General features: G+C 40.3%; 1 protein-coding gene and 1 long non-coding RNA gene across 4 annotated transcripts; one reads left to right on the top strand and one right to left on the bottom strand.

The window, feature by feature from the left end:
• The first annotated feature begins 36,429 nt into the window (after positions 1-36,429).
• CEP120 (centrosomal protein 120) lies at positions 36,430-110,713 on the top strand. 3 transcript variants are annotated; one of them, XM_042933935.1, is made up of 21 exons: positions 36,430-36,540; positions 36,811-36,888; positions 41,157-41,313; positions 42,914-43,028; positions 45,951-46,092; positions 53,226-53,374; positions 57,229-57,426; positions 59,642-59,869; positions 60,890-61,106; positions 62,139-62,316; positions 65,569-65,718; positions 66,437-66,619; positions 68,608-68,704; positions 68,803-68,955; positions 69,741-69,830; positions 78,839-78,931; positions 80,104-80,265; positions 82,576-82,698; positions 89,943-90,041; positions 104,962-105,107; positions 108,869-110,713. In XM_042933935.1, exons 2-21 carry the CDS (start codon positions 36,840-36,842, stop codon positions 109,101-109,103), a joined length of 2,964 nt encoding a protein of 987 aa, XP_042789869.1. In that variant the 5' UTR covers positions 36,430-36,540; positions 36,811-36,839; the 3' UTR covers positions 109,104-110,713. The 3 variants fall into 3 exon arrangements, with proteins under 3 accessions (XP_042789869.1, XP_042789876.1, XP_042789870.1); XM_042933942.1 differs by lacking the exon at positions 108,869-110,713 and adding an exon at positions 108,623-108,862; XM_042933936.1 differs by having other exon boundaries at positions 36,441-36,555.
• LOC122217046 lies at positions 75,281-77,073 on the bottom strand. Its single transcript, XR_006201271.1, has 2 exons — positions 76,589-77,073; positions 75,281-75,526 (listed from the first exon to the last, which is right to left on the bottom strand). It is a non-coding gene; the product is annotated as an uncharacterized LOC122217046 (long non-coding RNA).
• Positions 110,714-119,648: the final 8,935 nt, after the last annotated feature.

Here is a 119,648-nt window from a genome sequence, read left to right as displayed (position 1 = left end):
TATATTGCCATCTGGGCTGTATTGGAAATTCATCAAAAAACCATTTCTCCCTAGTGACATATGATAATAACCATTACTTTCAGGTTACTCATATACAAAGAACTGAAAACTTCTCCAATATCCATGGGATGTTTCCAGTCAATGTTATTATCCTTATCTTATCAGTGATACAGAGTTCCTAGTGAGAAGTGCACCCTCCTACGTTTTAAGTACTGAACAGGCTATTAATCTGGCCATTACAATATGGTGTGCTAAGTGGAATGATACGGAAAGTAGACGTGGTGTCATCAAGGCAATGACCTTGGAGGTCAAGGAAAGCCTCCTGCAGGAAATATGTAATATGAGGCATAAAGAATAAGAGGTAGACAGGCAAAGATAGAGGAGGAGTAGAGTAGAGAGTAGAATTCAAGGAGAAGGAATGTCCCATGCAAACCCTAAAACTGAGAGAGAATATGGTCATCTGGAATATGGGAAGCAATTTCATTTACATTGAGTGTAGATTTTGAGGTGTGAAGTGATGATAGATAAGCCTGGAGACCCAATTAATCATAGAGGTATGAGGTCCATGGAGGGCCAGGATCTCTAGCAAGGGAATATGGCATGACCAAGTCCGTGGCAATTGTAGTGATCCACACAAGGGTTGATGAAGATTTTCAGCAGTGTTGTACCTGCATTAGATGACGGTGGGATAGAGTTGTTGAAGGGGATGGAAAGCTGTAGGAGGCAAAATTAACAATTTCTACTGTTGAATTACAAGTTCCTGAAGGAATTTCTGGTTTTCACTTGACCCCATACCGTGTAGCACCGAATAAATAAATATGCAGCAAAAATTTGTTGAGTAGATGAATGAATGAAATAAATTCAGATTTCTTTTCCTTTGCAACCTAACTTGGTAGAAGAATTCTTACCTTTATTTTATTGTATTGAATTTTAACCATTGGCCCTGCCTGAAGTGTTTTGGTTAATTCAAGCTCTCTCCACTTGTGGAAGATAAATTACTATTATCCAAATTTTAATGTGAAAAATTTCAAAAATGTAGAAAAGTAGAAAGAATGCTACAATGAATAACTACTCAATACCTTGTTAAAGATTTCATGATTTCTTGGGTTTGTGTGTGTGTGTGCATGCGTGTGGGTGTAGCACTTGAAAGTTGCAGACGTCACACTTCACGCCTAAATATTTCAGCTGTAACTTCTAAAATAAGGATGTTTTCATGTAAAACTATGGTAGCCCCTAAGAAAATTAACACTAATTCCCTAATATAACCATTTTCAAATTTCTCCAATCACCCTAAATATATCTTTTATCTATTTTGTTCAAATCAGGATCCAATCCAAGTTCACAGCTAAAGTGTGAACTACTTGGTTGTTAAGTATCTGGAAATGAGAGTTTTCTGAGCAAAGAACGAAAGTGATTGAATTACTTAACCTGAGGCAAAAGTGCTGAGGATAACTTAATACTCAACAGAAAACATTGGGCAACCAGGTTTGTTTCCTAATATGACGTACTTTCCTTTTTCTTAACCAGTGACTTCAGTTGGCAAGTGCGTTGTGTTTATGAGTCCCGGGTCAAGGGCTCACTCTCTATATGGGTCTTCTCTCACTCCACGGAGAACGACCTCTGTCTATGTGATCATACGTTGTGCTCCATGCCCTCGGTAATCACTTGATAAAAGACTGGACTTTGTCACCAGCAGGAACTGAATGAGTGTATGTAGACGGTCAGGTGAAAATCTATTACCCCTTTAGGGGGAGAAAAACCACTCAAAAGTAATAACTTATTTTTTTGGTGGGTTGTCTTGATAGACGAAAGAGCCCATTGGTTTAAGGGGCTGATATCATGGTGTGCTGTGCATGGTGCTTCCAGATGAGTTTGGGTCTGGAGACAAAGGATACACTGAGATAAATGCCAGGTAAATTTGGACATTAGTCTCTACCATTGCACCTGCCAAATCATCAAAGCTTAGAATATATTAACTGCAGATATGTGAGCCGACTTTCAAGGACTAAGATTTTTGTCTTCCTTTCACATTCCTTTTGCCCTCCCTTCCCTTCCTTTTTGATGGAAATACCAGTAGGAATTTGACAGTGATGGGCAGCCCAGGGGCACCATAACAAAATTCGCAGGCCTGGTGTAGTGTCTCTGTCTCTCTGTCTCTGTGATCGAAAGTAATCACAATTTATATCCTTCACACATATTCAGAGGAATGACGGCGTTCCAGGGTGGTGGCTGTCTCTTCTAAAATTATGAAACTTCGGACAGTTAGCTCAGTCATTTGCCGGAGTCTAAGTGGATGTTGGCTTAGAAAGTCCCCGCGAGCTGTATTAGAGGATGAAGGAACAACAGTGGTTTCTGAATGACTGGGGTAGTTCCTTGACGGGCGTTCTTCCCTTTACAACTTATAAATAATATATTCTTGACTCCATCATAAAATCTCATTTTACATTAAGACAAACACCCTGATTTTTCCATGCAGGCTATTTTTGAAATATAAATGTTCACAAGGTGATGTTAGTGGGGAAGTTCCTGATGGTGATGGGGCCCTAGTAGCGATTTGAAAAGCTTGCGCGGGAATGATAGTCCTTTTCGATTGTACATGTCAATTTGGGGCTTGAGGCTTCCACTGCTACTTGTACAGCCTGGCCTTGCTGGTAAGCAGGTGTCTCTACTCTTTAATATCTTCCCCTAGCCTTTATTTCGGGCAAGCTGCCTTGTTTCCAATTTCTCTGTGCCGAGCTAATCCATCCCCTTAGCTGACACCACTTGAAAGGCACAGAGTTAGAGGCTTAGGGAATCTCTCGGCAGATATTAGGGCAACGCTATATAAAGCCTTCTTTCAACATTCCCCAGATCACCGGGGTTAAAGAAAAATGCACGTTATTGAAATACAGCGGTAAATGGAGTTCCGGGCCCCGGTGATTAGTAATTCTTCAGGACACTGCCATTTTCTATGAAAGCTGAGTCAGATAAAACTCACAAAACTGGAAACACCGCCAGGGGGGACAGCAACTGAAGGTTAGATACGCTTCAGGATACATTAGCAACTGCAATCATAAATTGTATGGCAGTGTGTTCATGGTGGAAAGGATTAATGGTGGGAGCAGGAATTCCTAATCACCAGTGTGTGGACGATGAGTGAGGGATGAAGAGAAGGTAGCCTTGGGATTACTGTGTACAGCCCGCAGTCAAGTGTCCCCTCACTAAGCTTGTTCATCAGGAATGCTCTGCGGAAAAATATAGTTTGCCACTCTCTACTACCGTGAAAGCCTTCGTGTTTTTTCCCAGAGCTTTATACATAACAAAATTCCCTTTCGGTCTGCCATTTTGAATCTCAAAGAGAAACCGTGCCTCAAAACATGAAATCAGTTGATTGTTTCAAATGATATAATGTTGAACTGAGAACATTATTAATGGTTGCTATTATGGAGAAATTTAGTACTTTTGATGGAAAGTTATTCAAGGAAGTAGACACGTGACACTGTCTCTGGCACTGTATTACCCACACCGCACACATTTCAGGCTTTTACTGTACCCACTTAGCAACGTGCTAAAAATCACCGAAGCATATGGAAAGCTTCACTTTGTTTAGAAAATGTAGTTACTGAAAGTAATGCGGGAACTGCCCAAAAGGGAGCATTAAAAGGAAACTCTGTCTGCTGTTGGCTCAAAGAGGGTGTCAGGATTTCATTAGTATCTTTATGTAATTGTGCAGGGGGGAAATCAGAGTCCTGGATTCAGCCCAAGGTAAGATTCAAGCTCACCAGGCTTATGTGAGGAACTGTTGGGTGGGACTTCCATGAGTCCCTTTGCAGAAGAGTTTTTAATTGAAAAGGAAGGAAGGTGTGGAGAAGACAAGGAGATTTTGGCCTCAGTTATTATTATTCTTCCAGCCAGGGCCCCAGATGTGGAGCTTATGTGGAGAAAGAGGCAGAAGGCATGAGGCAAAGGAGCAAATTCCCTGAGACATACCCCCGGAAGATAGACTATGACATCGAGAGGCAGGAAAGATATTCCTTTCCTTCCCAGGTGGAATAGACTTTGGCTTTGGTGCAGTGGGAATCCAGTATTGGAAGTGTCTAGAAATGGCACCCTCGCCATGGCTGATCACCAGCTTACCACAGGGCCAAAAGCACAGAGCCAAAAGATGCCCTTGAGTGGCTTAGGCCAAAGTGGAAGAATATGAGTTTTTTTGTGAGCTCATGGGAACCATTATTGGAAAATCCCAGAAATCAACTGGTGAGACTTGAAGGGGTGCCAGAAGTCTTGCAACAATAGGTAAGGGAATAAGCCAGTGTCCTCACATGAATACTAGCTCATGTGCCACCATGACCTAAGACGACATGTCTTCTGAACACCTCATGTGTCCTAAAGCATCCATCGTATGAGATAGATACTTTCGTTATCCATGACTTGTTTTAGATGAGCAAAATGAGTTATTGAGAAGTTGAATAACTAAGATCACACAGTGAATGAGTGGGGAAGTCCCCGATCAGGTACACCTAGGCAGTTTGACTCCAGACCCCACTCGTTAGCCTTATAAATCAAAGTAAAAATTAGAGACTGCTTACATTACTATAAGTTAATTAGTGTTGAAAGATTTCTAACTATAGTTTGCTTTGAAAGACAAATAGTTCTTTAACTTAGGGGTGGCTAATCAGTATATAAAAACTCTGGAATTTTTTATTCCTTAATTTGGGCAGTTTTACTTAAGTACTCATGAATAACCCTCAAATGACTGAAGCAAAATTAAAAATATAAAGAGGTTCGGAGATAGGGCTTGATGTATGGGATGAACCTGAAGTAAGACAAAAGTAGTCCCATACTGGTTCTTTGGCCACACTTTTTTTTTTTTACCCCTAGTCACTTGAATTTCCTCTCTGAGGGGTTCTAGTTGATGACAAGAAAAGCAAGAAGTCCAAAAAAACCCCCAAATCACCGGAAGCACGTAAACAGTGTTGATGGTGGTAAGCTAGACAGGAAATGATGGAAAGAGAGTAGAATAATAGCAAACTCAGGGGACTGGGAAGGCCAACCTTTCTCCCTTTGACTCATTCTGCCTTTGGAAAGTAGAAACTTTACACACTGAAGATGGGATGTGTATCTGATGAGAGAAAGTTCTACCTGACCATTAGGAATGCTAAGGACGTCTTTTGGATGTAGTTGCTTGGTTGGTTGGTTGGTTGGTTGGTTGGTTTGGAGTTCTGGTCTTTGACAGTTTAGCCTGTGACGGGTTAAGACCATTTTTTCTTTAACCTTTTAATCTAGGCTACAATGTGTGTGTGTGCGTGTGTGTGTGTGTGTGTGTGTGTGTGTGTTGAGAACACCTATGGTGAGATCAGCTCTCTTCACAAATCTTCTCGAAGTACACAATACCATGTTGTTAAGCACAGGCACTATGTTCCACAGCTGGTCTCAGGAACTTATTCATTTACCTTAACTGAAACTTTATATCCCTTGAACAACAGCTCCTCCTTCCCCCTGCCCTCCTGCCTGTAGCAACCACTTTTAAGGTTTCTGCTTCTATTGAGTTTGACTATTTCAGATACCTCCTGTAAGTGAAATCAGACAGTGTTTGTCCTTCTGTGACTGCCTCATTTCATTTCACATAAGGTCCTCCAGGCTTGTCTACGCTGTCACAAATAGCAAGATTTCCTCCTTTTTTTAAGGCTGAATAATATTCCATTGTATGTATATATCACATTTCTTTGTCTATTCATCTGTCGAAAACAGTATGGTATTGGCATAAAGACAGTCCAGTGAACAGAGAACCCAGAAATAAACCCACACATGTACAGGCAGCTGATCTTTGGCAAGGGTTCCAAGAACATACAATGGGCTACTTTCTGTTGAAGTTTTACTCCAGGCTTCAGTGGCTGAGGCAAAAGTGAATTTACGTTTCTTTCTGGCTTCCCGTGGTAGGCAAAAGAGGAAGTGATTCAGGGGGCCAAAAAAATGGCCTGGGGTTAAAATCTGCATTAAGTGTGAGCCCCAGCTTAGAGGACCTTGATCAGGGGCAAGGATCAGAGATAGATATCAGTAAGTTCACAGTGTATTAACCCATTACAATATGCTCGATGCCAAATTTCTGAGTCCAAGTTCCTCACCTGTAAAATGATGACAGCATTATATCCTACTTTCCAGAGTTGGGTTTTTTTTTTTTTTTTATGTTTATTTGTTTATTTTAAGAGAGACAGACACAATGCGATTGGGGGATGGGCAGAGACAGGGGGACAGAGAGAATCCCAAGCAGGCTCTGCACTGTCAGCACTGAGCCCCATCTGGGGCTGGAAACCATGGAGCCTCCAGATCATGACCTGAGCAGAAAGCAAGAGTCAGACACATAACTGACAGTCACCCAGGCACCACCCCCCCCCCCCCCGCAGAGTTGTTTCGAAATGAAGTAAGACTATGTACATGTAAGTTCCTAGAAAAATATAAAAATCTTTTGTTTTTAATAAGCAGTATTGAAATATATTTTATATTTATATGCTCTAGTTTTCCATTAATATTATTAACTAATGGTCTTGATTATCTGAGAAAAATAAGATTCTGTATTAGTAGCAAAAGCAGAGATTTTCAAATATATTTTAGAAAGTGAAGGTCTTTCAACATTACGGCTCCCTGCACTCCTGTTCAAGCCAGGTGACTTTCTATTTATGTATTTTTTATTCTTTCTTAAATCGTGAGAGACATGAGTCCAGGGAGTATTGGATTTATCTTTATTGTCAAGTTTCTGTCACTGAATAAAAGTATGTGACACAGGTAAATCACTATGCAACCACTCAGGGATTCATTAATAGACACCAAGGTGAATATGTGAAGAGAATACGTTGGAATATTCATCAAATGAAAAGTGTACATACTTTTTTAAATGTTCATTTTATTTTTGAGAGGGAGAGAGAAGGCACACATGCAGGGGAGGGGCAGAGAGTGGAAGACAGAGGATTTGAAGGGGCTCCGGGCTGACAGCACAGAGCCCGATGCAGGGCTCGAACTCATGAACTGTGAGATCATGACATGAGCCAAAGTTGATCACTCAGCCAACTGAGCCACCCAGGTGCCCAGAAAAGTATACATTCTTAAATAATTTGGGGGAGGACAAAAGTTTTGGATTATTAAATTAGTCAATTCAATTAAAATGTTCAATTTTGGTTCAAGGTACTTTGAGGAAGATAAATTTTTTTTCAGTTTATTTATGTTTGAGAGAGACAGAGACAGTGTGACCAGGGGAGGGGCAGAGAGAGAGAGGGACAGAGAGAATCCCAAGCAGGCTCTGCCCTGTCAGCGCAAAGCCCGATGCGGGGCTTGAACTCATGAGACAGTGAAACCATGACCTGGGCTGAAACTAAGAGTCGGGTGCTTAACCAACTGAGGTGCCCCGAACATCAATTCTTTTAAATTACTAGCATGACTTTAGTTAGACTAAAAGTCTCATTTGCTAATGGCACCCTAATAATCTTTAAGCATTAATGAAAACTGCCTAATTTATGCCTGAGGCTAATTCATCCGACACAGTACTGCCCAGAGTACAGGCACGAGGAGAAGGGTAGATAGCATCTGCCCAGTGCCCAAGAAGGCAGGAGAGAGAAAAACACCTCTGACAGGGAAGGGCGGTGGGTTTTACTCCTGACTCTGCCACCAGCCAGCTGTATGACCTTGGCCCATCAAGGCTTATTCCCTAACCTTGAAACCAGCGTTGGCTATCAACCAAGAAAAACAAAGGCGTAGTGTACATGGATGGCCTGCCCGCGTCTTCTGAACAAATTCTAAGATTTTATCACACCAGCCGAAAAGTACAAAACCTCCCCCAGAAAATGTATTTTGCTTTTGTTTCTGTCGTTCCTGTTATGGTGGGACCCTGGAACTTGCCCATTTAGTCTGCCTAAAGTGTGGAGAATTCCCAGAACTCCCTAATGCGTCTTCCACACTACAGGTCTGTGATCCAAGGCAACCGCTGGATGTTTGTGTGGAAGGAGACAAAGCTGGCCATGAGCCAGAACTGGTTCCAGTTATCAAGCCAGAGCCTGCCCCTCAAAATAACGAGCTTTTGAAGAGGCTAAAACTGTTTTTATTCTTACAGGGAGCAGCCTGCTTATAATGAAAGAATAACTGACTCCAAGGGAGGAGTGTTCTATTGCCTTCAAAGTTAATATCCACATCAAATGAATCTGCCGTAGACAATTACAGTTACAAAAATTAGAAAGGATTGTCATCATTTTCCCCTTAGAGTTTAACCACAAGCGACAGGGAATTTCCTCAAGGTTACCCACTGTATTTTAATTTTTTTTTTTAACGTTTATTTATTTTTGAGACACAGAGAGACAGAGCATGAACAGGGGAGGGGCAGAGAGAGAGGGAGACACAGAATCTGAAACAGGCTCCAGGCTCTGAGCTGTCAGCACAGAGCCCGACGCGGGGCTCGAACTCACGGAGTGTGAGATCATGACCTGAGCCGAAGTTGGACGCTTAACTGACCAAGCCACCCAGGCGCCCCATACCCACTGTATTTTAAAGATTTACACTCGCTCTGTGTAAAATGCTAAATGCTTTTTTAAAAAGAAAAGTACAGGGGCGCCTGGGTGGCTCAGTCGATTGAACGTCCGACTTCGGCTCGGGTCATGATCTCGCGGTCCGTGAGTTCGAGCCCCACGTCGGGCTCTGTGCTGACAGCTCAGAGCCTGGATCCTGCTTCGGATTCTGTCTCCCTCTCTTTCTGCCCCTCCCCCACTCATGCTCTGTCTCTCTCTGTCAAAAATAAATAAACATTAAAAAAAATTAAAAAAAAAAAAAGAAAAGTACACAAAATTCAACAAATGAAAATGATCATTTTCACCATCTCATCAGAAAGAGAGAACAAGACGGTATGTTCCAGTTAGTATAAGCACACAATAAGATTTTCTTTTCCACTGCCCTCTCATTTCTGATAGGAGACTTTATGTCTGGTATGAGTTATCAAGGGAGCATCACAAGTATTTTGTAGCATCACATAAACAAAAGCAGAAGGGAGAAGAAAAGTGTAACCACAGTAGTAATAATGAAACAGTGTAACATTTTACTAACCTTTCAAAATGCCCAAGATTCGGGACTGGCTCTAAACACTAGTGAGTCGTCTTGCTGGGTAAGGTCAGAACTGGCCTATTTCCTAACAATTCTAAATGCAAGAAAAACAGAATCCAAATAATCATTATGAAAGCTTACAATGATGGGAATATTAGAAATATCAAGGTTTTTCCCTTGATATTTGAAAGGGCATGTATTTGAAAGGGCATGACTGGAAAAAAAAAAAATATATATATATATATTCTGCCATTTTATATTACGTATTATAATAAATCTGTCTTTATCTGAAAGTAGACTAGCCTGGGTCGTAAGTTTTACCTAGTTCTAATTTATATGAATAGCATCAGGGACGGACAAGATTTCTCGAAGAAAACCATTAAGATTAGCTCATGCTTTCAGGACTCAGAATTTTGTTAAATATACTTGATAGGAGGCAATCCTCTGTGGGTCTTTCACATTTCTGCACGTCTTATAAGCCAGGTACTGACTGCCTTTTGTTCTGGACACTCTCAAAGATGTTTGTATAGTGAGCACACTTGGAGAATAAACTGCTGCCCTTTAGAGCAAAAGTTAGGTTTGCTTGCAGCCCAGAAAATAGGGATAGTATCAGCCTCTGGAACGATGGGCGGGCATGCGTAATATCCAGCATAACAAAGATAACCCCTCCCACTAGAGCATGCTTACTGCCCATTGTAAAAGATCCTGGCTCTCTCGTCTCAGGGTTTTTCTCCTGTAACACAGCCACCTGTGTGTTACTGCGGTCACCTGGCCCTCTTCATGTTGTCACGCGAGTGATGGGGGTCAGCGAACCAGCACAGCAATGCTGACGCCCTGGCTACTCCTATCGCTGTCTCCCATCTTTGATCCAGGGCTCTCGTGTTTTCTAGCAGCATCCATGAGACTGTGATAGGCTAAGTTGTGAGGTAGCAGGCAGAGTAAAAATCGCAGTCTTCACAGCTCTTGACAATCCTCACATTGGAAACGTAGTGGTCTCTTCTCTGGAGTGTTTGTAGGTGATGAAAAACTTTCATGCACTTAAAGTGGATGATTTTTCAGGACGTGTAGTGTAGGGATGAGATACAGGTGTATGTGTAAATTCCGACTGACCAAGGCAATACACTCTCACAGATACCAGTACCTGCGGTTCCAGAAATTCTCTGCAATCTGAGTTTATAGAGTTGATACAACTTAGGGACCAACAAAACTCCTGTGAGTCTGAGATATAGTCCGTAATGCTGATTTGTTCGTTTATGTAGGGAATATTTCCAAGCAGATGAGAAGTTTGCCGGGAAAGAAAGGCAAATGCCATTTTTCTCCTATAGGCGTGTCAAGTGTAATCATGGAAGCAATAAGTCTTCTCGAGGGTTAGTGTGGGGGAGTGGGAGGGGTCTGAAACATACATGACCACATCAGGTCCTGTTCCAGGTTGACCGTTCACACCGGTTAGTCAATGCCTCTCTCTTCTGGATAATACTGAATCACTTACAGAGGTTACTTTGAAGGCTTTTTTTTTTTTTTTTTTTTTTTGGCATCTATCCAAACCATTTCATCTCTGTGGGTGGCTTTTTGCTTTGGACAGATGGCAACTCGACTAATCAGGTTTTGACTTTTTATGCCACTGTCACTCATTAGTAACTTAATTTCATTGAAAAGACAACCTTCGGATGTTGGCCGGGCTTCGCTGTTTCGCCGTCTTCTCCATCACACATTTACAGGGAACAAAACAATTAGTTCCATGAGGGGCGTTTTCACTCTCAGAGAGTTTGGAGTTGCTCCCCCTGCCTCTCTGAACACACGGAATTAGCTGTAGTTTCCCCGCGGTTTTCATCCTTTGGTTCACAGACGAGATGCCTCGGCCACCATCGCTGGCGTCGGCAGGAAATTTATCAGAACTGCAGCTTCTGGGACTCTCACCTAAATCTAGAGAATTTGAGAAAAGCCCAGGGGTCTCTGTGTAAACATGCTCCCAAGGTGATTCTGGTGCATGCTACAGAGGCACCACGTGAGCTAAATCCCATGGGAGAGCTGGAGTGAATTCCAGAAGGTTGTTAAAATGGTTGAAGGATATCAATTTTGTTTAATTAAAAATAAACTGAGGGGCACCTGGGGGCTCAGTCGGTTGGGCATCTAACTTCAGCCCAGGTCATGATCTCATGGTTCGTGGGTTGACAGCTCAGAGCCTGGAGCCTGCTTTGGATGCTGTGTCCCCCTATCTCTCTGCCCCTCCCCAACTGGTTCTCTCCCTCTCCCTCTCCCTCTCCCTCTCCCTGTCCCTGTCCCTGTCCCTGTCCCTCTCCCTCTCCCTCTCCCTCCCTCTCTCCCTCTCCCTCCCTCTCTCCCTCTCTCTCCTTCTGAGAAATAAACATTAAAAAATATTAAAAAATAAAATAAAATAGGGGCACCTGGGTGGCTCAGTCAGTTAAGTGTCTGGCTTTGAGTCAGGTCATGATCATGTGGTTCATGAGTTCGAGCCCTGCATCAGGCTCTGTGCTGACAGCTCAGAGCCTGAAGCCTGCTTCAGATTCTGTGTTTCCCTCTCTCTGCCCCTTTTCCTGCCCTTTCTCTCTCTCTCTCAAAAATAAATAAACATCAAAAAATTAATAAATAAATAAATTAAATTAAATAAATAAATTGGCCACTGAACTAGAGCTTGAAATATTTGTGTATAGAAATGGAAGTCAATCTTTATTATTATGGGGGGGCGCTGAATGAAGGATGCATGGTGTCTCTCTGTACTATATTTACAACTTGCTCTGAGTGTATAATTATTTCAAAATTAGAAGTTTTTTTTAAAAAAAACTTTGAAAAGGTATGCTTTTTAAAATGAAGAGAATTTTGCTTTTATATGGAAAGAATCCGATGGCACATAACTTAGCAAACAACGACGCTTACCAAGCAACTTGTGTTATACTGAAATCTCTCTCTTTTGTTCTTCATACCCATGAGAGAAAGAGAGAAACACATGAGTTCTAGAGATACGATGTCTCCTTGGGAACTGCATGACAAACCACATGCAATTAAATTGACATTCCTCTAATTAAAAACATTACATGGAATATGTGATTATGGTAACTAAGAATTTTGTGATTTCTGGCTATCAGCATTTCATTCATAAACGTTGGGTTTATAGATTTTCGCTGATATGATTATGTTTCAGAAGATTAAAATGACCATGTGTTAGAGATCGGCCTTTGTGTTAGTTCAGGTCTTCTGAGAAGCAGATGCCAAGATAGGATTAGACAAGCAGGAAATTTATTTGTGGAAGATAAAGGGAAGGAAGTAGGAGGAGGCAGAAGAAGGAGACATCAGACCATAATGTAGGTCTAACCCTGTGAAGCGTGAAGGAAAGTAAAGAGGATAGAAAAGAAATCTCAGACTGTAGGGGTCTAAGTGAGTTTTGGCCATCCCAAGGGTGAATCTTTTTTTTTTTTTAATTTTTTTTAATGTTTATTTACTTTTTGAGAGAGAGACAGAATGAGAGTGGAGGAGGGGCAGAGATAGAGGGAGACACAGAGTCCGAAGCAAGCTCCAGGCTCTGAGCTGTCAGCACACAGCCCGACGTGGGGCTCGAACTCATGAACTGTGAGGTCGTGACCTGAGCCGACGTTGGACACTCAGCCTACTGAGCCACTCAGGTGCCTCCCAAGGGTGAGTCCTTGAGTGGAAAGAGCCTTGTACGAGAGCCCCGTGTCCGTGTTGGGCAGCAAGAGGTGTGCCCTGCTAAGCCCTCTGTGCTTAGTCACCGGCTGGGAACAGCCCAGCGGAAATGTGTCCTCAGGTCGTACACTGATGTGGATCCCGAAAGCTGGACTGCCCATCAACTGCGCACTCTGCAGCAGGAGACGTGAACGGTGCATTTTCATGGCTACTGGAGGTTCTTGCCAAGTCGTTTCAAAAACATAAAATGCAGGGTTGCAAAAGCAGTATATGCTCTGCCTGTTCAAACTACATAGTTATCTAGACTTAGTGGTGACACACTACAGACCCCTCCGGGTCACCTCTGTCATGCTTGGAAATCTCTGAGATGAGTACAACAGACGTTGCCTAAGGTATTGTTAAAGTAATTCAGGGCTGAAGTTTTTCTTTTTTTTTTTTTTTTTTAAATGTTTATTTTTGAGAGAGAGACAGAGAGAGAGAACGAGCAGGGCTGAGAGAGAGAGTGGGAGACACAGAATCCAAAGCAGGATCCAGGCTGTGAGCGGTCAGCACAGAACCTGACACGGGCCTCGCACTCACACACCTCACGATCATGACCTGAGCTGAAGTCAGTCACTTAACCGACTGAGCCACCCAGGCGCTCCTTAATTGTCTCTTTAGGCAGTGGTCGGAAACGATAAAGCAGGGAAAACAAAGAGAGATTTTCTCTGCTTGACTCAAGAGACCCCCAGACTTTTCTAGTACAAGACAAAACTTTAATCACAACTGGGACTTTCTGGAAAGAACTTCGTCATTTATGGCTCTTTTCATCTTAACCTCAGCTATTAATTAACATCCTTTGGCAAGTAAACTTTGACACTCTGGCCTGAGTCAAAGCCTTCTTTTGCAAAACTTTGTGACCAGTGTTTGTTGGTTGTTTTTGAATACATGTTCCCTGAAAAAACAACAGAAGGTAATGCTGGATTGTAGGAAAGGTATCAATTGTCTTCTTCTAGCTTTTCAGTCAATGAGGATATATTTTAAATCCTTTCCATCCTCTTAAAAAAAAATCTCTATGAAGAGAAACAGATGGTCTACTCCACCTAGCACCCTGTTTTACTGGTTACTCTTAGACAAAGCCTCAGGCATAAAAGATTCACGCTGATTTACTAAAAATACTGTGTAATTATAAAACGCATGTGCCTCTACAGAGTGTAAGGTACTTGGGTGTTTCCCACGTTTTAAAAGCAACCATTGTCATTAATAAAAAAAGATTTTACCTGAAAATGAGGAGAGGTCACCTGCTTTTTTTGTTCAAAATATACAAGCAAAGCATGTTCAGTGTCATAGTTTTAAGAATGCAGAAGAATGTTTAGAATACGACAAAAACCATGCCGGATTTCAGCACCTAAAGATAATCTCTATTCATAGATTGAGTAACATACTTCCAGATGTGTCTCAATACATGGGATTCTGAGATTAGGATAATACTCTACAGGTTGTGGGGCAATCCGTTTTTTAAAATAGGCTTTATGTTCTGTGCCCTTTTCCATGATAAATGCAGGTGGAATTAATCACCATCATTTTTGACAGATGCATAGTGTTCTGATATGTGACAATATCATACTTTGTTCTATAAATCTTTTTTATTATTTAGGAAAAATTTTTAACATTTATTTTTGAGAGAGAGACAGAGACATGAATGCATGAGGGGCAGAGAGGGAGGGAGACACAGAATCTGAAGCAGGTTCCAGGCTCTGAGCTGTCAGCACAGAGACTGTTGCGGGGCTGGAACTCGAAAACCATGAGATCATGACCTCAGCTGCAGTCGGCTACTTAACTGATTGAGCCACATAGGCACTCCAGGTTTTTGTTTGTTTGTTTGTTTGTTTGTTTGTTTTTAGAGAGGGCATGCACAAGCAGGGAGAGGGGCAGAGGAACAGAGAGAGAGAGAGAGAGAGAAAGAGAGAGAGAGAGAGAGAGAGACAGAGAGAGAATCTCAAGGAGACTCCACACACAGCATGGAGCCCTCCCGATCTGGGGCTTGATGTCACGACCATGAGATCATGACCTGAGCTGAAATGAAGAGTCCCACGCTTAACTGACTGAGCCACCCAGGTGCCCTGAGTTTAGCTAAAGGAGCTGCTTTTCCTACATTTTGGTTTCAAAGCTTCATATGTAAAACGTTGTCCCTAAATGTCAGGCAATCTCCTAGAATTCCGCCAAGAAAAAAAAAAAAAGGAAAAAGCACGTTGCTAGGACAAAATGCTTTGAAAGGCTTTGTTTTCTACTCTCAGGAGAGAGTCCACATAACAATTGTGAAAAATAATTTCTTTTTAAAAAATTTTTTTTAACGTTTATTTTTGAGACAGAGAAAGACAGAACATGAACGGGGGGAGGGGAGACGGAGACACAGAATCTGAAACAAGCTCCAGGCTCTGAGCTGTTAGCACAGAGCCCGATGCGGGGCTCGAACTCACGGACCGCGAGATCATGACCTGAGCTGAAGTTGGACCCTTAACCGACTGAGCCACCCAGGCGCCCCTGTGAAAAATAATTTCTGATAGTCATTATCTAAAGAACTCGGTTAGTCACTGGCAGTGAAAGTCAAAGCACACCAGAGACCACAGAACTAATCTAGGTCTGCATCAGCATGCTTCAGACTACAGTCCCTGTGAATTCTTGTATTGCGCTCTCTAAAACGATACTATGCAACGTGTACTCTCTGTCTCGTTGACACAAAAGACCCTGAAACTCACGAAGTGAATGAGGACAACAGCACACTGCCTTTGTGAAAATCATGTAGCCACCTGTGTCCCCACTAATCCTTTAATTGGGGGCAATCACATGCTCAGGAGAGCAAGCCACCCTCTGTTAGTGCTTTTCCACTGTTTCCTGAGGAACACGGTAAATTCAGACACCTGCTCAACAAAGTCTTGAGGTTCCATGTTATTCCAGGGGCTCTAAAGGGTATAGAGAAACCCCCCTTCCAGGCCTGCAGACAAGACAAAAAGTAGAAAGAAGTATAACATATGTGGTCTCTAATACAACGTATGCAGATTTCCTATATAGAAACAGCGACGAGGGACTCAGGCTTAAATTACAGGTCATCAAGAAAGAGATCTACAGCAGAATTTCTCAGACCATATCTTGAGGAGAGAGGAGGCATGCCTCCTTTCTCCCCTTCCAGTGAGAAGAATGGGTTCTTTACTCAGTGTGTCTCACTTTGACACAATACACATTCCAAGAATGATCCTTGAAAGGCATAGGATCATTTACGTAGTCAAGACACAAGTAATGCAAGATAAAAAATACAAACATGATTTTCTTCTTCCTTAACTCGGTCTTTTAAAACAGAAAAGATGGGGAAAGCTGCCAAATGTTTGTATAAAATCAGAATAAAATGCAATTTGCATATATGTGCAAAATCCTGTCTTGTTCATATGGTCACTACTGATTTTACAAGGATATCTTATTTCCTTTTGGGTGGGGATTTATGTCATAATTTTCCTGTATTCTCTCACAGCATATATGAGTATTTATAGATGGCTTTTGCAAGGCTTTGGGTAAATGAGCTAAAAGTGTCTACAGTTTTATGACACAATTTACTTATAATTGTGCCTTGAAGATATTATAAACTCCATTAAAGAATTCCTTAAGACAGGGTCTGTTTCAAAATAATTGAATAAAGACACGTATAATAGTTTTCATAGAGTATAGTGAATCTCCCCTAAAAATAGGCCGGTATGTATTCTGTGTGTATTATGTGTGTGTGTGTGTGTGTGTGTGTGTGTGTGTGTGTGCCCATGCATATATGTGTACATATGCTTTCCCTACTATGGTGGAAAATCAGATTTAGTCCCAGACCTGATAAATAATCAAGCATATAAACACAATATTTTATAACAGTTTGATTCCCAGGTAAGAATACATGATTAAAAAGCCTTTATTTTTCCTGCAAAAATAACCATCAAAATGGAAAATTCACTGTTAGCTATTTGTTCTTCCATGAAAGCCTGTCAGTAGACATATCTCTAAAGCTAAACTGGAATTTCCAGTTTTGTGAGACTCCCTTTTTAACTACAACCCTTTATATTGAGAGGACCCAAGAGTGTCTTATGTTCCTGAAATATACACCCACACGCCCACACTCGCTTCTAGATAACAGGCAATTGAAAGACGTTGACTGCATGTATTTTTTTGTTACAAAAGTGTTTCATTTAGATGCTAGCATAAACCAGTTATAATCTGAATTTTTCATAGTGATTTATGTTAACATCATTATTCTTTATGGACATTTAATAGTGGGTAAATATGTGGAATGCTCCATAAAATACAGAAAAATCTTAAAAATATTTAAAGTCGTTTTATGCTATAATAGACTATTTTCAATAAATATATGCAACAGTCTGCATATACTGAATTATGCATTAATTACAAATAAAATATAATATGTTGACTAGATTTGAATACCAAAATTCTAAAATAAACAAATAGGCTGATTCCTATACTGGAGTATAATATTGTGAGTATTTTCAAACATGTTTTGGTTGTCAGGATTTTTCTTTAATTTCTTTTTTTTTTTAACATTTATTTATTTTTGAGAGAGAGGGACAGAGAGAGAGAGAGCGTGCTGGCGAGTGCACAAGTGGGGGAGGGGCAGGGAGAGAACAGGGTAGGGGGTAGAGGGGTGGAAACAGAGGATCCCAAGTGGGCTCCATGCTGACAGCAGAAAGTCCAATGCGGGGCTCGAACTCCATGACGTGAACCCAAGTCAGACGCTTAACTAGCTGACCCATCCAGGCACGGCAGGATTTTTTTTTTTTTTTTTTTTTTTTTTTTTTTAATAAGACTCTACCGGGGCTCCTGGGTGGCTCAGTAGGTTGAGCGTTTCACTTCGGCTCAGGTCATGATCTCGCGGTCCGTGAGTTCGAGCCCCGCTTCGGGCTCTGTGCTGACAGCTCAGAACCTGGAGCCTGCTTCGGATTCTGTGTCTTTCTCTCTGCCCCTCCCCCGCTCATGCTCTGTCAAAAATAAATCAACATTAAAAAAAAAAAAAAAAAACCTCTACAGGGCACACAGAAAAAAAAAAGTAATAAAACCAATAATTTGTATGATCTACTTTTGTCCATACAGTCCATTCTCTGTCAATTAAACAAACAGATTCGGTTCTTCTATTATCTTAGAATATTTATAATGATACTACTATTTAGTAGGCACTTATGTGCCAGGTGCTATGCTAATCTGAATCCTTAAAACAACACTACGAAGTAGGTATGGTTACAGCCATTTTAGGGATGAAGGGACTGTGGCTTCAGAAGATTAAGTAAACTTGCCCAAGGGCACCGGACTACTTAATGACCTGGCTGAGATTTCAATCTAGCTGTTCTAGCTTCATAGTCTATGTCCTTGGGCTCTTATTCATTACTTCAAAAAGTACCTATGGAGCCCATACTACGTGTGAAGCACTCTGATAGATGCTGAGGGTATAGTGATCAACTAAAAAATTTCTGATCTCGGTGGGTATTAGCAAGAGGGACAAAAACAAAATATGAAAAGGACAAATGGCTCAAATAATCACATTTCTGTGAAGCGTGGTCGCACAGGTGTATATACCTCTTGGGGCTGTGGCATTACTGGGTCATCAAGTTCATGCAGAGGCATCTCAGGGATATTCTACTATCCTGCCCTGTTTCCATTCTCAAGCAGGTTGCAGTAACAGAATACAGAAAAATCTTTCATTTGTGTTACTGGTAAAGCTATCATCTGGCTCCTCCCTTGAGTCATAAAAAAAAGCTAGATGGAAACACGCCTGGAGGGATGATCCACATTCCATGTCAGAAGCTTGCTGCCAGCCTCAGGAGTGAAGCTTTTCCCCCAAAGTGGCCAGACTGGGTCCCAGACACCGGGTGGACAGTCAGGCTTTTCAAATTTGTACACCAGAACATGGCTATCAGTTGATAGAGACAATCACTATGTCATTAATGGATCATTTTATGATTTTCTGGGGGCCATATTTTGGGGTAAGTTCCAATTGCCTCTTGGGGCAAGGGCCACACCTCTGAGAACACCATCCATCAGACTTATGCTCTATTTTAACCTAAGACTGTTTCTTCCCTTGAATACATACTTCGTGACATCAATAATACGCAGGATTGCTTTTAATCACTTGACTTGAACAGACACCTTGTGTATGCATTATTGGACGTGTCTCAATATGTAATTAGCATTCGTAGCCTTCACAATCCCCATTACCATCCAGAGAACCAAATCCACACGGGCTCCACATGTGTGCCAGGCATTAGTACCTTTGTAATATTTCAGGAAACAAATCAAAGCAGTTGTACAAAATCTCTTTTAAGCTTTGTTCCACTTGGGGGCGCTTGGGTGGCTCAGTCGCCTAAACGTCTGACTCTCGATTTTTGCTCAGGTCATGATCTCACGGTTTCGTGAGTTCAAGCCCCACATTGGGCTCCGTGCTCATGGCACAGAGCCTGTTCGGGATTCTCTCTCTCTCCTCTCTCTCTGCCCTTCCTTCCTGTCACCCCCTGTCAAAATAAATAAATAAGCTTAAAAACAAACAAACAAACTTTGTCCCTCTTAGGAGAGGTATTAGTCAGCTAGGGACGCTGTAACAAAGTACCATAGACTAGGTGCTTGAACAACAGTTTATTTTCTCAAGGTCCTGCAGGCGAGAGGTCTAAGATACAGGTGTCGACACAGTTGGTTTCTCCTGAGGCCTCTTTCCTGGCTGGTAAGAGGCTGTGGTCTCTGTGTCCTCACACGGTCTTCCATTATGTGTGCCTGTGTGTCCATGTCTGTGTGTGTGTCCTAATTTTGTCTTCTTATAAGGACACCAGTCATATTGGATTAGGGGCCACTGTAATGACCTCATCTTAACTCAGTTACCTCTTTCTAAGCCCTGTCTCCAAATACAGTCGCGTTCTGAGGTCCTGGGAGTTGGGGCTTCAAGATAGGAATTTGGGGGTGGGCGGGGTGATGGCAAATCACAGGCAATAATAGGAGTGTTCGCCAGAGATGAGAGCATTGCCTACCCAACCCATCGTTGTGTTACAGAGTATATAGGGTTTTACGGGAACACCTCAAATCCTAACACCTCCCAAGGTTGGCCTACAGGTGCCATTGGGAGGTTCTCCCTAGCCCTTTTCAGAGGAGGGTCGCTTCTCCAGCACAGTGTTTCTAGGCAGGGACGTACCCCACAGGACACCTAATGTTGAATGACGTAGTGAGAGTGATTGAATTCCCTTGCAGATCCGAGGAAGTCATCTGGCAGTCTGAGTTTGCTAGTAATGTTTTTAACACCTGCTACTTCCTCCCTACCCATAGCCGTCCCCCCCTCCCCAGCTTTTCCTAAACAAACAGAAATCAGGCCTCAGGCTCAAGAGCCTTTGGCAAGCAACAGCATCCACCCCTCACTAGATACTATTTTTGTTGTGTGTTTATTTTCATTGAATTCATGAGGTCACCCACCATTCCATTTGTGGTGATTCTGTTTTCCGATTAAATTCAGGATGTATATTTTTTTTACTTCACATAAAGTATTTAAGCTTAAAAAAAGCGAGTCCGTTGGAAGAAAAATATTAACAATCGTACTCGTGACAGGCACATATGGAAAAATCGTGAAGGCGGTTTACAAAGGATCTTAGAAATGTGGCTTTGCCATGTAAGGTAAGAGGAAATAATGGTCTTCTAGTATTTGAGTTGTCCAGGAAAGGATACTCCTCAGGACAAGGACACTTCTAGATCCACCCTGAGCCACCACTGTCAGTATTGGGGTCAGTACATGTTTCCAGGGTCCGACGTCCCTCCTCTGAGTGCACACTTTGTCCACTGCAAGCTGGGAGGAGACAGAGCTGCTTTCTCTGTGTGTTCTCTGGAAAATACCATATCCAGGATCTAAACAGACCTCTGAGCATAGGGCGGGGCCTCCACCTCTGGGTCCTTTCCCTTTTCCTTCATCTCCAACCTTGACATCAGTAAGACCCTCATCTTGGCAAAGGAGCAGCTCATCATAGAAGTTTAGGGCAGACACACGTAGACAAAGCAACATTTCTGGCCTGGAACTGAAATTTCCAGGAAATTCCAGTGTACATTTGATTTATAGTTCTTTTCCAACCTTGTTCCCTCTCTTTGCCACACGTTTGTTTTACAATGTGTGGTTTCGTTCCTCGCTTGCTTACTGGTTTTCTGATTTAGCACTAATTCGGACTCAGGTAGCTCAAAAAGGAGCTTGGTTTATGTCTGTTTGAGATGTTCTAGCTTCATAATATGTTTTATTTTCAAGACTAAGATATTTTTCCCCATTGGGATTGGTTAAATACCGCTATTTATGTGACGGTTTTAGAAGAATTACTAATCCATGGGGGAAATGTATATTAAACAAAGCAAACAGTTTACAAAACAGCATTTCTGGTAAAGTATTGCTTATTTTTTTTATTTTTTATTTCAGAGAGAGAGAGAGCAAGCAGGGGAGAAGGCAGAGGGATAGAGAGAGAATCTTATGCATGCTCCAAGCTCCATGCAGAGCTCGATCCTACGACCCTGAGATCAACACCTGAGCTGAAATCCAGGGTCGGGTGCTCAACGGACTGAGCACCCAGGCTCCCCTAAAGTACTACGTTTTAAAAGCACTATATGGGGGCGCTGGGTGACTCAGTCGGTGAAGTGTCTGACCTCGGCTCAGGACGTGATGTCGAGGGTCGTGATTTAGACCCCCCACATCGGGCTATGTGTTATCAGCACAGAGCCCACTTTACATCCTCTGTCCCCCTCTCTCTCTGCCCCTCCCCTGCTAGTGCTCTCCCTCGCTCTCTGTCTCTAAAAAAATAAATATTTTTTTTAAAAAAGGAGAAAAGGGTTTATTTGAAATAAAGTAAATAAAAACACTATATGTGTCTGTGAGTATATATCTCTATATATCTATATATAGATATATAGATATTATGCAAACAATTGATTCATATGTAATTGAATGTTATTAATGGTTCTTTAACCGAAGAGATTAAAAACATTTTTAATTTTATTCTTTATGTTTCTACACGTTTTCAATTTTCTACATTTAATTTTTATTTTGTTTAAAATTATAAAAATAGTAAATTTAAAATGGACCTCATGTGAAAACAAAACAAAACAAAACAAAACAGTTCTATTCAAATGTTTCCAAGAGGAAGTCTCTACCATCTAAAGGTGACCAGGGATGCTGGCCAGGATTCTTCTAGAAATTTCTTTTGCTCTTTGCTGAGAAAGGTATAGAAATGCTATAGTTAGTCCTGAGCCAATTTCTACCAAGAGACATGGTCTTAGGTGAAATACAGGGTCAACAAAACAAAACAAGTTTGGCTAAAATTTCTTAGCACTAGGTTAGAGGAAATCTGTTTTTTTTTTTCCTTGAAGAAAGAAATAGTAATAATAGTAAATTAAAAAAATAATAATAGCTTTTACCACAGGATTAGTAAAACCAAAATAGCAAGTGAAAAGAGGCAGGCACCAAGATAGAGAATATCAATAACCAGATACATTATTTTATTTCTTATGGACCATTTATTTTGATCTCTCACATCATAAAGCTTTTTCCATGGCAATGGTTCTCAATCTCTTTAACCCCCGTCATCCATCGGATCCAACATGGCTCCTACGTGTAACTAATTTTCCACCAGGCAAGCAAGAGAGCTTCATAAGGTGCAAATCAGAATGGGAAGTAATTTTACTTGGATAAAATTATTTCTAGTTGCTTCTGATATCCCCCCACTGATGATTAGTGTTCTATAGTGTTTTATTGCCTTTTATTGAATATTTAGATCCACATCACATAGAGGAAAAAAGCGCTTTACAATATTCTGCTAAACATTGTGAGAATTCTCCCTTCACCCTACCTCAGTGTGCCCTGACTTTCTCCAAAACCCACGTGCTTCAGAAAAAAGTGACTTCCTCTCCAGTCCCAGAACTAGGCCCGGGTGGTGTAAGGGTAATCTCAAACACTTGCAACGGTGATTGGTTTAGGAATAGAGCCCAGGGAATTGGCTGTGCATTCCCCCAGCCACAGAATTGTTCAGAAACGACCAATGGCCAATGTGAGCCAATGGACTTCAGCTGGCTGGAAAGAAATTTCCTTACTGTTAGGAGAAAAGCCCCCAGAAGAGACAAGTTCTTTCTCTGAAAGCCATTTTGTGCTGATGTGAAGTATGAGACTGTTTTAGTCTCTCTCCAGCAAAGGAAGCTGACCTTGAAAATGGAACGATTCTAGTTGAAGAGAGCACGGAGAAGGAATTCACAGGGACTACATCTACCCCAAACCCCTGTCCTGCTTCTAAAGCACCGTTTGCAACCATTCCCTTATTCTGTAAACCAATTGAGGTAAAGTTTTCCATTTCTCACAGCTGAAAGCATCCTAACGCTGATACCATGTGTATAATATTGAAGAATTCCTCAAAATATAGATTTGTGATTCTAGCGTGAACTTAATTCCACCTTATAGATTGGAGTGAATAGGGCAAGGGAAGCTGACTTATTCTCTTTAACTCTCAATTTAAGTTAATTCCCTTACATAGCATCTTAAATATTAATACCAAAAGTTTCCATTAAATACAGCATAATAATATGGTTGGTTATAAGAGAGGAGGGCTTTTAGCAATCACAAAATGCCAATGATCTTGAAGCAAATCTCAATAATAGGATTTGTGCTTAAACTGTGTTTTACCTATAATGTCCTTGAGCTCTAATCTTAAAATATAAGTGCTGATAAGTGATTAAGATACATTTCTTTGTGAATAATTCATGTATCAGATCATCAAGTTGAAGAATTATTACAGTGAAGAGAGATTTCAAGAACTATTTATAGTATCACAAAAATAATCCTCATGTTTTTGAAAAATGATGCCTTTTCAAATAATTCATTTCTTTACATTTATTGAAATATTTTAAAATAAATTAAAACTAGAAAAATAAAAGCAGGGACACTTGGAAAAAAACAACACCTTTCCCCTCTTTGGTGAAATCATTTTATTTATTTATTTTTTTTTTTTGAGAGAGAGAGACAGAGGAGGAGGGGTAGAGAGTGAGGGAGACACAGAACCCAAAGCAGGCTCCAGGCTCTGAGCTAGCAGCACAGAGCCGGATGCAGGGCTCGAACCCACCGTGAGATCATGACCTGAACCGAAGTCTGACGCTTAACTGACTGAGCCACCCAGGTGCCCCTCATTTCATATTTTGTTCTATAACTGTGTGTATAAGAAATCAGTACCTTTAAATGTGTGGGAAGGAGAGGTAATTAAAAAGCAAACAAACAAACAAACAACAAAAAAAACCCCAAATCCCGGGTAATCTACATGATTCTTTTCTACGTAGCTACATTGAAAGTGTATGTTTTTGAATATTACTTAGGTGCCAAAATAATGGTGGAAACGCTGTGTTCCATTTTGATGGGAAATCTTCTGCCCTTCAAACATGTTTATTTTGAGGTTTCTACTTTTTCTCCATTAAACTCAGCAGCATCTATGCCGTATACTATAATTTTTTTTTAATGTTTATTTCTGAGACAGAGAGAGGCAGAGCATGAGTGGGGGAGGGGCAGAGAGAGAGGGGGACACAGAATCCGAAGCAGGCTCCAGGCTCTGAGCTGTCAGCACAGAGCCCGACACGGGGCTCGAACCCACAAACTGTGAGATCATGACCCCAGCCGAAGCCGGACACTCAACCGACTGTGCCACCCAGGCGCCCCCATGCTGTACGTTATAGAAGCACAGGCACTTTGCCACCCATCCCCCCATTATTTACTTATGTTTAATTTGCTAGATTCCTACATTCCTGCACATCATAATCGCATGTGGCCGCACAGGCTAGCTGAATATTGAAATTGATTGAAATTGATTTCCACTTTGCTGACACAAGAAAGTGGGAAAAAGAAATAGTGACGCTGAAAGAGTTCTTAAATTAAGGGAAAATGTATTAAATTAACTCCATTTTTTTTGTTTGTTTGCGTGTGGAGGTTCATATTTCACATTTTAAAATGGAAAGCAGTCTCCGATGAGGTCCAAAGAGTGAATCTGAGCCTATTTGGGGGTTCTGTTTCCAAAAATATAGAATATATATATTTATTATTTTTTTTATTTAAAAAAAATTTTTTAACGTTTATTTATTTTTGAGACAGAGAGAGGCAGAGCATGAACAGAGGAGGGGCAGAGAGAGAGGGAGACACAGAATCCGAAACAGGCTCCAGGCTCTGAGCTGTCAGCACAGACCCCGACGCAGGGCTCGAACTCACGGACTGGGAGATCATGACCTGAGCCGAAGTTGAACGCTTAACCGACCAAGCCACCCAGGCGCCCCTAAAATATAGAATATTTTAACACATGAAGACTTTCTTTAGGGGGTAGCACTTGTGAACAAAATATCTCAATAAGTGAAATTTTAACCAAAATAAATAACGTTATTATCTTTGAATATAGCCAATGTGAATTTGAGAGGAGTGGGAGAAAAAAATGTATAGAATCATTTTGTCTCACTATCAGCATCAGATTGAAGTATGTAGTTTGTTTTAAATGGATTCTGTCAAAATGATAACATTAGGGCACCCATACTCATGAGAACCAAGCTGGGTAGGGCGAAAGCTAATTGATCTAGGCAGAAACGCTTTAGGCAAAGGACAAGAAGAAAAAGAAACCTAACCGTGTGTGTAAGACGAGCTCTCCCTAGGCACTAGTCTCAGAAGTGGTTAAGTTAACTATTTGGATAGGATGATAACTGGGTTCATTGCAATGTGTTTGTTATACCATTTGGTGCTTTTCAAATGGAAAGAAAGTGGAATATCTGATCACTTTTCCTGAAACTTGAAAGCTTACTTTAATTAAAAAAAATCACCAGTGAATTTGACAGAATGTAGATATATGATAAATTTATTCAATCCCTCTGATTGAGTTCAGCAGTATATTTTCCAAGTGAGACAGCAGTGTGAACTTGGATATTTGAAATTTAAAGAAACCCCTGGGAATCTGATGGTGCCTTATGGTTCTGTTTTGGCCCAATTAAGACATAGGAGAAAGTCCTTGAAAACTTTTGATCTCTACATTTAAAAAATTGAGGTTTAAGAGTTTGACAAAAGTGGAAAGCCGCTGGCTAAATACAAAAAAAATAATGTAGCATTTTCTTTTGAAGAAATGAATATTGCAAGAAAATGTTTAACATTTTTATACATTCATGGTAGAGGACATTAGTCAACTATATCACACAAGCCTAGGTTTAGAGCCCATCTACTGGCTAAAATCCATCATAGTGTTGCCCATTTGTGCAACAAATATTCATTGAATGCCTATATTGTGTGCCAAGCACTGTGCTAGACCCTGGGGATAGGGAGCGAAACAAACAAGGTCCCGGTCTTGTGGAACTTAATTAATAGATTGTACTTTATTGGTACTTGTGCTCTTGACAAAATGAGTTGTTAATTTCAACAAGAATTTGGGATGCAATGTATCAAAATAGTATTAACATTCCCAACAAGAAAATAATAACGAACAAGTAATACATTGTCTTTTTATCCTTAACCTGCTGAATAGACATCATTTTGGTGTGTTCATATTCCTTGATGGAGATAACAGAACCTGGTTTGTCAGTCCACACTGCCTGGATGGTAGACAAAACTATAATATCCCATGCCTTGGTTTAATACAAATGTTATTTAGGTAAGAATTATTAGAGACAGCTGACAAACACATACTTTTGAAAACATATTTGGAAGATACTCCTCTTTGTATCTGCGAGCATCAGTTTCAATTCTGCAAAAGTCTGTAAAAGTCTATGGGGCGCCTGGGTGGCTCAGTCAGTTGAGTGTCTGACTCTTGGTTTCGGCTCAGTTCATGATCTTGCGGTTTGTGAGTTCGAGCCCTATGTCAGGCTCCGTGCTGGTAGCCTGGAGCCTGCTTGGGATCTTCTCTCTCTCTCTCTCTCTCTCTCTCTCTCTTTCTCTGCCCCTCCCCTGTTCTATCTCTGTCTCTCTCAAATAAATAAAAAGTTCTTTAAATTCTGTAAACGTCTAGATTTTTAATTACTTCTCTGTGTTATTTTAAGTATCCTTCTCTCTCCCTAATATGGCAATCATCTTTGTTTATCAGACTTCTGTGGTACTGCTAATTAGAACACTAATGAAACATTAGTGTTTCATAAAGTTCAATAATTTATTTCTCTTTTTTTCCTTCAATTTTTTCCTCTTTTTCTTCTTGACACTAGTATAATAATCATATTTCTCTAAGTTAACCTACCCACTCTCATCCCTGACATCCTTATAAAATCATCTGTTTATCTTAACCTTCAAGTTTTTCCCAAAGTATCACTGTAAATTGTTCTTTTCTCCTCTAGCCCAAGAAATCACTTCTTCTCATTTTGTTAGAAAGCTTGTGAAATCAAACAGACCGCAAAGTGTTTCTTCATGCATCACAAATGACTAGTGCAATCTGAGCAAGACAGTTCCGTAGCTACATGTCTTAATCTGCATCGAATTACGAATTCACCTTTGTCCTCCATGTATCTAAGTCTTATCTCTAATACTGTCTATCACTTGGTGCAGATACAGTTCTAACATCATTGTAAATGTCACTTTATTTATTTAACAAGAATTTGTGGAGCGTCTGCTACAAATTCACTCAAGACACTCTTCTAGGCACCAGGAGTATGGTAATGAACAAATTAAACGTGTTCTTCAATCTACTGGAATTTGCTATCTTGATTTTTGGGAGATTCCATACTTCCAGCTAATGCTAGGATAATCCAGTCAATGTTGACATTGCACATTTTTAGCCAAAAGTTAAAAAAAAAAATCACTGTAATCAACTCTTACCTTATAATCAACTCTTGTCTGGGACATGAATCATTTTATGATGAAAAAGCAGTTCACGTTTGTAACAATTTATAGAGTACACTAACATTCTGTTATCACACTCAATGAACCCAAGAGGACCTCACAACTGAACATCCAACCATTTAAATCTGGAGGAATTAGAATGTCCAAGTCAGACTTCCTAAGAACTTGATTCACCGTATTGAAATAACAATGACTTCAACGTATAATTAGGAAAATAAATTTAATCTTCTCCAAACCCTGGGAGCACTATGTGGAAGTAAGACATTCCTTCCCCTTAGATATTATCTTTCTCCCTTTCACCCCTGAGAATAGTGAAGTAGATGTGGCTGAAGAATGCAAGTGATGAGCTTTTCAAAAAAATCCAACCAGTGATCCCTCAGCTGGAGAGCGGGGTCGATATTGATGGGGCGCCTGGGGACGTTAAAGGCTGATGACGTAGTACAAACAAATTTCCTTGAAGTATTAAGTTTTTTTTCTTTTAAAGTCATGCAAAAGGTCTTTTGTGTCCATATAGCTTCATGTTTTAATTTCTTAACCATTGGCTAACATGGTTGCTTTACGATAGGGCATACAAGTTGGTATAATCCAGTTTCCTGCCACAGCTCCATTGGCTCCTATGTGTATCCCAGTTTGAAATCACTGGAGTAGCTTAACACAAGCTGTCAAAAGAACTGATCTTCCACAATTATCCAGTTTCAAGTTATCCAACTTCATGTTTTCTCCTGTGCTCAATGTTAATGAAATACCTGCTTTTCTCTCCACATGGTTGCTGGGAAGCTCAGAAGGGTTGATAGGATTTGATTATTATTACAATTACTGTTTTGTTGTACTGATTTGTTGTACTGATTTGTACTGATTACTATTAAATTACTGTTTTGTTCAACAGTCTGAACTCGGGTCTGGGTCAAGGTACAAAGATGAAATGGTTCCATTTTTCTCCAGTTACTCCTTCCAACTGTGCTCCGTTAAGTCTCCTTCTCCCACCCCTTAACGACAGCTTGATTATACCTTTCTGATCACTTCCAGCTATAAAAAATATTAGTTCAGACCAATTTAACCCTTTTTATTTATTGATTTTTATTTTATTTTATTTTATTTTATTTTATTTTGAGAGAGAGTGAGCGGGGGGGGGGGGGTGGAGAGGCAGGGGGAGAGAGAGAGAGAGAGAGAGAGAGAGGGAGATTGATTCCCAAGTAGACTCCATGCTCAGCACAGGGCCTAATGCAGGGCTCAGTTCCATGAGCCTGGGATCATGACCTGAGCCCAAATCAGAAGTTGGAAGCTCAACCAAGTGAGCCACCCAGGCATCCCCAATTTAACCCATTTTATTTATTTATTATTTAAAAAAAATTATTTTCAAGTTAGCTAACATACAGTGTGCTCTTGGCTTCAGGAGTAGATTCCTGTGATTCATCACTTACATACAACACCCAGGGCTCATCCCAACAAGTGCCCTTCTCAATGCCCATCATCCATTTTTCCCGCCCCCTCATCCCCACCCCCATCAACTCTGAATTTGTTCTCTGTCTATAAGAGTCTCCTTTGGTTTGCCTTCCTCTCTGTTTGTATCTCATTTTTTCTTCCCTTCCCATATGGTCATCTGTTAAGTTTCTCAAATTCCACATATGAGTGAAACCATATGATATATGTCTTTCTCTGACTGACTTATTTCACTTAGCATAATGCCTCCAGTTCCATCCATGTTGCTGCAATTTTTTTTCAAGTTTATTTTTATTTATTTTGAGAGACATAGAGAACAAGCGGGCGAGGGGCAGAGAGAGAGGGAGAGAGAGAATCCCAAGCAGGCTCCTCACTGTCAGTGCAGAGCCCGATGTGGGGCTTGACCTCACAAACCAGTGAGATCAAGATCTGAGCCAAAGTCAGGAGTCGGACCCTTAAGTGACTGAGCCACCCAGGTTCCCCTTAACCCATTTAAAAATGTTAACTCACATCTGTTTGAATTCTCATCTCCTCCCATTTTCCCTATTCAGCAAAGTTTCCACCTATGGGATTTGAATGGGGAGAGAAGTGGGATCCACTTTTTCACCTCTCTCCTCCCTTTCTTTTGAGATCCTTACTCCTCCAAAGAGTTGGGATCCAAGATGGAGAATGGCTGCAAATATCCCTAACTTAGCGGCTGCAGGTGTGGTCCTGTCTTGACCGTTGCTCTTTCTCTGTTCAAGATCTGTCAGTCTCTGCTGCCGTGTGAGAGGCTCCCAGCTAACTGCTGCTTCTCCTGGGACTTAGGTGCGAATCCTTTCTAGAGGCAATGTTGGTCGAGGTGGTGTGGGGAGCTTCCCAAAACACTGCGTCGTGCTCTCGAAGACCTGCCTTAACTCAGCCATTTTTGATTCCCCCTGCTCAACTGCTTCTGGAACCAGATCAGTTCCCCTCTTGGAGTCTACGCCTCAGCTTCTCAAGGTTGCAGTCTCCTTACCTGGTGGTCTGGCCTCTTGGACACCAGAATGGCTCGGCAGAAATGACCTTCTGCCATATTCTTTTCATCTATGGGGATCTCATGCATTTTGGCCACAACGAAACATGATGTCGGCTGCTAATGCTAATCTTTCTCTCTCTCTGACACACCCACGCGCACACATACACGCGTAGCCTCTCTCTCTCTCTCACTTCTTCCTACTTAACTACTTGAGTAGCCACAGTGAGCTGCTGATGAGAAAGACCATCCATGTCTGTGGGAAGTTCCTTTTGACTTACTCCTCGTTACTCAGCCTGGGCTGAGGAGGGGGGCACGTTTGCTCTCCCCAATGGGAAGACCCTCAGGCCTGTCACTGGCCACACCTCAGCCCATCATGTTTGAGCACAGCGTTAGGTGACTGCTCAACTGATTGATGGTCATGCTGAGCCAGTGTGGTCACCTTCTCCAAAGGCCAGGAGAGGCGTCTGGGCCTCTGTTGTCCCGGGTGCTCTTCAGAACAAAGGAGGCACGACACCTCTTCGTCATCCTGTGAGTCATGGGTGACGACTCCAAGGCAACAAAGTCCCCATTCGACACCCCGTTACCTGCTACACTTGCTGGATAGGGTCTCTCTGGAAGTGTTCACATTCTGGCAAATGAAAAGTTCTGGGCTGGCGGCAAAAACACATACAGTAACTTGGGAAGGACAGTTTTGTGATTTATGCAGCTGCCAAGGGATATTGGCTCCGTTAGACCACTCGTGAAATGACGTGACTAAGCTTGCTTAGCTGCTGGCTGTGGGGGCCGCTTGGGCTAGCGCTCAGGGATGTGGGTGAGAAGTTGAGAGAGCCTTCTGTCTCCCTGAATCCAGGCCATATGTTTAGAGCTTTTTTTTGTCTGAATCCACAGGGTGAGGGGCAGGGATGTTGGGCAATTATTGTCTGTTGTGATTTCTGGTGGTTGATGGTGACTATAAGGCAGAGAGGCAGGAAATAGTTTTATACCCTTCAGATGCACTTGTAACATCGGCATTAAATAGAACTCCTGTGCCAGAGATATTTTATAGTACGGAAGGCTGGGTTTACGGTTTGGCGGGGTCAGACTTCTGTGTGCCAAAACATCCAGAAGCCTGGGGAATCTCTCCTCCGGACAGCTGATTAGGCCCACACCAGTTCTTCCTCTACTATTGGCTTCGGTGTTTCAAAAGGAAGCTTTTTCGAGGAGGGAGAAATTGACACCCATCAGAGATTACATAACAGGTGAGTCAAAGTCCCTGAGGGTCACATAGTGTCTCTCAATGACACAGGGTCACAGTGGTGGGGGTTTCATCCCAGCACATACCATCTGTTGTGTCCTTTACTCCCTCAGATGAAGTCCCCTCAAAGTTGGCTGCCTTTGGAAAGCGGGCGCTCTACTGATGTCCTTGTCTTTTCAAAACAAATCTGAGCAGCACCGTCTGTTGGCCTGCAGCCCTTTCCCACAGTTCCAGAAGGGTCTCTATGGAGTAGGATGTGGTCTCCCACTCTCTGGTGTTTACCCTGCCTCCGGGAGAGAGCCACTGTGACAAACACCATGACTGGGTGCCTCAAAGCTCATCCCAGCCCAAAAGTAACCCCATGAAGCTTACTCCACAAAGGAGGGAGAGCAAGAAATGTGGGTTTTCTTCAGACTCTTCAATTCTACTTCAAGCTTCCCTGGCCAGGCAGAAGTTCAATCTCAGTCATCACGGGGGCTCCTACTGCACACACAAAATGTGGTGCAAAGGTGCTGGGGTTCTTACCCAGGGCAAATTTTGGCGGGGCGGGGGTCTGTTTGCAAGGTTTTGCTCTTCTGGGTCACTGATAAGCCAACCATCATCCAAGACTTCATGGCCTCTTCTAGTGACTTTGCTGATTGATTCTGTGTCAAATTAGGGGCATAAGATGGGGCGCCTGGGTGGCTGTCGGTTGAGTGTCCAACTTCAGCTCAGGTCATGATCTTGCTCGTGGTTTCGAACGCTGCATCAGGCTCTGTGCTGCCAGCTCAGACCTGGAGCCTGCTTCGGATTCTTTGTCTCCCTCTCTCTCTGCCCCTCCCCTGCTCATGCTCTGTCTCTCTCTCTAAAAAATAAATAAACATTAAAAAAATAGGGGCATAAGAACTTGTGCCAAGTATGACAAACGGGGGTCTACAGTCTCTGTTCCCTGGGGATCCATCAGCTCTAGTCCCTGTTGCTAATCCCTTCCTGAAAGTTCTGTCAAGGGTTGGAATGCGGGTCCCCACCACACTGTCCCTCACCCCTCTCCTTCCCACTTTAAGATAATCTCTTCTCTTTTCCTTTCTACTATCCTTTCTCTGCCCTTCAGGGATGCCTATTAGAACCACCTTACAGAATGTAGGTCAGAGGTAACTAAAGTGTGGCTGGAAAAAGTTTTGGTTGGCTTGTATTGTGTTGTTATGGGTTTTTTTTTTTGGGGGGGGGGTTATGTCTTTGATTTTAATGAGAATATATTTATAGCATCTGAGGAGACCAAAGCATGTGAGGTCCACCACATTGTGTATATCCAAGGGCTGCCATTTGTTGTTTTGGTTTTTAACTGAAATTAGTAACAAGCATTTAAAAATCAAATGTGTGCACATTAAAATCTATAATTCTAGCTTCTTAAGGAATTTTGGAAAATCTGGCTTTTGCTGCATGGCAATAACCAGCTGGGGAGAGAAGGGCTGTCCCTTTAGACAACCACAGTGCTCTGCTTCTGTCCTGGTGCAGCCCAGCATTCATCACTAGTTAATAGCACTGCCTGACCTGAAGGAGTGTTGGACTTTGGAACTCTCTCTTCTGGTCTTTCACAAGAGCCAGGGAGACAAACATTTTTTTTTTGGGGGGGGGCAGATATCACCCTTAGAACTCTTAGAACATAAATATAGGCCAAGGTGAGGGGATATAAAAAAAAATATGGTTGTCTTTGTAGAACCAAAAAAGAAACAAATGACGAAGACCGGAATAAATTATCCATCCACGTGAACAATAAAAATGGCTACCACATTCAGAGATTTCATTATGGCCCAAGTTCTTCACAGAAACAATGCCAATTAATCCTCACAAATACACCCTGTCTCACGGAGGGGAAAACTGAGGCTCAGAAGAAAGTGACTTGGCCAAGTCACAAAGCTAATAACATGGTGGAAACTTGGAACGCTGGTATGCATGGGTCTTCCCTCTGGGGCTCCCCTGCCTCTCTTATCATGGGTGTTAGTGGCCCTTCTTCAGGGGATCGCCAAGTTTAACGATATCAGAGGCTGAGTTGGAAGTGAAGTCATCTTAAATTTTTTTTTTTAACGTTTTATTTATTTTTGAGACAGAGAGAGACAGAGCATGAACGGGGGAGGGGCAGAGAGAGAGGGAGACACAGAATGGGAAGCAGGCTCCAGGCTCTGAGCCATCAGCCCAGAACCCGACGCGGGGCTCGAACTCACGGACTGCGAGATTGTGACCTGAGCTGAAGTCGGACGCTTAACCGACTGAGCCACCCAGGCGCCCCAAGAAGTGAAGTCATCTTGACACTGAGTACCAGTTAGTACCTCCACTCTCACTCCCTCTGCCAGAAGGAAACTATTTTCTAAGACTCTCTGGAGGGTCAGGGTCTGGCCCCATGCTCTTACAAATAGCACTTATTCAATAAGTGTGTTCACGTTGTTACTCCTGTTAGCTTGTCTGGAAATGTACTAAGCGCATGTGTGTGTGAGTGCGTGTGTGTAGGGTGACAAGGGGAAAAGACAAGGGAAAGGACTGAGGAAGGGGAACATAGTTCCTGATCCTTCCTGTCTTGGGCCAGAAATATTGCTGAAAAGGTAAAAACTATAGAGGCATACTATAAGGAGTGTGTTTTTCCAAAATGTAAAATAGCTCCAGAAAAAGACCTAACATGAGTCAAAATACTTTGCTTTCTTGGGGTTTGTTTTTTTGATAGAAATTCATAGAAAGAGAAAGCTACCTAATATGATACGCTTTTAGGTTGACAATTTGAATTTGCATGTTTATAATGGATCTCACATTGTCGACTAGACAACATTTTTATATCCTACTAGCATTTACCTAAGTAAATTTAAGCTGACATAGGGTTTATGCCAGAACTGAAGTTACCACTGTTGAATATCACATATGAAAAAATTAGATGATAGAACAACAGGTGAAGAGGCTATCGCTGTGGATTCGCATTATAATTTCATTTCTGGATGGGATAGATGGGGAATTTTCTGTCGTTAGTTTTGTACAGTATGTAAAAAGAGAACCAGCTACGTCAATGACTTCAGAAGCTCTGATGACATGATTCTGAGAGTAATCGTGTTGTTCAGGGGAGGGGGAAAGTCCAGTTAAAGGGAACTATATGAAAATGGTACTATGTGAAAAAGTTTCTGAGTTAATTTTACTGATTTGTCAGAATTTTCTTTTCTGATTTGAGATTATTCTCTGGCATCCAGTGATGGCTTACAATGTAGCTTTTCAGCCCTGCTGGATAGAGATCCTAAAACAAAACAATGAGGCCATGTTGATGGCAATTCCTAGTTCCCTACAGCTACTAACTTAAGGTCTGTTATTGCTCATATCAAACGATGATAACCAAACGGCCTTTAATACATTTAGGTCCTGAACTAAGAAATTATGTATACTACTATTGTAGAGCTGAAACGGGGGCTCAGAGAGGTGAAGGGACTTGTCTAAGGTCACCTGGCAGGTAAGTCGTCGAAGTAGGTCCCAGATTCTGATTTCCAGGAGTATTCTCTCCTTTGGAGACACTGGTTTCATTGCTTTGGCTTCCTTTTGTCTAAGGCTTAAACTAAAGAGTGTTTTACATCATAATAAGCTTGTATTTTGCTTGCTGTTGTTGATCTGTTTGCTGATCTTTGAGTATTGTCGGTGTAGACATATTTATTAGACTGCTCTATAGAGGGTGTGTAAAATAATGACATTTGTATTGTATCCACAAAATTGAGACTGTGGCAAACTCCGCAGGATACATGACCAACTGATTTAATAAAGAGTTTCAAGGGAAAAAAAAAAAAATTGGGAGCGACCTATCCATTAAATGAGGCAAAAGACAGGTCAACCAACTACATTGTGTTTTGGAACCTCTTTGGATCCTGATTTGAAGAAAACAACTGGAAAACAATTATTAGACAATCAGGGAAATTTCAACGGTGTATACTTAAAGGTTTTAGAGAATTATTTTTATTTTATTTTTTTTAGGTAAAATAATGCAATTAAGTAAGATTTTAAGAATCTTAAAAGATCTTTTAAGATTCTTAAAATCTTACTTAAAAAATCTTTCTCTTTCACAGGTAGATATCGAAGGAGATGACTTGATACGATATTAGGGGCTTCCTGCAAGTTAACAGAGCAGATGAAGATTGGTCTTTAAATGATAATTGTTGAAGCTGGGTTCTGGGTACTTGATGGTTTACTATATTATGGTATCTACTTTGGATTCTGTATGTACATCTTACACAAAACAATGCATTGTTCAGTGATGAACCCAAAGTAGATGATTTGGTTTTATATTGCATAATGCCTCATTTTAAGGGGCTCTGAAGGGAACGGAAAAGGGTCTTAGAAGTCGTCTAGCCCGATCTCCACATCCTTCTCCTTTCCTTTTGGGCACAAATGGGGGTGGGGTGGGGATTGTTTTTTCCTCCTTGTTCTCTCCCTCTACCCCGCCCGAGGTCCATTTTTAAGGTAGATAACCCCCAAAAGATTTCTCATCTTTCCTAAAATAAAGCCCGAAGGTTGGGAGGAATGCCTTCTTTAATTGGGGTCTTGATTGTGCTAATTAGTTACTCGGTTGTCAGGGGGCCCGAAGAACCTATACTTTTAATTCCCCTACCCACGTGACAGTGTTTTTGTTTCTAAAGTACAGGAAATTCTCGAAGAGTTTACGTCACCTCCAGCAGTTACAGTAATTACCGTATTGACGCGACTTGTTTCCAAAACGTGAACACTCGCGGTGCGGCGCGAGTCCTACTTAGAGATTTTTTTCAGTCCAGACTTAAGTCTGAATTTCGTCTAGTAGATGATGTGAGATTCATTAGATCACTCTGTGATCTAATTTTTAAGCAGTAGTGACACCGGGGATCGGAACGGAGCTAGTTTTGTGTGTGCGTGTGCGTGTTTTCAGTGTCTATTGCTGGATTTCCGAGGTGTGTCTGGGGGGAAAAGCAGAGACTACACCACACTGACACTCCACGCAGGGGCACTGCAGGCAGCGTTTGCTGCAGTAGTGCGCCTGCGCAGTCGGTCCCCGCCAACTCGCCCGCCTTCCCCCATCCGGCTAGCAGGGGGCGCTGTGAGGTGATGGCCTAGTCTTTCCCCAGGGCTCTGGAACATAGCATAAAAGGGCAGGAGGCGAAGCGGGCTGAGGGGCGTTCTATCCTCGACTGCCCTGGTCTCTATCACCCTTTGTCCTCCAGCTTTCGCCCTCCCTGCTCTGGGCCTGCGGGCCTGGTTGCTAGGCGGAAGCGGGGCGCGGCGGCTGCCGCTGCGGCTGCCCGGGCGTTTGAAAAGCGGCCACACAGGCGGCAAAAGGTCCTCCGGTGGCGGGTTCGCTTCTCCCTGCAGACAGTCCGGGGGGCCGAGCCGCCTTTGCCTTTCCGTGGAGTCGGGGCAGGGCTAGGGTCGGGCTGGCGGTCCGGGGTAGGGGAGCCGGGCGCGCTGCAGGCGGCGGCGGGCCCGGGCCGAGGAGCGGGGTCTCGGCGTCGGGGGCCGCGGGCGGGCGGTGGGAGCCCCGGAGGGAGCCCTCCTCCTGGTGGTCGCGGGCCTCCAGCATCTCACCCGGGTCCCTCTTCCCCCAAGCAGACCCCGCCTGTGGGCCGCCCACCGCGACCATGGTCTCCAAGTCCGACCAACTGCTCATCGTTGTATCCATCCTAGAAGGTGAGCGGCCAAGGGGCTTGCATTTGCACCTGCAGCCTCCTGACTTAACCGAGTGGCGTGCGACTGAGACTTTGTTAACCTTACGAACCCTGTCATCTTTCCTTTTGCAGTCCCGCAAGACTTGTTCAAAGTTGTACTTCCTGAGGCCTGTTAGGCGATTGATTTAGAAACCTCTCAAGGGAGCGTGAGAGCTATTAGGGATAGGTGATATTTAGCGTGAATAGCCGGAGCCCCAGAGAACGTAGGAAAAACGATTTCCATCAGAAGCAGCACGTCGATGACTTTTACTCGTGAGCTAAGGTGCCTGGAAAGCACGTTCTGTTCAGGGGCCTCCCGGTGATCCCATTTGTGAGAGCTTTGCTTTCGACTCGAATCCCTATTTCCTGCACTCTGAAGTGTTACCGGGGCCATTCCCTTTACTAAGTCTTGATAGGGGACTTAGGAGGAGTAGTTGTCAAGACGGTCTGTTACATACGTTCCTAGAAGTTTGGTGTGTTGAAGGAGTGACCTTTGTTTATTGCAGGCTCATGGAGTGTCAGGCACTGTGCTGGGAATGTAGGGGTAAAACATCCCGGGTCCTAAAACCTAAGTAAACAGTATAGCCTGGACAATGTGTATAGTTCATCAGGGTGTGGGAGAAGGAAAGACCAGCTCTGGGGAGAATTTCCCGGAGGAGGTGACATTTATTTGGGTCCTAAAGGATGAGTAGGAATGTGTCAGGGGAAAAGAGGAAGGGTGGGCTTTCCAGGCAAAGGGAAGAGGAAAGAACCCTTAAGGTGTGGAAAGGCCAGGCACATTCTGCCCTTGCTTAAATTCAGTGTGGTTGGAGAGAAGCTGCAGGCAAGTGGAGGGAGTAGGAATTGCTAGGTAAGTTGAAGCTGGGTTTTGAGGGGCACCTGGGTGGCTTGGTCGGTTAAGCGTCCAACTTCGGCTCAGGTCATGATCTCACGCTCTGTGAGTTCGAGCCCCGCGTTGGGCTCTGTGCTGACAGCTTAGAGCCTGGAGCCTGTTTCAGATTCTGTGTCTCCCTCTCTATCTGCCCCTCCCCTGTTCATGCTCTGTCTCTCTCTGTCTCAAAAATAAATAAACGTTAAAAAAAAAAAAAAAAAAAAAGATGGGTTTTGAATAATCTGATCATAGCAGCCCTCTTGAGTTGGGCCTGAGGAATGGCTGCCTTCTGCCCCCCTCCTCCACCATTGGAGGTATTTTGTGGAGGCCTGGTACTATTTGGGGGGTGGGTGGTATGAGGGAATGAGTGGTAATGGCTTTTGGCACAGAAAACTGACCAGAACCCCTAAATTGTTGGGGCAGCATTTTTAGCTGTTCTCTTACTGATTGTTTAAAGACAGAGGACTGAAATCCCCTTGTAATTGGTCAACAAAAGCTTCTGGACTTGGTACTTGCTCCCTGCTATGAGGAAACCCAAATAAAAGGCACGTTCTTTCCCTTCAAGGATGTAGGATTCTGTCTTCTTCAGAAGATCAAATTCACAGGCAGGACACAGTATGTTGGAGTGCAGTATAATATTAAAAATATGGGATGTGGGCTGTAAACATCGGTTTTGGGGGTGGGTGGGGATGATGGCTTAAGGGCTTTGAGTAGTTAGGTAATGATGGAGGGAAGTCCTTGCTGGCCGTTAGATCAACCCAGGCCAGGGGTGCCTGGGTAGCTCAGTCCATTAACTGCCTGCCTCTTGCTTTCTGCTCAGCTCATGATCTCTCATTTCATGAGTTCAAACCACGTCTCGGGCTCCGCGCTGACAGTGCGGAGCCTGCTTCGAATTCTCTCTCCCTCTACCTCTGCTTCTCTTCTCTCTCACGATAAATAAAAAAACATAAGAAAAACGGAAAATAAAAAACAAACCCCAGGCCAATGATGGAGTAATTTTGGTGGATGGAATGATGAAGAGGTCCCGCAAGATGACCAGGGTCAAGGGAGGTGAACGTTGAGGAATATTCTGGTCAAATAAGCTTGTGTAGCTGGAGTGAGCAGGCCTTGGAGGGTTTTGAAAGCCAAGGAGTTTAATGTTCTAAAAAATAGGGAGGCAGCCTATATTTCTAAGTAGGAGAGCATTATCTGCAAGTTTAGTATCGGTGTGCAGAGAAGAGAACCTCGATTCAGGGCTGTCGGTTAGGTGTTGCCCTAAACATACCTAAAACCGGACCATGGACCTCCGTGCAAACTGTCTCCTTTTGTGTTTGTGTTTGTGTTTCCATTCATCATAACCATGTTGCTGCCTCAAGCCCAGAACCTGGGGCTCTTCATCTTCCTGGTTCCATCCCCTTCTTCCAGATGGTCACCAAGCTTTGTTGCTAAAATCATGCGAGGTGCTTCATAGAAACTTTTAAATGAGGAAGTTTCCACTGTGAGTGCCCCTCTTTGAGCCCCTCATGATGTGCTTGGTCTCTGTTAGTAATCTTTTCAGTGGTCTGTTTCATAAATTTTTTTCCCCCCTTTCCAGAGAATGTCTATTGTTCACATTACCATCTAGGGGTAATCTTTCTGAAATGCGAATTTAATTGTTTTAAAAATCCTACAGTTTCCTAAAGGATAAGGTCTGTACTTTCTAGAACAGCATTCATGGCCCTTCACGGTATGCCTCTTGCCTGCCTTTTCAGCCTCTTCTCTCTTGCCATCTGTCCCTACGTCCCCATGTCTTCAGTTATTTTGAGCTACGTTCAGTTTCTTGACTACACTTCTAGAAATGCCCATTATTCAAAAGAAAATGATGAGGTTTCTACCGTGAGTCAAATTTGGGCTATGTGCCGGAATCCGTGGATGAAAAAGACAAGGTTTCTGTTCTCAAGGTATTGTCTTTGGAATGAGGGAGGTGCCCCTTCATTCCAGTACATATCCTCTGTTCTCAGGCTAAGTGGATGGTATGATTATGATGGTGTGACTGAGAATACAGGCTTTCTGACAGACATGAAATGCATTTGGGGAACCCCATGATCTTTTAGAGCAGCTCAAAATGATGTCCAGAGAGAGGCCCCTGTGAGTGCTAATTGGGAGACCTCTGCTAAGACACTTGTACTAAGACTCCCAAATGGGGAGTTTGAAACGAGAGCTTCAGGTTGAAAGTCAGAGGATTCCAATCAAGAATCTCTCTGACCCCTTTACTTCCTACTGAGAGGAGTGTAGCAGGGTGAGTAGCAGCTGGTATGTATTTATTCAATATCGGTCAAAATGTGTTGAGACACGTGTCTCAACACCATGCCCTGCGCCAGACCTACAAACAGGTTGACTGTGAGATTCTTCCCTAGTTTTTAGCTTCCTGTTGGCACTGTTTTCAGTTTGCTTCTTTCCACTAGACCCTCAATTCCTTGAGGCGATGTACTCTGTTTTACTCTTGTTTGTACCCCATCGTTTGACATAGAGAATACCTGACTCTGATAATGCCTTTAGTAAATGGTGAAAGAAGGGGGTCAGGCAGTACCAGGGAAAAGTGATAGGTAGACAGAATATTTTTAAAATGATTGACAACATTATCCTTGAGATTTGAATGAATGAATACGTGTGTCTGTTTTTCTTGGGCTGATTTGCTGAGTGTTCCTAACTGTGTTAACAGGAAAATTATGATGCATGTTGGTTGGCTTTTGCTTATTGGGTTATTTCCCAGCTCTCCAGAAGACTTGACTGTTCCATTTTAACTTCTGATACAGTAATATCTAAAATTAGTGGAATCACATTTTTCTTCTAAACGTCACTGAGATCGTTGCTGCTCAAAGCGTGAATCAAGGACAATAGCATTGACATCATGTGGGGGTTTGTTAGAAATGTGCCTCTCAGAGGGCACCTGGGTGGCTCAGTCAGTTGGGCTTCTGACTTCAGCTCAGGTCCTGCTCTCATGGTCTGTGAGTTCCAGCCCCAAATCGGGCTCTGTGCTGACAGCTTGGAGTCTGGAGCCTGCTTCCGGTTCTGTGTCTTCCTCTCTGCCCCTCCCCCACTCACACTGTCTCTCAAAAATGAATAAATGTTTAAAAAAAAAGCCTCTCAGCCTCGACTAGTGAACCATAATCTACATTTTAACAGAGTCCCCAGGTGATTCATGTGCACGTTAATATTTTGGAATCACTAATTTACAAATTGTAGCTTTCAGTTTGATTCTTTCTTATGAATCATGAATTTGTACGTGAGAGTACACATTAGTAGGTAGTTAGTGGACTATATAAGTCAACAACTCCTAATGTGTATTTTTAAAACGTGCTAAAAGATCATAGTTGATTTTTGTACAGTTCTGATTAACCTGTATAGTCTTTGTTTTCCAGGTCGTCATTTCCCCAAGCGTCCAAAACATATGCTTATAGTAGAAGCAAAGTTTGACGGAGAACAGTTGGCTACTGACCCTGTGAACCACACCGACCAGCCAGAATTTGCTACCGAGTTAGCCTGGGAGATCGACAGGAAAGCACTCCACCAGCACAGGTGACTGTTGTTTTCCATTTGTTTTGCTCTAGTTTTTAGGCTGCTAGGGATGAATAAATCTCTATCTTTCTAGATTATACATTATTTCTCATGTGCTAGGAAGTTTTCAAAGTACTTTGCAATAGTAATTCATTTGAACATCAAGACAATCCTATGAAGTGGGTGTTAGGATTTCCCCCAATTACAGATGAAAAAACTGAGGCCTAAGAAGGGTAAGTAACCTGTTACAAGGCAGTCAGCTGGATAATGGTAGAGCCCAGCCATTTGAGTTCTAGAGCCTAAGTTTTTAACCATTACGTGTAGCTTTTTTTTTTCCTGATGTCTGAGAGGATACTCTAGAAGTGCTGTAATGATAGTTACCCAATATTAAACATGGGTTGGAATTCACTGTAATTTCTATTACTTCCTTTATCATAACTTTATCTGGCTTGCTAAGGATATGTAGAGATATGCGTATAGTAATTACGTAAGGGTCTCTAATAAATTTTATACTTAATTTGAGCCCTTTAAACACTTCATATCAGTACATAAAACAGGCTTAAAGCTCCAGCCTCTTATTTATTTCATGAACTCAGATGACTCGAAACAGGCAAGAGCGTGGCTACTTCTATTTTAAAAAGGACTGGAAAAACATATTTCTTTTCTGGAAAGCACAGAATTACTTCATTCATTGGTCTGTCTTAGGACTAAAGCAAATAAAATTACGAAGTTAAAAAGTGAATGTAAGGAGAAATTTATTTTCTTATGTGGCCAGATCGGTCCATGGATTTGTTTGGGGGATTTGCAAGGGCATTAAATTCTTAGAAGATCAAAATTTTGTGTTCAGTGACTTCTGGAATATCTGCACAGAGTCCTGATAGGAGGTATTAGTGCCCGTGGTGTTCACAGTTGTGTTAATACCAAGTGGTACCACTCTGCGTGTTGGAGGCTGAGAAAAGAACACAGATAAATTGCATGTATATAAATAAAGACTGTATGCCAAGTGCAAGTTTTATAGTCATTCCATTAGGTAACAGTGATGGTCGAATCTAATGAGCTTATGTATGAGCCAGTATAGAGGTTTCAGACTCTCAAGAACCCCTGCTATACCAGCCAAGGTCATGCTTACAGAACATTGTTGTGTATTACAATGAATTATTACTTTCAATAGTCTGTGGTTTTATGGTATTTAATTCTGAAGTTGATTTCATTATTTTAGTGACAAAAAGAGCTTTAAGCACGTATGTGTGTTGGTAGTTTTATGTGTGTATGACAGTGTAAGGATAATTTAAAATCAATCTTGAAGATTCATGTTCAATTTTAATTTATTAACTTTTAAAGAGTTCTGTATGGTAGAGAAGCTTTAAAAGCACTGACCTACAGCATAGCTCCTCAGATGAGAGAGACCAAGATTTTTGACGTGGTTGTAGTATTACTTGGTGTAAAGATAAATAGGCATGATGAATAGTTCATGTCAGTTGAAGTTTTGCAGAAAATACAGATTATCCGAAAGAATTATAGTTGTCTTGCTAGTAGCAGGCAGCTTTTCAAAACTAGCAGAACATCAGCTCAATATTAAGCAGAAGCTAGTTCGTCTATAACATAAACTGTTACGTTACAGGCTGCAACGCACGCCTATCAAACTGCAGTGTTTTGCCTTGGATCCCGTATCTTCAGCCAAGGAAACTATAGGCTACATTGTGCTAGACTTGAGGACTGCTCAAGAAACAAAGCAGGTATTGCCCTTTTGATGTGTTCTTACCGGTGACGTTAGGTGCGGATTTTTCGTAGATAACCCATTGATGGAAAGAACCTGTGGTACCGGACCTGAAAGGGCGAGGGTCTGAGCCGGTGTGGCGATTCTGAGGTTTCACTTGAGGAATTTGATTTAGAAAGTGCCACTATTTTGGTCATTTCTTTGACCTAGAACGACTTTCTCAAAGAAAATTCTCTCTGAGCTCAGACGTTCGGCCGCATTGCTGTGACCTGGAGCTCAGCACGTTCAGCTGCCAAGCTTTGCTTTCAGAGGTAGTGCTTTTGCCGCGTGCCCTGTTCTGGTGAACGGCACCCCTCTTCCAGGTACGCAGGCCAGACGGCCTCCATTTCCGGCCTCCGTAGCCATCCTTTTCCAGTTGGTTTCAGGCCTGCGGCGACCCCTTCCTGATCCAGCTCCTGTTGTACATTTTCGCCGTTGCGATCCCAGCCTAAGGCACCGTCCTTTCTTAACCTTGGCTGTGCTAGTAGCCTCCTGATTCCTTCCCCTGCTTCCCATTCCTTCCGTGTGTAGCAGTCAGAACACGTGAGCTCAGTGAAATACACTTATGGGACATAAACAGCAGCCTTGCCAGGAGTACACACATAAAGAAGGAAAAATAATTCAGGGTCTCGATTCCTATGTCAGTGCTTTTTGTTACTGAAAATGTTTCTTTTCTCTTTTAAAATATCTACCAATCTTTTTTTTTTTTTCTTAAAGTTTATATATTTATATTGAGAGAGAGAGTGTGAGGGAGAGAGAGAATCCCAGCAGTCTCCGTGCTCATCACCAGACCTGAAATCAACAGACGCCTAACCAGCTGAGTCACCCACGCACGCCTTTTCTCACCTTTTTTATGTTACTGACTTTGGAAATACTTTGAATGGTTCTTAATAACTTTGTTTTGTCACTTAAAACAAAAACAAACAAATAAACTTACTTTTGAAGTCTTTGATTCTTGATTTGAATCCTAAACTAGGATTCCCTGAAGGAAAATTGATCTCTTAGCAACATGTTCGCTACTGATAGCCACGGTATTTACAAAGGAGCCAGTTAGCTTAGCCCACATTTGGAATCCTTCAAAAGAAATGGGAATTTAAAAAATTCTCTAAAAGGGAATCTGTTTCTCCTCCCTCCTTGGGTACTCCTCACCTCTCTGTCCCTAGGTTCTGAAGAGGTTTTCTTTCTGAAGTCTTAGCCCCTCAACCAGGAGCCACGATCATGCCCCTGATGTATGTCTTACCTAGCTGTGCTACAACCTGCACAGGATCCTTTTGCGGTTGCTTTGGTTACACAGAAGGTAATCCTTTTAGGAGGAGGATAGCTGTAAATGCACGTGGCATTCCTTTCTGCCCCTGTCCCACCTGCCCTATCTGGTCCTATAGGACACTTTTGTCATTACATTCGCTTCTTATCATTAACAGTTCAGGGGAAATGTTTCAGAATTAAGAGTTTTAAGAAAGCCAGATGTTGTCTTAATCACTCCTGTTTGTTAGCAGAACTATCTGAAGTTGGTGCATAGAATATTTGAAGTTCAGAATAAATTGATTATCTGTAAATGAAAAGAAACACAAAAAAATAAGCTTTGTTTTTCCAAGTTCTAAAACAGAAAAACATAGCATAAATTCCCTGAGTAGCTAAAACTCTTTTTCAGGCTTAGACTTAAAATTGTAATATATCCATCATAAAAAAAATACACAACAGATTATGAGTTTTTCTTTTAAAAACCTTGGGTGTGGATTTAAAAAAACAAACAAACAAAAAAACCCAAAAAATGATGGCTTAGGCTTATTTTACTTACCAGAAGCTTTTGGTTTTGATATTCTTAAAGACCAGTTTCTTTAAAAAAATTTTTTTTTAACATTTATTTATTATTGAGAGACAGAGAGACACAGAGCGTGAGCAGGGGAGGGGTAGAGAGAGGGGGAGACATAGAATCTGAAGCAGGCTCCAGGCTCTGAGCTGTCAGCACAGAGCCCGATGCAGGGTTCGAACTCACAAACTGCGAGATCATGACCTGAGCCCAAGTTGGTCGCTTAACCAACTGAGCCACCCAGGCGCCCCTATAAAGATCAATTTCTATGTCTTTATAAAATAGTGGTTAGAGAAAGAACGCTGTTTGCATGAATTGAAATGGTGTCCCTGCATTAATGCAACATGCAGTTCTGAGCCATGAGATTGTGCAGGCTGGTTTGAGTATTAGAATTTCTCATTGCTGTGGCCAGGATATTGAGGTAATTTATGATACTTCATCCTGTGAGAAAGCCTTTATATTTCAGCCAAGTATGTGGTTCATAACCCAGAGCTCTACCTTAGGTCTTTCCTTCAGTATTTTGTTAGTGTCTTTTTGTTAACAGTAGCTTTCTGCACATTTGGTATATGTAGGACAAAGCAGAAATGTGGCAGGCAGCAAAGGTATATACCAGAAAAAGTGACAAATTAAGGGTTAGGGAAAGGGAAAATTGGTAGTCTAAACTTTTTATTTCATTTTATGTTTTTAATATTTATTTTTGAGAGAGAGAGAGTGCCCCTGGGGGAGAGGCAGAGAGAGAGGGAGACCCAGAATCTGAAGCAGGCTCCAGGCTCTGAGCTGTCAGCACAGAGCCCGACATGGGACACAAACTCATGAATGGTGAGATCATGACCTGAGCCGAAGTCAGACGCTTAACCAACTGAGCCACCTAGGTCCCCCTAAACTTCTTATTTTTTTTTTAAGAGGAAATACAGTTAGCTTCCTAAGCAGGATTAGATTCTTTTGAGGAAAATGTGAAAAATACTTTAAAAGAGGAGAAAGTGCTAAGGAACTACAGGAAATATATTTGGAAGCTTATAGGACATTTCCCACTATTGTTTGTTTCCTATTAATTATTAAGGTGTTTTTGTTTTGTTGTTACTTACTCTCCAGGCACCAAAATGGTACCAGCTGTTGAGTAATAAATACACCAAGTTCAAGTCGGAGATACAGATAAGCATTGGTTTGGAAACAGACACCAAGGCACCAGTGGATAGTTTTAAAGCAAAAGGAGCCCCCCCTCGAGATGGAAAAGGTTTGTGCGTCGTTTCTAAGGACGTCGTCTGAAAAGTTGCTTCTGTGGACTAGAGCTTCAGGAGCGGTGGGTGGTGTGATAGGAAAATACATGCAGGAGTGTAAACACATTTTACTCTGGTGCCTCCGACAGATGTTGTCGTATTGTTAAATGTGCAGCACTGCTCTAACTCTTCCTAGAGAAGAGCTAGAAATAGACAAGATTTTCCTTTCTTTATTTGGTATATGACAAAGCACAATTGTGTATTCTTGAAGATGGCTATTTAGGAAAATTTTCTTCCTAGGATGAGCACGAGAAAGCCAAACAGTTACGCTGTTCTCTCTTCACTTACCTGTTAACCACACCTTCATATTTCTCTTTCCTTGTTTTTTTCTTTTTTCTTTTTTTCTTTTTTTCTTTTTTTTGTTATTAATAAACTTTATTTTAGAGAAGTTTTAGGTTCCCAGCAAAACTGAGTGCCAAGGTCAGAGTGTTGCTGTGGACCTCGGTCTCCTCAGCCACGCAGCCGCCCCACTATCCACCTCCCCGGCCAGAGGGGCCACATGTTAAAATTGATGAGCCTACATGAGCCAATCACTTATCACCCGGACTCCACAGTTTACATTAGCATTTATTTTTGGCGTTTTATGTTCTGTAAGTTTTGACAAACGAGTAATCACCTACGTCTATGACTGTAGTTTCCCACAGAACAGTGTCACTGCCCTGAAACCCGTCTGTGCCGTTTCTCCCTCCTTTCTGCCTAACTGACAAACACTTGTTTTTTTTTTTCACCGAAGTATGGTTGATGTAAAATGTCCTAATGGTTTCAAGCGTACGACATAGTGATTTGACCAGTCTGTTCGTGATGTTGCGCTCAGCACAAGTGTAGAGACCCCGTGTCATCGTGCGGCTGTCATAGTAACATCGCTGTGTTCCTGTGATGTGACTTGCATCCTTGTGACTTACTCCTTCCGTAACCGGAAGCCTGTACCTCCCATTCCCCTTCATTCGTTGTGGCCACCGCCCCCCTTCCCTCTGGCAGCCACCAGTTTGTTCCTTGTGTATTTATAGGTCTGATTCTGCTGGGAATAGACTTTGCATCATTTGCAGACAAAGACCATATCATGTCTTTATTCCCACTCGGCATGCCTTTGTTTCCTTTGCTTATCTTCCTGCGTTTGTTAGGACGTGTAGTCCGGCACCACGAAGCTGTGATGAAAGGGGATCTCCTTGCCTTGTTTCTGGAGGATTTTTATGGATGTTCTTTATCAAGTCGAGGAAGTTACTCTCTAGTTGTCTACTGAGGGTGTTTCATCATTACCGAGTGTGGGATTTTGTCAGATGCTTTTTCTGCATATTTGATACCATCATGTGGTTGTTCTTTAGTTTGTGATGTGATGGATTATATTAGCAGATTTTTGAATGTTGAACTAGTCTTGTGTACCTGCAAAAAATCGCATTTGGTTGTGGTGTATGGTTCTTTTTATACGTTGTTGGATTCACGTGGCCAATAGGTTGTTGAGAATCTGTGCATGTATGTTAATGAGAGCTAGTGGTCTCTTGTGTTCTTGTTGGGTAATGTCTGGGTCTGGTTTTGACATCAGGGTTTTAAATGCTGGCATCATAGAATGAGTTAGGGATTATTTCTTCTGCTTCCGTTGTCTGAAAAAGATGGTGGAGAATTGGTCTTTCTTCCTTGAATGTTGGGTAGAATTTACCAGTGAAGTCATCAGGGTCTGGTACTTTCTGTTGTGTAAAGTTGTTATTGATTCAACTTCACAAAATGATATAGGCCTGTCTGGATTGTGTGTTTCTTCCTGTGTGACTTTTGTCAGACTGTGTCTTTCAAGGGAGTTGGCCCATTTCTTCTTACAGGCAATCGAATCTGTGGATAAAAAGTCGTTCGTGTAACATTCCTTCAGTATCCTTTTAATGTCTATGGACTGTACAGTGATTCTCCTTTTATTTCGGATATTAGGAATTTGTATTTTCTCTCTTTTTCTCTTAGTAACTTGGCTAAATGCTTACTGATTTTATTGATGTTTTCAGAGAGCCAGCTTTCGGTGTTTATTAGGTCTCTTTCTCTGCTGACTGAATTTGATCTGCAGAAATGTGCTGCTCTTATTTTACTTTCCTGAAAGAGAAGCTTAGATTGTTTTGTTTTTTTGTTTTGCTTTTTAGTGTGCCTTGTACTGTTTTGTTGAAAAGTGGACGTGATACCCTGGGTAAGAAGAAGACAGGTCTTAGGTAATTTAGAGGTGAAGGAGAGGGAGGGGTTTTGTAGTCCTGTGATGAAGTCTCAGTGTTTGGTGAGCCTGCCCCCCCCCTGTACTGTTGGGGTTCATCTGGTATTAGATTTAGGTTCTAGATCTTTGGCAGGAGGATCAGAGAAGTGATGCTTTTGTTCTTTTTCAGTGCATCCTATCAGCACACAACTTTGATTTGTTCCATTACTGGTGATGTCCATTTTGGTTATGATTCAGGTAGCGTATGCCTGTTACTTTTTCTTTCCTTCACTTATAATTAATATTTTGTGAGACATTATCAAGTGTGGACTTAGAGTTCTTTTTGCTTAATGGGTTACAATATTTATCATCATTTGTCCCTGATTTGTGCAGCGAGAGCCCCTTCAAACTTCTGTTTCCGTTAGCTTGTCTCCATAATTCTTACCGCTTTGGTTAAATTTATTCCTAGGTATCTTCTGGTTTTTGGTGCAGTTGTAAATGGGATCGATTCCTTGACTTCTCTTTCTGCTCCTTCACTATTGGTGTATAGAAAACAGATTTCTGTGCATTGATTTTGGATCCTGCGACTTAGCTGAACCGGTGTATCACTTCTAGCAATTTTTTGGTGGAGTCCTATGGGTTTTCTATATAGAGTATCATGTCGTCTGCAAATTGTGAAAGTTTGACTTCTTCCTTGCCGATTTGGATGCCTTTTATTTATTTACTGATTTTGAGAGAGAGTGAGTTGGGGGGTGGAATCCCAAGCAGGCTCCACACTGACAGTGTGGGGCTCAAATCCGTGAACTATGAGATCGTGACCTGAGTGAAATCAAGAATTGGACACTTAACTGACTGAGCCACCCAGGCACCCCTGGAGGCCTTTTAATTCTTTTTGTTGCCTGATTGCTGGGGGTAAGACTTGGACTACTATGTTAAGAGAGTGGACATCCTGGTCTTGTTCCTGACCATAGAGGAAAAGCTCTGTTTTTCCCCAATGAGGGTGATGTTCGCTGTGGGTTTTTCATAGATGGTCTTTATTAAGTTGAGGTATGTTCCGTCTGTCCCTACTTTGTTGAGGGTTTTTATCAAGAATAGATTCTGTATTTTGTCACGTGCTTTTTCTGCATCTATTGAGAGGATCATGTGGTCCTTATCTTTTCCTTTGTTAATGTGGTGCATCACATTGATTGACTTGCAAATATTTAGCCACCCTTGCCGCCCGTATTCCACTTGATACGGGTGAATAATTCTTTTAATGTACTGGTTGGATTTGATTTGCTAGTATCTTGAGAATTTTTGCATCTATGTTCATGAGGGATATTGGCCTGTAATTCTCCTTTTTAGTGGGGTCTTTGTCTGGTTTTGGAATCAAGGTAAGTTTAGCAGCTTTCCTTCCATTTGCATTTTTTCAGAGCAGTTTGAGAAGAATAGCTATTAGCTCTTCTTTAAATGGCTGGGAGAATTCCCCTGGGAAGCCATCTGGCCCTGTACTTTAGTTCTTTGGGAGATTTTTGATTGCTGATTCAGTTTCTTTGCTTGTTATTGGTCTGTTTAAGTTATCTGTTTCTTCCTGTTTCAGTGTTGGTGGTTTGTATGTTTCTAGGGATTTATCCATTTCTTCCAGGTTGCCCAACTTGTTAGCATATAATTTTTCATAAAATTCTCTTATGGTTGGTATTTCTGCGGTGTTGGTTGTGATCTCTTTCATTTGCGATTTTATTTGGGTCCTATCTCTTTTCTTTTTGATAAGTCTGTCTAGGAGCTTATCATTTTTATTAATTCTTTCAGAGAACCAGCTCCTAGTTTCATTGATCTGTTCTATGGTTTCTATATCATTTACTTCTGCTCTAATCTGTATTATTTCCATTCTTCTGCTAGCTTTAGGCTTTATTTGCTGGTCCTTTTTCTAGCTCCTTTAGGTGTAAGGTTAGGCTGTGTAGTTGAGACCTTTCTTGCCTTTTAAATAGGCTTGTATTGCAATATGTTTCCCTCATAGGACCACTTTTGGCGCATCTCAAAAGTTTTGGGTTGTTGTGTTTTCATTTTCTTCTATGTATTAATTTCTTCTTTAATTTCCTGGTTAACCCATTCATTCTTTAGTAGGATGTCCTTTAATCCTCATGTATTTGTGGTCTGTCTAAATTTTTTCTTGTGGCTGACTTCGTTTCATAGTGTTGTGGTATAAAAATACGCATGGTATGACCTCAGTCTTTTTATACTTCTGGAGGCCTGATTTGTGACCCAGTATGTGATCTATTCTGGAGAATGTTCCATGTGCACTCGACAGGAATGTGTATTCTGCTACTTTAGGATAAAATGTTCTGAATATATCTTAAGTCTGTCCTGTCCAGTGTGTCATTCAAACACATTGTTTTCTTGTTGATTTTTCTCCTTAGATGATCCGCCCATTGCTGTAAGTGGGTGTTAGAATCCCCTACTATTATTGTATTGTTATCAATGAGTTTCTTTATGCTTGTGATGAACTGATTTATAGATTTGGATGCTTCCATATCAGGAACATAAATATTTACAATTGTTAGGTCTTCTTGGGATAGCCCCCTTAATTATGATATAATGCCCTTCATCTCTTATTACAGTCTTTGGTTTAAAATCTAGTTTGTCTGATAGAAGTATGGCTACTCCGGGCTTGCTTTTGACATCCATTAGCGTGAGAAATGGTTCTCCATCCCCTCAATTTCAATCTGCAAGTGTCTTTAGGTCTAAAATGAGTCTACAGGCAGCATATAGATGAGTCTTGGTTTTTTTTTTTTTGTTTGTTTATGCATTCTGATACTCTCTATCTTTTGATTGGAGCATTTAGTCCATATACATTCAGAGTGATTATTGACAGATAGCCTATGTCCGTAATTCTTTGAGCTTTTTCTTGGTTTCTGGCATAAAAAGATGATCCAGGCTTATCTTGTTCTTTACCTATCTTAGCCCTGGGTTCTGCTGTTTCTTTAAGGAGCCTGCTTCCTTTTAGTAAAGAAAGATGTTGAAGAGTCAAGTTCCAAGTGCAAGATATGCCAGTTGCTATTGGGGTGTTCCAGTGGAAAAAGGGAATCGGTGCATGTGTGTATACATACACACACATATATACATAAACATGTATATGTATTTGTATATGTATATATGTGTGTGTATATATATGTATATATATACACCCCATGTGTATATATATATATATATATATATATATATATATGTATGTATATATGTATATACATATATATATACACATATATATGTATATGTGTGTGTATATATATGTATATATATGTATATATAACACACACATAGACACCTTTATGGCTCTGTTTGTTTACACATTTAGTGAACAGCATACATTCACATTGACACCTTCATTCCATCCAGTCTTATATAAGAGTTTTCCTAGTTGTTCTTCCTTTCCATACCTGTAACTCCCTGACAATGGGAGACCTGCCATAGTTGTTCTGCTGACTTCTAAGCTCTGCTGACCTTAATATTTCATGGCTATCGTTATTAAAGTGATTGTCAGATACTGTACTAAATGCATTGCTTTGATTTAATCTTCTAAACGACATAAAAGCTTTGCAGAAATAAAAATGGAAGCTAAAAGAGATCATATAGTTACAACATACAACTAGCAAATGGCAGAACTGGGATTGGAACCTTGGTCTGTGTTACTGGAGTGTCTCTGCTCTAAACCATGATGCTATTTTTATTTACTTATTTATTTTTGAGAGAGAGAGAGAGAGAGAGTATGTGTGTGTGTACATACCTGCTCAAGTGAGGAAGAGCCAGAGAGAGAGGGAGACAGAGAATCCTAAGGTGTCTCTCCATGCTGTCAGCACAGAGCCCACTGCGGGGCTCAAACTCATCAACCACGAGATCATGACCTGAGCTGAAATCAAGAGTCATACCCTCAATTCCCTGAGCCACTCACGTGCCCCTCTTATATTTTTTTAAAGTTTTATTTATGTATGTATGTATGTATTTATTTTGAGAGAGAGAGAGAGATGAGGCGAGAAGAGAGTGTGAGTGGAAGAGGGGCAGAGGCATGGGTAGAGAGAGAGAATCTCAAGCAGGCTCTGGGGCAGAGCCCATCGCAAGGTTTGATTTCACAACTGCGAGATCATGACCTGAGCTGAAAGGAAGAGTCAGACACTCAGGATTAACCCTGCATATTACCCCTCCCTCCATCCCCCATCAGAGTCCGAGCTGTCTTTTAGCTAAAGAGTTTTGTTTGAGACTCATTTTCAAGCCAGAGGTGCAATTTGCACCTCAGCCTGGAAAATTGGAATCCGGAGAGGATTACTTACTGATAGGGTATGTATATATATGAGGTGTGAATTCTGCCACTTCTCTTCTCCTAATTGGTTCATAGTTTCCTCTTAGGAAACTATCTCACTGTTTAGCGTGGCATCCAGTAAGCCTCTGCTTAGCCCTCCAGCCCCGTGACATGTGCCTTCCATGTCGGTCATCACCCTGTGATCAGCACCACGCCTACCTCACTTCTCTAACCATAGGCTTTCGCTTCCTTCCCAGTCTCTGCAGTGCGGTTCCTTCTGCCTAGAACACTCTTTTCTACTCCCTTATCCTGTGTATGTTCACCTTTCTCTTCTTAGCCACATGGAGTTTATTTTTCAGTTCCCAGTTGAGATTCACTGCCTTCAGGAAACCTATAATGTCTTTTCTTTGTGGTTTATTTATTTTAAAAATATTACCGTATTCCAAAATAAGGCTTTTATGTGCAGAAAGAAAACGGTGCTTAAGTAAGGTTTTTTTTTGAGGGTGTTAAAAACAAGAAAATCCAAGGAAACCTTATTGAGATACTATATCCATGAAAACTGCAAGCAAGATACAAAGCGTACCCAGCTTTCAAAACCTTCACAGTAGTTTATGGCACACTGTGACATAGTTTAATTGTGTTTTTTCCCCGTAAAGTACCTGCCAGCTTGTCTGGCCTCAACCCCAAGGACATTGTGGCAGTGCTGAATGAGGAGGGAGGCTACCATCAGATCGGACCAGCCGAGCATTGCACAGACTCCTTCATTATGTCAGTGACCATAGCATTTGCCACCCAACTGGAGCAGGTAAGACTTTCCTTCTGATTAGTGACTCACAAAGAGTGGAAAACATTGACTTTTTAAAAACTTGCCTTTTGGGTATTAAAAAGATGTGCAAGTGGACTGTTTTTTTTACTTTAAAAAAATGTAGAAACATGTTTCCATTCATACCAGAAAATATTTCTGCTTTAAGAATAAATTGGTATGATGTTAGTAGTAAGAGAATGAATTAAATCTCTGGACATTTAGAAGAAAGCCCATCAGTAAACACTGTTTCCCGTTGTACCATGTGGCATTGTAAAGACTGGTCTGAAAGGATTTTTCTTTCTAAGGATTGAAATATTTATTTTTTGGAGAAATGTTCAATGTTGGGAACACTTGGTCCCAGTCATACTTTATTGGGTATCATGTCTGGAATTAGATTTTACCTTATTTACAAACTGGCAAATTAGCCAGTTAGAATTTCTTGGACGTTGCCGGATGACAGGAGGTTCCTGGGTCAGAGACAAAGGACTGTATTACTCTCGGCACAGCAGACATCAGCATCTGCATATTGCCTGCAGTCTTCGTTACCCTAGGTCCCAAGGGGTGACATCGAGGGGCCCGGGTTGCTGCTGTACAGAGTGGGTTTCCATCACAGCTGAGGAACACAGAACACTTTGATTGTAAGTCTCCTGGTCTCCCCAGGAAGACACTTGACCTAATCCTTCTAGGTTACCAGCTGTATAAGCAACACAGGGAAGTGGCCTGTGTGAGGGTGGTCAGTGCCCCAGCAGGAAGTGCAGGGACTCAAGACCCACGTCAGCATTGCCTTTTCCCAAAATGGCTTAGCACAACATGAGCTGGTACTTCATTGTCCTTCTCAGGATCTAGCCCAGTTTTCTTGACATTATGTTGGTCGATAGCAGCTGAAGTAAATTAATCTTTTCAAAAATAGAGAATATGGCTCATGACTTAACTTTTTACCATACTAATAGCTTTCTTAGAATTGCAAAGTTCCCACATAGTCTGCATTTACAAGTGAAATATGAGTTAGTGACCACAGATTTATATGACTTGCGAGACTGTCAGGTAAAGATTTTTCTCAGGGAGTATGTATAATTTTGTCGCACTAAATTCGTGTTTTTGCCTTTCTATATCACTTTCTCTATTTTTCTTCTCTTCATAAAGCCCTGCCTATGGATTGCTCCAAATATGCCATTCTGGTTAGAGGGAAGGTTAGTTACTCAGTTTAGTTTTTTAAAAAAACCCTCAAAACCAGAATAATTGCCTGTTGGCTCTCGCTGCTAAAAATTAAGCCAAAATGGGTTCCTCAGAAACAGTAAACAGAATTACCATGGAGCCCAGCAGTTCCACTGCTAGGTGTGTATCAAAAAGAATTGAGAACAGGTGTTCAAACAAAAACGTGTACAGGAATGTTCATAGCAGTATTCACAGTATCTAAAAGGTGGAAACAACCCACATGTCCATTAGCAGATGAGTGGATAAACCAAGTATTTGTGTGTATAATGGGATATTACTCAACTCTAAAGGGCTGGGGCACTGACATGTACTGCATCGTGGGTGAACATCGAAAACCTGCCAAGTGAAAGAAGCCAGACACGCAAGGTCACATAATGTGTGATGGCATTTATGTGAAATATCTAGAATAGGTGACTCTATAGAGCCAGAAGGCACATTTGTGGTTTCCTGAGGCTGCAGGAAGGGGGGAATGGGGAGTGAGTGCGTAACAGTTACGGTATTTGTCTTGGGGATGGTGACAGCCTCACGGAGCTAGATGTGGTGACCCTAGATGTGGGCGCATAAACGACATTGTGAATGTACTCTGTTACTGAGGTGTGCGTGTTCTCGTGGTTACGGTGTTAGATTTTCTGTTGTGTATTTTACAATAATTAAAAAACAAAAAACTAAGTCCAGTCGTGTATTCATCTTTTGATACTGTTGAATATTTATTGTTTGCTTTTTTCATTTTTTGAAGACAAACCTTTTTTTTTTTTTTTTTTTTTGGTACCTGTCTTAATTTTTGTTGAGAGAGTGCATGAGCAGGGCAGGGGCGGCGAGGGGAGAGAGAATCCCAAGTGGCTCTGTGCTGTCAGTGCAGAGCCTGATGTGAGGCTCAATCCCATAAGCCATGAGATCATGACCTGAGAAGAAATCAAGAATTGGATTGAGCCACCCCACGTGCCCCAAGCCAAGCATTTTATAAATTAGCCATTTATTTTTTTCTCTTTGAGGCAGTGAAAGGTTGTGTGAGAAAGCATTTGGCAACAAACAAACCAACGAAAAATACCTTTTCAGATGCACATCAGTGACTTAGAACCCAATGCTATCAAGTGGTAGAATGGAGGAGTTAGTTTGGGGCAGCCACCAGGCGGTGATAATCGTGCCTTCCTCCTTTTCTTAGATACTGAAAGTTGAGGGTTAAAAAACAAACAAGGATGATAAAGGATTTTTAAAAGAATCTTTTCTTAGTGGAATTACTTAAAATGAAGTACGCTATGAAATATCTAAGGACCATCTTTACTTCTTAAAATTTTTATTGCTTTGTGATTATGGAAGAAACCAAAGGGGAAAAAAAAAGTCTCTTGTAATTGAACTCAAAAATAATCACTGGTGACAAGGTACTGTGTTTTTTTTCTTCGGACATTTTCTTGTTCACATAATAGCTGACTGTGCTGGGTGGTGGTGGTGTCCACTTGAACATGTTTTTTCTCTTGTAATCCTTTTATTGACCCTAAAAGAAATGGAAGTACAGAGGGATAGAGCACTTTGCCCAGAGATTCACAGTAAGCCATTGATGGAACCAGGATTGGGGGCGTAATCCAGAACTTGCTCTTAGCAACTGTCACTGTATAAATGCTGCCTATCTGTGTAAAAATCTACATGATTAAGATCTACTCAAATACATTTTTTCTCAGATTCATGAATGTATGGGACTAAAGTAAACATTTACATGTAAAAATATACTCTATACGAAAGGAAAAATCGCTACTATTTACTATGTTATTTTACACAAAATAAGTAATTTTATTGAATATTTGCTATATACTGAATACGGAGCTGCTATATTCTAAGCGGTTAATTCTTTTATTTTCATGAACCATACAAACTGTCCTGTAACTTCTCTTGGCCTAAGAGTATGTCTTAGATAACTTCCATGTCAGTATATCATTATTTAGCAGCCATATTGTATGATAACTAAAATATATTTAAGCCATCCTCTACCGATGAATACAACACTTGCTATTTTTAACAACATCCTAGTGAACACTTAGGGTCTGTTGGATATTTTATATTTCATGGGACAGGAATCTGTGTTTCCGCCATAGGTGGCCATGAAGCTGCCAGTTTTGAGCAACAGGAAACATCCTTTTGCAACTGTTAACTTGTAGGTTTCCCAATTTTGACAGAGTGTCTAGAAAGCTTTTTTCTCAAAGGCGTGGACTAAGGTGTTACATTAAATAGCCTGCCTGAAGTTTGTTTAAAACCCTCCTCTTATGTATGAAGACAGTGGCCGAGTAAGAAGATGAAATAAGGTATACGGAAGTAAAGAAGACTCAGTTTAAAATATGTGACCGCTTGCTTCTAAAAGAACTTACACGTACTTGTTCATGGATCAGTTGGATGAAAAGTAAACTTTAAAACAAAACATATCTCTAAAAAATATTTTAGTCTCTGGGCTTTTCTAAGGTAAACCTTGAAAAGTTAAACTAGTCATGAGGTCGTAATTTTTCAGAGATTAAGAAATTTTGAGTGATTTTAAGACTTTGAAATAAAATCAACATTTTAGTGTAAATTTTAGAGTTCATCAGACATTCATAAGCCTGTGTAGTGGTTTATAAATGAATACTCTTTTTTTTTTTTCCTCCTTAAATGCTTAGTTAATTCCGTGTACCATGAAACTTCCAGAAAGACAGCCTGAGTTTTTCTTTTACTATTCTTTGCTGGGAAATGATGTTACAAATGAACCCTTCAGTGATTTGATCAACCCAAACTTTGAGCCAGAGAGAGCATCTGTTCGAATACGTAGCAGCATAGAAATTCTTCGTGTTTACCTGGCACTTCAGTCTAAACTACAGGTAAGTACGGCAGGAACTCTTTTTCACTTGAGATTTTTTTTTTTTTTTTAATGTTTATTTTAGAGACAAGAGTGTGAGTGGGGGAGGGTCAAAGACAGAGGGAGACAGAGAATCCGAAGCAGGCTCCAGGCTCTGAGCAAGCTGTCAGCACAGAGCCCGACGCAGGGCTCGAACTCACTAACCGTGAGATCATGACCTGAGCCAAAGTCAGATGCTTAAGTGACTGAGCCACCCAGGTGCCCCAACTTGAGATGATTTTTTAAAGCTTCATAGAGGTACCAAGACTCTTATTTGAGTAGTGAAGGTCATCTTTCCCCCACATCTTGTCATTTTTTAGGAATTCTCCTGGCTTGTGAAGTCCCTAGTATAGCCATTACTTGAGAATTTTAGGAGATACACCTCTTTTCATCATAACTGGGTAAAGAAACGTATCTGTTGACAGTCTGTGTAATAGAAAATGTATAGAGAGCCTAAAGTTGTGGGCTCAGGGAAGATTTCATCATTAATTAGGGGGCTTAGTAGTCATACACAGATCACACCCTGGATTTCAGAATGTATATACCTAATTGCTATTAAAAGCTAAGAAAGGGGTGCTTGGATGGCTTAGTTGGCTAAGCATCTGACTTTGGCTCAGGTCATAATCTCATGCTTTGTGGGTTTAAGACCCACGTTGGGCTCTGTGCTCACAGCTCAGAGCCTGGAGCCTGATTTTGATCCCGTGTCTCCCTTTCTCTCTGTGCCCCTCCCCCACTCATGCTCTGTCTCTGTCTCTCAAAAATGAATGAACGTTAAAAAAAAAAGGCATGAAATAACCCAACTTTCTAAAACCTGCCCTTGAATTGAGGAATTTTGTCAAATAACGTTCTATTGGACTCTCTTTAAGTGAAGCTTACTCAGTGAATTTACTATTCTTTGTTTTATTACAATTGATTTTAATCAGACTGAAATGGGGTAGTGTAATAAAGGATTAGGTAGTCATTTTTTAAAAGTGATCAGTCTTTAGATTTTGCTTGCAATTTGGGTGGGAGGTGGGAAGAGCCTTTAAGAAATTGTAATAGAGGTATATTTTGGATGTGGTTCTGCTAAACTCAGGATTCTAAGTAGCTGAATACAATATAAAATGATGAACTGCTTTCTTCCTGTATTTTACCTTTTCATATGGATTTTACCTTTCTCCCATCCAAGTACTAACCAGGCCTGACCCTGCTTAGCTTCCGAGATCAGACAAGATCGGGCGTGTTCAGGGTGGTATGGCCGTAGACTGGATTTTAGCTTTCTAAACATCTTGAGATTTATTCCACATCTAAAATACCAGTCTTTACCAAAGTATTGACTTCTTTCTTACTTTAATTCTCCTAGACATTTAAGTCGTAAAAATCCTTTCTCTCCAGCTCATTAACACCATCACACCTAATAACATTGAGACTAAATTACAAGTCATTGCTGACATTAGAACTAAAAATAGTTTCGTGTTGTGACTGCTTATTGTGCATCTGAATGCCAGTACAGGAAGGTAAACAAGTTGATACTATAGTATGTGGGTGATGGGTAGTTTCGAAAGGGGGTAATGTTGAAGTTTTGATTAGCTATCAGTGATAAACAGTACGCTCCACCCGAGAGGTACTCTGTTTTACCTTGTAGCGTTAAACACTGTTTTATATGTGAACTCTGAAAAGCAAGAAAAGAGAAAGAAACACTAAAGATGTTTTATGGGCAAATAAAACAGAATTATTTCAAGTTCTTTAGTTTCCACATAGGGCTGGAGCTACTAACTTACTTATTATTATTATTATTATTTTTTTACAACTGTTGAGATTAATTTTGAAATGGAAATAGAAACATTGCTTGAGGTATTTGTTTTCTATTTACGTTCATGTATTCATGATATATTTGCTTATGTCAAAACAACCCAGTAAGATATTAAAGTAACCATAATTCCTGAAGGAGAAAAAGGTGATAACGTATGATTATACAACACTGGAAGAAAAAATGAAAAAGAATAGCTTTATTATTGAGTTCTTAGGAAAGTTTATGCCTTATCAACAGTTTGAACAATCAAGTATGAGACTCTTTGACGCAGTCGCTGCAGGTCAGTAAGATAACCTGCATTATACTTCCCTTCTCTGGATCATGTTATAACCTCTGGTTAAAGTTGATGTGTTTAGGAGAAAGGAGAAACCATAAGGCCCTATTCCGATTTTCTCTTTCACATCAGATCCATCTTTGCTGCGGAGACCAGTCACTTGGAAGTACAGAAGTGCCCTTAACCGGACTGCTGAAAAAGGGGAGTACGGAAATCAACCAGCGCCCCGTTACAGTTGAGGGTGCTTTTATTCTTGACCCTCCGAAGCGAGCCAAGCAAAAGCTTGCACCTATTCCTGTGCAGCTGGCCCCCACTGTGGGCGTGTCTGTGGCTCTGCAGAGAGAAGGCGTAGATGCCCAGGCAAGTAGTGACTCCTCCATCTCCTCCAGCTTCTGCGCTGTCACTCCGGTGTCACTCATGACTACCGATAAAAGTTGAACTTCAAGAGTGACCTAGCGTAAGCAAGTATTTATTATTCTTAATTAGTGGCCTCCATTATAGGTGTTTCTTTTCTGGAAAGTACTGTAGCTGCCCTGGCTGTAGTTTATAAGTGATAACACGGCCTTCATGTACCGTTTTCTCCTATGCTAGGAATCTCCCCTCCCCCCCCCCACCCCCCAGGTCATGGTCAGTCACTGGCAGAGATGGACCACATTTCTGGGAATCTGCACTCATGGTATCATTTTGGTGGACTCAGCTTTAGCTTAAAGACAGCGTTCTTGGTTCATTAGTGCTTTCTGGTCCCCGTACTCTCTTTAGGCAACAGAGATGGTATTTGTTTGGATGTATATGTTTTTTGATTGTATATAGTCCCAGAATCAGCCTCCGTGTACTGTTCTTCTGAAGAACTGATCTTTATGTAGATTACAAATGACAGAAAAACTGATGTGAGAGTTTGAATATATATATATATATATATATATATATATATATATATGTGTGTGTGTGTGTTAAAATACATATATGCATATATTTTTAGAAGGAAGTGGAACAAAGGAAGAAAATCATGCTAGATCTGTTTTTATTTTGGTTTTGTTTTAACATAGGCCTCCATTGTATTTATTGCCTTGGTAACAATAACCTTTCCCAGGGACGCCTGTCCCTGACTTCTTACACCAAATATCCCTTCTTACCAGTTAGCATATATTTTGGTACTCAGCTCTGGATATCCTGTTTCCTTCCTGTCCATCTTCCTTTTTCTGGTTCTAGATACTATACAAAAATTTGCAAATGATGAAGAAAAATAGACTAGGAATACCTAAAGTGGGAAGGGAAGCTATTACTAAAAAAAAAAAAAAAAAAAAAAAAAGTGACTTTTTTTTGCTTAACGATGAAGGAAAGTGCTTTGCGAATCATACTTTATTTAACAATTATTTTTAGTCTTTAATTGAATTAAAGACCCAGAACGAACATGAGCCACAGCAATCACAGAAGCAAGTTTTAACTCCTGTAAAAGAGAAGACGCTCGCTGGGCCAAAGTCACCAAGCGTGTCCCCTGTTCCACCTCAAAACCAGTCGCCTCCAACCCAAGATGATGCAACCGGAAGTGAAGTGGAGAGCCTGCAGTATGACAGGGACATGAAACCAAACGCAAAGGGTAAGACGTTCTCACACATCTTCCAAGCGTCCGTTTTGTAGCCATCTACTTAACGATGAAGAGCGTTTTCACCGTTTGTCAGTATGTTGTGAGTTTGATTTTCTTTCAAGAGCCAATAATGTGTGGTGATGTAAAAATTCAGTTTAAATGGAATTGAATTGAAATTGAGTCTGTAACTTCATCACAGAATTGGCTAACAGGTAAGAATTGTTCAATTACTTTTATTTTAGACACAGCTTACTGAGAAGAAATGACAGAAAATAGTTCTCGCTAACATATTTTTCACTAGGCAACGCTTGAATATCTTGAATCCATTGGAATTTTAGAGAGAAGAGCTACTAACTGCCTGTTGTAATAAACTTGTTATACCCATTTTTGATGCTGAAGTTAAGGGAGAGCCTGAGAATGGTTTTACCTGGTTGTGTCAATTTTCCACCCACTGCACTAGGACCCGCAGTTAGATCTTGTAGCGGAAGTAATTAGAACAGTGTTCGATCAGGAGTCGGAAGTTAAGGTGCAAGTGATCCCTCGGTCACTCAGTGGCTGTAGGACTTGGGCCACTCGCTACCCATCTCTGGTCTGCAATGGGACGGGAGTAGAATTCTCTTTTTGTCAGACTATGTCCTGTGTGCCTTCCGTAGCCAGAACTGTGTCTTCAGAAGCGAGGTAATGATGCCTGCATTAAGTCTGCCATACAACCCCTCGAACTCGAAGTTAAGGTTAGCTGCCTCTTGGAAATAAGTTGGCGCCTGCCGGGCTGCTGTCGTATGTTAGCGCTTTTCTGGTGTGCATTCGATGTGGAGAGGGGGGCCTTCTTTACACAGTTCTAAAAATGGGAGTTAAAGCCTACCTAATTTGGGGGCAAGTCACTTTAAGAAGTTCCTATGCCTCATTTCAGAGGTTTATGAAACCAAATGATCACATTTCTTGCTTAGAGGGAAATGAGATGGTATCTTTAAGTGAGGTAAATAAAGGAAGAGAAAGTGTTACCGAGTGGGATTTTTTTCTCTTAAATTTTTATGTTCGTTGTAGCCATGGGTTCTTCTTTGCCTCTTCCGGTGGCCCAGCCAGTGACCACAGCCACTGCTTCAGAAACCACCTCGGGACAGAAGATTGCGGTGCCAGCGACATCACATCATTTTTGCTTCTCAATAGACTTAAGGAGTATCCATGATTTGGAAGCTGGTTTTCCAATCAACTGTATGTTAAGGTGTGATATGATTTTGTTTCAAAGTATTCTTTTCTGAAGAGCAGTGCCTTTTCTCTACTTGGGAGTTTCAGAGGGAGAAACATCACCGGAGAAGTTAGAACATTCGTTAAACCCTGTGGACTGAAAAAGCCTGCAAGGTTCTGTCCTCATGAGTTCGAATTTCAACAAGGGTGCGTCGGTGGCATTGGTGATATGAGAGGTGGTGATAATTGTAGGTGCTGGTGATAATTTACTACTGCTTCTATTCAAAGAGAGCGACTCTTAAAATGTGTTGTTTCAGAAGGTCACCTGGGTGGCTCAGTTAGTTAAGCATACGACTTCAGCTCAGGTCACAATCTCACACTTCGTGGGTTCGAGTGCCGCATCAGACTGTGCCGACAGCTCGGAGCCTGCAGCCTGCTTCGGCTTCTGTGTCTTCCTCTCTCTCTGCCCCTCCCCCTCTTGTGCTCTGTGTCTCTCTGCCTCGCAAAAATGAATAAACGTTAAAAAAATGGGAAAAAAAAGCATTGTTTCTAGAAAAGGTGTCACGGCAAATTCAGGGAAGTGTAATATCTTGTTTTTCTATGAAACTGTATTATAATGGGAAGTTGTATCTCTACTACTTGATAAATGAGACTCTGAGAACCATCCTTAATGGGCTGCACGTGGAATGTGTCTACCCTGCTCCATATAAGAATTGAGATACTTATATATTTCAGTCAGTTAAATGGCTCTACTCAATAGCCTGTTATTAACAATAATACATTTTCATAAACCTTCTGGTTGAAATGTATATCAAATGTAATATATTACTGTGTCTTAGTTGGGAGTGGTTAGTTGTTCCTTACAAATTTCTTCAGAGCAAGCACTAGCCTTTCTAACAAGGTTGGTGCTCTTGATGCAACTAAAATGAGAAAATCTTTGTCATCTTGGACTGCCGTTTCCAGGAACGTCCACAGCTACGCACTGCTTCCTGCTGGTATTTGAGGCATTCCTGCCTTTCAAATGCATAAGTTAACTCATACTTGTATCTACTCCTTCATGTCTTAGATTCCTCTCCAGCTCTATCCACAGTCCTCGCAGCTTGGATGTGAACGATGGACAAAATCAAAGGGACCCAGCACTGGGTGTGACTGTGAATTCACAGAATGGCATTGTTTCCATCACAGCTTAAGTTGTACTGTTTACCTCTTCTCAGAGGCTGAGAATAATTATTAATATGTTATTTGAAAATTGAGGGAGAAAAAGCTTGTCTCCAACAGACAGAGCTTTTCTCAAAGGGTTTATAAAACCTCTCTTCAAATTGTTTTTAGAAAAAGAATTGGTACTAGTATTTCTACTCTTTTTGTCTTCCTCTGTTTTTTAATTTATTTATTTTATTTATTTAGAGAGAGCACGAGCAGGGCAGAGGTGCAGAGGGAGAGAGAAAGAATTTCAAGCAGGTTCCAGGCTCAGCGTGGATCCCAACATGGCGCTCCATCCCATGACCCTGGGATCATGACCTGAGCTGAAATCAGGAGTCAGACGCTCAACCGACTGAGTCATGCAGGCGCCCCTATCCCTCTACTTTTTTAACTGAGATCTCTTTTCTGCTGCTACTAGAGAATGTGATCTTAGGGTACCTAGAGATAGTGTTGGCTAGAAGCATAGAAATATCGAGGTGATCTACAGTTAGAAGCTGTGAGGGGGAAGCCTTGTACTAGCCCCCTTAGCAGGCGTGCATCCTAGTTTTTGTGGTTCCGTCTTGTCATATGGGCTATTTGTTTAATCATTAAGTGCCCACATTATGCCAGCAGTGTGCCAGGTATTAGGAGTTTATGGGCCACGTAAACAAAGAGCTCAACCTAGTGAACAAGACAGACTGAGAAATAAGTCAACATACGAGGAAGGCTAGACATTCGCTTGGCAAAGAAAAGGGGAAAAATACTCTAAACCGAGGAAACAGTTATGATATGCTTAACACTCCACCTGGAATTCACTTGATAAGGGCCGTTGGTTCTGTCTTTGAGTCATTTTGTGGCATTTTTTAAAACACTGGCCATTTAACTTTCCGTTTGATAAATTTTATGTCATCATGCTCTCACTGGTGTGAAACTGGTTGGCAGCTGTGGAATGGGATTTGTGAGATGAGCTGATTTCACTGCATGTGTCATTATGTAGGAATGGAGTAAATGCACGGGATTCTTGTTGCAGGAAAAGCAGTTTTCGTTACTAGTCTTTAAATTCCCGTTTTCATAACGCATAACGAGACACGAGATGAAACTGAAGTGAGCCTCAAGTTGTCTTTCTCTTTGGCTTTAAATACAGAGTAAGTTCAGCAGTAGTCAGACATGTTCCCATTTAATCAGGTGTGGTTTCTGTGAAGAAAGGAAGAAAGAGTCTTGTCACTCCTTGAATCACCTGCTTCCATCCTTGATTCTCAAAGACAGAATCTTACCATGGGTGCACCCTCTGGGAGGTGACTAGGGGTTTTCAGCCCATAAAAATCGAGACATGATTAAAAAATTTTTTTTCATGTTTATTTATTTTGAAAGCAAGAGAGGCAGAGCATGAGCAGGGGAGGGACAGAGAGTGAGGGAGAGAGAGACTCCCAAGCAGGGTCCACACCGTCAGCACAGAGCCCGATGCGGGCCTCGTTTCCACAAATGATAACATCATGACCTGAGCCGAAATCATCAGCCAGATGCTTAACCGACTGAGCCACCCAGGTGCCCCAAGACATTATTAAATAAATAAAGTAAGTTTAGAAATTAAATTCAGCAGGTATTTCCTGAACATTTACTATATGCCAAAAAGTGCTTATTTTTGCTGGGAGGGCAGAGATGAAAAACACAGGAGCAATGCCCCCAAGGGACTCCTGGACAAAGGGCAGCTCGGTCTTCGTTTGGCGTCACTGTCATTCCTAAATTTTAGAGTCATTGGGAGTGTATGAGAATGATTCTCTCTTCCTTTTTTGGTGTTACAGCCTTCACAATACCAGACTTCTTGCCCTGAAGTTCATCTTAAGATTGCTTATAAAGCAGCTTTGGGAACTAGTGCTATATACACATAATGCATTTCCTCTAGAATTGCTGACAATATTTGCAGAATTTTAAAGTTGATGACAGGATTTGAACCACAATGTATTTGTACCATTTACGTATTCTAAAAATTCTATTTGTTATATCCATTTTATCCTTTAAAAAAAAAAAACAGATTAGAAGTCTCATCTGTAACCTATATCATAGGTTGTTTTTTTTTTGTTTGTTTTTTGTTTTTTTTTCTAAATTCTAGGTACTCCTATCCATTCTTTGGTAGTGCAGCTCCTATTATGACAAATCCTCCTGTAGAAGTTCGCAAAAACATGGAAGTTTTCCTTCCACAGTCTTACTGTGCATTTGACTTTGCAACTATGCCTCAACAGCTGCAGGATACCTTCTTAAGGTAACGTAAATATGGTGTGTATGACACGAAGCCACTCTTGAAAATGCGTATCTTGTTACTGACAAGAGGAATTTCTAGAGATTTAGATCCACAGCAGTTAATGCATCTGATAACTTGGACACACACGTATTAGTAATGTAATTAGTAATGTCTGTGACGTGGGTGCTTCTGCTCTGAAGTTTTATGAAGTTATGGAGACTCTTCGCAGATTTTCATATCTTATTTGTCTGAATTTGGAGGTTAGAACTGTGTTAAATACCATCTGTGAGTAAGGAAGACGATTTGAAAGACTACTGTCTTGTTTTTCATAATATGTGAAGATCAGTAGGAACAAGCTATTTAGTTTTATCACGGATGCACCAGTTGACTGTAGTGAATTGGTTGCTTTTTCTGTTGCCTCATCTGTATAAAATGAAGGTGTTATTAATGCACCTGTCTGAAATGGATTTGTGAAGAAAAAGATCTGAAACGTCTTTTTACTCAAGTATGTATATTATTTTACAAGGAGAAGGAAGAGTAAAAAATAGCACTTCGTGGGTTTTCTTTATTGCACAGAAAGAGGTATAGAAACTGTAATGGTATTTTCTGTTTGTTACCCGTGGAATGGAGCCTTTCCGACCCAGGTAACAGAAACATCTTGGTGCTTGGGGAACTCAAAGAGCTACTACCGACTTGTTCAGAAATGATAAGATATAAACACTTGTTTTCTCTTCCTTAGGATTCCACTGCTGGTTGAATTATGGCACAAGGACAAAATGAGTAAAGATTTACTTCTGGGAATCGCCAGGATCCAGCTTTCTAACGTCTTGTCTTCAGAAAAAACTCGCTTTTTAGGTTCCAGTGGTGAACAGTGTTGGCGTCAGACGTACAGTGAAAGTGTGCCTTTTATAGCAGCACAGGGGTAACGGATTTCCCAAAATGTCCATAGCCTGCTTTTTGTTCTCATTGGCTGGGTACAGCCTTACGCTTCCCTGTCGTCTTGGTGGTGATGGTCCTTCTTTGACCTCGGGGGGCTGTATTCTAATTGGCTTTTTAGCACTGTTTACCTTTCTGATCCTACTGTACCCTCCAAGACTCTTAACACCTAGGATCTTAAATGTTTCCCTCCTCTCTGTTAAGCCTGACGGTTTTAATTTCCCGCTATGTTGTTTGGTTGTGTGTTTAACAATTCAAGGTCAGATTTATAATGTATTTTTACATTATTTTGCTTTGGGAATGACTGTTTTTCTACTTGAAAATATTTTAACTTTTGCTTCAAATCTATTTTCTGAGAATGTTACAAATGTTGGGCACTTTTAAAAAATGAGTATGGTTTCTATGCCCTGGAATCTGGTGCCACCATGGAAAACTGAAGTTCACATACCTTACACAAAATACATCTATTTTATTTATTTTAATTTTTTTTTAATGTTTATTTGTGAGAGAGAGAGAGACAGACAGACAGACACACAGAGTGAGCGGGGGAGGGGCAGAGAGAGAGCGAGACACAGAATCCGAAGCAGACTCCAGGCTCTGAGCTGTCAGCACATAGCCTGATGTGGGGCTCGAACTCCCGAACGGTGAGATCGTGCCCCGAGCCGTAGTCAGATGCTTCACCGACTGAGCCACCCTAGGCGCCCCAAAATACATCTATTTTAAATACGTCTTTTTAAATTTAGCAGTAGAAATTTAAATACACTTTAAAATTATACATCACATGCCTTGGTTTTTGAAGCATAATTAGAATGTACAAAGAAATCAGGCTCAGTAAAAAAGCCGAGATCTAAAAGTAGTATTTAAATCCCTTCCCTTGCTCTTCCCCATCTATAGTCCCTTCCAGAGAGCAAAGAATTAGTAAAACTTTTATTCACTTGGAGGATCTGGCAACAGGTGTTTTAGACAAGCACATCTTCTGGTGAACTGAAAATTCTTCCAAAAATCCCATTCTTTTGTCGCATTAAGTAGAACACAATGAAAATAATCAAATCATTACTAGTTATTTTAAATCTGTTGGTTATGAATATGAACTTGTGTTGCCCTGCTGTGTAGACAGAGAAGTTTTAGGAGACTTAGTGCTTTGGTGTATTTTATTAATTTCTTCTAAAAGTTGTGAGATTAGAAGAAAATGTAAAAATGATTATTAAGAGTTTATTTGTGTGGGTTCCAGTCATTGAAGTTTTTGCTTGACCAAGGCTTTATGGAATAGATTTTAGACAAGGCCACGTTTCTTGTAGGCAAGACCATATTTTCCTCTGATGTTCTGGTAAATGCTACATGCAGCTGTACGAGACAGAGAGATGCTCTTTATGATAAAAATAACATATAATTATCCTATTTTTAGGAATTACCCTGAGGCAGTGCTCACATCCAGTAAAAGATTTATGTACAAGTGCTTCATCCCAGGAAAATAGTAGAGTAAGAATTCAGAAGAATCTACATAATCAAGAGTAGGAACATTAGTTTTTGTCTTAATTTTACTGTGTAATTTTATTAGTATATTTTACAGGCATTAAAACTTCAACATTTTTGAATGAAGGTTGAGGACATGAGAAAATGCTCCAGATGTAAATGGAGAAAAAGGGACAATGTGTATCTGCATGTGTATCTGCACACACGTAAAACAGAAAGAGGAAGGAAATGAAAGTTTAGCAGTAATTACCTTTGGGCAGTAAGAGTTTAAATTTCTCCAAATAATCTATAGCTCATGTAGGTCTTCTTGTAGTAAACGTAGGTCTGTATGTAAGAGTTCCGTGATCAGGTAAAATGCATATATGGAAGGTCTCGAGGTTTGAGTAGTGCGAGTGTCAGATACAAGAAATGTGACCTACTCAGTGCTGTAACATTGGGGAAATAAAAGGAAAAATCATAGTGTTTCCACAAATTTTAAAGTATTTCTGACTTCATGTGTAGGTCAAACAACAGGATAATGGATCTTTCTTACACAGTAACTCTAGAAGATTATGGACTAGTAAAAATGCGTGAGATTCTTGTATCTGATTCATCTCAGGTAAGTAACAGTGAATGTGAAACAACATGACTGTAGTGGATCGAATGCATTGTGTGTATGAGTGTGTTTGTTTCAATATGTTTTCATTCATGTCTTAGGGTTTATCTGCTGGGCAACAGAAGGCATGTTCCCTTCCTCCAGCACCTTGTCCTTCAGAAATCCAGACAGAGCCTCGAGAAACCTTAGAATACAAAGCAGCACTAGAGCTAGAAATGTGGAAAGAGATGCAGGAGGACATTTTCGAAAATCAGGTTACCTTTTAAACGTTACTTTCAAACCTTTTTTTTTAAATTGGTTTACTTAGAATATTCTTCTCCATAGTAGACTTTTTTTTTTCTCTCTATTCCACGGGTACCCTATCTAGCCCTCTTAATAGCAAGAATACTTTACTCTGAGAGAAAAACAGAATAAAAAAATAACTCGATAAATGATAGTTTGGCAGAAGCCATGCAGAAGGATCCCCTTCTCTATGACTTCTGGACAAAATTAGGACTGAAGGTTCGAAGTCAGTGTTTGAGAAAGTGAACATTTCTTTTAATTTCAGGCCCTCATTTACCATATCCTCCTGGAGCCTAGAACCATCTCTCTTTACACAATAAAGAGAGAAAACAGGTCTTCACTTCAGTTTAAAAAAAATTTTTTTTACATGTTTTATTTATTTTTGAGAGAGAGAGAGAGAGAGCGTGCGCAAGCAAGCAGGGGAGGGCCACAGAGAGAGGGAGACACAGAACCCGAAGTAGGCTCCAGGCTCTGAGCTGTCAGCACAGAACCCCACACAGGGCCCAAACCCATGAACTGTGAGATCATGACCTGAGCCCAAGTCAGATGCTCAACCGACTGAGCCACTCAGGCGCCCCATTTTAGTTTATACTCTTGTGGGTATCCCTTGCTTCAGGCATTCTCTGGTTTGTTTTAAGAATAAAAGAGGAGGTCTGAAGGAAACATACTGGTGATCAGTAGTATTTAACAGAGAACTGACTGATTTGTATGTTTGAAATATTGATGTGCTTTTTGTGACTTTTTCTTCCTTGTGTAGCTAAAGCAGAAGGAATTGGCTCATATGCAGGCTCTTGCAGAGGAATGGAAGAAAAGAGACCGAGAGAGAGAATCACTCGTAAAGAAAAAGGTAATAACTTTTATAGAAAATCTGTGGAGTAACAAAGTACAACGATTGTATACTGTTTTGGATAAACTGAATGGATGGGTCAGGAGTAGGAGGAAGGCCTTTCTCTGTAAGGTATTGGCTGCTTTTTTGATTTTGAACCCTGCAAATGTATTATTTGTTCAAAAAATGAATACTCTAGGAAAAAAGCCTACCTCTGTATGAAAAAAGAAGATAGCACCTTTTAATCTGTTGCTAATCAGATGCTAATAAAAAAGCATCAAGAACTTAGAAGGTAATTTTAAGAATTTAATCCTGGAATAAATGACATCTTTAAAAATGAGACCATCTGATCTTACTCCAAAAAGCAAAAGTTCAGTACTTACCTATTTACACTTAAGTTATTGAGTAAAACAAAAACCCTGAAAATAACACTTCTTTCAAATACTGAAATTAAACTCTCATACAAGTGGTTAATGACATAGCTACAAACGGAGAAGATAACCAATGGCAGGATGGCTTACTGCCCTCCACCAAGAGACTGGAGCAGGATGCAGACTAGAATATTTTCGAAAGTTATTTTCAGGGCTCTGACCAACCAGTTACATTTAATACGTAATTATTGGCACACTTAGGGTTTTTTTTTTACTTGTTTTTTCGCTATGCTTGGGTTTAAATCTGTTTTGTTGTTGCCTTTCCATTGTTCCATCGTTTCTTAGTTCTTTTTTTTTTAAATTTTTTTAATGTTTATTTTTGAGAGAGAGGGAGACACACACACACACACAGAGAATGCATGCGGGGGAGGGGCAGAGAGCGAAGGAGACACAGAATCTGACGAGGGCTGCAGGCTCTGAGCTGTCAGCACAGAGCCCTACATGGGGCTTGAACCCATGAACCGCAAGATCGTGACCTGAGCCGAAATCAGATACTGAGCCACCCAGGTGCCTTCTCTTAGTTCTTTTTTTTTTTTTTTTTTGGTCTTTTCCTGCTTTCTTTTGGATTCATTGACTTTTCTTATGATCCCATTTTATTTTTACTATTGCTTTATTACCAGTGTCTGTTTCATTGCTTTTTGGGAGGGTTGCTTTAAGGTTTAAAATATTCAGTTTTAACTTATTATTAGCACACAACTACTACTATTAGAATTAATTATTGATGCTAATAATGCTATTATACCATATCACGTGTAGTGTAATAAGTTTACATCAGTGTATATCAGGCATGTGTTCTTTGTGTTGATACCATCATACATTTTGCTTCTCCATAAATTATCCTAAAATATATTTTTGCTTTTAAGAGTTAGTTTTTATTTTTATTATTATTTTTTAAAATTTATTTTTGAGACAGGGAGAGACAGAGCATGAACAGGGGAGGGTCAGAGAGAGGGAGACACAGAATCTGAAACAGGCTCCAGGCTCTGAGCCATCAGCACAGAGCCCGATGCGGGGCTGGAACTCACGGACCTTGAGATCATGACCTGAGCTGAAGTCGGCCGCCCAACCAACTGAGCCACCCAGGCACCCCAAGAGTTAGTTTTTAAAGAAAACTTTGAAGCAAAAGCCTCTTTTATTAACCACATAAATAACATTTCTTGTAGTATGGGTCTGATGGCTATATATGCTGTTAGCTTTTGCTTGAAGAAGTGTTTATCTCTCATTTTGAAATATATTTTCACTGGGTGTAGAATTCTGGGTTGACAGCTTTTTGTTTCAATCTGTAAAGTTGTTACATTAGCATGTTGGCTTGTTTCGTTCTTGATGGAAAAATCTGCTGGCCTTGTTATCTTGGCCCTCTATCTCTGTAAGGTCTCTTTTTTCCTCTCACTTGGTTTAAGATTTTTTTTCTTGATCCCTAGTTTTCAGCATTAGGAATTTTTTTTTTAATTTTTTTTTTTCAACGTTTTTTATTTATTTTTGGGACAGAGAGAGACAGAGCATGAACGGGGGAGGGGCAGAGAGAGAGGGAGACACAGAATCGGAAACAGGCTCCAGGCTCCGAGCCATCAGCCCAGAGCCTGACGTGGGGCTCGAACTCATGGACCGCGAGATCGTGACCTGGCTGAAGTCAGACGCTTAACTGACTGCGCCACCCAGGCGCCCCTCAGCATTAGGAATTTGATGGGCCTGTGATTCTGTGTGTGTGTGTGTGTGTGTGTGTGTGTGTGTGTGTGTGTGTGTTTATGTGCACCCTGCTTAGAGTCTTGGAGCTGCTTTGGTTATAGGGTTTTATCAAGCTTGGAACATTTTGGGTTTTTATTGCTGAAAATTTTTTCCTGTGTCTCTTTCTCCTCTCCTGATTAGAGTCCTGCGTGCATGTATTGTACTACTTCATATTGTCTCAGAGAGAATTGAATTATTTTTTAAGTCTTTTTTTTCCTCTCACTGCTTCATCTTGGATATATTTTATTGCTGTGACTTCCGGTTGACCATTGGTTCTTCTGAAGGGTCTGATTGGCCACAAATCCAATTCAGCACAATATTTCCTTTCATATACTGTATTTTTCATCTCTATAAGGTTCACTTAGGCCTTTTCCTTTTTTTTTAAGCACTTTTCCTCATGTTCGTGTTTTCCTTTACATTCTTGAGTATCTGGAATATATTTACAATATGTTATCTACTAGTTACAACGTGCGTGTCATTTTGAGGTCTCTTTCTTTTGTTTTTTTCATCTGGTTATAGGGGACACTTTTACATTACTTTGAATGACTGGTAATTTTTTCTTAGATGCCAGAAATTGTGAAGTTTACATTGTTGATTTCTGGATCTTGGTGTGTGAGGTTATTTGGGTTGAGTTTGATCCTTTTGAGTTTTGCTAGGGCAAACTGAGAAGAGCCTGTAGCTGTGGCCTGTATGGTAAGATGCCTAGCATATGACAATCTCTCCCCTCAGACCAGGAGGAATGCCCACTATTCTCATTCCTGACTGAGCTCTGGGAATGCTCTATCTTCGAACTTTCCAGTGGTACTTTACCTAGCCTCACAGGGTTTCACCTTGGACTGGAGGGGACTACTCTGCTGGTCTCCAGCGCTCACTTTCTGCACATCTCCCTCGTCTCCTCACCACCTCGAGTTCCCGCAGCCTCTTTAGTCTCCTCTCTGCTGCCTCAACTCAGCAAGATTGAGAGGCTCTGCTGGGTGTCCTCTTCTCTGAGCCTTAGTCTGGAAAATGCTAGAGTTATTGTAGGGCTGGACTCATTCATCTCTGCTCTGTCGGTGGTGATGGTCCTGTGCTGCCCATTCTCCAATGTGTAAACACAGTTGTTTCGTGTATGTCGTTCCATTTGTGTTTGTAGAGGAGGGCAGGTAGTCTTTTACGAGTAGACCAAGCAGAAGTCCCCAAGGCCTTGGACTTTCAAATAACTGTTTCAGTTTTATCGCCCTTAATTCACAACCATTAAAAATTTGAAAAACCAGTGGGTTAAAAAAAAAAATCTAAAAAAAGAAAAAGTTAACAGTACTCCAAACCATCCATTCTTAAGAAGTGTTCAAATAACCAAACTTTAAAAACTAGAGGCCCTCACACATATTTAAGCAATATACTAGTTTTCCTTAAATGTGTCTTTTATATTAAGTTGGATTTACAGTTCTCAGGTATCCTTTATTCATTGAATCTGAGTGAGCTATCAAATATTTAATTTTTTAGAATTTTTCATTTAGCTTTTAAGGTAAGCAGAGTTTATTGTGGAACCATTTTTTTTAAATGCTTTTGAAGAGTTTTCCTGTGTTAAGTTTTGCAAAAGTCAAATCAGAAAAACTTTCTTAGTTAATATTTTGACGGATCCAACTTGTGCCATAATTGATCTTTCTATTGCAAAAAGAAAACAAAACAGTGTCTGTATAATGGTTGAAAAAAAAAACTCAAAGTAATTTTTGCTTGGTTGTCATTTTGATAATTATCTTGTCGGTTACCATCGTGTACAATTTCTCCCACCATTTCAGCTTGAATTGTCTATTTCTTGACTAGTTTATAATAACTCTGCTTAGAAAATGAAATACAAAGGGTACCTGGGTGGCTCTGTCAGTTAAGTATCTAACTTGATTTTGGCTCAGATCATGATCTCACAGTTGATGAGTTCAAGCCCCACAATGGGGTCTGTGGTAAGAGTGTAGAGCCTGCCTAGGATTCTCTCTCACCCTCTCTCTCTGTCCCTTCCCTGCTCACATGCTCACTCTCCCAAACTAAATAAATACTAAAAAAATAAAAAGAAAAAGAAAAGAAAAAGGAATATGAGGTCTGTCTAGTAAGTGGCTATTTGAATTAGTCTTGTCAAAAACTTGATAGGATTGCTGGTTTTTTTCCAACCTAAATACATTTCAGAGTAACAACTCATCCAGCACAATGTGTGCCCTGTCGTGTAAGAATATGGTCAGCTAGGATGTGATCCATTTCCTAAAACTTCATAAGCCACTGTAAAATTGATTAATTAGGGAGAAAAAAAGCAATGTTTGCCTGAATAGGATGAAATCTTTTCAAGCTAACTTCTCTGAGAATCCCCCTGTGTGATTACTACATCTACAGTGTATACGCCTTTTCTGTTGATTTATTTTCACTTTATTTACCTGATTGTTTTAAAACAACGTATAACTTCTTCAGTACTTGGAAAACTTACCTGAAGGAGTCTCGGTAATATTGGTGGAACAGCGTGCAGTCATCTAAATTTACTTCTGCTCTTCAGCACAAAAGGAGTTAATAGTAAAATGGAGCTCATCTACTTACTATGAGGAGGTTTGTCCTGCCTGACAAGGTGCTAACTAGTTAACAGCCCACCAATTCAGGAAGCAGTAGTGAAGGGATATATACAGTAAACAAAATTACATCTAGTTAGACTCACGTATGTTAGTATTTCGTAATAAGTTAATATTTTAAGCTTATGTGTACCTAATGATTTGTATCATGGTGGGGGGCGGTTATTAATCTATCAGTGTTTTTTGGTCATCTTTTGGAAGCAGTGTGGAAGGATTATTTTCACTGTGAAAGAGCAGATTATTTTTGTGGAATATTTTCTTTTCATAAAATAATGCATCCTCTGGTGTTACACATAAACTTTTTTCCCAAAGAAATGAAGCTTTAGTTAACCTTGAAGCAATTAATAGTCCACCAGCTCATTTGGGGCCTTTGGGGTCAAGTGAAATATTTGTAACTGTACCAAATCTGTATTTTCAGAAACCAGTGTCCTGGAAATGACCTGTTTGTCCAGATTGACATGCTAAACCCAGTGACAGTTGAAGACACATTCATTACTTGACAAACTTAGGACTATAACATTCTGGTCCTGTGTGGCCTTCCATATAGCTGAGATCATCTTTGTTCTGTCTTCTACATGACTTCCCATCAGATGGCTGAAGATCGCTATCATATACCTACCAAGGAGGGAGACCTTGGTTCTGCATTAAGGAATAGGAGGAAGTGTTTCATGGATAAGATCATGCTTCCACTTTGATAAAGATTAGTAGATACTACCACAGAGACTCCAAGGGAATTCCAAACAAAGAAGTTGGAAATAGGCTCGGCATTAAGGAAATTGTAGGTAGCTTGATATAGGAAGAAGGGAAGAGAAGTCTCAAGAAATAAGGTGGAGACGTCTATGGCATGTAAATGATCTTCTGTTTCATTTTGAGGAGATTAGACTTGATCCCGTAGACGTTCTCAGCCAGGGTTTCCTGGGAGAATTAAGCCATAATGCCTGTCAGCAGGCACTGTTGCTGGTGGATTCACTTCCTCCTGTGCTTCAGCAATGGTAGATTTGTGTGCCATTAAAGAGAAGATGGAGAAAATAATCAGTTAGATCATTTTTTATGTTCTATGGTTCAGATGATAAAACCTGCTTGGGAAAGGTAGAAATTTGATAAACTTATTTTTTAAATGAAGATTTTTATGTAAGAGAATAAGGAAGTGAGATCTTCATTTTAGAACAGTTGTTGCAGAATAGAGGAAGGTGGATCCAAAGTCAGGAAGGCCAGGGAAGCAATAATGAGTTGTAAAAGAAAATAAAGGCTGAACAGGAATAGCCATGATAAGATGAAGGAGGAAAGACAAACAGGAGCTAGAGAAATGGAGTTACGGAGGTTTAAGGTCTCAAGCCTTAAGGGATATTCAGTGCTACCCTCGCATCCTACTGCTTTCCCTAATCAATTCCTTCTCTTCCCAGAGTGGTTCTCAGCCAACCCTCCCTCATCCTCACCTGATCGGATCTTTCCCTTTCTCAAACATTTCCTCAACTTGACTCCCCTTCCTATACTTTCCTACTCTTCTACTGAATTCACTGGTCTCCCCTTGGCAATTTTCATTCCGGAACTTTTTTTTTCCCCCCTCAGCCTCTGCTGGCTTTATTGGCTTGCCCCAAAGCCCAGTCCTTGAACCTCTTTTCTATTTTTACACTTCTTCAAGTATTCTCATCCACTTTCTTAGCATCATATACAAGTTAAACACAGTTATTCACTGTGTATGTGTGTGTGTGTGTGTGTCTATCTCCAACCTCTTCACTGGACTCTACATTTGGCTGTTCGGGTGCCTATACTACACTGCCAACTAATTCTCTGCTAAGCAAATCAAAGGGAGCATGTCTAGAGACAGGCTCTTTGTCTCCCTCCTGTATAAATTTGTTCCTGTTGATCCCCATCTTAATAAATGGCAATACCTTTTACTGAGCTCCTCAGGCTACAAGGCAAGTTACCCTTGACTCTGTTTCGTTGCACATCTAGTTTGTCAGCAAATTCTCTTGACTCTGTATTGAGTACAGATTCTGGAAACGAACCACTTTCAGCCACCTTCTTCACTACTTACCTTAGTTTAAATATTCCTGATCTCTTTCCTAGATTACTACAGTTACTTCTTAACTCGGGATTCTGTCCTCTTTCCTGACCCCGGTAGCTTGTTAAATCCATATCCACCAAGGTTGAGACTTTTAAACCAAAAGTCAGATTATGTACTCTTCTGCTTTAAACCTCTCCTACTCATTACGCATAGAATAAAACTCCTGTTTCTTACCAGGTCCTACACGGTCTTATGTGATCTATCTACTAGCTTCCTTTGTGACCTCATTTCTGTCAGCCTTCTATTCACATAGTCTGTTCTCACCAACCTGGCCTCTCTGTAGTTCCTCAGACATGCTCCCTAAGTCCCCCTCAGGATCTATAGAAGACTCTTTTGTTAGAGGCACTGTCTGGTCTCTGTTCAAAATAGTCTGAGTGAGGCCTTCTCTGATCATTCTGTCTTAAATAGGCCTTCTTCTGCTCCCAGGAGCTAATTATATGCTCGTTCTGCTTGTTTTCATCCTAGTATTTACTTAGAATTACGTTAAATATCCATTTCTATTTTCATAGTTTGTCTTCCCTCAGAATATAGGTTCACAAGACTTTGTTTTACCCACATCTCCTAGGTATTCAATAGGTATTTGTTATTGAAATGATTATGATCTCAGGTTTTTACTCACTTTTGAGTTTGAGATACATAGGGAATACTGGAGACAGAGATACAGATATAATCTCTGGAGGGGGTTTTGACTTTGCAATCTGGTTTTGGAAGTGCTTAGGATATGTGATGGTAGGTAGTTAAGATCATCCCCTGAGGTCAGGTAGTAGGAGAGGAGACCTCCTGAGACAGAGCTCTGGGAACCCATGCATTTCGGTTGCCAGAGGAAGAACATTTGAATACTGACCCACCATCCTGTTTACTTACCTCTCTAGGACTTTTTAAGGAGGTAGGGCACACTTAGCATTTTTTTGAGATAAACCAAAAGTGGGTGGTAGATTGAACAGAATGAATAAGTAATGGCTCATGAGTGTCTAGCATGCCAGGCCTAAGTCATTGAACTAAAGTTTAACAAGGACAAATGTCAATTTCTGTAGTTGAAACAATCTTTCGGACAATAGGTATGTTGTTATAGTTATCCCAGGTTTAAAAACAAAAGCCTTGGGGATTTTCTTTGACAGAGCAAACTGTGATTAGGATCCTGAAATAGCAAGTGCAGGTTTAGACTAACGTAATAGACACGTTGTCTTCATCTTGGGCAGTGGACATTCTTTGGCCTATGAAGTAGGGAGATCACATCTGGCTACCACATTTTTTAAAAAGACTTAATCTAGAATCTAGACTGTAGATTAGATCCAAGATGTTAGACGATGTGGAAGTTGTAATTAATATGTGAGTAATAGCTGAAACTTGTGTTTCTCTTGGAGAAGAAAAAGTGAGAGGATGTATGATGGCTATTGCCAGACCAAATACGTGAAGATAGATTTTTTTTCCTTCTGTCTAAGGGGTAGAAATAAGATGAAGGAGGATTAAAGCAAGGTCTTATTAACTGTGGGAAAGAGAATGTTAGGATGGACCTGAAATCTGGGAACCAGTTGGTGAGAACAAAGAAATTGGTTCAGGAAGTTGCAGTAAAAGTGATCAGTTAGAAATGAAAGACAGAAAACCGTAAAATCTCCTCCATCCTGTGTAGGCTGAACTGGCAGGCGTCTTTTCTCTGAACGGGAATCTCACCGCCGAAGAGCAGGGCAGAACTAGAGGCCCCTGGAGATTAAGGTACTAGGCTTGGGGCCCAAGCAGGGAGTGGTGCATCAGAAGCTCTTAGGAACTCAGTTACCGGAACTGTAGGAAAGGATCGGACCTGAACCCATAGGAGAATTGACTTGAAACTGACCAGCTAGCTGAACTAGCATCAGGATTCGTTGCAGGGAAGGAGTGTATGTGCTGAAGGGGGTGCCAGAGGAATACTGGAGTAGTAACGAAGGCAGATTTTAAAGAGCTAGGTTTTGACTACACATAAGATTTTACTAGCAGCCTGACTGCCCAGTGGGAGAATGACCTTCCTCTGGAAATTGAACGTCACTAGAGATACCCAAGCAGAAGCTAGAGGGATGCCCTCACTTAGAGTACTAGAAGGAATTTCTGCTCTGACTTGGTGGATGTAATTCATGAGTTTCCTATTCCCAGAACTTGTGTTTCAGTCAGTTATAACGTATGCATTGTTGGATTTGCTTGTGTTTTCAAAGTTGGGGAAAAGATAATGTGTCTTTTATTATATTTTAGGTGGCTGAATATACTGTCCTAGAAGGGAAACTTCAAAAAACCCTAATTGACTTAGAGAAACGAGAGCAGCAGCTGATCATTGCAGAGTCAGAGGTAATTGTATGTCTTTATTTCCTGGAATCCATGCACGAGGTACATGCTATTATAAAATATATTTCATAAAAAGCGTTTCATGGAAATTGTCTTGTAGGCATGGTGGAGAAAACTGCTGTTCAGCAGAGGAAAGCATCTTTGACATGTCAGAATGTGAGGAATACATAGCAAAGTGTTTGTTATTTGAAATGGTTAATAGCCAGCCAGCCAGCTTTGGCTGACTGCTGCACTCTGCGGAAGTACACTTCTTCCCGGGATGTGGAGGGACTGGATAGTAACACTGCCCAGAGCATAGAGAAAACGTAGCACAGGCTGAGGGGCCTAGAATTCGGATGTCATTCTCAGTAACAAGGGAATATCCCACCTGGTTGTCGATTAAAGGTTAGAGCCCAAGGATGGATAAAAACTTCTGTTAATACTATGCCTAGTTAGCATTTTTGTTAGGTCTTGATAAATTTTACCCTAAATATTTATTTCAATTACTACATAAATCATTTCAAATTATTAGAATTTCTTCCACATTAAATTTGTATGCTCCTGTCCTAACCAAATGTGTTTCTTAAAATTTTTCTCAGCATTTCACTCTGACCTGATCCTCCTACATTTTCTGGAATTTCTCAATTGATGTTTGGCCTTAAATGTATTTGTTTCCAATATGAAGGCTCTGTTACTTTCTATGTGATTAGGCAGAATAGAAGAAATTTCTAAAGAAGAAAAGGAACGTGGGTATATTTGCTTAGGTAATACAGTGGGTTTTACTCAAAAAGGAATTTTAAGTGATTAGGGCCTTTTCAATTGAATTTATATAAGTCATATATGGAGTTTTGGATACACTTTGTATTTTAGAATTAAATGATGATGGATTAGCAATGTGGGTTGAAGCCCTGTGTGCTATCAGCACAGAGCCCACTTGGGGTTCTCTCTTTCCCTTTCTATCTGCCCCTCCCCTACTCACACACTTGTGCACTCTCAAGAGTAAATAAATACATTAAAAAAATTTTTTTTAATGTATAATTTCAATTGTGCTTCAACATGAACTCAGACAATGGAAAAGGATATGAAAATAAAATTGTAAATATTGTAAACATTTGTGTAGAAGGATAATAGAATATTGAACAGCATACTGTAGCTGAGCCTTTAAGCCAGCCTCATAAAGACTCACTTGTTTTTAGGTTCAAAGAGAAAGGAAGGAACTGAAATCAGAACGTGACCGGAACCTGCAAGAACTTCAGGACTCCATCCGCAGGGCCAGAGAAGATTGTGTTCACCAAGTAGAACTAGAAAGGTTAAAGATCAAGCAGCTAGAAGAGGACAAACATCGCCTGCAGCAGCAGGTGGGATCAAATAGTTGTTATCACTTAGAGTTTATTTGTTTTGTAGGAAGAGTTCACTGAAAAGTTAGAGAAATTCACAGTGGTTTGAACTATTGATGATGTTGATTGCACCAAGATGCCGATATACTTTAAGCTGGCTCTTGTTTTCCTAAAACAAAGCTAAAGACTACCTTGGAATAATTTTCCTTCCCTTGTCACTATTTGCACAAGATTGAACTATATTTCAGGTAACTCAACATCTTTCTTTCTGATAAATCGCCTTTTGGCCAACATCTTGTGCATGTGTCACTGGACCAAATTCAGTTAAGAACGCCGGTTCGTGAGTGCATCTGCGCTCCTCACCTTACTCTCACCTTTCGGCCCTTCCCACCCCACACCCCATCCCCTTGGCTCCAGCCCCTTGTCAGCGAAGCCACCAGTGGCTCATCACTTTGACTCCCCCTCTTCATCAGACAGCTCCAACACTGTTGGACTTCTGTTGTGTATTTTCTTCTTTCCCCTTCTTTAACCCCACTCTCCTGGTCTTCCTCTACTTTCTGGCCACCTCTCAGGCTCCTTTTCCTTTTCCTAACCCTCCAGTATTGGACTTCCTCCAGGCCCAGGACTTACTTTGTACTAAACAATCGTATTGCTGCCCATGGCTTCAGAGAGAGTCCCCTTTCTAAGTATGTCCCAGACTGACTGTCTCTTTGATCATTCTATCAGTGAAAGGTGATGAAGATAAGTGTCTATATTTCAAAATATAAAAGCAGTTCCCAGAACTCAAACAATCTGTGTCACTTACGGACATTTAGCAAAAGAAAAAGCCTAGTGTGCTGCATAGCTTACTTCTGCACAACCTGATTTTAGGCACAGTAATTGTTTATGATAATGTCTCTGGGACACTTGGGTGGCTCAGTCGGTTAAGCATCCAACTTCAGCTCAAGTCATGATCTCATGGTTCATGGGTTGAAGCCCTGCCTCGGGCTCTGTGTTGCCAGCTCAGAGCCTTGAGCCTGCTTTGGATTCTTTGTCTTCCTCTCACTCTGTCCTCCCCCGCTCACACTATGTCTCCCTCTGTCTCAAAAATAATAATAATAATAATAAAATAAAAATTTATGGTAATGTTTCTGAATGGTAGAAACAATACCAAATTTTAAGTCTGTTAGCTTTCGTTTAAAACAGAAATAAATGAGAGAGAGACATGCTTGAGAAAGGTTTCTTTTCCAAATTGAAAAGTCAAAGTTTGGATATTCAAAGAAGTAAACTTCAGCCATAGGAAGACTTTGCAGGTAATAGAGTACCTCATTACCTAAAGATGCTAGATAAACTAAACCCTAATTAGAATTATTTGTGCTTACTGGCATGAAACAAGAATTGATTATTGATAATTTAAATTCCATTTTGCCACCAGTTTTCTCAGCATTTCAAATTTAGTTAAGTCTTATGTCTTAGAAAGTAGATAAATGGGTTTATCTAATGATTGCTAGAGGGTTATGGAAGGCATCTTTAACAGTCCTTGTTTGCATTTGATTAAAAAAAAAAAAAATCCCAGATTTGAAAAGAACATTCTTATATTCTGTTTGGTTTTTTGTTTTGTTTTGGTAGTTTTGAAAGTGTTCTAAGGGAAATTATATATAGAGTGTTGAGTCCAGGTAAGTCTCTGTTTTATTTAATTTTAAAAAGTATTGCCTGCTTTCATCAGAGCATTATTCTAGGGGATGAATAGATCTGAGAGCTGTTCATGTCTCTGCCGCTGTCTAGATCCTGGGCACTGCCGAGCTGAGCTTCTGAAATCCTCAAATGTCTTATCCACAGAAATGAAGGGGTTGAGTTAAATCATCTTGAAATGACTTTAAGTTGTAATAGTGTTTGAATTATGAAACTTTCACAGTTTTAAATTATAAGAACAATAAATACCGCGCTAAAATTAAGTTTTTTATTTTTATCGTCATTAGCTGGTATATCTAATGTGCATAGTATTCTCGTACACGTGACATCTTAAGGGTATAGTATAAGTATTTTTATAAAGTGACTTTCATTTGCCATCTAAAATTGAGCAAAAATGTTCTCATGATCCTGGTTTTCTAACACATTTCCCACTCTTAAATAAAAGTTTTTGTATATTGTTAATTAGTTGACTCACTAAATTTTTAAGATTACTAGAAATCTTAATTTTCCTCATTATGCTTTATGGATTTTCTAAATTTTCTACTATAAACAAGCTTTACAATAAGAAAAAAAAATGACTGTTGAATTCTGTAGCATTGAACTTTGCATACTGGTCTTTTTAAACTGCTGTCATCCTTTTTTTTTTTTTTTTTAATACAGCTTAATGATGCTGAAAATAAGTATAAGATTTTGGAAAAAGAGTTCCATCAGTTCAAGGATCAGCAAAGCAACAAACCAGAAATCCGCCTTCAGTCTGAAATAAATCTACTCACCTTGGAAAAGGTACCCGTGTCAGTTTATGGCAATTTAATTCTGATAATTTATAAAATCAGTAGGTGCTGTTTGAATATAAAATATACTGACATTTCACTGTAGTATTCTGATATCAAATAACAACAGCATTTGAGACACATGACATTGTCAGTACTTGAATTTCTTGGCTTCTCTCAGTTACAGCATATACTAACTAGAGTTGTTGGTTGCCCAAAACAGAAGTGACTAACTCTAGAAATAAAGGAATCCACAGAACTCTCAGGAAGGCTAAAGAACAACTACGAAAATATGTACAAGAACAGGGGGAAGCACAGCATGGCCTATCCTGTCCCAAAACTGTCTCCTCTTGCTATTGTTGGTGCTTTCACTGCCTTATCACCTGATTTCTGTATTCAACAGCCAGTCTTGCCATCGTGAATGCTGACTGCATATTACTTACTACCCTGTAGATTCAGTGCCCCAGGTAGGAGCATTCATATCAATCACAAGACTATGCTCTCCTCTGAGCCCAGAGAAGGGATATCCATCCTATTTTGTTTCTTGCGGTTGGAGGCCAGGTCCTGCCTCTAGTTATATAGTGATCCTCTGCAAACGGGAAGAATGTTCTGCTTCTAGGCATTAAAAAATGTGTACTGTCCAAAATGTGTAATGTTAAGTTTGACAGTATGTGCTGTTGCATTTTATCGTTTAGTATTTTTTAGGTATTATTAAAAAGATACAGCCTACCCAAGAAATGACACAGGTAATAAGAGAATAATTTTCAGAAGTTACAGGATTTCATGGTGTCAGCCATGGCCTGTCATTGTCCACTGAACATTCTATTGAAGGCTTCCTTGCCTCTTTTCCGCTGCAGATGTAGCCACTAGGGGGCACTATCAGAAGATTGGTAGGGGGTGTCAGGAAGTTGCCAGGGTAGTTCGTTCTTCTCTTTGTCTGTGTGCTTCCCTTCTCTCTTAGTAGGTGCACCTTTTTATGGTTTCCTCTCTGGCTAGACACCTTCTCTCCAGCTTGCCTTGGGCTGTCCCTACTGCATGAACAATCTGTGTTTCTGCGTTCCTAGTAGGAAGAACTGTTACCCATGGTACTTGCTTTTGTAGTCCCTCCTGCCCCGGAGACGTAGGGCCTGGCTGCTCCTGCTTATCACTGGTTGCCTCATCCTATCCTCTCTAGCATTTGTGCTTTCCTGTTACCTGTATAACCAGTTTCCTGGCAGGATGCTAAATGACAGAACTGGTTTTTCATTATCCAGCGAAGTTGCATGCTCCTGGGCGCTGTGCTAAATGCTATGCTGTATGATTTAAAAACGTTCAAGAGAGAGTCAAATAAATGACGAGTCCTACAAAGAGGCAGGGAACTTACCCAGATAATTAAAGTGAAAGGCAGATAATAGCTTACCATACTATCTAACTCTCTCTTACTAAATGCCTTGAACTCAAAGGGGAGACAAAGCTACTTCTGAAATCAACACATGAGGTAAACTAAGAAGGGAGACTAGATATAGAATCTAAAGGGCACATTAATAAGTGAATGTGTGTGGGAGAATATTCCAAGAAGTATTCAAGAGAACTAGAGGGGTTAGAAAGCCTATTGCATATTCGGGTAATAGCTTGACTAGAACTTGGGAGTTTAACTATTGTGGTAGTTGTTGGAAAATAACAGGGCTGATAAGAGAATGCTAGAAATTAAGATAATTTGTGGCCATATGTGGGGAAGACCTTAGATGCTAAGTTAAAGAATTGGTATTTCATCTGGTAAGAAAAGTCAGAGATTACTCTCAAGTGTATTACATTGGCTTAATGGATGTTAATAGGAGTGAAGAATTTTCAGGAAGAACTTTTTGAGGAGGTTGAAAGTTGTAGAGAATTACGGTTCTAGGCAGGTTCCATTTGAGACTCTAGCAGAAAAAGTTGAAGCGGAGCAGTTCACTGAGGGGTTGAAAATGGGTAAGTATGGGATGCCTGGCTGCTTCAGTCGGTTAAGTGTCTGACTCTCTTGATTTCACCTCAGGTCATGATCCCACAGTTCATTAGTTTGAGCCCTGTGTCAGGCTCCGTGCTGACAGCTCGGAGCTTCATGGGATTCTCTCCCGGACTCTCTCTATCCCTCTCTCTCTCAAAATTAAATAAACCGTTTTTTAACAAATAGGCAAGTATAGTAGGAAGAGAGAAAAGGGGGTAGAGATAAAGATTTGGAATCACTGGAATAAACTAACCGCCTTGGATTTAGATGAAATGGTCTAAGGTGTCTTTAGGAAGGACACCCAGACAAGTTGGTGGGAACTACGGCCTCAGGTACAAAAAGCAAGAGTCAGAGAAGGAGGCTAAAAAGATCCAGAGACATAGTAAAGACAGTCTAGTGCAGTGCTAAGAGGAGGGATTTGGAGAATAAGGAAATAGAAATCATCTCTTATGACAGCTAAGTCAAGAATGGTTGAAGAAGGGCCTTATGTTTTGCAGGTAAGCGATTTTGAAGAAGCAAAACTGCAGAGGGTTATCAAAGTTTGGCATTGAAAAAAAACCAGGAAAATATGTAACCTGGGGGCTTCACGTTATTAAAACCTTATATGGTAGGTGGAAAATCTACGAACATATACAGAGATATTTTTTGAGTGAGCCAGAGAGGGGCAGAGGGAGCAGGCCCAAGGCCGAGCCCCATGTGGGGCTTGATCCCACCACCCTGGGATCACGACCTCTAGTCAAAGAGTTGGACTCTCACCTAACTGAGCCTCCCAGGTGCCCCTGAATATTTTTAGATTGAGGATAAGCAATTAATAGCAAGAAGAAATTGAGCTTTGAGAGAGGAGGGGATGAGTGGACCAAAGAAGAGTCAGTCTTAGGAAGTAGAAACGCTATTTAAGAGGCAGAAAGGGTGAATAATACGTGGAAAAGCTGGCGACAAGAAAGGGTGTGGTAAAATAAGTTTTTTGGGGGTTGACGCAGGTATTAACCAGTTTGTTCTGCTTCTGAACTCACTGACTTGCTGCAGCCTGTCCATTGCCACGCTGTCTCTGGTTCCTCTTCCTACCCCCACGTGCACTTAACTGCCAAGCCTTGTTGATTCTGCTTCTTACATACCTGGAAAATCTTTTCGTTTCTCCATTTGATTCTTGGGCCTTTTGAATTTCTCTATCAGTGAACTTGAATCCAGTTGGACATTTTTAACCCCTCTTAAAAAAAAGGGGGGTGGGTACCTGGGTGGCTCAGTCGGCTGAGCATCCGACTTCGGCTCAGGTCATGATCTCACAGTTCATGAGTTCGAGCCCTGCGTCAGGCTCTGTGCTGACAGCTCGGAGCCTGGAGCCTGCTTCCGATTCTGTGTCTCCCTCTCTCTCTGCCCCTCCCCTGCTCATGCTCTGTCTCTCTCTCTGTCAAAAATAAATAAAATTAAAAAAAAAAAAAAAAGTTTATTTTACCTATTTGGAGAGAGAGAGGCTCTCCCAAGCAGTCTCTGCAGTGTCATCACCAAGCCCAACGTGGGGCTCAAACCCACGAACCGAGAGACTGTGACCTGAGCCGAAGTCAAGAGTCGGTCGCCCAACTGGCTGAGCCACCCAGGTGCCCCATAACCCCTCTTTTGATTAAAAACAAGTATTCAGGGGCGCCTGGGTGGCGCAGTCGGTTAAGCGTCCGACTTCAGCCAGGTCACGATCTCGCGGTCCGTGAGTTCGAGCCCTGCGACGATCTCGCGGTCCGTGAGTTCGAGCCCCGCGTCAGGCTCTGGGCTGATGGCTCGGAGCCTGGAGCCTGTTTCCGATTCTGTGTCTCCCTCTCTCTCTGACCCTCCCCCGTTCATGCTCTGTCTCTCTCCGTCCCAAAAATAAATAAAAAACGTTGAAAAAAAATTAAAAAAAAAAAAACAAAAAAAAAAACCAAGTATTCAACTATTTCCCTGTTTACAACTGTGAATTCTGTGGTACCTACCAAAGATAGCTGAAGTGCACAGACACTAAGCGTCAAAGAGTATTTTTATTTTACCTTCAGAGACCACATATCTCACAATTAGAACCTTATCTTTTGCGAATAGAAAGTTGGTAACTAGCTACCATAGAAATACATTTTACGTGATTTCTTTAAATCCCGTTTTCCAACTATACTTCTACCAAAAGGATAAAAATCCCTCAACGTATCAAAAATGTAAACAGTGCCATGAACTTGTGAAGGGCAAGGGGAAAAAAAATGAATAATTAAACTGCCTCTGTTTGAGACCCAAGGAACTCATCCAGCATGTTTAAGTGTTGAGTAAAACACGGCTTCTCAGCTCTGGTGAAAATTCTTGGTAAATTTTGTTTGGAGCCAGAAGAGGGCAGAATCTTATTTCTTATTGCTAAGTAATAACAAAGATATAAACGCACAAAAGGAAAGACATAAGTGAAAAAGTATCTTATTCATTGTATAACTTGTGGTTATGTGAAATAGAGTGCATTTGCTGATTACCTATTCTCTTCAGTTTAACAGAAATACTTCAATTTTCACTGAAATGGTGTAAAATAAGATACAGTTTTACCAGATGTAATTCTTCATTCCTTTTATTAAAAAGTCAAGAATAGTTTATGATTTGCTTTTAACTAGGAGTGTCTCTTAGATGGCTTAAAAATAATTAGGTTTTTAAATAAATGAAATATGGAAAACATTAATATAGCAGGGCAGACTGAAGTTGAAGATAAATGCCAAAATTTATGTATTTATGATTATTTGGTAGCTACCATGCGTCCACCCCTGTCTTAAGGCAAAGGCAAAGATGAGAGAAAAAAGAGGAGGAAAAGTACATGATCCTTCTGGGACCTCACTTTTAAAGAGGTTGTAATAAAATTGGAGAGAGGCCTCAAGGAGCCTGAAGTGACTGTGTGTGATCAAATACCAGGGAATATGATAGAAACTCTTTGCAGTTGAGAAAATAGTTTTAAGTAAGCAGAGAAGAAAGTGATAGGCGTAGGAAGTTAATTGGGTGATGGGGGGTGAACCAGGACACCAACCTACGGGCTGGAGTAGAGGGTTTTTTGTTGAGGAACACCAAGGAAATAGGTGCGGCAAGTAGGACAGAAGTTCGATTCTGGAACACCTTAAAACAGGCAGAGGAGTGTAGGTTCAAGCCTGCAGGCAAGTAGCAGCAGCGGCATCTTTGAGAGTAAATTGACCTGACAGTGGTTTGCGGGATTTGGAGACAGAAAAGTGTGGAGGCTGAGGAGACTGGAGAAGATACGAACGTGGGCTAAGGAAAGGGCAGGAGCAACATAAAAGAATAAAACTGCCAAGTTCTCCGAGGGAGAAGTCTCTGTAGTTCCTTGTGACAGTGGGGAAGAGGGCATCAGAGACAAAGACCGTGCCATCCACTGAGCAGAGAATGAGACTTGTGGGCCTAGAAACAGGGAGACAGAGAACGAGTGAACACGGGTTTGTGCTTTCTGCCTGCACTGGCCTCTGAATGGACTCTGGGTCCTGAGGTGAGTTTTCACATGAGAAATCTGTAACTTGGTTCATGAGGTAAGTGAAAAGCTTGCCCAAGCCTTAGATCTACTCAAGAGGAGAGGTTTCAACTCAAGGTCGTTGAATGCCCTGGAGTTCTCTCAAATCTTTAGTTGTGTGCATGTTTCTGGGAACTGGGTCCCCTATGTTTCCTTAGAATCACAGAGGCACCTGTATTCTTAAAAAAAAAAAAAAAAAAAAAAAAAAAAAGAAGAAAGGTTAGGAATCACTGATTAGGTCATAGGAATGCATTAGAAAAGTGGGGTTTGAATCTGAAATTTGCAAACTACGTTGTTTTTTTTTTTTTTTAATTTAACTGTGAATATGCAAATATGATTTTGATAATCCTGGCAAAACTGATAAAACCTATCCAGCCTTTTCTATTGAGTCAGTCCATGGGATATACTTGATCCCTCTGGGGTTATACCTTCCTAACCCTCATCCTTGGGCCAGTCTAGGCTACCAGACCTTCTCCAAGACCCAGGGACATGATCACTTTTATAATTAAATACTACCCTTTTATCCCAGCAATATAAAACGATTTTTGCTATTCCTCTGACTTATGCCCTACTGTTAAATTACCAAGTAATATGTATAAATCTTTGGGGCACAAGTAGAAGAGGTCACCTTTGATAATCTCAGAGTATTTATTCAACTTAAGACATGTAAGTCTAGTTGTGAAATGTCAACACCTTTAAATTCAAGCACCAGGGATTTATAAAGCAGAAAAGACCGTGACTCCATGAGTTCATATATTACTGCAGAGAATATTCTGGTCTTTTGTGAAGGGAATTTGGCAATCTGCTTTTCCTTTCCTTTTATTTTCATACACGTTTTCTGAAGTTTGAAGTTTGGGACTGTGCCTTTGGTTTGATGTTCCTGCAAAACATGAAGAGTTGTGTGTATGGGAAAAACTAGACTTGATATAAAAAACTTAGACCAGTTTAGAGTCACAGTATTGTGCTGTAATTCAGGCAGATTATTACATTATCACTTAAATAGTAAAACTGTCTGTTGGCTTCATGAATTTGTTTGGTACTTGGTTTGAAACACTGAGAACGTACATTCCAGAACATCGCCAAGTTGGCTTCGGTTCATGCACAACAGATTGCCTGCTGCAAGTATAAATAACCATTTTTTTAATGGAATCACTTTCATGTTTTTCTTTATATGTTTGAGGAAAAATAGAAAATCAAAGTTAGTGTTATGAGGAGCATTATTTTTCCTACTCTCAGGTTTATTTTAACATTCTTAAAATATTTTCCCCTTTGTCCTCTTTCTCAGTAAACTGCTTTCTGATAAAAGATCTCCCTGCTCTCAGCACTCTCCGAGTTTTGCGGCAATAGAGTTATAAGAGTATCTCTACTAGCTCTCGGGGTTGTAAGACCAAGTTCCATCTCATGATAGGCCCCCAGAAGGAGGAACTAGGTTTCTGAGATGTCGAGTGCCAGCTAAATTGGAATGCTAACAGTAAGGACTGCTTTTTGTAAAAAATGAATGTTTTGCACTCTATACACATTTTAATACATTTATAGTAACTGTCTGGAGGTTAAGACTGATTCCGTTCCTTTCAGTATAGGCTGTTAGGCAGTAAAAATACGACTATATTTTAAACAAGAAAATGTTCATGTGCCATAATATTTATAGTAAATTATATAACAGTTTTAGATGATGTCGTATGTTACACTGTATAAACTCTTTTCTTAAGCCAGACTCTTTGTATATATTATCTTTCAGTGATTGTACACAGTGGTATAGTGTTTCACTTGATACGATTTTAATCACTGTTAGGTTGAACTTGAAAGGAAGTTGGAATCTGCAACTAAGTCTAAACTACATTACAAGCAGCAGTGGGGACGAGCTTTGAAAGAACTTGCCAGACTTAAACAGGTATGTAGTTTATAGCTGATGATGGATTCTTCTTTTTATGTCTTTTTCCCCTTGATTCTTTAAAAGTATGCGTATTTGGCAATAGCTATTACGTTCATATGTGGACATTTGGATCTGCAGGGCTATTTTTGAGATTATTAAAGGATTGTTTTCTTAATAAAAAAATTAACTCTTAGGTCCTTTTTTTTTCTTTTTTTTCAAATTGGCAACTGTTGTCCTCCCCAGAAGAAATTAGGAATGATTTCTTTCACTTTCACTTATAAAACGGCCATTTTTTTTGTCTTAATTTCTTTCCATTGAAAGTAACTTTCAGAAAAGAAATTTCAGAATAACTGAAAAAATTTAACATGTCCTCCAGCTGAACAGCTGATTTCAAATGTTAGTCCTAGAAGACCTAGTCATTTACTCAGTTAAGAAAAGGAATCACAGACAATTTTTGCACAATTTTACAAGAATTTAAAAGTGATAGTGGTTTCCTGAATTCTTCTTAGACTTCTTTTTTCTTCTTCTTCCTACTACTAAATAACAAATGCCATAAGCCTCAGGAGAAATTAATCTTATTTTGGAGTGAAGTTTGCTCAAATGATTAAGATCAATTAAATGTGAGCAAGGTTTTTCTTTAGAATCGAATCTACTTGACCTAACCCTTCAAACTTTTGCCTTTCTTTAATGATCAGTTTATTCGGAGTGAAATTTGGCACATAGGGTCTTTCATAATTGTATTTTTTTCTCTGTCTCCATGACCAGCAAATGCTGTTAAACATCTCTGTGGTATTGTACTAAACACCTACTGCTCTCAAAGAGAGGTATGTACAAGACCTCAGGAGAATAAACAATACAGTTTGCCTTAACGTAGCTCGTCGAAGAGTTGAGATTGTAAGCATAACAGAATATTACACGAAGTGAAAGTATTTTATAAATGTTCACAGGATCAAGGACAGATGCGTGCACTGAGGGCCTCCTGTATTCACAGTACTGCGATAGATTTATTGGTGTATGTAAAACTTAAGTCTTTCCCTCAGAGAGCTTGCAATTTATTAAGAGGAAGAAAATTATAAATGTAACATTTATATTTAAGAGTGAGAGCCGTGACAAGAACCATCCTGAGGAGGCAGGACGGGAAAGTACATCTATTTAATAGCACTTAAGTAGGACGCTGTGGAAGAGGAGTATTTGAGATAGACCTCTGGTGAGCTGGTTGTGATTTAAGAAAGCAGAGAGGGAAATGCTATAAATGTAACCAACAAAATGAGTATAGCAAACATGCAGGAAGGTGGAAAGCAGAGACTCTACTTGGACAAGAGAGGAGGGTCAATTTTAGAGGTAATTTCAGGTAACCAGGACTGGAACTTAAGTGGGAACGTGACACACAGATTCCTGGGGAAAAAAACCCCAAAACATGGTTTTGGTAGATTGGTATAGCCCTGTTTTTACCTGATTGTAATGCAAAGTAGAAAGTTGAAGATGATGCCAGAGGCTCAAGCCTCAGTGTCTACAAAGCGAGTTTTCCAGTATGGAAATAACGGTAGTAATACAAGGAGGAGAAAGGACTTGCGAATGTGGACATCTTGACTTTTGCCAAAAGAAATTCAGCAAGCATTCAGAAATATGCAGCTGGTATTGGGAGGATGATTGGGCTCCTTGCAGATGTGAGAATTTAAGCTGTGGTAGATAAAACTGAGCATTCTTAGGTTTGCAGAGGAGGCCTGAGCGCTGATGATGGAACCAACGGGCAGAGAGCAAGAGGGCGGTCATGATTTCAGGCCCCTCACACCTTGTCATTTCATCCTAACCAAGATCGCAGTAGAGCTGGTAACTGAATTTCGATTTTCTAGATGAAAGAAACGGAGACTTAGGGAAGTTAAGGAAGGTGCACCAGATCACACAGGTCACGAGTGAGAGAGCAAGGATTAGAGCCACTGGACTGGGGTCCCGGCTGTTTCCCCTTTATGTTGGTATCAGGTTATTCCGTGGAAGCCAAATAATGAAAGAATGTCGAGGAGAAGAAAGTGAGCCCTGGAAGGTTTTAGGGATTTCTGACACAGTATCCAGGCACAAGTCATGGTTTGGCACATCCCAGCAAGGAAAATGGCATCAGTGACTGTTAGACCAGCTCTCATAATGAGAACTGAAGTGACCTCGAGCGAGAAGAAGCTCCAGTCAGGATGCCAAAGTACGGAGAGGAGATGGGGAAGAAGTAGAAAATGGTGCCTGCCATTAAAGAAGTTACACAGTGAAGGCTCAGAGACTAAGGGAATGAATCATGGGGCATTACCAGAACCAGTAATGAAAAGGTGGAAAAGTGTGAGCGTTGAGGAGGGCATTTCCTTTGGAGAGAGGAGTAATCATTAATGACTGAAATGTCTCCTTCCTGTCACGTGCATCCCCGTACCCTTTTGTTACCTTCTGAATCTTCCCATTTCATCCATTCTTTTACATTTACCCCCTTGCCTAAAAAGCATGGGCAGATAATTTTGCTGTTTGTTCCTAGTAGGAGAGGCTATCATGAAAGTCAGATGCTTCCCCGTGAGTTACTTTATGTATTAAGAAAACGGCGTTAAATTTAGAATTCAACTCTACACTATTTCTTCAAGAAAAGAGCCTCCTTCTTTGAGTGCAGTAATCTTCCTCGAGACTAATTCTGTTCCTTATCCCACTAACTTTCTGCTTTGGAAACAACACTGTAAACAACCTTTAGGTCACTAGGAATCACTGATGTTCCACAGACGACATTGGAGGTTTGGTACTTGAAGAGCAAATATAAGCCTTTGCCATGACCATCCCAAATTGTGCTCTGCCACTAACTGTTCTTATAGGGTTAAAATTAATAGCTTCATCAAATAGGCACAATTCATATGTGTGAAAGTACCATATTTTTCTAGAACTTTTTATTAAAAACACATTTATTGTGTTTGAATATAAAATTGGAATCCTCTATCTGCTTTTGTTCAGAGGATTGTTTGTGCAACTTCTTGTTTAAATTGGATTAGTACCATGTTAATTTTACATTGCCTCTGGTGAATAGCCACGGGGCTATAATCTCTGCCAGTAATTTGTCACAGCAAAATCCTCTGGAGGGCCATACAAAACATTTGTGTAGTACGGATTAGATGGGGAAAGCCATATCTTAGATTGTTAATAAATGTTAATGACAAAACCCAGCTGGTAAAGCTTGGAAATAAGATCTAATGCTGGGTGCCTATTGCCAAAAGAATGTTTAAACAGATTTCCATTACTCAAAGGTGACCCAGTACAGTCAATTTGTGAATTAAAAAAAAAAAAAACAAAAAACAAACATACTCTTCTAATGATTTAGGGAAAAAAAAAATCGTCTAATTCCCAACCTTGAAAGTCTGTGTTTCCAAGCTGTAAATTTGTTGTTGTTGTTCTTTGCTAACTTGGGGAGGTAACAGCTGTAAAAAAAAAAACAAAAAAAACCAAACAAACAAATAAACATAAATGGGTCCTAAGTTAGAAAACAAGGAATGATACCCAGACATTCTGGATTTGATATCTTTGGTACAATGTGTAGCACAGATCTGAAAGAATTCTGATGGTGAGACATCTAAAGGGAAATTTAGTTGTTTCCGCCCCACCCCCAGTCTCCATGAAGATACACTACAGAAATATTTTTAAACCAAAGGTTTCATTGTTTGACAAATACTCAAGATTGTCACTTTAATTTTTTTTTTCTAAAAAAATGTTTGTTTAAAAATATTTCTCATCACCTTAGAAAACAATTGTGTAGGTTGAATAAAAGCTACTCCTTTTGGAAAATAAATCATTAAGAGGTATGAATTTGTTCGTGTAGAAAATTTAACGTTTTCATTATGTGAGATAAATTGAAACTAGGTCCGCTTGTTCCCAAGACAGGAAACAGAACTAAGATTTTGGGTAGGATGTGGGTCCCTTACCATATTTGTGCACAGTAGATCTGTTTAAAACTAAGCTCTGATATATTTAGTTAAAACAACACAGGCTTCATTGGCTGACATCAGCACTATCTTGTCCAGTCTCCTGCTTATCCACTCAGGGTAATTAATTTGATTAATTTATAAGTAATTTAGCCAAGGATGGGATGTAAATCTTTGTTTAAGAAAACAGTTGGAGGTCCAAGTCTTGGTTAAAAACTGTGTCTTGAAACCATCCAGGCCCTCCTACTGACTTGTCAGCTCTGGGTTATTTTCAGAAAACTTGACTTGAGTTCCTTAGTTTAGTTGTAAGTTTTTCCCACAGACTTACATGGTATGTGTGAGCGGGAGAGTAAGTAGTGGCCACTTTTTAGCCGCTGTTTAGTCTAGTGTATGCATGTTTACATCTCCTCTCTGGATTTATAGGCAGCTCAGGCAAAATAAAGATTATACTCACTTGATTGAGGAGTCTTTAACCCAGAGCACCTGGCAGCAGAGAGGATTTCTTTCTGTAACCTCTAATTTTTGTGTGTGCATGTGTGATCAGTATTAATGCCATATATGTGATGAAAAATTCAAGGCGTTTAAAGGCTTGTCTTCTGTGTTTTAGAACTAGGATGTTTCAAGTCTTATAAAATTACAGTTTTACAAAGTAACCTAACCTAACATAATTGGCTTTTATTATTTTTTTCTGCTTGTAATTATGCTTGCTTATTGTAAACAAAGACAAACTTTGCAGCACTGCATAACACAGAAAATAAAAATCACCAGCCAGAGGTAACAACTGGGTCTGTTTTTGCCGAGCTTTCTTTTCCTTTCTTTTTTAATAGTTGCTTTTTAAAAGAAATAGACCATAACAGTCCAAAGAGGGAAAGAAAAAGAAGATGGTTATGCACCCTACCCGCGCCCCCCCCCCCCCCCACTTCTATTTTAAGAACCAGAGCACATTATCAGTGTTCTGGAAGCCTTCTGTGCCTTTGCTCAACTGCATCCTCTCCAGAGGTAACTACTTGCCTAAATTTGGTATTTATTCTCCCTTTGCTTTTCTTTACGTTTGTGTGGTTTTAAACTTTATGTAGATGGACTCACTGCCTTTGAATCATTCTCTTGTCCGCCTTGTATGACTCAAAATTGGTTTTGAGATTTAGCTATGTTGAGGCAAGTAGCTATAGTTCATTTTTATTGCTTTATAAAACCAACAGATGAACATAGCACATTTTACCCAGTCCTTTTTCAATGGCTTTTTCCTTTAACTTAGAACAAGACAACACTGAAAAGTTTTGAATTTGTCCGAGTTTCTCTAGTATTTATATCAAAAAGTAGAGTTTCTGGTAATAAGGGTCGCTGCTTTCTAAAGCTTTGCTAAATAGGGCAAAATTACTTTCCCAAGTGCTTGTACAACTCTTGAGTTCCCAAGAGTGGTGTGTAACTGTTATTCTTCATATGATGTCCAACACTTGGCTATTATCACATGTGTTAATTTTTTCCAGTTTGGTGGGTTTGAAATAGTGTCACTTTGTGGCTTTGGTTTTCCTATCCCTGATGACTTACTTGGAGCAGCTTTTCTTTTGCGTATCAACCACTTGTCTTTCTTCACTAAGGAATGCCTGTTAATGCCCTTTGCTCAATAGAAGTCAACAGGTAATCCAGATTTTAGAGTCACCAGATGCCAAGTTTGAAATAACTGCTATTACTGTGTTCTAGAACAAAGGTGATATGATGGGGAAATGGAATGAAGAATTAGAATATTTTGAATAATGTAGAAATTGTGGAACTGAGAAATATTTTAAGTGATATGTGAGAATGTAAAAGATGAGTTAACAGCAGATTGGATGCAGCAGAACCAAGGATGTGTGAAGTCAAGTCAGTAAAAAGCATCTAAGCTGAAAGAGAGGGGGAAAAAGGATGGAAAAAATAGCAAACAACATGAGTGACCCCTGAGATAGAGGATATGAGATTGACTACCATTTGTGTATAACTACGGACCCTGTCTTCGTCTCTTTGGGCTCCCATAACAAAATATCACAGACTTAGTAACAAACCACAGAAATTGGTTTCTCACACTTCTGGAGGCTGGAAGGCCAAGATCAGGGTGTAGGCACAGTCACCAGTTCATAAAAGGCCACCTTTTTGTCAAGTCCTCGTGGAAGAGGAGTCAGGGAGCTCTGCTGGGCCTCTTTTACAGGGGCAGCAGTCCCATTTAGGAGGGCTTACCTTCATGACCTAATCACCTCCCAAAGGCCCCATCCCCTAACAGTTCAAAATGGGGATTAGGTTTCATAACACACACTTCCCCAGCTATCTAAAAGTAGAGCGTTCCTGTGAAACCTCTCTTAAGCAGAAATGATGCAAAGTAAAGAGCATCCCCAGCTTACCCACAGTTGGCCTTAGACCACTTTGCTCTTACAGAAGACCTACATTTCCATGGTAATGGTTTTCAGAATAGCCAAAATCCTCTTTGGATTTATTTAGCAAAAATCGATACTAATGTAGCTTTTTCTAACTGTCAAATGGCTTACTTCCAACTTTCAGAAAGCAGGGAAACCTATATGTATTGGGGGAGACAAACATGAAGCCTCTAGCAACCCCTCAGAAAAAGAATGGGAGAGAAAGCAGGATTTGAAGAGATACTACATGAGAATCTCTAAAAGTGAAAAAGATAGCAATTCATAGATTCAAGAGTGTTTATGAACTCTAGGAATAAATACCAAGTAAACCATACCTAGGTTTATGGTAGCGGAGTTGCCAAAAAGCAAAGAAACCCTTAAGAAGATGGGGCTAGAGGGAGACATAGCTTTCATAGGAGCAGCAATAAGACTGACAGATGACTTTCCAGCCGCAGGATAACATCCTTAAAGTATTGCAAGAACAGAACTGCCAACTTAAGATTCTCTTCCCAATGAAAATGTTCTTCATAAATGACAGTGACAGAAGGAAGACTTTTCAGAGCGACAAAAACTAGGAGACTTTGTCATGGCAAACCTAAAGTAAGAGAAAATAATTTAAGGTGTTCTTCAGAAGGAAAATGATCCCAAATGAAAACAGGAGAATAAACAGCAATGGAAATAAATGTCTGACTAAAATATAAATACGGATTGTAGAAAGCAACACTCAAAATATTTGTTGGTTTTAAAATATAGATAGAATTAAATTTCTTGACAAAAACAGAAGAACAAGAGTAGAAGAGACGGATAGAGTTAAAATGCTTAAAATATGTTCCATTATTTAAAGTTGCCAAAGGACTGATTTGTGTTATTATTTGTAAATGAAGAGTAAAAATGAATGAGAAGCTGATAGAGCAGGGGAAATGGAATGACAAAGGATTAGACTAACCTAAAAAAAAAAAAAAGAGAATAACCCCAAAGAGATAGAACAAGTACAAAATACCAACATGTAAAGATTGCAACCCAATATATCACCAATGACTTGAAATTATAAATGGACTAAATACTGTCATTAGAGACCAGTATTGCATGAAAAACTAAACAACAGTATACCACTCATAAGGGATATAGCTTAAATGTAAGGATATACAATGGATAAATTTAAAAGAGGGAGAAGTATATATTATGTTAAGACTCATCACAGGAAAGCCTATCTAGCAAGACTTCTATCAGGCAAAGCAGATTTGGGGGCAAGAGCCATTACCGTAGATAGAATGCTCATGATCGTAAAAGGGTCAGTTCACCTGGAAGATGACAGCAATTCCACACGTACCTGACAACAGCCACAAATTTAGGTAAAGCAAAAATCTATAGAACTAAATGAAAAATAGAAAAATGCATAATAATGGTAGATTTTTACAACTCTCCTGGGAACTGATAGAGCAAACAAGAGAATTGGTAAATATTTAGAACGTTTAGACAACACAACCCTTGGTATACAGAATATTTTAGCAGAAAAGTCCAAAATACGCGTTTTCTAGTATACATGGAATATTTAGCCAAATTGCTCATGTGCCGGGTCAAACCATTCTCAATAAATTTCAGAAGATTGTAATTTAGAATATGTTCTGTCCAGAGTGAGATTAAGCTAGAAATTAATGAAAAGATAATGAATATCCTCAAATGATTGAAAATTAAGTAGTATGCTTCTAATTACCCATAGCTAAACTGGAGATAAGTGAATTTAGAAAATATTTTGAACCAAAAAATAATGAAAATATAGCTTATCAAGACATGAGATACTTTTTTTTTTCTTTGAGAGAGAACACACAAGAGCAGGGGAGAGGGGCAGAGGGAGAGAGAGAGAGAGAGATGGAATCCTAACCATTGTCCCTGCTCAGCATGGAGCCTGACGCAGGGCTCTGTCCCATGACCTTGGGATCATGACCTGAGCTGAAATCAAGAGTCAGATGCTCAGAGAGGGGTCAAGAAGGTGAAAGAGCATGGAGGTTTTTTTGTGTCTCCCATCCCTGAAATGCAGCCAGATCTGCACTAAACCATCTTGCACATTGAGAAAACTGATTTGAGAATTAACACAACAATCTGCACAACATGAACCACAGAATGCACCAGGTACACGGCACAGAGAAGTGAAGTGGGGGAGAGAGAAGCTGTGGAAGGCAGGGAGCTGTTTTTGCTTGTGGAGAGAGGACAGAGGCAGGGGGAGAATATGGGAAAGAACCCCCCCCCCCCCTCCAGAAAGCAGCTGGAAAGAAGGTAGAAGAGGAAGACAGGAAATAATAAAGATTAGAGAGGAAATCAGTGCTCTCGTAACCAAAAAAAAAGAAGAAAAACAAATCAGTAGAACAGATCAATGAAACCAGGAGCTGGTTCTTTGGAAAAATTAAGAAAACTGATAAACCAAAGCCAGTTTGATCAAAAAGAAAAAGGAAGGGGCCCAAATAAATAAAATCAAGAACAAAAGAGGAGAGGTCATAACCAACACAGCAGAAACACAAACAATAATAAGAGAATATTATGAGCAATTATATGCCAATAAAATGGGCAATCTGGAAGTAATGGACAAATTCCTAGAAACAGATAAACTACCAAAACTGAAACAGGAAGAAATAGAAAATTTGAACAGACCCATAACCGGTAAAGAAATCGAATTAGTAATCAAAAATCTCCCAAAAAACAAGAATTCAGGGCCGAATAGCTTTCCAGGGGAATTCTACCAAACATTTAAGGAAGAGTTAACACCTACCTATTCTCTTGAAGCTGTTCCAAAAAACAGAATTGGAAGGAAAACTTCTAGACTCATTCTATGAAGCCAGCATTACCTTGGTTCCAAAACCAAAGACTCCACTAAAAAGGAGAACTACAATTCTGATGAACGTGGATGCAAAAATCCTCAACAAGATACTAGCCAACTAGATCCAACAATAAATTTTTAAAAATTATCCACCATGACCAAGTGGGATTTATACCTGGGATGTAGGGTTGGTTCGAAATCTGCAAAGCAATCAATGTGATACATCAATAAAAGAAAGGACAGGAACCACATGATCCTCTCAACGGATGCAGAGAAAGCACTTGACAAAATACAACATAATAAAAAACCCTTGGTAAAAACCCTCAAGAAAGTAGGGATAGAAGGGTCATATCTCAAGATTATAAAAGCCATATATGAAAGGCCATTAATACCATCCTCAATGGGGATAAACAGAGTTTTCCCCCTCAAGTTAGACCTAACCTAGGAAGAGGAATGTCCACTTTTACCACTGTTATTCAACATAGTATTGGAAGTCTTAGCCTCAACAATCAGCACAAAGGAATAAAAGGCATCCAAATCGGCCAGGAAGAGGTCAAACTTTCACTTGTCGCAGATGACATATTACTCTAAATGGAAAACCCAAAAGATTCTACCAAAAACTACTAGAACTGATCCATGAATTCAGCAAAGTCGCAGGATATAAAATCAATGCCCAGAAATCGACTGCATTCCTATACACCAACGATGAAGCAGCAAAAAGAAAAATTAAGGAATCAATCCCATTTACAATTGCACCAAAAACCATAAAATACCTAGGAATAAATCTAACCAAAGAGGTGAAAAATCTATACACTGAAAACTGTAGAAAGCTTATGAAAGAAATTGAAGATGACACACACAAAAAGGAAAAATACTCCATGCTTCTGCATAGGAAAAACAAACATTGTTAAAATGTTGATACTCCCCAAAGCAATCCACATATTCATTGCAATGCCTATCAAAATAACACCGGCATTCTTCAGAGAGCTAGAACAATCCTAAAATTTGTATAGAACCAGAAAAGATTCTGAGCAGTCAAAGCAATCTTGAAAAAGAAAACCAAAACCGGAGGCAATCTCAATCCCGGACTTCAAGCTGTATTACAAAGCTGTAATTGTCAAGACAGTATGGTACTGGCACAAAACCAGACACTAGGATCAATGGAACAGAATAGAGAACCCAGAAATGGACCCACAAAAGTATGGCAAACTAATCTGTGACAAAACCATAAAGAATATCCAATAGAATAAAGACAGTCTCTTTCTTACACCACACACAAAAATAAACTCAAAATGGATGAAAGACCTAAATGTAAGACAGGAAGCCATCAAAATCATAGAGGAGAAAGCAGGTAAAAACCTCTTTGACCTCGGCCTGGGCCACAGCATAGTCTTACTCAACATGTCTTTGGAGGCAAGGGAAACAAAAGCAAAAATGAACTATTGGGACTTCATCAAAATTAAAGGCTTTCTGCACAGCAAAGGAAACAATCAGCAAACTGAAAGCCAACTGACAGAATGGGAGAAGATACTTGCACACGACCTGTCTGATAAAGGGTTAGTATCCAAGACCTATAAAGAACACATCAAACTCAACACCCAAAAAAGCAATCCAGTGAAGAAATGGGCAAAAGACATGAATAGACACTTCTCCAAAGAAGACATCCAGATGGTTAGCAGACACATGAAAAAACGCTCAACATCACTCATCATCAGGAAAATACAAATCCAAACCACAATGAGATACCACCTTACACCTGTCAAAATGGCTAACATTGACAACTCAGGCAACAACAGATGTTGGCGAGGATGCAGAGAAAGAGGATCTGTTTTGCACTGTTGGTGGGAATGCAAACTGGTGCAGCCACTCTGGAAAACAGTATGGAGGTTCCTCAAAAAATTAAAAATAGAACTACCCTACAACCCAGCAATTGCACTACTAGGTATTTATCCAAGGGATACAGGTATGCTGTTTTGAAGGGAAACAAGCACCCCAATGTTTATTGCAGCACTATCAACAATAGCCAAAGTATGGAAAGAGCCCAAATGTCCATCGATGGATGAATGGATAAAGAAGATGTGGTATATACACATACAATGGAGTATTACTCGGCAATCAAAAAGAATGAAATCTTGCCATTTGCAATTACGTGGATGGAACTGAGGGTATTATGCTAAGTGAAATTAGAGAAAGACAAATATCATATGACTTCACTCATATTACTTTAAGACAAAGAACAGATGAACATAAAGGAAGGGAAGCAAAAATAATATAAAAACAGGAATGGGGACAAAACATAAACTCTTAAATATGGAGAACAAAATAGAGGGTTGCTAGAGGGGTTGGGGGATGGGCTAAATGGGTAAGGGCATTAAGGAATCTACTCCGGAAATCATTGTTGCACTATATGCTAACTACCTTAGATGTAAATTAAAAAATTAATTAATTAATTAAAGAAAAGAGTCAGATGCTCAGCCAGTTGAGCCATCTAGGTGCCCCCTCAAGACATGAGATTTAATTCAAGCTGTGCTTAGTGGAAAATTTCATAACCTTGAGTGCACTTAAAAAATAAGCAAAAAAAATATTTTTTTTCAAAACATCCCTTTCAAATAGTAAAAGAATAAGAAATTAAGGCAACTAGAAGGAAGGGATAAGTAAAAATTAATGAAATAGGGAGGAAATGTGCATATAACACAGTCAACAAAGCAAAAAGTTCTTTGAAAAGACCTCCTCCATGGAGTGTTCAAGGACAAAAAGAGAATATCAAGAAAAAAAAAAAGGGGGGGGGGACACAGGAATTCTGATCCCACAGTCATTTAAAAAGAGAGGAGAATGGTATTAAAATTTTTTTGTGAACTTTAGATACAGAACTTACAAAACTGACACAAGAAGAAACAAAATATTCATTGGATAGCTGTTAGGGAAATTGAGTCTGTAATGAAAAACTTTCACACAAACGCTCTGGACCCAGATGGCTTCACATGTGAATTTCAGTAAAAGTTTTAGAACTAATGCTAAACTTAAACTGTTTCAGAAAGAAGGAAGACAGAACATTTTTTAAAAACGAGACTAGCATAATCTGGATCTCCAAACCTGACAAAGATATTATAAGAACAAAATCAATTGGACATCCAGTCTCAGGAACATTGATAAACATTGTATAAGCATCTGAACTGAGTTTATTTATTAAATAAAGGTAAAGTTGGTTGGTTAACACCTTCAGAAAATAAACGAGTAAAACATAAAAAGGGTGTATCAGTTGGAAAGAAGAAGATAAAACTATTATTTGTAGATGATACTATTATATTTAGAAAACCAAAAAGTATCTACAGGTGACAGACTAGAGCTAATAAGTGAGTTTAGCAAGTTTGCTGAAATGAACTCAGTACATAATTACCAATTTTAATTACACTAGGGCCAATTAGAAAATGAGAATTTAAAAACTGCCATTTACTATAACATCTAAAATCAAGAAATACCTACGAGCATATTCTAAGACTGTTCTTACCCTTCATCTGTAGAGAAGTAGAAAATATTAAATGAAATTAAGACCTAAATAATTGGAGAGGTAAACTGTTCACTGATTGAAGAATCAGTATTGTAAACATAATGCTTTTGGCCAAAGTGATGTGTACATTAAGCACACTCGTAAGCAGATCCCAGGAGCCTTTCTTTATTCCAGCTTTAGCAACAGAGATTTATATAAAAATGTCAGAGTCCCGAATAGCTAAGAGAATTCTGAAGGACACCCAGAGGTGGAAGACTTAATACTATCACTTATCAAGAGTTATTATTTTCAAAGTTACAGCATCAAAGCAATATAACTGAATGCAAAGGCAGAGAAATAGATCAGGTGAGAGATTCCATAAACAAACCCATACATATATTACATACATGGACAGAGGTAGTATATCAGTGTTGTTACTGCCAAACCATGGGAGATGGAACTTTTTTTTAGTAAATGTTGCCACATCAGTTGAAGCTCTATATGAGGGTGGGGGTGGGGGGAGAAAATAAACTTGATCTCACACATCCTCAAAACCAGTACATGAATTACATATACATGTACATGAATTAGTGATCTGAATGAACCTTCAGGATGGCATAAGAGAGCATCTTCATAAAGAGTCTCTTCAAGATTGAGGCAGGCAAAAATTTACTTAAGTTGGACAAAGAAGGCACCAGCCAAAAAAGATGAGACCAGATGTGGACTCTGTCAAAATTAAGTCAAAAACACCACTAAAAGGAATGAAAAGGCAAGAAAAAATAAAACTAGTGGAAAATATTTGCAATATTTAAATAATTGACAGAAGACTTAGTATATATAAGGAACTATGAATATATCAATAAGGGAAAATGCATAGCCAAGTAGAGCAATGTGCCAAATGGCTGAACAGGAAATTCACAAAAAGAAAGAACGCCGTTACAAATATTATACCATGTTCAACCTCATTAGTCTTTGAAAAAAAATGCAAAATGAAATCACAGTGAGATACCACCATGTAACCTATCAGAATGGTTTAAATAAAAAAAGAAATTACCAAGTGCCAATAAGAATATGGAGCCCTGGAAAACTCACAGGCAAGTACAAATTAGTTCCAACTACTTTGAAAGCTATTTGACAATACTTAGTAATACTGAAATTTTCGTATCCTTCTGGTTGAATCCTATACCCAGTAGAAAGGCATACATAATGTTCACATCAGTTTTATAGAACGAAATTACAAAGCAACCCAAATGTCCCTTGATGGTGGAATGAATAGACTGTGTAATAGTATATAGGAATGGCAGACATCAGCTATACCAAATACAAATGAATCTGCAAACCATTTTAACTCAAGATAGCCAAACATAAATATATACAATTCCATGTACATGAAGTTCAAAGCAGTCAAAAGTAATTTGTGGTGTTAGAAGTTAGGGTAGTAATTACCTTGAGGAAAGGATGAGTGGTTAATGGCTGGGCAGAAGCCACAGAGGCATTTCTGGGGTTCTCTTAAATTTCTGTTTCTCAATCTGCACGGAGGAGTTTGCTTTGCAAAATTTTACCACAATGTCCACTCGTCATTTGGCAGTTTATTGTTATTCAGAAAAAGTTTATGTTAAAAAAAGACATACCTGTTGATACAGTTCTCCCCTTTGGTGGTTCTGACCCCAAAGAAAAGGACCTGTCCCTCAAAACATGTAGAAAGGACCATGAACCATCTCTGTTAGATGATAGGGTGTTTTACTGAAGCAGTGCTTATGATATCAGAAGTGCCTGTTCCTTAGAGACTGGTTAAGTAAACCATGGGATATCCATTCTGTGGAAGGTTAGACATTCATTCTAAAGAAATTTTATATCCTAGCTGCAGAGATTTTTGTGTGATCTTGGAGAAGAGTAGAAAGGCATATTATTTATTACCTGAGCTTGAAGGAGAATTAGTGACCAGTGCAGAGACACTTAGTTCAATTTTTCAGGGTACATCTTTGTATAATTAAACTATTTCTTAGATGCTTTTACCACTGCTCCCTGGGGCACGTCATTATGTTGACAGCAGACTCTTTCTTTCCTTCATCTTCTGTTATCTTATGGTGGTTATCTAACCTCAATTCACTGATTGGGCCATGAATGATTATGGCTTATAACAAGAAGACGAGTGAGAGCTTTCAAGAGAGCCTGGGCCTTCCCAGATAGTAGGTGACTCATACAGTTGGAGAGCATGGCTATATCATGGGTATCATCTAACAGGATTATGAACACAAGTCACAGTCCTATGAGATACATTTATTCCTAACATAAGAGTATTGGCTTGTTTTTTTCTTTCGAGCGGGAACAAGAAAGTCAAATGGCTCGTCTTAAAAAACAGCAAGAAGAATTGGAACAGATGAGACTACGTTACCTGGCTGCTGAGGAAAAAGATACAGTCAAGACGGAGAGACAAGAATTGTTGGATATAAGGAATGAATTAAACAGGTATAATAACCAAAAAATTCCCTTTTTTTCCAGACACCAATGCAAGTTCCAGTAGGAGAACCTTTAATTGGCTATTGGTCCAAGGAAAGTACAATGTCAGAGCTTTAAGAAAAATGTAGTGGACTAGCAAAATAGAAAATCTACACTAAGGACCATTATGCTATTTTTTGCCATAAATGTAGGTGTATGTAGCTTTTTTGTTCCTATTCATAGCGTTAATCCTTTAAATTTTATTTTTGTATGACTGCTGTAGGATTCTCGCTGCTATTTCAAGGTAATTGATTACACTGAATTTTTAATAACATAAAAGTAAGACACTTCAAATCTAGTTGTATTATTAATATAAATAATAAAATTGCCCTTACTTATTGAGCCCTTACTATAGGCCAGGAGCTTTTATAAATGCTTTCTTGGCTAATTTTTTTTTTTTTTTAATCTTGAAAGCAGCTTTGTGAGGAAGATATCATCCCCATTTACAGACGAGGAACCTGCTGATTAGAGATTTAAGTACCCTTTCCAAGGTCACATAGCTAGTAAATCATGGAGCCAGGAGGGTTCACATGTGATTCTGTGGCTGTGTTTTTAATTACTGTTCACCACTGGACTTCTCTGGAATGTCCTGTTCATCTGAGTTACGATTTCAGCAGTATTGCATGTCAGAAAAGCCATCATTAGAAAGCAGCATAAGAACAAATTACGGACTTTGGGGGAAGACTTATTAAGTTAGTTGATCAAGATACTAGTATTTTCATTTCAGCACAGCAAACCGTCTTAGCTTGGGCTGCCATCTGTACACTGGGTGGCTTCAACAACAGAAATTTCTTTCTCACAGTGCTAGAGGCTCAAAGTTCCAGATCAGGGGACGAGCATGTTGAGTTTGTGGTGAGGACTCTCTGGCTTGTACATAGCTGCTTCACACTGTGTCCTCCCACTGTCTCTAGCGTCTTTTCTCCTATGAGCAGGAATCCCAGCATGAGATCCCCACCCTTATGCTCTCATCTAAACCTACTCATCTCCCGAAGACCCTTTCTCCAGATACCATCACATTAAGGATGAGAGCTTCAGCGTATTAACTTTGAGGGACACAAAATTCGGTCCACAGCACATACATTTGACAGATGCAGTCACTCTATTAGGTGGGTTCAGAGCTGAATTAAACAACTACACTTAGAATATTTCTACATAAATATCAGTTGGAAAAGGTTAAGGTCTGTAGTGCCATGCTGCAGGCTCCATTTTCAGATTTTCGTTTTTAATCACATATTTGGTGGCCACTGTATTGTAAACGTGGAAGATGTTACAAATTAGTGAGTAACATGATCCTTGCCTTCCAGCAATTTGCTGCCATACGCATCTAGTGCATGTTTTGGTTCTAGGCCACTCTATATTAAGCCTCGGCTACTTACTAAGCACGATTCTGTTGGCTGAAGATAGCCATTTGGTATCAAATTTGTAGGTCATGCAAAATTAAATCTTATTAATAAGATATTAAGATTATTAATCTCAAGAAATTAGGATTTAGAGAGAACTTAAACCAATAAGTAGATTAGAAACAAAAGCAGAGTCCTTATAAGAAAAACCTCTTAAGTGATGGGCAGGACATAATAAAATGGTTGATGTGAGGAAGCCGGGGAGGATTTGAGTGGCCACTAGTAACTGTGTGACTTGGCTGTCAAAGTGCCACTGCAGTTAGGGACATGGATAGATGTGTTCAGTTACTCAGCACTGGTAAAACCACACCTGGGGTGTTCTTACCCACGTGCAACACGTTTTCAAGTCAGTCACCTACCTTGAGGGCTTCCGATGGAATGTGACCAAAAAGGTGGTTAGGAGAGTGAGGGATATTGAACTTGAGAACTCTAGGGCAGAGTATTAGACAGCTGTCTTCAAGTAGCTGGAGGGCTACTGAGCTAAAGAGAAGTCGGTGCCCTTCCTGAGCAGAATCATAGCCAGCTGTTGGAAAGGAGAAGCCTGGACACTAAGTTCTTTGTAAGAAAGAACTCTAACAGAGCAGTTGTACAAAGCAGTAGGTTCCTAGTGATAGAAACATGCAGGTGGAGGCCAGACACGTGTTTGTCAGGGATGTAGAGTGTCCTTTGACAACTTTATGGACTTTTTCAGCTATAAGGTTCTAAAGATCTACTGTGAGCCTGATGGGTGATTTGCGTTTTAGTCAAGATGCAGTAGGGATAATCTATCACTTGTATAAAAATTCCATTTATCTTTCATGCATAAACAGATGAACATGAAAATGGTTGGAGTTTCTAATACATAGTTTGATGTCATATGTCATTAGTTTGCACAGAGGACCCCTTTCTCCAAGAGAACTACAAAAATCACAACAGGGGCGGCATCCATACGAATTGCTCTAATTTGTACCATTTTTCCATTAACCATTTGATTTCCACCCCTGTCCCAAACCACAGTGCTTTCACTACTTAGGCTTCTTCTCTCACAACAGATGGAGATGTTTGGTATCCTTCTGGGACTGTAGACTTCAGTTTCCTGTTCGTTTGTGGGGAATCTTGTTCATACACTTGGAACACACCAAAGTGTATGCTGTCAAGAGTCCTGCACCCTTTCTCGGGGCTCAGTCCTCCTTGTCTGTGAGACCAGGACTCTCCTCACTGCATCTCCCCAACTCTGTGTCAATTCACAAGTGGATTTGGTTCTCATTGGCATGGTTACTCTAAAGACCATGCAGAAGCCGAGGCTCAGACTTAACTGCTTCATCCTTCTTATTTATAACAACAAAATTTAGGAGTAGTTGCAAATGAAAACATTTTTATAGCTACTTGCTAGAGGAATATGAGGTTCTCTCTTAATGGTATATTCTCAGTTAAAACAAAACCTATGCCTTGTCCAAACTTGGTATCACTATCATGTAGTAAGTATACTAAGTATATGACATTTACAAGGCAGTGTGGTTAACAGTATTCCATCGGAAGTACCCAGATTCCAGTCTGATACCTGCTCCATTCTCTGTCTCCTGGATGAGGCATCACAAACATAATGTGAAGACTTGGCAAACAGAGTCTTCAAATGTACATGCCCTCTGAACCAGGCATTCACATCCATACAGTTTCACTTTCTACAAAAATGCTCAGTGACCTCAGCTCCATAATGGAAAGTTTTCTTCACGATTCACTGTAGTATCCCCAAAGCCTAGTACTGTTTGGTACATTTGTGGAATGAATGGAGAAGGAAATTCTGTTCAAAACAACAGAGGTTTAACCACAACCTAAATATCAGCAATAAAGGATGATTAAGTAACGGTACATGCAAATGATGGAGTGTTGGGGAAGCCCTGTAGAAGCACCCTTAGAGATGTAAGAAAACTTTTGTTATATTAGGAAGTGAAAAAAAATCATAGACAGCCTTGCCTGTATACTATCGTCAATGTTTTAGAAAAATATTTAAAATACACGTGACTTTTTCATAGAAAATTATTACTTGGATGGGTTATCTAAAGGAAGATCATAATGATTTCATTTTCTTTTTTTGCACATTTCCAGAACATCTACAGTTCTTATGTATTTCATTATTAGAAAAACAAGTATTGTTTTCAAAACTGTCTTTGAAGAGTATGCTTACTCTGGCTAGCCAAGTCGAATGCTGGTTTTTGTCATCTTCCTGAAAATCCTACTACAGACATAATTTACCATTAAGTCATTTTTTAAAACGGGGTTGTTAACAAAAAAATCAGAACCCAACATGGTATTTGCTGCCTGCTAGAGTGGTATTGGTTCTTGACTTCTCAGGTTAAGGCAACAAGAACAAAAACAGTACCAGGATTCCAGAGAGATTGCAAGTGGAAAAATGGACAGCCCACGTGGCAACCCATTGGAAGAAGGTTTGGATGATTATTTGACTCGACTCATAGAAGAAAGGGATACTTTGATGCGGACGGGTGTGTATAATCACGAGGATCGAATAATAAGCGAACTAGACCGACAGATCAGAGAGGTTTTGGCAAAACACAATGCCAGTAATTAATAACATTTGGAAAATCTTTACAGAGACTCCAGGCTTAAATTTTAATTTCATTGTCAAACTCTTAAAAGAAGAGAAAATGGATGTTTTAAAAACCTATTTTCAATTTTTTACAAGGAGAATTTTGTATGTTATTGTACAGTATTTATTTGATTTTATTTTCCTTATGCTACCTCTCCCACCCTGGTTTTATTTGTCATTGCATTTTATACACTCACTTTAAATGACTTTTCATTATTTCCCATAATTTATGATTCATGGCTAACTTTCAGAACAGCTTTTCGTGAGATTTGTTCTTAGAGAAACGACTACGGTAGTTTCCAGTTACCTAATTTTTCATGTCGAGCCAAAAGAGTCTATGTTGCACTTTAAAAAAGCCGTATCCTGTTCATTTGAATATAGAGATCTCTCCAATTTTATTTAACTCATGTTAGATGGCCTGTGTTTTTAACTTGTAACTATTTGCCAAGGACAGGTTTGAAAACAGAAAACAGGATCGATGCAGAGAAGCCATAACACACACTGAATGACAAAAACAGTCATTTGTGTAAATAAAGTTCATACAGAGCAAACTTGTTTCAGCAAGTATTGAATTTCCAAATTTTCCGTGTGCTATTATCTTGCAGGAAGATGACAGTACTAGCTTTAAAAGGTCTTCTCTGCCCATCTCCTGCTCAAGATTGTGTTGTTTTCTTTTCTTGAAAAGAGGGATTTTTTTATCTTCCAGTAACACTGATGCTCATTGTTAACCCAAACCCTCTAATGTAACAGGCAAACAGACACAAAGGCCCGTGCTGAGAAAGGAGGAGTGAAAAACGGCTATTTTTTACTCCCCCTAATCTTAATCAGTCTTTTTAAAGTACACGAGATGAAATCATTGGATTTATGTAGTGCCCTGTCTATAGAAGCTTCTGAGAATTCCTATACAACGTCTTCTTCATGGCCAACATCTGTCCTCAGAGCAACACTTTCTACCTCCTTTTACAGGGTGCCCAAAAGGCTGGTTAGCAGATTCACAGATTATGTGAGTCTTAAAATACATGCTGTTTAAAATTTCCTGATTCCCAAATACAATAAATTTAAGTGTACTTCAGGAAATAGGTAACATTTACCGAGAACTTCCATAAAAGCAGAACAGGCTGTTGGGAAACATGAAAATAATTTTCCCTTGTTTTCAGGGAGGTGTATTTTTTGGAAAAGCAAAGCCCCAACACACATTATAGGTTTCATTTTGTTTCCTTAATAACAAAGTATTCATCTTCTAAAAACAACCCAGCAGTAAAAAACAGAGAAAGAAATTTCTGAATGAGAGAATATGGACTAGGTGAATCACAGCAGGAATCGGAAATATTAATTATGGTTAAACCTTTCTCTCTTTAACTCATGTCCCACGAACGGAACAGGAGTGTTGTTATTTCGGAAGGTCTCTGGTAAAATATTGTGACTGTGCCTTCACCTGCTTTGTGTGCTGCGTGTGACTGTTTTCAGACACTAGAGGGGGCCTCAGATTTAAAGAAACAAAAGGACTTTTCTCATCCGGTGTGTGGTTCACTTCGCCTTCTGTAAAGCCATCCTCTGGCTCTGTCACTTAACAAATAAAAGTCATAATCCGATGTCTCTTGGAGATCCCGAGCAGTCTGTTACTGTTGTTCCGCCACAGGGTCGGCAAGCACTCGGTACTCCCCGTCGAGTCACTTTGTGTTTTTGGTTTTTAAATGCTTACATCGCGGATGCTTTTCTGTCTCTTAAAATTGGGAACATCTGAAACTGTAAAACCTTTTCTGGAGTCCTTGAGCGACAGCCATTTCATATGTAAGTGTCCGTGAATGTGTTAACACCGGTCGCCTTACTGAGTTAGCATCAGTGTCGGGACTGGGAGTGTAACCACAGTAGATAAATATGTGGGGATTGGCGAACACGTTTCTCATTACTGCGCCCAGTGGCAGCCCTTCCATCCAATATTTTAGGGTGAAATAAAATTGACCTTTAGGTGTCCGTGGTCCCTCTACATGGAGAGAGTCTAGTTTCCCCGTCTGAGGCCGGCCTATCATGCACGGGAAGGGTGGGTCACATCTCCCAGGTCCATGCGGTGCCCCATCCGTGTAAGCGTGTAGAGTTCCCTTCCCAGTGTAGCCCGGTCATTTCTGTGTAGACCTCAGTTCCTGATGTGCCGGCAGATGTGGAAGTCTGAGTAGGATCGAAGGATGTATCAAGGCACTGCACAGACAGCTTGAGAAGACAACAGTCTCCTGTGACCACATGACTTTTCTGGCCCACTTACTACTGTGTCCAGCAACTGCCCGGCCTGAATCTCATCTCTCAGTTTCCACAACACATTGCCTGTTCTGGTCTGAAAAGGGGTCCGCTGGTAGCTCTGTGTGGAATTTTAAAATTTGGCCTCTTGCTATCACTTTGTCCAGCTTGACTGAATAGCTAACTTGATTGTTTTTTTTTTGTTTTTTTTTTTTTTTGCTGGTATAATTCACAACCATAAAATCACTGTGGTTTTTATTTTAGAGAGTGCACATGAGCAGGGGAGAGGGCGAGAGAGAGAGAGAGAGGGCGAGAGAGAGAGAGAGAGAGAGAGAGAGAGAATCTCAAACAGGCTCCACATTCCGCCCAGAGCCGGATGTAGGGCTCAGTCCCTGACCCTGGGATCATGCCTTGAGCCGAAATCAAGAGGCCATCCCTCAACCGACTGAGCCAGCCAGGCACCCCTGAAATTCACCAGTGTATAAAGTATACAATTCGGTGATTATTATATTCACACAGTTGTGCAACGATCACTAATTCTAAAACATTTCATTATCCTCACAAGAAACCCCATATGCATGAGCAAGTTCTTTGCCATTCTCCCCTCTGCCCAGTTCCTGGCAGCCGCTACTGTACCTTCTGTCACTGTGGAGTTGACTCTTGGGGACATTTCATATATCAAGTCCCAAAGTTGGTATTTAAAAAAAAAAATTTTTTTTTTAATGTTTGTTTATTTTCGAGAGAGACACAGAGTGTGAGTGGAGGAGGGGCAGAGAGAATCTGAAGCGGGTTCCAGGCTCTGAGCTGTCAGCACAGAGCCCGAGGTAGAGCCCTAACTCATGAACCACGAGATGGTGACCTGAGCCGAAGTTGGACGCTTAACTGACTGAGCCACCCAGGTGCCCCCCCAAAGTTGGTATTTAAAACTGGATATACTGGAAAACCCGAGGAATTTTTTATAGTCAGCTCCTATGGTATACAACATTTTATCAGATGTTGTATTAAATAATAGGCAGAAGGCCAAAATAAGGGTGTAACATTTGTCAGTCAATGAAGACAGCTCAACTCTTACTATCAGTCACCTACCAAAGCAGTCATGAGTAATAATAATAGTGAAAGGTGAGGGGCTCCTGGGTGGCTCAGTCGGTTACGCATCTGACTCCTGATTTCGGTTCAGATCAGGTTCTCAGTTCCTGAGATGGAGCCCCATGTCAGGCTCTGTGCTGACACTGCAGAGCCTGCTTGGGATTCTCTCTGCCCGTTTCCCACTCACATGCATGTGCTGTCTCTCGCTCCCAAAATAAATAAACTTAAAAACATCTTTATAAAAATGTTTAAAAACCGTAAAGTTTGCCTCCGATCTGTCTACCCAGTGTTGTTATGCTGAACGTTTTCTACAACTGAGTTGCCCATCAAGCCATCCTTGAAGATCCTGTCTTCTCATTCTCTGATCACGTGCACAGTTAGATGTCTGTTGCACCTTTCTTAACAAAATCCGGAGTGAAAATTAATGAAATTAATGACTGCGTTTCCATTTTGCCTTCCAAAGGTAAATTGGAGGATCCTTGAAACTTGTATCATGTTCATGTTTTATAAAATTAATGTCTTGTCTTAAAACAACAACAACAACAACAACAGAAAACCAGACAAAACAACACTGGCGTCTCATTTTGCAGATAGCCCAGACCACGGGCATAACAAATTGGAGAGAGAACTTTTCACAGCGGATTTCTAGCTGCCTAAATTAGGCTTAGTAGTCTTATTACTGGTTGGGCTTACCAACTGATGAAGTAATTTGTGTGAGAGTGCTGAATAAAGTCTGGTTGAATAATTTTTCTTATGGCGGAATGTGCAAATTGAAGTCCATCTTTGATACTTGTGTTTTGGCAACTGTACCATTGGCATTGGAGCCCAGACTTTCCAGCCTTCCCTTTACTGCTCCCTGCTCTAGAGCAGTCCTTCTGCTTCCTCCTCTCTGCTTCCCTCGGCTTCCGTGATTCGGGAAACCAAGCCGTAACTCCTCTATCTTGGTGTAAATGGCACAGTCAGACAGGGTGGTGTGAGCACTTAAATTTCTCACTGAAACCAAAAGAATATAATACTGATCGTATTATATAGCCTCTATCTGGCATCAAGTTCGAATCCACTGTTGTTAGGAATGTAACTGTAAGAAGGCTGCTATATACTTAAATCTCACTTTATTTGCTTCTCTGGGGTTGTCCTCGTGTTTTCATTAGAAATGTTTTTACAGATGTAGGCTCTTCAGATATGAAGTTGCTCAAGTGGAGACGCACAAGTTTAGCTTTCAAATTAAAGGGGGGTAGAAATCTGCTTAGAAAGATTAATTTATAGATAATAATTTACTGACTGATACGTTAATGCACAGGGATCCCTAGGGGCTTTTAAAGATGTAGTCATTATATTCTTAAGGTTTCTAGGAATGTTAAACCTGTCATTCATAATAGGAGAGAACTAAAAAGAGGCCCATTTATAATTTCTTTTTGGAAACATTTCATCCACAAATTCATAGACAAATATTTTTTCTTTTCCAAGTAAACTAATAGTTGGACAGCACAATCCTTTTCTTAACATGTTAACTAGTCGAAAGCATGCAGACACAGTGGATGAATGCTGAGTTTTCCTGAACATTTTATATTAAAACTTGGCCAGAGAAAAAGAAATATTGCTGCAAAATCTTAACTTTGGCATTACTATAAATTTCTGTGAATGCCAACCCCATACTGAGGAGTCTGAGCCTGGTAGGTTTGCAGTATTTTAAGCTCTTCTTCAGCAAATTCTTCTATTAGTGAGTAGACTGAATAGGATTCAGAGCTTTAAAGAACGAGTAGTTCCAGCTGTAGGACTTCTTTCCGTCATGTGAAAAATCAACACGTGGCCACTACCATTTCCATCTGTTTTCTTGAGAGAACTTTGGGATTTCGGACAAGACCGTTATTCTATTACCTGAGTTCAGTTCAGATTCGGTGCAAAATGAGATGCCCTGAAGAAGACAGACTGTCAAATCAAGAATGTGAGGCATGAATATTGAGTAGCTATCTTCAGTCATGCTGTTTAGATTGGATGAGATAGGGTTGCAGACTGGTATCTTCACCTGACTGTTGCCCTGAGGAAGGAAATTTCAGTTCCTGGCTTAGCTTCATTGTTGGCAGATGAGATTAATGGTCTTCTCTTGGTCTCTGACACAAGTTTATTTAGGTAACTAACTGAAATTTGTAAAATGTCCCCAAAGAAAATAAAGGTACCGAATGGGTGGGGCTCCTGGGTGGCTCAGTCGGTTAAGTGTCCAACTTTGGCTCAGGTCATGATCTCACAGTCCGTGGGTTTCAGCCCTGCATTCGGCACTGTGCTGACAGCTCAGAGCCTAGAGTTTGCTTCAGGTTCTGTATCTCTCTCTCTCTCTCTGCCCCCACTCTCAAAAATGAATAAACATTTTTAAAAAAATGTTTTTAAAGGTACCAAATGGGAAATCTTTTTATAAATAGTCTTCAGAAGTGCTTTAGACCACAGACTTTTTTTGCCAATAAAAATTATATTTGCCAGCCCAGTTTCGGCCTTCCGTCAGTCCATCGTCAACCCACACTCCTCTCCGTTATCTCTCTGCATGTGCGTGTTTACCAGGAACAAAGGACACCCAAAATGTGTCTTTAAAAGGTTCTTTTAAAAATCCACAAAAAGGAAAAGAGAGGAGAAGGAGAAAGAGCAGCAAGAAGTTCATGCCCCAATTTTGTCCTTGGGTCGACCTTTGTTCGTTCTCAGGTCTACAAGGTGGCCAGTGGTTCTGCTGGCTCTTTTATTCATTTGAACCTCAGTGTCCTTGTCCAGATCTACAGGGAGATGTCTGGAATCCAACACACAGACGCAGACGCACAGACGCAGGAGGAGCAAATGGCAGCCTAGTCTGTTGTTGCCTGAAGCCCCACGTGAAATTTGCCGTGTCCGTGCCACTGCCTTCAGGGTGCGTATGAGCTGAGCAAGTCCCGGTGGCATGTCCTTCTACCAAAGAGAATAATCTGCCCCTTCTACTGAGTTCAGATGAACTGAGGTAGTCATCGTGATTATGTATATTTATATTTTCTTATATTTGTGTATCTGTACATTATTACGTTTACATAGGCGTTTGTAAACTGGGAATCCTTCGTTTAGTGTAATACTCTATTCAGTTACATATAAATTCGTAACTATTCTATCTCAGAGATTAGACCTTTCATGGGTATTCGTGAACCGTGGAGGGGACAGTGGGCCTCTATTCCCTTTACCAATCAACAGCCAAGAACGGACAGAAGACCAGTTCTGCATTATGTTCTTGAGCCTTGTCTGCACTCACTATTCTACCTTTCCTATGATGACTCTGCATCCTGGCTAGTGAAGTTAACCAAAACTTCCAATCACAGGATTCTTAACAAAAGCTCTACTAATGCTTATTGATTTTATGGCAAAAAGGACTTTTCTCAGATTAAGAGTATTTGGATACCAAGGGTAATATCAGAGCTGTTTGAAATACATGCTCAGTTTAGTCAAACTACATCAGCTTAGCTGCTAGTCACATTGAAACTTCAGAGGGAACTATGTGAAAAAAACAGATAGTTAATACTCTACTGTATACTTGAAATTTGCTCAAATAGCAGATCTTCAACGTTCTTACCACACACACACACTCACGTACACATGATAACTATGTGAGGCGATGGATTGATTATGGTAATCACTTCACAGTGTATGTACCTATCAAATCATTACACTGTATACCTTGTATATGATTTTGTCGATTATAACTCAAACTGGGAAGAAAAAGAAAGGCATCCAAATTATAAAGGTATGAGTATCTGTTTACAGATGATGTAACTGATTATCTTAAAAAAAAATCCAAAGGAATCTACAAAACTACCACCAGGACTACTAAGTCGGTTTTGCAAGGTTGGAAAATCCAAGATCAACATGTAAAAATCTACAAACATCAGTTGTATCTGTATATACTACCAGCAAACAATCCCCACAGCATAAAAATATGCAACACTTAGGTATAAATGGGACACACATTTGAAAGACCTACATAGATACAACTAAAACACCACTGAGACAACCTAAGTAAGTAAAGAAACATTACGTCCACTTAGGTCAGAAGAGTCTGTACTGCTAAGGCGTCACTCTCCCCCAGTTGATCTACACATTTAGCATAATTCCTATAAAAATCCCATCATGGTTCTTTTGTTATTGTTGAAATTGAGACAGTGAATCTAAAATTTACATTGAAATCAGAGAAGACCCTGAACTCACCTCCTCCACCAAGGCACCAAACGTACACATATTTATTGTAGAGGAATTCCTCCTGAAGAAGAACTGACTGAACAGCTTCCAAACGACAAAAGACAGACCCCGCAGAGAACTGCAGGAGAGCTGGAGACACAGTTGCGAGAACACCCACCCTGATGCTGCAAAGCGCAGTAAGGAGGGATGGTACTTTGAGACACGGAGCAGAACTGTTTGCCCTGGGGCACAGGAGAAAGAGCCCTGGTTTCACAGGGTAACTGGAATATAAAAGAACCAGCCCTGAGGAGCTGTTGGAACTCTCTGGATCAGAGGGGCTTCCTTTCCCCCTCCACCTTGAGAGTGTGGAGGAGAGTGGGGTCTGCGAGCCCGGGCTGGCCTGCCACCTCGGTAAATCCCAAGCCCCCAGCCTGCCCCAACCCGAGCCATCCCACCAAGGTGACCTCAGCATGGTGAACACTTCAGCACCTCTGGTCAGTGCTCATTACAGTGCTCACCTTGACTCCAGTCCCCGTGCCGGGGTACCCCCCGAACTGAGCACCCCAGGACACCACAGCCTGCACTCCAGCTTCAGCTGTCCTGCCAGAGTGTCTTTTGTGCAGACAGCCCCAGGAAGGCCCTGGCCCATGCTCCCCACATCTCCAGTCATCCCACCAGAACAGCCCCAGCATGGAGTGCCCCAGGACTCCCAGCCCACAGCAGCCACAGCTCCAACTGGCCAGCTACAGTCACGAGGCACACAATCTACACAGGGGACCATCATACACAGGCATTCCTCTAAGTTTAGGACAGTAGCTGTTCTTCCTAATTCATAGAAATACACACAGGAAGTCAAGCAAAATGAGGACACAACAGAATGTGTGCCAAACAAACGGGAAAAAACCTCAGAAAAACAACTAAAAAGAACAGAGGCAAACAATCTACCTAATAAATAGTCCAAAGTAATGGTCATGAAGATGCTCACCAGGCTGGAGAGAAGAGGGGATGAACTACAGAGAACAACTAGATGAAGTAAGAACTTCAACAAAGAGATTAAAAAATATATTGGGGTGCCTGGGTGGCTCTGTCGGTTGGGCGTCAGACTTCAGCTCAGTTCATGATCTCACAGTCTGTGAGTTCAAGCCCTGTGTCAGGCTCTGTGCTGACAGCTCAGAGCCTTGAGCCTGCTTCGGATTCTGTTTCTCCCTCTCTCTCTGCCCCTCCCCTGCTCATGCTCTCTCTCTGTCTCAAAAATAAATAAAAACATTTTTAAAAAATTAAAAAAAATATGTTAAAAAGAACCAAAGTTGAAGAATATAATAACTAAAATGAAAAATACAGCAGAGGGAATCAATAGCAGAGTAGAGGATGCACAAGAATGGATCTGCAATCTGGAAGATAGGCTTATGGAAAGCACCCAAGCTTACAGCAAAGAGGGGAAAAAAAAATAACTAGGATGGGTTAAGAATCTCTTGGACAACATCAACTGAATAAACATTGACACTACAGGAATTCCAGAAGGAGAAGAGACAGAGAAAGGGGCATGAAACTGATTTTAAGAAACAACAGCTAAAAACTTACTGAACCTGGGAAAGGAAACAGACATCCATGTTCAGGAAGCATGAGGGTACGAAACAAGGAACCCAAGAAGGTCCACATGATGACTCAGATTTGAAATGCCAAAGATTAAAGATAAACAGAATTTGAAAAGCAACAAAGAAAGAAGCTCTTGGTGAAGGGCTAGGGAAACCCTATAAGACTATCAGCTGATTTCTCAGCAGCAACTCTGCAGGCCTCAATGGAGTGACGCAAGATACTCAAAGTGCTGAAAGGGAAAAACCAACAACCAAGAATACTGTACTCAACAAGGTTATCATTCAGAATTGAAGGAGAGAAAGGGTTTCCTTAGACCATGAAAAGTTAAAGAAGATGTTCACCATTCAACTGGTCTTACAAGAATTGTTAAAGGGATTTCTTTAATGGGAAAAGAAAAGGCCATAATTACCAGAAAATTATACAACTAAAAAATTTTTTCAGTAAAAGCAAATATACAATAAAAGTAGTAAAGCAATCACTTAGAAAACAAGTATAAACGTTAAAAGACAAGAGTAGTAAAATCATTTATACCTAAAAAATTAGTTAAGGGACTCACAAAATACAAAGATGTAGGAAAAAAGAAAATCTATACATAAAACGTGGAGGAGTAAAAATGAAATTCTCTTAGAACATGTTCAAACCTAAGTGACCGTCAACTTAATATAAGCTGCTATATACTTAGAATGTTATTTATGAACTTTGTGGTAACCATAGGTCAGAAACCTGTAATCAATACACAAACTCAGAAAGTCAAGTGTAACCCTAAAGATAGTCATTCATCACAAAGCTAGAGCAAGAAAATGAACAGAGAAGAATTACAAAAACAATCAGAAAACAATTAGCAAAATGGCAAATGCTCTAAATGTAAATGGTCTAAATGCTCCAATGAAAAAACATATGGGGTAACTAAATGGATTTAAAAATCAAGACTCTTTGTTACCTACCAGACTCACTTCAGACCTAAGGACACATATACACTGAAAATAAAGGGATGGAAAAAGATATTCCATGCAAATGGAAGCAAAAAAAAAAAAAAAAAGCCATGGTAATAATACTTATTTTACACAAAATGGACTTTAAAACAAAGACATGCATTATATAATGATAAGGGGTCAATTAAACCAAAGGGTGTAATAATTGTAATTATCTATGGACCCAACAACGAAGCACCCAAAACATAAAGCAAATATTAACAGACATGAAGGGAAAAACTGACAGTAATATACTCACAGTTAGAAGACTTGAACACCCCACTTACATCGAAGGATAGGGCCTGCAGGCAGAAAATTGAACAGTATCCTTGAACATCATATTATACCAGCTGCATTTAACAGATGTATATAAAACATTCCATCTAAAAACAATAGAATACATGTTCTTTTCAAGTACACAAAGAACATTCTCCAGGGTAGATCACATGTGAGACCACAAAGA

This window comes from Panthera leo, chromosome A1 (genome assembly GCF_018350215.1).
Source record: "Panthera leo isolate Ple1 chromosome A1, P.leo_Ple1_pat1.1, whole genome shotgun sequence".
Taxonomy (NCBI): domain Eukaryota; kingdom Metazoa; phylum Chordata; class Mammalia; order Carnivora; family Felidae; genus Panthera; species Panthera leo.
Note: the sequence above shows the minus strand (reverse complement) of the source record. Positions and strands in the feature narration are given on the sequence as shown.

Coding starts and splice junctions, on each gene's coding strand:
- CEP120 (XM_042933935.1), top strand. CDS start 36,840: ATGGTCTCCAAGTCCGACCAACTGCTCATCGTTGTATCCATCCTAGAA. Junction 53,375..57,228: donor TTGCCACCCAACTGGAGCAG/GTAAGACTTTCC, acceptor TTAAATGCTTAG/TTAATTCCGTGTACCATGAA. Junction 66,620..68,607: donor CCTTTTATAGCAGCACAGGG/GTAACGGATTTC, acceptor CTTCATGTGTAG/GTCAAACAACAGGATAATGG.